The 130,023-nt window shown below is 34.5% G+C and overlaps 18 protein-coding genes across 41 annotated transcripts; 8 read left to right on the forward strand and 10 right to left on the reverse strand.

Moving 5' to 3' along the window:
• Positions 1-15,888: 15,888 nt before the first annotated feature.
• On the reverse strand, positions 15,889-18,040 carry LOC108564854 (the record flags this gene model as incomplete). The annotated part of the gene is made up of 3 exons (XM_017924024.1): positions 17,941-18,040; positions 16,006-17,825; positions 15,889-15,942 (listed from the first exon to the last, which is right to left on the reverse strand). Coding segments are annotated over exons 2-3 (1,705 nt in total), but the record flags the coding sequence as incomplete, so codon positions are not given.
• Positions 18,041-18,400: 360 nt separating this feature from the next.
• LOC108564855 (DExH-box ATP-dependent RNA helicase DExH1-like) lies at positions 18,401-21,310 on the forward strand. Its single transcript, XM_017924025.1, has 3 exons — positions 18,401-18,472; positions 20,397-21,243; positions 21,293-21,310. The coding sequence occupies exons 2-3, from the start codon at positions 20,404-20,406 to the stop codon at positions 21,308-21,310; spliced, it is 858 nt and encodes a 285-aa protein (XP_017779514.1). The 5' UTR covers positions 18,401-18,472; positions 20,397-20,403.
• A 36-nt stretch (positions 21,311-21,346) lies between these two features.
• On the forward strand, positions 21,347-23,114 carry LOC108564859 (probable ATP-dependent RNA helicase YTHDC2). The gene is made up of 7 exons (XM_017924031.1): positions 21,347-21,528; positions 21,579-21,743; positions 21,799-22,076; positions 22,149-22,254; positions 22,313-22,572; positions 22,624-22,771; positions 22,824-23,114. Exons 1-7 carry the CDS (start codon positions 21,355-21,357, stop codon positions 23,094-23,096), a joined length of 1,404 nt encoding a protein of 467 aa, XP_017779520.1. The 5' UTR covers positions 21,347-21,354; the 3' UTR covers positions 23,097-23,114.
• LOC108564860 (serine protease snake-like) lies at positions 23,075-24,443 on the reverse strand. Its single transcript, XM_017924032.1, has 6 exons — positions 24,353-24,443; positions 24,119-24,298; positions 23,992-24,062; positions 23,833-23,942; positions 23,363-23,771; positions 23,075-23,308 (listed from the first exon to the last, which is right to left on the reverse strand). The coding sequence occupies exons 1-6, from the start codon at positions 24,417-24,419 to the stop codon at positions 23,141-23,143; spliced, it is 1,005 nt and encodes a 334-aa protein (XP_017779521.1). The 5' UTR covers positions 24,420-24,443; the 3' UTR covers positions 23,075-23,140.
• Positions 24,444-29,642: 5,199 nt separating this feature from the next.
• Positions 29,643-34,184, reverse strand: LOC108564858 (contactin-like). The gene is made up of 10 exons (XM_017924029.1): positions 34,070-34,184; positions 33,717-33,932; positions 32,647-33,655; positions 32,479-32,581; positions 31,472-32,396; positions 31,274-31,412; positions 30,474-31,216; positions 30,116-30,418; positions 29,876-30,059; positions 29,643-29,811 (listed from the first exon to the last, which is right to left on the reverse strand). The coding sequence occupies exons 2-10, from the start codon at positions 33,924-33,926 to the stop codon at positions 29,720-29,722; spliced, it is 3,708 nt and encodes a 1,235-aa protein (XP_017779518.1). The 5' UTR covers positions 33,927-33,932; positions 34,070-34,184; the 3' UTR covers positions 29,643-29,719.
• A 1,917-nt stretch (positions 34,185-36,101) lies between these two features.
• LOC108564880 lies at positions 36,102-38,887 on the forward strand. 3 transcript variants are annotated; one of them, XM_017924077.1, is made up of 3 exons: positions 36,102-36,290; positions 36,344-36,533; positions 36,592-38,887. In XM_017924077.1, exons 2-3 carry the CDS (start codon positions 36,477-36,479, stop codon positions 38,818-38,820), a joined length of 2,286 nt encoding a protein of 761 aa, XP_017779566.1. In that variant the 5' UTR covers positions 36,102-36,290; positions 36,344-36,476; the 3' UTR covers positions 38,821-38,887. The 3 variants fall into 3 exon arrangements, with proteins under 3 accessions (XP_017779566.1, XP_017779565.1, XP_017779564.1); XM_017924076.1 differs by having other exon boundaries at positions 36,358-36,533; XM_017924075.1 differs by lacking the exon at positions 36,102-36,290 and having other exon boundaries at positions 36,298-36,533.
• Positions 38,888-40,434: 1,547 nt separating this feature from the next.
• Positions 40,435-41,878, forward strand: LOC108564862 (phospholipase A2-like). Its single transcript, XM_017924034.1, has 5 exons — positions 40,435-40,672; positions 40,947-41,026; positions 41,077-41,352; positions 41,405-41,717; positions 41,771-41,878. The coding sequence occupies exons 2-5, from the start codon at positions 40,951-40,953 to the stop codon at positions 41,844-41,846; spliced, it is 741 nt and encodes a 246-aa protein (XP_017779523.1). The 5' UTR covers positions 40,435-40,672; positions 40,947-40,950; the 3' UTR covers positions 41,847-41,878.
• Positions 41,879-41,998: 120 nt separating this feature from the next.
• On the reverse strand, positions 41,999-44,585 carry LOC108564857 (arfaptin-2). 3 transcript variants are annotated; one of them, XM_017924027.1, is made up of 6 exons: positions 44,530-44,585; positions 44,233-44,475; positions 43,822-44,147; positions 43,658-43,767; positions 43,226-43,603; positions 41,999-43,168 (listed from the first exon to the last, which is right to left on the reverse strand). In XM_017924027.1, the coding sequence occupies exons 3-6, from the start codon at positions 44,141-44,143 to the stop codon at positions 43,016-43,018; spliced, it is 963 nt and encodes a 320-aa protein (XP_017779516.1). In that variant the 5' UTR covers positions 44,144-44,147; positions 44,233-44,475; positions 44,530-44,585; the 3' UTR covers positions 41,999-43,015. The 3 variants fall into 3 exon arrangements, with proteins under 3 accessions (XP_017779516.1, XP_017779517.1, XP_017779515.1); XM_017924028.1 differs by having other exon boundaries at positions 44,233-44,332; positions 44,388-44,561; XM_017924026.1 differs by having other exon boundaries at positions 44,233-44,561.
• A 369-nt stretch (positions 44,586-44,954) lies between these two features.
• Positions 44,955-46,450, forward strand: LOC108564861 (cell division cycle-associated protein 7-like). Its single transcript, XM_017924033.1, has 3 exons — positions 44,955-45,151; positions 45,207-45,410; positions 45,605-46,450. Exons 1-3 carry the CDS (start codon positions 45,071-45,073, stop codon positions 46,322-46,324), a joined length of 1,005 nt encoding a protein of 334 aa, XP_017779522.1. The 5' UTR covers positions 44,955-45,070; the 3' UTR covers positions 46,325-46,450.
• A 53-nt stretch (positions 46,451-46,503) lies between these two features.
• LOC108564876 lies at positions 46,504-63,169 on the reverse strand. 3 transcript variants are annotated; one of them, XM_017924068.1, is made up of 10 exons: positions 62,738-63,168; positions 60,601-62,125; positions 58,255-58,367; positions 49,524-49,613; positions 47,769-49,447; positions 47,557-47,712; positions 47,276-47,404; positions 47,097-47,217; positions 46,890-47,039; positions 46,505-46,829 (listed from the first exon to the last, which is right to left on the reverse strand). In XM_017924068.1, the coding sequence occupies exons 2-10, from the start codon at positions 62,073-62,075 to the stop codon at positions 46,678-46,680; spliced, it is 4,065 nt and encodes a 1,354-aa protein (XP_017779557.1). In that variant the 5' UTR covers positions 62,076-62,125; positions 62,738-63,168; the 3' UTR covers positions 46,505-46,677. The 3 variants fall into 3 exon arrangements, with proteins under 3 accessions (XP_017779555.1, XP_017779556.1, XP_017779557.1); XM_017924066.1 differs by having other exon boundaries at positions 46,504-47,039; positions 62,738-63,169; XM_017924067.1 differs by lacking the exon at positions 62,738-63,168 and adding an exon at positions 62,198-62,722 and having other exon boundaries at positions 46,504-47,039.
• Positions 63,170-64,448: 1,279 nt separating this feature from the next.
• LOC108564873 (nuclear pore complex protein Nup98-Nup96) lies at positions 64,449-70,613 on the reverse strand. 4 transcript variants are annotated; one of them, XM_017924057.1, is made up of 10 exons: positions 70,531-70,613; positions 69,579-69,785; positions 68,747-69,525; positions 68,441-68,696; positions 68,244-68,376; positions 67,955-68,186; positions 67,615-67,891; positions 66,507-67,565; positions 65,357-66,449; positions 64,449-65,300 (listed from the first exon to the last, which is right to left on the reverse strand). In XM_017924057.1, exons 2-10 carry the CDS (start codon positions 69,736-69,738, stop codon positions 64,493-64,495), a joined length of 4,797 nt encoding a protein of 1,598 aa, XP_017779546.1. In that variant the 5' UTR covers positions 69,739-69,785; positions 70,531-70,613; the 3' UTR covers positions 64,449-64,492. The 4 variants fall into 4 exon arrangements, with proteins under 4 accessions (XP_017779546.1, XP_017779545.1, XP_017779543.1 ...); XM_017924056.1 differs by having other exon boundaries at positions 70,470-70,537; XM_017924054.1 differs by lacking the exon at positions 70,531-70,613 and adding an exon at positions 69,837-70,156 and having other exon boundaries at positions 68,441-68,672.
• On the forward strand, positions 70,415-72,750 carry LOC108564874. Of its 8 annotated transcripts, XM_017924059.1 has the most exons (9): positions 70,633-70,713; positions 70,774-71,247; positions 71,373-71,484; positions 71,541-71,646; positions 71,697-71,866; positions 71,921-72,057; positions 72,117-72,141; positions 72,195-72,339; positions 72,653-72,747. In XM_017924059.1, the coding sequence occupies exons 3-9, from the start codon at positions 71,422-71,424 to the stop codon at positions 72,667-72,669; spliced, it is 663 nt and encodes a 220-aa protein (XP_017779548.1). In that variant the 5' UTR covers positions 70,633-70,713; positions 70,774-71,247; positions 71,373-71,421; the 3' UTR covers positions 72,670-72,747. The 8 variants fall into 8 exon arrangements, with proteins under 8 accessions (XP_017779550.1, XP_017779547.1, XP_017779551.1 ...); XM_017924061.1 differs by lacking the exons at positions 70,633-70,713; positions 70,774-71,247 and adding an exon at positions 70,415-70,501; XM_017924058.1 differs by lacking the exon at positions 70,774-71,247 and having other exon boundaries at positions 70,626-70,713.
• A 126-nt stretch (positions 72,751-72,876) lies between these two features.
• Positions 72,877-91,177, reverse strand: LOC108564879 (neuronal PAS domain-containing protein 4). 2 transcript variants are annotated; one of them, XM_017924074.1, is made up of 8 exons: positions 90,931-91,177; positions 83,712-83,893; positions 82,947-83,011; positions 77,071-77,160; positions 76,319-76,513; positions 75,389-75,573; positions 75,069-75,175; positions 72,877-74,984 (listed from the first exon to the last, which is right to left on the reverse strand). In XM_017924074.1, exons 1-8 carry the CDS (start codon positions 90,939-90,941, stop codon positions 74,005-74,007), a joined length of 1,815 nt encoding a protein of 604 aa, XP_017779563.1. In that variant the 5' UTR covers positions 90,942-91,177; the 3' UTR covers positions 72,877-74,004. The 2 variants fall into 2 exon arrangements, with proteins under 2 accessions (XP_017779563.1, XP_017779562.1); XM_017924073.1 differs by having other exon boundaries at positions 77,056-77,160.
• A 5,294-nt stretch (positions 91,178-96,471) lies between these two features.
• Positions 96,472-100,541, forward strand: LOC108564863 (serine/threonine-protein kinase 3). 3 transcript variants are annotated; one of them, XM_017924036.1, is made up of 7 exons: positions 96,472-96,623; positions 97,249-97,283; positions 98,325-99,133; positions 99,204-99,334; positions 99,397-99,562; positions 99,622-99,848; positions 99,962-100,541. In XM_017924036.1, the coding sequence occupies exons 1-7, from the start codon at positions 96,582-96,584 to the stop codon at positions 100,097-100,099; spliced, it is 1,548 nt and encodes a 515-aa protein (XP_017779525.1). In that variant the 5' UTR covers positions 96,472-96,581; the 3' UTR covers positions 100,100-100,541. The 3 variants fall into 3 exon arrangements, with proteins under 3 accessions (XP_017779525.1, XP_017779524.1, XP_017779526.1); XM_017924035.1 differs by having other exon boundaries at positions 96,473-96,623; positions 99,941-100,541; XM_017924037.1 differs by lacking the exons at positions 96,472-96,623; positions 97,249-97,283 and adding an exon at positions 97,764-98,054 and having other exon boundaries at positions 99,941-100,541.
• Positions 100,542-104,483: 3,942 nt separating this feature from the next.
• LOC108564865 (transcriptional coactivator YAP1-A-like) lies at positions 104,484-120,942 on the reverse strand. Of its 2 annotated transcripts, XM_017924038.1 has the most exons (5): positions 119,207-120,942; positions 105,767-105,921; positions 105,351-105,482; positions 104,877-105,167; positions 104,484-104,808 (listed from the first exon to the last, which is right to left on the reverse strand). In XM_017924038.1, exons 1-5 carry the CDS (start codon positions 119,719-119,721, stop codon positions 104,558-104,560), a joined length of 1,344 nt encoding a protein of 447 aa, XP_017779527.1. In that variant the 5' UTR covers positions 119,722-120,942; the 3' UTR covers positions 104,484-104,557. The 2 variants fall into 2 exon arrangements, with proteins under 2 accessions (XP_017779527.1, XP_017779528.1); XM_017924039.1 differs by lacking the exon at positions 105,351-105,482.
• Positions 120,943-121,103: 161 nt separating this feature from the next.
• On the reverse strand, positions 121,104-123,879 carry LOC108564866 (golgin-84). Its single transcript, XM_017924040.1, has 7 exons — positions 123,628-123,879; positions 123,061-123,576; positions 122,802-123,006; positions 122,437-122,667; positions 122,309-122,378; positions 122,090-122,250; positions 121,104-121,229 (listed from the first exon to the last, which is right to left on the reverse strand). The coding sequence occupies exons 1-7, from the start codon at positions 123,726-123,728 to the stop codon at positions 121,170-121,172; spliced, it is 1,344 nt and encodes a 447-aa protein (XP_017779529.1). The 5' UTR covers positions 123,729-123,879; the 3' UTR covers positions 121,104-121,169.
• A 316-nt stretch (positions 123,880-124,195) lies between these two features.
• Positions 124,196-124,858, forward strand: LOC108564869 (6-pyruvoyl tetrahydrobiopterin synthase). The gene is made up of 3 exons (XM_017924049.1): positions 124,196-124,285; positions 124,355-124,434; positions 124,517-124,858. The coding sequence occupies exons 1-3, from the start codon at positions 124,218-124,220 to the stop codon at positions 124,792-124,794; spliced, it is 426 nt and encodes a 141-aa protein (XP_017779538.1). The 5' UTR covers positions 124,196-124,217; the 3' UTR covers positions 124,795-124,858.
• Positions 124,859-124,949: 91 nt separating this feature from the next.
• Positions 124,950-127,612, reverse strand: LOC108564868 (alkaline ceramidase). 4 transcript variants are annotated; one of them, XM_017924047.1, is made up of 6 exons: positions 126,571-127,612; positions 126,422-126,494; positions 126,104-126,207; positions 125,782-126,038; positions 125,592-125,729; positions 124,950-125,536 (listed from the first exon to the last, which is right to left on the reverse strand). In XM_017924047.1, exons 2-6 carry the CDS (start codon positions 126,432-126,434, stop codon positions 125,224-125,226), a joined length of 825 nt encoding a protein of 274 aa, XP_017779536.1. In that variant the 5' UTR covers positions 126,435-126,494; positions 126,571-127,612; the 3' UTR covers positions 124,950-125,223. The 4 variants fall into 4 exon arrangements, with proteins under 4 accessions (XP_017779536.1, XP_017779537.1, XP_017779535.1 ...); XM_017924046.1 differs by having other exon boundaries at positions 124,951-125,536; positions 126,422-126,522; positions 126,575-127,612; XM_017924048.1 differs by lacking the exon at positions 126,422-126,494.
• Positions 127,613-130,023: the final 2,411 nt, after the last annotated feature.

A 130,023-nucleotide genomic window follows, 5' to 3' on the forward strand; every position in this document is an offset into this window, starting at 1 on the left:
AGTGTGGTATTAGCCGTTTGCCTGTAATTCGTGCTCAAATTTAAAAAATTATCGAAAATGCAGTGTTTTTACATTTCATTGATTTTCTATAATATGTAGAATGAATCCAAAAGACGCATGTGAAAGCTGAATGTTTGGGGAATCTAGCAAGTATCGATATATTACTGTGGTTTTAGCCGTTTGGATGTAATTCGTGTTCAAAATTTAAAAAATGATCGAAAATGCAGTGTTTTTACATTTCATTGATTTCAAAATGTTGAAAATAACTCTATCCTATTCGTTTTTTTTTATTTACACGGTTTTACATTAAAAAAGTTACAATTTCGATTTATACGTTTTTCCCAGGAACCTATAGAAAACAATATTTTCAGAAACAATTTCGAAAATTCATTACATAATGAAAGATATAATCAAATTTGTGCAAAAAATCTGGATGTTTTTTTTTTAACGAATTATATGAAGTTATTGATTTAGTAAAAGCCATTTAAAAATCTGTTAATACCGAACGTGAAAATACAAAGAAAATAATTACACTGATTCTGTGTACATTTGCAAACCAGTAATAACGCTCGCTCTAACGAGCTTGTTTGACACAATGTACTCATTAAAACGGACTAATTGCAACACTAAAACGAAAAAACAGACGAGCAACAAACGTAGGGGTTGGAGGTTGGTTTTCCCCCACGTTTCGTCTCGCCACCCTCATGAAAATGTTTGTGACTGTGAAAATAATACGAAATGAGTAGGTAGCTTCGACCGCTTGCCAATTAATTTAAACGCTGCAGTTCTATGACGCAATCCTCGGTGAAAGCACAGAACCATTAAACTCGGATGGTTTCCGATAATAATGATGTATGTACGTATGTATGCATGGATTCGCGTCTCTGATTCTAAGAAAAACTCGATCGTTCGAAATCCGTTCTTTTCAATAACATCCTTGCACTTGCAGCAGCTTTCCAAGAAGTGGACAACAAAACACAACACACGACTACTTACAGTATTTACAGTTGACGGAGTGTAATAACGATGTTTGGTAATAAACGCGACGAGGAAATACTCTCGACCTGCTCTCTCACCCTTTTGTAAACTTTTGCTGAATTTCTACGGCAACATCTGATATAAATCAATAGAATGGGTGGGGAAAGAGCGACGGAAATAATGCTGTGCACGTGGGAATTTTGTACATGCTCAACAGATTCACCCTGACCAACTCAAATATATTTACAGTCTGCAATGAGTAAATATAATTTAATTACTTTATAATGCTTGTAAAAAAATTCAAATTATATTTTGTATTTTAAAATACGTTAATATTTCAATAAAAATAACCAATATCTATTTTTTTCTTATTATGAACTTATATTAACTTTTAGACGAGAAAGTAATAATAATATAATATTTAAATATATAATTAATAAAATAATTAAAAAAATCTTGTTAACTTTAATTTGCAAAATAACGCGTATTGTTTCTAATTAAGAAATAACACTTTTTTTTAATTATGTAGTAATTAGTACTTCTAAAATTTAATCTGCGTATAATATTCAATTAAAAAAATACAAATAAGTAATACCAGCTTTTTAAATATGGAAAGTATTATCAAAATTGTAATAAAAAATATTTCATAAACTGTTATATGTGTGCAATAATTTGAATTTTTTGAAATAATTTTAATACGAATTATAATAATAATTAATAAAATTAATATATATAATGAAATAAATAATTGTTAATTTTGGTTTCATTCATTCATTTAAATAAATAAAGTTTGTAATGAAAGTTTATTTTTATTTATTTTTTTAATGAATTTGATCAAAAACTATGGCAATCGCAAGCCCGACAACCGAAATCCCGTCTATCAAAATCCCGACGTTCGAAATCCCAAGTGTATCAAAATCCCGACTATATCAAAATCCCGGCTATATTTCAAGCGTCGGGATTTTAATACAGCCGAGATAAAAAATCCTACTTATTAATTATGAAATTTTATTCCCAATGAAAATAACAGAACGTATGTATACTTTTTTTTATTATAACTTTCTCATTTAAGAAATAACAATTAGGAAATTATATAATTACTATATTTCAGCAGTAAACATTTTAAAAGAAAACAAAAATCAAACGATTATCGTTAAATATGAATTGAGAAATTGGGATTTGAAAACAAATAATAACGATTTCGTAAATATAAGTATTGAGAAATTATATAATTTTTTTTTTAAATCCTACTTATTAATTTGATGAAATTTTATTCCAAATTGAAATCCCGACCGACGTTCAAAATCCCGACTATATTTTAACCGTCGGGATTTCAATAGACGGTCTTTCGGTTGTCGGGCTTGTGATATAGAAACATTTTAAAAGAAAACAAAAATCAAACGATTCTCGTTAAATATGTATTGAGAAATTATATAATTTTTTTTTAAATCCTACTTATTAATTTGATGAAATTTTATTCCAAATAAAAATAACAGAACGTTTGTATACTTTTTTTTATTATAACTTTCTCATTTAAGAAATAACAATTAGGAAATTATATAATTACTATATTTCAGCAATAAACATTTTAAAAGAATACAAAAATCAAACGATTCTCGTTAAATATGTATTGAGAAATTATATAATATTTTTTTTTTTAAATCCTACTTATTAATTTGATGAAATTTTATTCCAAATGAAAATAAGAGAACGTTTGTATACTTTTTTCTTATAATAACTTCCTCATTTAAGAAATAACAATTAGGAAATTATATAATTACTATATTTCAGCAATAAACATTTTAAAAGAAAACAAAAATCAAACGATTCTCGTTAAATATGTATTGAGAAATTATATAATATTTTTTTTTTAAAATCCTACTTATTAATTTGATGAAATTTTATTCCAAATGAACGTTTGTATACTTTTTTTATTATAACTTTCTTATTTAAGAAATAACAATTAGGAAATTATATAATTACTATATTTCAGCAGTAAACATTTTAAAAGAAAACAAAAATCAAACGATTCTCGTTAAATATGTATTGAGAAATTATATAATTAATTTTTTTTTAAATCCTACTTATTAATTTGATGAAATTTTATTCCAAATGAACGTTTGTATACTTTTATTTATTATAACTTTCTTATTTAAGAAATAACAATTAGGAATTTATATAATTGAATTACCTTACGAAAACGCAGCACTAATATAATAGGTGTGATCACTAAAAAACAATTCTTACTTGGTCACGAAACGCGGTTTGTGCGACACGATGCATCAGCAATGGCTGCGCGCGCTAAACTAATTCTTATTGGGCACGAACTCGCATTTATTGTTAATATAACACGAATGCTCGAATCGGAGCAAATCGGAACGACGAATCAGGTGCAGCTGAGAGCAATAAACAAATCCATACATGGTTACGAAAACGCGTAACGATGAGTCATCTGCAACTGCGTATCTATAAACAAATTCTTTTGTGTGCACGAAAACTAGTGCGTTTTGTTTTAAATTTGCTGAATAATTAATCAATAAAAAATCGTAATTTAAACAAATTTTATTATGTAAGAACAGACTTGTTCTTCAAGAAATTACTATTAAAATAATAATAAACAAAATTTATTATATAATAGCCATAAAAAATTATAAGTAATAATTTTAAAATACAATAAAAACAATCTAATTACGATTGAGGCTTTATGAAGTAATAATCCGGCGCATCGTGCCGGGTAAATTTATTTATAAAGATAAAAAATATTGTAATTTATCAAATTATAAAATATATTTACTGCATTCTATTCGCCCTTTCTTATTTTATTTCATTAATAATTAAATTTAATTGATAGTTAATTAGAATTGGTTTTGAATAAGTTTTAGTTAATTTTTTTAATACAGTTCAAAACTATTATATAAACTAAAACAGAAATTATGTATAAAGTCATATAAATTCTTAAATGTAATAGGAATAAAATTAGATAAAATAAACTTATTGTATTTATACCGGAGAGTCGAACCGAAATTAAATACGTTCCGGTTTACGGTTATATTCCAAGTAAATGTTTATCCTTTCAGATTCGGTTTCGGTTTCATATAAAAATTTTGGTTCAGTTGATTCCGGTTGAAATTGAAATTTATAATCGAAAAAAAAATAAATTAGTTAAAATTTTAGTATAATTTTACCAAATTCCCTTCTTACTACTGTTTTCAATTATAAAATAATTAGTGACTAGTTTAAGACATGCATTTTAGAATGTTTTTTCGGTTATATTTACAGTAATATCCTTTTTAATCACTTTCATTTCACTTTGTTCTACTGTTAGTTGCGCAAGATTTGTGCCCTTTCTTATTCAAATTTTATTTTTATTTTGTCGATGGTTGTTTGAGAGACTTTTGTTTTTGAGTTTCTTCATATTCGGCTATATTTATATTGATGATCAAGCGTTCTCACGAAAATCGGCCTTGATAGTTTTGTTTATTATGTATTTGTTTATTTGAACAAAAATCGGAGTATTCACAGAGACTTCACATGGATGTCTCTTATACATTGTTTGTTTATATATTCTATTAACAATAGACCGACCAACACAATGTCCAAAAAATATATTTTTTCGAATGACTATATAATTAAATCCGGTGACAATCGCAAGCCCCACAACCGAAATCCCGTCTATCAAATTCCCGACGTTCGAAATCCTGACGTTCGAAATCCCGACTGTATCGAAATCTCGACTATATCGAAATCCCGACAACCATAATCCCGACTGTATCGAAAATGTCTTCAATAACATTTTTAAATTATTCCCGAGGGTGGTCACTTTTAAATTGTTATTAATAATAAATAACAACAATTAATAATTTAATTGTATTTGATATTATTTCATAATGTTAAGGTTTATTATAAATAATTCAACAAAATCAAATAATTTATTGTTATTAAAAATAAAAATGTAGCAAAGGTGACTACGCTCCGAAATAATTTTAAAATGTTATTGTAGAAATTTTCTATATAGTCGGGATTTTGATACAGTCGGAATATTGATATAGTCGGGATTATGGTTGTCGAGATTCTGATATTCTCGGGATTATGGTTGTCGAAATTTTGATATAGTCGGGATTTCGATACAGTCCGGATTTCGATAGACGGTATTTTGGTTGTCGGGCTTGCGATATAGACCCAATTAAACCAATACACTAGCACCGGCATATTACCATGAAAGAGCATACATAAAAGAAAGCGATTATGAATGAATTTAATGAAAAAAAATTGTACCAAAATTAACTGTATTTAAAAGTTTGTTCTGGTTTCGGTGTGTCAATTCAGCAATTTTTCGTTTCGGTTACAGTTACAGTTCTGTTAACAGGATTTTGATACAGTCGGAATTTTGATATAGTCGGGATTATGGTTGTCGAGATTCTAATACAGTCTGGATCTTGGTTGTCGAGATTTTGATATAGTCGGGGTTTCGATACAGTCGGGATTTTGATACAGTCGGAATATTGATATAGTCGGGATTATGGTTGTCGAGATTCTGATATTCTCGGGATTATGGTTGTCGAAATTTTGATATAGTCGGGATTTCGATACAGTCCGGATTTCGATAGACGGTATTTTGGTTGTCGGGCTTGCGATATAGACCCAATTAAACCAAACCACTAGCACCGGCACATTACCATCAAAGAGCATACATAAAAGAAAGCGATTATGAATGAATTTAATGGAAAAAACATTGAACCAAAATTAACCGTAATTAAAAGTTCGGTTTCGGTTTTGGTTTGTCAATTCAGCAATTTTTCGTTCCGGTTACAGTTAGTTCTGTAAACGGAATTTTGATACTGTCGGAATTATGGTTATCGGGATTTTGATACTGTCGGGATTTCCATACAGTCGTGATTTATAATGTCAGTAATTAGATTAACGGGATTTTGAAATTGAATTTCGTTTAACAGCAATATAATTTCAGTTTGAAAGGGTCAGTTCAATCGATTTATTTGCAGAAGCAAACTCAGCACAAGTGCTGAATTAAAAGACCATCTGCTACTGAAATTGTATATCTACCTCACTCTCCCTGTTTGACAAACACAATCTAAGCTAATTCACATTTCCTCTTGCTTTGATCGTTTCTAGAACAAAAGCTTCGACTGAACCAATTATAATTATTCAATCTATTATATCTCATAGATACACAAGAAATAATAAATTAAAAACATGCTAAAAAAGTGGAAAATTATAGTCAACGAGGCTGGATCATCTCTTCTTTAAGTATTATACTGTCCTTTTTTTTAATTTACTTTTTACCACATTCATAAGGCTTGATATCTATGTCAGATGATAGATTGCTTTAATAATAATAAATTTAAAAAAATATATATAATTAAATCTTATACTTATATAAATCTTAAATTAAATAATTCATATCCAATATAACTTAATTTTTAACTTTTAATCATTATTTTAGATCTGACCTTCCATAAACAATACCAAAATAAAAAAGTTGAACAAGATACTTGGGAAAACTATTAAACAACAAACTGGGTTGAGATGACCACATAAGCTTACAAAAATAAATGCTACGACTGTGAGAAAAATAAACAAATTTCTTCCGGATAAGTGCAAGTTGGCAGTGTATTGTAGTATGTTTACCTCTAGGATGTGCTATGATGTGGGAAAACACAACAAAATAAAACTTAAACGCATTAATAAAAACAACAAACAAAGCTAAAAAATATCCGTGACACACAATTACCGGATGTGGGGACACTGATAGAGGCACAGACAAACATATTAATACACAAAATAGTAAAAAAAATAAGACCCAGACAGATCTTTCAGATGCGACACCCATGATCATAATTACATAATACAAGAAATACAAGGATGGAACGTAATTCAACTAACATAATGAACAGGAGTTTGCTGGTGCAGGGCGTTGCACAATATAAAATGGTTCTACAGGAAATACGAATGGAAAACGACATCAACAAGTTATAAATAAAAATGATGTATTGGATACAAAATTTCAGAACGGTTTTTACTTTTTCTAAACCCGCTCAAAATACCGGTTCCAAAGAGCATGCCAAAAGAACATAAGAAAAATTATGATAAAAAAATGTATAATAGATAATGTAAAAATTGTATATAAATAAATAAAATTGAAATATACAACTTGACTAAGAAATAATTTTAATTTTGTTTTAAAGAATTTATTAATAGAAGTATTAGCACTTATTTATAAGTTCATTTATAGTTGAGTCATTATTAATATTTCTTATAAATAGATTATTGACGTGGGGACATGCGGATGTGGGGATATGTGGGTGTTTCTAAATCCGTGCACGCTGCTGAAAATATTGTTTTCCAAGGAAATCCTTCATAAATTCTTATTGCAGGTGCAATATAAGAAATGTTTATCTAAAAATTTATAATTTATACTTCCTTTAATGAGGTGATGTAAGGGGACCACAACACATACGATTTTATTTTTCAATTGGTTTGTGAGCAAATTTAAAAATAAATTTATACATTTATTTTTTTTAGAGATTTGTGATTGAATGAAACTAACAAAGGGTTCATTTTTTTGTCTCTTCGATATGGAACGCATCACCCCCATAGCAACACGTGATTTGTACGAACGTAGCAACAGGGGTGTTCTCTCCCCAGACCGACAAATCGATTAGCTACAGATGAACTTGTGAAAAATATATTCATAGCACAAACAAACTAAATGTTTGCACAGGAATCAAATTTTACTGAAAACAGGAAGTAATTGTTTGTTTATTAAATAAATAATTTAACAAATAATCTTTCACAATCATAAATTATTGTCTTTATCTTGTAATGATTTCTATGAAAGTAAGTTGTTTTGTTGTTGTTGTTGGTGTTTATGTAATTTAAAATATGCAAAGGTTTTCACCAAGTCGGATGAAATTTTGCATCGCCGCATTTTATATGCGTATCCATTAAATCCTGCTGTATCGATCGATGCGCGAAGCAAGTGCATTTCAATATCAGCTGTTGCGCATTTTCCCGGATCCCCGATCCTCGCATATATTTTACAACCCTTAATGCATGAAAACAAATAAATACATCATTTGAATTTGAAACCTCACTAAGCCGCACTATGCGAGGTATTTCTGTAATATAAATACAACAGACATCTTGATCGAAATGAATTTTCCACCCCTTAATACAAAAGTAATTAAAATTCTAGAATTAATTTTTTCAATTAAAATTTTGAAACCGGACTATACTGAATCAGGACTGATTGAAGTCGCACTATGCGAAGTATTTCTGTAATAGAAATAAAACAGACATCTTAAAATTTATCTTTTCAATTAAAATTTTAAAACCGGACTATAGCGAAACAGGACTGATCGAAATTTATTTTTCAATTAAAACTTGAAAACCGGACTATAGTGAGTCAGGACTGATCAAATCCGCACTATGTGAAGTATTTCTGTAAAAGAAATACAACTGACATCTTGATCTAAATGATTTGTCCACCCCTTAATACGAAATTAATTAAAATTTTAGAATTTATTTTTTCAATTAAAATTTTGAAACCGGACTATAGTGAATCAGGATTGATCGAATCCGTACTATGTGAGCTATTTCTGTAATTTAAATACAACAGACATATTGATCGAAATGAATTTTCCACCTCTTAATACAAAATTAATTAAAATCCTAGAATTCATTTTTTTTAAATTTATTTTTCAATTAAAATTTTAAAACCGGACTATAGTGAATCAGGACTGATCGAAACCGCACTATGTGAGCTATTTCTGTAATTTAAATACAACAGACATCTTCATCGAAATGAATTTTCCACCCCTTAATACGAAATTAATTAAAATTCTAGAATTTATTTTTTCAATTAAAATTTTGAAACCGGACTATACTGAATCAGGACTGATCGAAGCCGCACTATGCGAGGTATTTCTGTAATAGAAATACAACAGACATCTTAAAATTTATCTTTTCAATTAAAATTTTAAAACCGGACTATAGTGAAACAGGACTGATCGAAATTTATTTTTCAATTAAAACTTTAAAACCGAACTATAGTAAATCAGGACTGATCGAAGCCGGACTATGCGAGGTATTTCTGTAATAGAAATACAACATACATCTTGATCGAAATGAATTTTCCACCCCTTAATACAAAATTAATTAAAATTTTAGAATTTATTTTTTCAATTAAAATTTTGAATCCGGACTATAGTGTAACAGGACTGTTCGAAGCCGCACTATGCGAGGTATTTCTGTAATAGAAATACAACAGACAACTTGATCAAAATGAATTTTCCACCCCTTAATACGAAATTAATTAAAATTCTAGAATTTATTTTTTCAATTAAAATTTTGAAACCGGACTATACTGATTCAGAACTGATCGAAGTCGCACTAGGTATTACTATAATATAAAAACAACAGACATCTTGATCGAAATGAATTTTCCACCTCTTAATACAAAATTAATTAAAATTCTAGAATTTATTTTTTCAATTAAAATTTTGAAACCGTACTATACTGAATCAGGACTGATCGAAGTCGCACTATGCGAGGTATTTCTGTAATAGAAATACAACAGACATCTTGATGAACTCATCGATCCAAATGAAATTTTCACCCCTTAGTACGAAATTAATTAATCCGATTCGTTTATTTGCTCTGGAACATGAACATCGTTAGCTATTTAATTGCAAAGCGTGGGGGTGGTTGGAATCGATGTTTTCGAGAAACCGGAGATTCGGCCGATGCTCAACTATACCGGATACGAATTTCAGCGTCGTCACTAACGATCATCCGGATCGGGTATCCTGTTTACCGACAACGAATAATGTGTATCGTACAATCTTCTCATTCCTACGATCCAATATTATTCCAGATAGACGGAATCCGTGCCACCTATAAACATGTTTACGAATTCTGTCTTCTATTTGATTTTCAGAGGAAATAGAATCGTACAACCCGACAATTTATTTACGATCCTCACAATCCTAGTTTTGAATACACTAATAATAATAATCAAATACAGTTAGTCCTAGGTTTACACCGCCAAATCACAATACCGCCACCGCAGTGTGATTACCCGATTTTCCTACTTTGACTGAGAGTATACCTATATGGCTTCATTTTACGCCGTTTCGATTTGCGTCAACTTTTGTAGGAACGGAACTGCGGCGTAAACCAAATTCTACCTCTAATTGTTGGACAAATACAAAACTTGATTTTCAAATATTTCAATTATAGCCAAAACTTACAAATAATAGTAATAAAAATATTTGAAAACATTTGCTTACATGAAAATTCGTACAAATAAACTTATTATTTACATTTTTTACTTGAAATATTAAGAACAAAAAACTTGCTGAATTTGTAATATAAAAAATAAATAAATAAATGAAAATTTAGGATAAAATTCTTAATTAATTAAAAATTAAATTAACATAATTACAGTTTATAAACTAAAGAAACGTACTTTCGTCTTTCTCGAGATTATCGAACTGATGAAAATTGCAACAAAAACTCATAGTTATTAATCAGATATTCATTTTGAATAATATCCTCTAAACGCAATCGATTACACGACGTGATCCGTTTTTAATTAGTTCGAACTCGGTTTTAATACTTGCAAGTCGACGACTATGCCAATGGATAAGCCCACATCTGAAATTTAATTACTTTACTCTTCTGTAATCTCTGCTCTTCGTTTTATAAGAAACTTTCTATCTTATACACATCTGTGATTATAACTTTCTAGTTTATGAAAAACCGATGTTAATAATAAAAAGAAGCTCTTTGAATAATTTATTAATTATTTTTATTAATTTACATTAGAAATTAATTTATTTTTAATAATATTCTTAATATAACAATTTAACGTTTTTTCTACTATTTCTGTATGAAATTTTGAAATAATTCCATTCAATAAGCAAATATGAATTGTTAACAAAATTGAAATGTTAATTCCAGTTTCATTTAGTAATAATGAAAAAGTAATGCAAATAAAGTTCGATTTTATTTCATTTAAGCCGTAAGTACTAGGGATGGGTCAAAGTGACCCCTTGATATTATTCTGCTTCAAAAAGATTCAAATAAGAGACCTGATCACTTGAAGATGTTGTAGGCTGAGTAACCATATCCAATTCATACTTTGTTTTGTTTCTATCCAGTTTTGAAAATATTCAAATAATAGATATTAACACTTCCATATCCTATGATCAAATTGATGATTGCTTGAAGTTGTTGCCACTGAGTAACCATAACCAACCACAAACTTTGGTTCTCTTATCCTGCTTAAAAAAAATTAAATAAGAGACTGAGCACAACCATATTCTTTGAACACATATTACAAACTGAAAAATAATCTCTGAAAAAACATGATATATAGCATCAGGTTTGTTATGGCCTATCTGAGGGTGTATTTGCGCGATGCAACGTTATTTCCCTCACGGTCACCCCTTGTCCTTCCACACTTCTCTAAGTATTATCGACAGTGTCAACAGCGATTCAACAGTGCGAATAATTGGATCCTGTCATTCATCAACGCCACTCGAGTTTATTGAATAATCAAAATTATGAGTTTAAAGTACACCTGCAACCGGCGGATGCTAATTACATCTATTCCTAGAACGTTACGTAAGAACACTCTTGCAGCGGAGCCTGCTCGATATTGATTCTATACTTTTTTTACGATGTATTTCAAATGGATAATTCTGAAAGATTTAATTATATGAATTTCAACTGCCGTCTGCAGGAAATTGTTTCGTAATCAACTCGGCATTAATATAATTAATAATTAATATTCAGAAAAATCAAAACAATACGTGTTATTTTGAAGCTGCAGATTCACATGGAAATATGCATTATTTTTAGTTGATTAAATGTATACATTTCGCATATACAATTAGTTTTGATTTATTTGAATTTAGTCCAATCAACACCAAATTTCATGTTAATACCATAACAATATATCTTGATTACAAGTGAAAATTTTAATAAATCGATATTTTCCATAAGCTTTTCATTTAATTTCGCAATATTTTCAATACAAAATCATTTCCAACCAAAAATTTAATATTTCAATTTTTATAGGAAAATCGTAAAAAATATATACATTTGCCAATAAAATTTTCCTAAGGACCAAAAGTCTTTCAAACCGCAATTTTTCTCATGTTTCATCCCATTTTTCAATATTTTATTTTTCTTGTCTGCCTTTGATAATGGGAAACAGACAGTTCTCATCGATTATCTTTTTTTTTTTAATTTATATATTTTGAAAAGCTTTCTGCAAGTGACTAGATCTTATAATAAACTTGAACAAACGAGCGTTATTCACGTGTAATTACACGTGTTTCGTGTAATAACGTGACTAAATATATTTAGTTCATACTTGTCAGCGTTGCACAATTTACTTTAATATTCTTTTAAAACTACGTTTTTGTCAAGCTTCTGTTGGGCACGTTTCTCGTCGCAAAAGAGAAACAAATAAATTCCATTTTATTCCACCCTAAGTATTTCAATCATGACGTACATAATTTTTTTTTAATTCGTCCTCGAACGCTGTATACTCGAATCGTTTATGAACGCATAAACGCTTAAACGAGGTTTATTTACAACGTAGTTTTTTTTGATATTAAGTTTATTTTGAATTTAATTTTTTTTATACATTACACAGATTATATTTAAAAAATAATTTATATGAGTTGAGGGGGTTGGGTTGGGTTATAGTTCCACACGGCACTAAATCCGTATCCACATTATCCGAGGTTTTATTACGCATAATATGATAAAAAAAAATATATGAAGGAACGTGTCAATTGCAGCTTGCATTTTAGCAAAAACAATATAAAAAAATATGCGTATTCATATTAACATCTGGTCGATGTTTACTACCCGATACGCTGTGCGTATTTTGGCTACCTCATGATTTATTATTGTGTGTCGTTTTTATTATGCAACCATAAAGAAATTCGAAATCCGAACAGCCGTACGTTCCAAACAATAACACCAGTTTATTGGTTTATTGAGTAGCGGTTGTAAAAAAAATGCGTCCGATGGAAATTGTTTTAGAAGCTCGATAATGATTTATTGTCCCCTCTTGTTTTCTCGACAAATGCGTTTGGATACCAGCCAAAAGCTTTTTTTAGTTTTATACGTGTTGAATGAATAACACCTGGTATTATATGTAAAACTGTTGTTTTTCCGACACTTCTTTTCTTTAATTGAATACCGTTAACTTAATATAAATTATTGTGAACACATACGATTCTGTGAATATTTCTATTTCATTTGATTGTTCCACCTTTATTAATTGTTAATTAACTAAAACTTAAAAACACTGCTTTTTAGAGACTTATTTTGTCGTGTCTCGGGATGGATGGACACTGTGAAATATTTTCTTCGGTTATCTGTTGTCGAGTCTTAGGTAAATAATTTTGTAAATAATTAATTTTACTTGTAGTTTATTATTTTAATATTTGTTATTTGCTTCTATTTCCTTAACAATACTTCTAAGACTATGAAGTTGTTCCTTTAACGATACTTCTAAGACTAATTCAAATACTAATTATATGTATACAATTAACTAAACAACAGGAGAGTGGAAGTTCTAGGAGTAAGGCACAGATTACTGCGGAATCTGTTTTTGGTTCCTAGTTAAAAATTTGAAGAAATCTTCTTATCGGTTATTACACTCGATGGAATTGCCTATTCTGCATCTTGTTTCCCATGTTTTCCCCATATGAATGGTTGGACAAAATAAGTTCATTACGCGAAAAGAACAAATGCCACGTAAATGATTGAGGATTCATTTGATTTTGTAAATACTTGGCTTTAATTTGAGTATTTAATATCTTTTCTATATTTATTGAATGTCGAGTAAATAAGTAAAATGCTTTTCCTAGAATGATTTTTGTTTACTTGAAATTATACAACTTATTACACAGAAATGAATTGGTAAATTCATTTGATTCTGTGAACATTTCTGTTTGATTTGAGTTTTCAATTTGTAAAGACACTAAATTTTGTTCACATCAGCTTATAACAAAAAAAAAATATTTGATTTTGGAAAAATTAATCCGTAATTTGAATCTTTAACTATCTTTATTAGATATTGAGTAATTAAATAAAATGTTGAAATGCTGGTCCTTCTTCACTAAATATTTAAGAAACTTTTAGTTTTAGTTGAAGTGCATTTGAATTAACATTATTTTATATACTCGATAGATTTATAAGTTGCGTGTGCATTTTTATTATTCCACATACTCGACTAATGTATAAGTTGCGTGCTCATTTTTAATCAAAATAGTTTTATCCAATTTGAACTTTTCCTGTTCTGTTCGCATCCACAGAATGAGGAAATAAAGATGAAAAAATGCATGTAGGGGTCCAAAGCCAATCAAAGTTTTAATAGAGTTATATAAAAAATTAAAATATGTACATTTGTATGAGATAACATGGAATATATTGATGCAGAGACGAAACCAATCGAAGTACATATTTCATTTCTGGTGTCCACGCAGCCACGCCGCTCCCTGAAAGATGCCGGCAAGGCCCTATCGATTTTCCTCCACAACGATGACCTAGTCTACTCCAAACCATGTTATAACCAAACTTTGCTTCCCTTCAATGGCTAAACCCTTTCTAATTTTCAAGTTCATATCAAAAATGTATACAAACATTAGATGATTCATTTAACATGCTCAAACTTATTTCATTTCAGATTGTTGTTTACTCTATAACTAAGCTTAGCTACCTTCTAAGCAATTAAACAAATACAACTGAAACTGGTTTTATTTGGCAGATTAGATTAATTAAAAATTACTTATATAAAACCTAAAGTAAGCTAAGTAAAATTGAAATAAAGCTATAAATTAGAAATCAACAGATACTCATTCATTAGACTTACCTATAAGAAAAGGGCTCCTCTTGCAGCAAAAGGAGTTTTACATCGCCACGAACATTCCCAATCTACTTTTTTACAGTTGATATCATACTTTTTTTTATCTGAATCATGAAATGCCAGGGCTTCGAGAGCATTGCCGATTCGTGGTGTTGCGCGACGCGGCTCTCCCTTACTACTAGGGTTGCAGAGCGCATACCGGCCTGGATTTAACGCGCCGCATACGTATTTAACCGCTCGAATGCCGCCCTACGACCCTTGAAGTTCTGAAAATGTTGTCTTAGTACCAAATATCATCTGTTCTCCGGTGACCGTAGAATTTAATGGTTGTTTTTATAGATAATATATTTGATCAAACTCATTTATGAACATTTTGTACGTACATTGAAAGCTTTATTAGATATTTACTCATCATTACAGACATGGATTTAACTTCTTTTTTTCATCGTTAAAGTTTACAGTTACAGACACTTTCAATACACTTATTTCATTTTATATAACACCCATAAAACATTTATTTTTTATTATAGACCTTTATTGATTTGTTACAATTACGTGAAGAAACGTTATATCATTTTTGTGGGTAATATCATCTATCATTTGAAGAACTTTTTCCAATAAAGGTTTACATTATATATAATAGACGTAAAGTCACAAGTAACACTTAATACAACAAGGAACATATTTCTTATGTAATGGACTTTAAATCCAATATATTAATTAGTTTTTAATCTCAATAACACAACATTTGCTCAAGGTATGCGACTGAGGTAATATAACATATTTAGGGGATAGTTCAGCAGAAGTACATCAAGTATTTAAGCGTAGCAGTTTGTTTTTGTTTCTTTTTTTTAGCAATTGCAACATTTAAGCAATAAGACAGTTAATGTAACATATATAGCAATGAATAATTTCACATACAGAACATTTAGAAATAGCCATATTTTGCGTCAATAACAATTACACAAATTATTCAGAAAGAGAGAACCTGGATTCACTTTCATCGTCGCTTGTAGCAGCATCATCGTACTTTTCGTCTCCATCGTCGGCAGCTGTAATTTAGAAAGAGAAAAAAAAATTAATGTTGAGTAACCTAACATTACCACTTAACTTACCAACATCCATGTTTAATTTAGCTTCTTCGTCCATCGGAGTTACAAAATGAGCAGATTGCCTGAGGTTGGACACTCCAGAAGTACTTGGTACAGCAATGTTTTCCTCGATTTCATCATCTATATCCTTGAACGTGATGTCCAAGCCGATTTCTTCAATGGAATCCTCAAAGCCTTCCTCAAATACTTCCTCGATGCAATGATTTGCCTCGAATGGAATATTAGTGTTTTCAGAGATTTCGCCAGTGGCCAAAGAAAATCTCAGATTTATAGGTTGACCCAGCATTCTAGACATCCTCCTTTCTCCTCTGCCAGAATTTCTATTCTCTCCAAAAGCATCTTTCTTCTCCATTTCGAAAATGCTTGCAACCAATTTGCGTGCTACCTCGTGACGTTTCTCGATTTGCATGTTGAGATTCTTTGGGAAAGTCGCGTGATAACGACGGATCTTCTTAATAGCTTTTTTGGGCCTTTCGGTATCATTATGGTGGTTTGGAAATGGGAATTGAAGAACAACTGTGTTGGACTCGAAATGGTAGAACGAAATCGGTTCTCCAGAATTCCTCATATGCAGGCGCCTAGGATTGACGTACATCGAAATGTTGATAAAGTTTCTCGACGGACCGTACTGAATACATCTAGATTCTCTAAACAGATCTTCCTGCTCGCCGAAACAATCTTTGATGTATTTCGAAATAATTCCATCAACAATTTCAAGGTTTCTTGAGGAAAGCCTAAGCCGCTCATATGGATAGTTATATTTCGACAGAATATTATTATTGATTATAGCGCAAGCTTTCAAAGTCGAAGCATTCTGTTTGTTAGAAGATCCTTGCGCGCAGACAAAATTATATGTGATTCTTGTAGTTGCAATACTTGTTGATGGAGTTGGGTTTGGGTTCGGCTCAGATGTGTTCGGATCTTGAGTTAACTCGTAGATGAGCCTCCTCCTCCTCCTCTCTTGATCGTCCATAGCTTTGTTCTTTGAAGAATCATCGAAATTTGAATAACTGAAGCAAATCGATACATCAACATTTTTACTGCCCTGCGTGTTCTCTTCGCACGGAAGTGTCCATTCATTGAAATCCAAAAACTCAGGTATCGGCCCTTGGACATTAGGGCAAATAGTACCATTGTGCATTAGATCAATTGGAGGTGGCATTGGTCCAATGAGTGTAGAATCCATCGAAGACACCTGATTCTGCGCATCAACTTCGGTGTCATGCAATAACTTCTGAGCATCCCTATCAATTAAGTCCAATAGGAACTGATCATCAGCCTCTTCAGTGGTATTGGGTTGGGTTTGCTGGTTTACAGGCGAACAGTTCGGAGAGTCCTCGGTTTCAGAAGAAGCAGATTCATCAATGCAGAGTGCATTAGATTCCAACGATCGCGAATCATCGTCCAAGAAGCCCACTTTTGGGTAAAGAAGAGCTTTGGAGACAGCCCCATTGACGATTTCGAGCACTGTAGCTTCGTTAGATAAATCTAAATAATCTAAGTTTCCACATATCGGAATCGGTGGAGATACAGAGCAACCTCTGGAGAACGGTTGCTCTTCTTCCGAAGCGTTGGAATCTACCTCGTCCACTTTATCAACATCTTCAGTAATATGCTCTATGCTCTGTTCCATTAACTTATTAAACTCATCCATCGTGCTTAGATTTTCAACAGTTACCTGTTGCTGTTACGAGAATTACTTCTTTCTCCCGCCTTTATATTTATTATTCTCGTGCAGTATACTAATATATTAAATCATCTCATCGAGGTATAGAATAAGCTCTTGCATGGTAAAATTGTCAAATTCACAGCGACACTGAAATCTGGTATTTTCAAAATAAGAGCGTATAGAAATGTTTGAAATTTAATTCAATTAATTTGTATCATCGCTTATTACAACCACTCGTATGCATGCATGAAAATTATATGCAGACTTACTTAGTAAAGCTTTAATTGAACTGGGGAGCTCCTTGATGTTGCACCACCGGCTGCTACGTTTAGACTGCTGTACTTGTTGCACAACGGGTAGCTTGCAACTGGCAGGAATCTGGGTCATTTAATCTGGAAGCGTCGCGACGCGCAGACGGTATTGAAATGAAACAGCTAGAGCGTATGCGTTTCTCTGTCGTGATCATCGTTGGTACGTTGGTTGGCCATGCAAAGCGCATGTTGGCCAGAAATACCACCCTTTACGACCAACCGTTTCCTTGTTTTCAGTTTTACTTTGAACATAATCGATCGTTACCGAGAATCCTGCCAATCCCTGGACTAGGATCGGCTCCCTTCCTTAGTTCAGTTCAGCCCTTAACTCCTCCTGCATTGTATTTCTAAATATAATAGAAGTAAGTATGTATCTGCATTTCCAAACTCATTCAGCTTTCCTATCCATTCACTTCGACGCAGCCTACGAGACTGGATGCATCTCAATTGTCTTACATCATTGTTCTTCTACTAAGCCATACAAAACTTTGTAAGTACTATTAATTTATAAAAAAAAATATAAAAATAAATATATATATTAATTGCGCAAAAAAGACGTACAGTCTACAACACACATTGCATAATTAATCTTTTTTTTTTCTTGATAATGAATAGGATGTAAATATATGGATATAAAGAAACAAGTTTTATTTTTATATATTTTTTTTATTAATATTTATTCATTCATTTCTATTATCATTGGTGTGAATAATTTCTGAAAAATAAATAATGTTAATTTACTGTGATTTTGAGAAACACAAAACACTTACATGTTAATTTTTCTTCGGAATTGTCCAAACCACTCTATTCCTTAACTCATACGATATAACAGCTTCCGGGTTTTCGGTTATTGTTAATATTGTCTGAGTGGCCTTATTGGCCACTCTTACTATTTTTGTTTGTGTTTGGACGGTATTTACTTCTGTGTGTAAATTAACTGCTTTACTGCTATAATTAATCTGATTGTACAACAACAACAAAAAATTAGTATTATTCCATATATTTAAAATAATATATTTCCCAAATCTAGTTAAATAATTAGAAAACTTACGGCAGGCAATTGCTGTTCCGCCATTTTTCAGAATATTAATTACTTAATTTTTCGCTGACAAAGTCAATTGATATATGATCCATAACCATGAAGGTTACTTCTTAACCAACTGACAGTTTATCGCGCGAAATTCAAACTAACTGATGATATTTTTTTTATAACACAACACTTGTTCATTTACAATATGTATAAGAAAATTGTAAAATATCTCTACATTATTTGTATCTAAAAATATAAAATTTAATGAAAAATCTAATAATATTTTCTATACAGTGCAACCTCGCTTAACGAACATAATCCGTTCCGTTACTCGTATAGTGAAACAGTTTTTCCTATATAAACTAATGTAAATTACGATTTTTAATCATTTTGCTTTTCATATCTATAGTTATTTTAATTTTTTGGCTTTTTATTTATTTATTTTTTAGTTATTTTTACAAATAACATGTCTGAACACAAGTTTGGAAACACCAGGAACTATTTTCCAATTCACACACGGTGAAGTAAATTTATATTTGTTTATATAAAAAAGCGTATATAGTGTGTTTATATATTATAATAATGGTTGGACCCAATATATTTTTATTTTACATTTACGGCATACACAAATTATATTTGCAAAGTATAGTCCGCTGTAACTAAAGATAACAAAGAAAATCGAAATTTTTATTCAAAAATACACATAATAGGTATACAAAAGCTTTAAAAATGATGTTGCAGGCGCGCAATCCGGGGCTTCTCTGCTCCTCGTCACTAGTTATGCGAAACGTCGCTCGTTAAGTGAGTCATTTTTATTACAATTCATTTTATTCGTTAAGCGAGGTTCGACTGTATATGAATTAAATAAATAATTATTTTAATGATATTATTGTAACTAACAAAATAGAAGAAAGTTTAGGAGATTTCAAATATAAAATATTCGTTATAACCGGTTTGCTTGTTATGTGTGTACTAAATGACTATGATTCCAGGGCGGAACTGTATTGATCCCGCCTTTACGTTGTAAGATACATGGAAAGCGACCAAAATATCTAGACCCGATTGGTCAGATTAAGCGCATGTTCCTTGTAAAACATGCAGACACTCTGGAACGTCTTCACTTAACCGCAAAAGAATACCGAACTGCCATTGGTTAATGTATATAGTGGGTGTCACTTAAGTCAGTTTATGCCACCCACGTAACAAAGTTAAATCTTTATGAGTAAATTTGAATACTGCAGTACTTTTAATATTTCCAATTACATTCAATTAGTCTTTACATAGTCTTAATTTAGATTTTATTAAAAATTTGTTGAATTATTTAAAATTATTATTTTTTTAATGAAACAGTTATGTATTTATTTCATTTTTGTTTCAATTCGAGGATCGTGATGGAGGATATGAACTGTTTGAATATACCAGTGCATGTTTCCAAATTGACGAGTTTGTGTTTACCGAGTATTAAATCATGGCCTACTTGGTCTTTGATTGCGAACACTCCAATCGCACGCACTGATATATTGCATGCAGTACATGGAACGTTGTTGGAGCAAAATATCAGATATGTAGTTCCGCAGTGCGCGATGAAAAAATATCGCAAGCAAATTCCTATATCATCCAAGAAATGGGATATATTGAACGGTATTGCTAACAACAAAGTGATCTTGATACGTGGAATAGTAACAGTTGGGAAGAGTTCTCAAGTTGCCCAATTCATATTAGAGGACGCAGCTGCATTAAACAAATCTGTGCATGTAATATTGCTGAAGCCACAAATCTTTGGGACCAGAGATTTAGCCGAGAAAATTGCTATGGATAGAGGAGAAATTGTAGGTTCTACGGTTGGTTACATCTCCACCTACGAGAGGATCCACACTGCAATTACTTCATTATTCGTATCTACCTACGAAGTATTTCTGAAGACGTTCGTTGGACGCACCGATTTCCTCAACACTGTCACGCATCTTATCATCGACGATGTCGATAAAAAATCCGTTTTCCACAATTTGATTATGTATATAATAAGGAAACATAAAAGTCGCTTTCCTAAACTCAAGGTTATACTTCTATCTGACAGCGATAACAACGATCAGATCATTAGCTATTTTCGTCCTGTAACTATTAACGTCAACGCTAAGCAAGCCACAGTGATGATGTCGTATACGCAAAACAAACTCACATCGTTTCCCATCGAAACGATGAATAACAAACTTGATTTAAGCGAATTCCTGGTGAATGAATTCAACAAGCTTTGCTATGCCACTGTGGTCGTTTATACAGCGGACTACAAAAATATGATTGATTTGCAAACGAGATTGAAGCAAGGTCCTAGATCCCAATTCATGGATATCATACTATTGCATGAGTCAATTCCCATCGAAACCAGACGGAGAGTCTTTCATGACACTCCTTCCGATATCCAGAGAGTCGTGATAACCGATGAAGCTTTCATACCAATCAGGGATGTTAAATGCATCATTGATTTCGGATTGAAACGTCACATGTTATACGACTTTGTAATGGTCTAACTATTGTATTTAAAAACTTCTATAAATTATGCTTTCAGGGGTACGATTTTTTTCGCACATTTTACAGCTGGAAATCTAGAAAGGAGGCGATCCATATCACCGAGAGAAGCACGCACTCGCATGTTTCCGTCTACAGATTGTATAATGTAGATGAATTCGAAGAGTTCTATGATCGCAATACTAACCAGAATCAAAGCATTCAGGTTATTGGAAAAAAAAAATTTTTTTCAACTTGTGATATTGTGATGTACTTTTCAGAAAATCTGTGCTTATGCTGAGCTGCTCGCAGATGATGAGAACTCGATCGTCAGCATCTTGCAAAATTTATACGATCCTGTCAGTCTTGTTTATATTTATTTCGGCATAAAGTCCTTGCGCATATCCAACGCTATGGATAATTTTGGAAGAGTAACGCAGCTTGGAGTTTACGTGATGCAGCTGTCTGTTCCCCCCAATTTAGGGAAAATGCTTATCCATGCTTGTATCCTTCAGTGCTTGGATCCTGTAATCACCCTGGTTTCGTTCATCATCAATGGGTACGTATGCACTTGCGATGCCCTGAAATTTATACGTACATATAAATATAAATTACACAATTTTTTTACTAGTTATTTAAGTTACTTGGAGAATCTAAAATACGAACATTTCCATTACTTTTACGATGGTATATTAAGTAGCCATGTCATGATCTTAAAGTTATTTGAAGAGTATCAGGTGTGTAGTGAAGTTGCAACATGCGAACACTTTAATTACTTTATCATAAAAATTCAAGGAATGCGTGTGCTATAATCGAAACTTCGGCATTCGCTATGGTTATAGCTCTGAAGACATGGAAATCATCCTGATGACACGTATGAAGTTAACGAGAGAACTTAAAGAGATTGGTATTATTCAGAATAAGAAACAAAGAAACTTGGCGCACGCAAATATGAACGCGACTAATTGGCCCCTAGTCCAGGCGTGCCTCGTTATCGGCCATTACCCAAAACTGCTTCATTACGTAAAAGAAGGATGCATTGTCCTAGATTACTGGTAATATATTAAAATTTTCAAAGTTGATAATTGATAGACTGTAAATTCCAGTTGCAAGAAATCGCTGTCGCTCGAAGGACAATTGAAGAATATCATAAGCAAATCTTCTATTGAGAGGTGCAGTATCGTATATAACATTTTGAATGCTAATCTGACCACTTGTAATCCAACTGGTTATACTGTGGTACCCGAATTAACGGTATCCTTTATATTTATTAGTTGTTATTTGTTTTACAACAGTTTCATTACAGGCATTCCTTTTTTGCCCGAAAGTTAATGGTATGTCTAATTATTGGATGTACACCTCCGTAAGTAAGAAATTGTACGAGTTGAAAAAATCCTACGAGAAGTTGGTTGAAATCAGACTCTCATATCCCAGCATATACATGGCCCACACCGAGCAAAATATTTTAACATCAATCAAGAAGCTGTTGATGTTAGAATTCAACATGGCAGCTCTGAAATCTCCAAGCTTCGATTTCTCGTGTCGCATGAGGTTCTGCCATGAATTAAAACACATTTAAACATTTGCTTTATATTATTTTCAGTGCGATTATATAGCGTTTGCTTAATGCCAAACGATTGTTTCAATCCAGTTCATGTAGTGAGATACTCTCGTGTAGACGGACGGACTGTAGTTCGATCCACAGCGCTTGCTGAATGATGTAACCCCAAATATTAAATATGTATTAGGATTGTCGGGGTGCTTTCGCTGCAGCGGACCACCAGAGTCCCCCTAAAATGATAATGATTAGTTAATCAAATAAAAAGCTTCTTTCTTGCCACATACTTTGCACGAATCATTTCCACCCTCCCCAGCACAGATTTGCCATTCCGAAACAACGCCACGGGACAACGTGTTTCCAGCTGGATAATACCTTTGGCAATCGTCTATTTGCACCGAGCGCAACTGGACCTTCTGGACGTTGTTGCTGGGTGGCTCCGAAATACCGAGCAATCCCCATCCACCAGTGTAGAGTTCATCGTAAGCGACAGTTTTCTTTGTGTTCAAGCAAGCAGGACGCACTCTTTTAGTCTGCTGTACCATCCTATCCAGCTCGATCAATGCCAAATCATGATACACCGCTGTACTTTTGTAGTCAGGATGCTGTATAGTCCTTAGAACCTTGAAATTCTGCGCGCTACTCTCCGTCCCATTCAGATCATTCGCTCCCAACCTAACATATTTAACAGCGCCTCTGCAAAGGAATAACAACAACTTGAAACTGGAAGCTTTTTATTTTTAGGTTTATAACTTACAGTTGCTTGGAGTAAAGACAATGGGCTGCTGTTAGGACGTACTTGAGATTTATCAAAGATCCACTGCAACCCCACCAGATGCCTCCAGGTATATCGAATCCTAAAGCCGCCTGCAAATTTGTCATTAGCTTCGACAATAACTTTAAGTGTAAATATTACCAAGTGAGGGAACTCTGCTTGTACGTATGTATCTTTGTTGTCACCTACAAGTGCCTGATTTAATCTACATTCTGTAAAAATAAAAGATGTTAATAATTATGTTTATTGTTTGTTTTATAAGTCTTACGTTGTGCACTCTTCACCCCGACCTCGCTATGCGTCGTTGGACAACAGACTATGGCTTTCAGTCCTTCGAAGCGACACGTCTGCGGCTTCTGTAGATGCTTGATGGATTCGACAACCTCCGGACATTCCTCCAACGCCAAACATCTTCCAACGTTTCCATCCTTCAATTGGCACAACTCACCTTAATAAATATAATATTAATATAAATAAAGCTTTTTTTTATATTTAAACTTACCTCCATCCTGAGCAAGTGCACTACAAGCGAGAGCTATAAAACTGAAGACAACCTTTAAGGAGCGCATATCGAGCAAGACTGTTGCTCAGGCAATGAATTGGCAACATTCTACGGCGTGGAAAAACCAGATACAAAATTATCGATGACCTCAAGGCTCAACCTTATCATGTTTACTAATTACGATTCTGCGGGTTTCGTTTATAATCGATCGAAAAGACAGCAAAACCGGCCGATCTGGAAATCCCGAGCACCGAGAAACAGGTCTTCGCGTTATTTTTTATACTCCCACTTTTTTTTTTGTAAAATTGTAAAGGGGAAATTAGAAACCCATTAAAATTTCCAAAGCATGGTAATTCGTAGAACAAATAACAACTACATTTAATTTTGTATTAAAAAACAACAAAAGTTAACTTTATTAATTATAAACTAATTTTTGGTATTATATATCACATTTATAAAACATTTCATAGCCATTGACAAACTTTGAATTCTAATCTAAATAAAATAATAAATAATGTTAAAACAATAAATAAAATAGAAAATAAATACAACGATAAATGAGCGATTTTTTGCAAATAATGTTAAAGCTAACATCTTATAGTGTGAATAGTAAATATTGTGTAAAATCATTCACATAGCGAAATGAATTTGTGGGTGTGTGAATTTTTTAATAAAATTAATTGGAGCTCTAGTGGAAAAAGTGTTTGGGTTCCCTAATTTACAGGAAATATCCTCAGTCTCCAAAATATGGCGAATGGCGGTCAGCGTTCTTTTATGTGAATCCACTGTAGCTTTCTTGGGATTAAGCATACGCAATTTTATAATTTTCTCTAATGTCATTGATAAAAATATCAAATACGTGTCGTTTGTAATGTACATCGTATCACCATCAATGTCTTTCCAGCTTGGTGCAATCAGAAAAGACTGAAACGATAGTGTCTTTATATTACAGGTAATGGTCAGATATAAATTGAATAGCTTACTGTGAGAGGAGATACAGCGGTGTAACAAATAAAATTGAAATCCCTACCCTCAGGAATTAATTCATTAAAGGTGAATACACAGGTCACATTGCTGGACATCATGGATCTTGCTAGACTCGTCGTGCAAAGTTGATAATCGCGTCGCGTGCTGCAAATAAAAATCATTATATATACAATTTGATTTGATTTGTTTTATTTTGCAAATCTTACTTGAAATCGAAGAGAAAATTGGTTTTAAAGTTATATTTAGCGATGTTTGGGAAATGACCGGCCACCAAGCACAGTTTAATCATAGCCCAGCTGTTGGAATTCGTATTTAAAGCACCCAGATTAAAAATTTTAATTTGTTGAACGAAACCAATGTTTCCTAGCTCCCAAATCAATTGCACGCGTTTGGTTAGCACCAATTGCAACTGTTCGTGTGTGAACCCGTATTTCGGTTTGTACGCAGTTACTTCCTCGTGCATTGCTATTTTCATCTCCCATTCCTGGAAAATTTTCAAGAAAAGCAAGTGGGTGCTGTTCACTCCATTGCAGTGTTCTATAAACGTGTCAATGAACGAGTTAGTTGTGGGTAAATTGACAATCAGTCCTAATTCGATTGCTGCAACTATGGTAGTTACAGGGTCAACGCAACATAGTACACATCCATATAACAGCATTTTTCCCAAAAAAGGATCCACGGAGAGCTTAATTAAGTGGCGACCCATAGGAGTGATAATTCCTTCTTGATCGATTGCTTCAATTTCGGTCAGCCTTTTAATAGCTTTATCCACATGTAAATCATCTATTGGGATCATCACATTCCGCAACGTTCTATTTATATAGAAATGACACAGCTTTATCATCTTAATTCGCAGAATACAAGACTATAAAATAAATCAGGAATATAATTTAAGTAAGGGGATACTAAACGATTCTCACCTCCAAGTATCTAGGTTCATGTGAACCATCAATTATGGAAGTCAACATACTGTAGTTCCGGAACGTGTAAAATCTATATGCTACAACTGGATTGTTAGCGCCACCACATACCCTCATGTCAGCATACTTCTGACTAATCCAATCATCATAAACGAAATATTGACCAGTAGCCTAAAAACATGAATATTATATAAAATTATTTACAAGCAAAATTTCATCATACCAAGTCCAAATTAACTATTTTCTTCTTGCCACTATCTATAATGTACTTCGCATCTTTATGATGAAAATACCATGCGTTTGTTAATATTATATTTTGTAGATTTCTCTTTTTAACAAATGGTTTTATTCTATCACTAAAATTGACTTCTTCTAATATTACTATTAGATTAAACCTATTATAATAACACAGCTTTTTCCTTATAACTTCTATTTCTTCGAAGTCCTTCAGGAAAACAAGGATGGTAGCAAATTTGTTTTCCAAATTAATTCGAAGAATAAGCTTGGCTATCATGGACAACATATCATGTTCTTCCATTTTGGTAGGATGTTGGATCCTATTCGCTATCTGATCAATGTAAACTATATTTGTACGTTGCCGAATCATAGACAATTTGATTTCTTTGACGCCATTCATATAAAATAATATTTCATTATTATTGTTGCTATCAGATAGCATAATGATTTTCACATTTACGAATATGGAAATGAACTTTTTAATAGTTGTCATAAGTAGGTTTTGATACTTAGATCTCTTATCCACGTCGTCAATGATAATATGTGTTATATGTCCACTAATTTCTTTACGATCAATAATGGTATTCAAAAAAATTTCATAAGTGCATATGACCAAACATGTTTCCTCTGACATTGTGGTTTGGTAGTTGGATACATATCCTACCTTTTTACCCAGCGATTCATCCAATTGCTTGCTAATTTGGTTTGCCATCGCTAAAGTACCGAAATTTTCAGGCCTGATCATTAGTATTTTCCCTTTCTCTTTGTTTACTCCCATATCTTCCAGCAGATACATTGGGATTTGGGTGCTCTTACCAGATGCTGCGTGCCCTGATATCAGGTAAGGTCGTTTTGCTTTGAGTGTTTCAATTAACATTGCATGGTGCTGGTACACCGGGTATAAACGATAATGAGGAGGCTTCTTTAATGGAACTGGAATGTCTACCAATCCTGTGTCAGGAATTTGACCATTGATCCATTCTCTCGAAGTGTCTGCACATTCTTCCCTCATTATGTGATTTAAATCTGCAATATGTGCATTTGTTGTCTGAATCTCACCACTAAGGACTGGCAAATGTAAATCAAATTCCAACATACTGAAAAAAAAATTATAAAACTTAATTATTTTATGTACAAATACAGAATGTTTTTCAAATTTTTTAATTTTTAAAGACACAATTTATATGCTAAATCTCGTGAAAATAATGCAACTTTTTAAACTCTCTTAATTTGTTTACTAATACAGAATTTGGTGTGTATGTTATTTTCTGTTGTTGCAGCGTTCTTCGCTGATTTTAAAAACATTCGCACGTTGATTATTTGCAGACATCCGGTCGAAATAAATATAACATTGTTTACTTTTTATAGAAAATAAAGACCAGTAAATAAATGTAAATATTTACATTTGACAATTTTTTATTTTTAGTAGTGAAGTCAATTATTTTATAAAAAACTGATGACCAAAGTAAAAATGAAAATAAATTTCTTGAAAAGCATATTTGAATAACCGACAATCGAAATCCCGACTGTATCAAAATCCCGACAACCATAATCCCGACTGTATCAGAATCCCGACAACCATAATCCCGACTGTATTAGAATCTCGACAAGCATAATCCCGACTGTATCAAAATCCCGACTATATCGAAAATTTCTACAATAACATTTTTAAATTATTTCGGAGCATAGTCACCATGTGCTATATTTTTTTCTTATAAATAACAATAAATTATTATCAATGTATTTGATTTTATTGACTTATTCTTAATAAACCTTACAACATGAAATAATCTCAAAATAAAATTAGATTATTAATTGTTGTTATTTATTATTAATAACATTACGCTCCGGAATCATTTAAAAATGTTATTGTAGACATTTTCGACATGTCGAGATTTTGAACATCGACATTTTGATTGACGTGATTTTGGTTGTCGGGCTTTCGATTGCCACCGACCTTTTACAACTTATTAATTACATCGTTTCATCCTTATTGATGCAGTAGCACTACTATATACGTGTTTTTAAGCGCAACAGGTAGGGGTAGTTTTGACATTATCTTGAAATGAACAATGATCATTTCTATACTTCATTTCATTGCATTTCATTAAAATAATATTAATTTATATAATAGAGTCGCGCTTCATCAAAACCCTAAACAGATGAAGTAACTGTGGACTTTGACATGTATTGTTTATATAATTCAAACGGTGTCGATTACCTGGATACTTGATGTTGCAGGGCTTTACACAAAACACAAGAAGGCCACTCGAGGCTGGACACTAAATATTAAATTTTGCACACGAAATTTTTAGATAAGTTTTTGAACTATCACGAAAATTACAAACCACAAAGCTGGTAAAACTATCAATTTATCGCGAAACCGCGCTCAAACAGAATTGGTCGTCGAGTCAAGTTTTTCGCACGTACCAAGTTCGCCCGTCCAATTAGATGTGCCGACGAGTGAGTAATTATACTCAGTTTGCCCCTCCTCTTAGACACTGTACCGGTAGTACGAAATGGTGGCGCGCAAACATCTAATACGAACTCTTGGAAGCCTAATTTCATCTACTACAAGATACTTTAACAAACAACTTCTCTTCTAAACCAATGTCAGATAAACTTATTACATCAAAAATAAAGTTCAATTTATTGATTTTGTTTCAAAACTTCAGAACGCATCTTCCATCAATATTTTGAAAGTTCATCAATAATGTATAATAGTATACATTTGAAGTATAGTAGTAATTAAAAGAATTGTTTATAGTCCTCTGTGTCGGCAATGGCCGCTCAAATACATAAACCATTGATTAACAATAAATTATCTTTCAAAATGCTTTTTCGTGGTAGACAACCATACTTACATAACAACGTAGTATTATGCAATCGTTACGCAATGCGTTTCATACAGATTATTTATCAAGACTAATGTTTAAGAAAATGGTTCATTTTGTTTAATAAATTCATTTAACATAAATTCCCTATTATTGGAAGTTTAATCATATATTAGAATGTAAATAATAAAATTAAATGGTAGAGGCTATTCCAAGAGTGAAGAAGCACGAGGAAGGAAAAATAATAATAAAAACAGCAGTAGTTCAAATTTATTTATTTCCTTAACAAAAAAGAACATCTATTTTGTGGACGGATCTTATAGATATAAATTGCTTATTCTCTAGGCAATATAAAAAAATATAATTGCATATAGTAATATTGGAATGCTTTAGAAAATAAATATTTGCGTGAGAATTGTGCAGAAGACTAAGATCGCCGGTAGGTTCCGACGCGCGCTACTTTTGAACGTCTGAGGATCACCTGCAATTCAAGAAAAGCCTACTGTTAATTGCCCCTGGATTTCGAAAGATATACCAGTAATTACCCATTTGGAATGTGTGCGCTGGTGAACTCATCCTGCCGTCACCACCGTTCGAGTACGCCAATACTCTCATCTTGTAAGTCCTTCCTGGCGATAGATTTCTAATAAACGCTTCCAGCTTTTCGCCAACTGACATAACCGTATCATTAGCTGTGCTCATATCTTGGTCGACATCCCATATACGAATCTAAATAATATTTGATGTGACATTTGTTGTTACAGTTGGGAAATGATTAGGTGTACCTTATAGCCTTGCAAAGGTTCCTCTTCGGTTGTTGGCTGGACGTATCTCCATACAACCCTGATGGTAGATGGATTCACTCCGAAGACGTGCACGGATGATGGTGGTTTCTGCGGCGCTTTTCTGAATGTTCTCTCTATGTACCTTTCACTTTCGGGGCCTTCTCCAGCAGAATTGTAGGCCATTACCTTCACATAGTAATAGGTGTCGGGTATCAAACCTACAATCAAAGCCCAAGGCTGTGTGTTTCTCGACAAATAATATATACTGTCTTCTTCTTTGTTATCTTTCCTCCAGTATTTTAGCTGAAAACAATGTATTCGGTATTTCCCATTCGTGAAACTTACTTATTGCACTTACCCTGTGCCCAATCAATTTGCCGCGAATATTTTCTCTGGTTTCCAGGATTGGATTCCAACTTACGTTCAGTGCTGTGGAATTATACGAGTGTGCTAACACCAATTGTGGAGCTACCTGAGGCATATCTTCGGCCGAGTAAATTATAACTTCATTACTAACTGGACCTGGTCCAATCTCATTCAAAGCTTGAACCTTTACTATATATTGTGTGTAGTAATAGTCAACTGATGGTAAGTGGATGACCGTTTTTCCTGTATTGCCGTACTCTTTTAAATCTACGCTATGGAATTTAGTGTCATAGTCTCTGCGCTTATATAATACTCTATAATAGATGCCAGAACCGTATTGCTCTTCAGACTTCAACGGAGTCCAAGTAACAGTTAGATCTCCTATGTTACCGCCGCCTCCTCCGATATTCCTCGGTGGCATCTTCGGATGATCGGGAGGAGTAGAATGTCGAGGACTTGGGACTGAAGCTACGCCCATACCTAACTCGTTCCAAGCTGATACTCTAAATTCATAGGTTGCCCAAGGAGTCAAAACATTTTCTATGAATGCTTCCTTTCGGCCCGTATACCTATCAATCTGTTTAGCAAACAAACCTTGAGTTATGTTCATCCACGTATCGTTCCAATTAGTTCTTCCAAAAACGGTGTAACTGAGGATTGGCCTTCCATTTGAAGCTCCATCAGTCCATTGTAATATGGCTGAAGTCTTCTGAATTTCAATCACTTGCAAACCACCTTGTAAAAAAAACAAATTATAATTGCATGTAATTACGTAAATAGATAATCAATCACCTGGTGGGCCAGGCGGTCCCTCAATGATGACACTGGATTTCGAAGATATTTTACCAACGGCAGATTTCACAATACATTCATATTCGCCAGCATCTGCAAACGTTGCGTTTGAGATGATCAAGGATCCTCCTTCCATTTTCTAAAAGAAATAAACGTAATGAAGAGCAGCCGTCCAATAAGATTATTAACAAGTCTTACAATTTTATTATAAGAATTTCTGACGTCAATGTCGCGAATCCTAATACCGTTGTGCGTCCAGATATAAGCGATGTCAAGCATTTCTTCGGTTTCCGCTAGGCAATAGAATAATAACATCTGTTCTACAGATTTGACCACTCTCGGTCTTAATTGTTCTACTAATCTCGGTGGCTTCAACACAATCAATCGACCTCTGGATTCATCCATTCCAAGTTGATTACTTGCAGTGCAAGTGTAAATGCCTTCGTCATCTCTAGACACAGGAGCTATTATAAGGTTGCCATTGTCCATGATCTTTCTATGACCTCCTGTGGCAATCACTCTTCCGTTCACCTTCCAGACAAATCTTGGCTTTGGAGCTGCTTCAGGTTTACATACAATTGTAACGTTTCCATGTTCAGCTGCGTATGTTTCAGATTCTAATGGATGCTTCTTAAATGATGGCTTAAAAGACAATACCCTTAACTGCGCTGAAGAATACCTTGTTTTCAGGGTATTCGTAGCGCGACATTGGTACATCCCTGGATCCCTATCGTCATCTAAATCGGTGATAGTCAAAACGTTGTCTTGGATTTTAATTCTTGTCCTATCCTCGGAATCCATATACCCCATGACCAACTGCCTACCGTTCTTCCACCAAGTATAATTTACATCTGGAATACCGAACGCTTCGCAAGTCCAAACTAATTCTCCTTTACTATCAACATGTTTATCGGTAAGTGGAATGGTAAAATTTGGTTCGGCTTGTACATTTATTATAACGCTATTCTGATGCGAAGCGCGATCATTGTATACTCTGCAAACGTATTCTCCCTCGTCTTCGACCTGTACGTTTCTTATAACTAAAACCCGATTATAGCTCGATAGGTAGGAATTACGAGGGAGATTTCCTCCCTTACGCGTCCAATTGTAGCTAGGAATGGGACTGAAATAAGGTTTATTTTATATATTGCTATTCACTAATATTTTTTTTCATTATCATGCAAAAAAAATTAAAAGGAACTTACTATCCGAATGCCATACATTCCAATCTAACATCTTTTCCAGCAATAGGAGCTTCTGGAAACGCTTTGGGAAAGTTGTTTGGAAATTTCAATTGCTGATAGTTAGCTTCATGTAAAAATTAGTACAATTAAATCAAATATAAAGACGCATTTTCGTATAGAATAGCTTACAGTGTGGGTTTACTCTCAGTGGGAAGAATGGACCATTCCGACCTGTATCTGTAAATTCCGCTTGGACGCTGCAACTGTAATTACCTCTATCAATGGATTCTAAGGCAGAAAAATACAAGGCACCATCATTTGAAACGAAGACCCTGTTATCTTCCTCGACGAAATTAGGGAAATATTCTCTTGACCAGTAAAAATTAACGCTAGGATAATGATGTGGAGGATCACAGAACAATACTTTTCCCCAATTTTGGTTTCCGTTTTCTGGAGACCTCTTGAGAACAAACTCCGATATAAATCCAAAATTTAAATTCACACTTTCTGATATTATTGAACCGAAGACGTTCTTTGCTTTACAGTGATATGTAGCTCTATCAACTTTCTGGTCTGGTCTGTTGATAATCAACATGCCACCACTAATAGTAACCCTTTCATCAACTAATGGATCTATCTTTCTAGCAACTAATCTATCATTCTCAAAATCTTCTTTGAACCACTCGTATACTGGTGTTGGGTATCCACCAGCTAGGCACAGCAGTGTTACATCATTATATAATTTAGATTTTGAAGTATCATAAGTCACATCTTCTGGTTGCTTGATAAAGTAAGGCCCCTGAGGTATTTTTGCTGAGTCAATAATGTCAATTCCATAAGTATAAGTTCTATCATCACTAATCAGTCTTTGTAAGCTGCTGATATGCGCTTCGCAAATGAACAGCAAGGATTCATCTCCTCTCACTGGCTGGAAACCCCAGTGCATTATATCTTTAGAAAAATTATATGCTAAAAAATCTTTCCCATAAGGATCAGAATCCATTAGGAAAGCATTCTCCATATTAATTAGCTGACTGCCATCTGGATTAATCCAGTAATTTGGATTCTGTTGATTTGCTCCAATATACCATTTTCTGTGCTGCGGATCCCTCCAATTTAATTCATTTATAATAAACCCATGCTCATCTGAATTGCTCAAAGACAACAAGTCAGAGCCTCCCTGCTCTGGGCTATATGTCTGTAAAAAAAAGAATGAGTCATTTCATTGAAGTATTTAATTAGTATTTAAAATGTCATACCTGGCAAATCCTTCGGGCTTCTGTATAGGGCCTTAATGGAGATTTAATGAACTTGTAACAGCTCTGTCTATACTTAATCCAATGCTGTGGGCATTGTTCATAATACATATCACTGATATCATTTTGATTATAGTCATCTAAATTTGGATACAGCCTTTGTGCAATTACTAGTGGAGATGCAAGAAGCATTGCATATATTAGGTCCCACATAATTATCTACAAAATAATTCATTGAATGAGTAATTTTACGTGCACAGGGAGTGGCAGTTTTTTTTTTAAATTGAATTGTTTACAAACACTAAACTATTTAATGTGGGAGTTATGAATTAAAGTTAATTTTATATAAACCATACCTTATATCAAAACTAAAACACTTCTGAGATCTCTTCAAATCATAAATATAAACGCTTCTTATAAATACGTCACAACATCATTTTTCTTGTTTGTATTCCCTTAGGTATAATCCTATTCGTAATACAATACAAACTGAAAAATTTGTTGTATGGCCACTGCTGTGGCGCACTCATCGAATCCTAAGTACACCGGCAGCCCTTTAGGAGGCACCACAAGTACAATTTCTTATAAAATTCCAAACAAGTTTTACTATTATTTACATATAAATCTTTATAAAACCTGCAATTAACCAATGCGTTTTATTAACATCTACGTAATATTAATAAATAAATCTTCTTTAAAAGAAATAAGATGACAAAAATTATAATTATTTCATATAGATAATTTCTAAGAAATGCAAAAATTAAATTAAAACTAATTCTGAAATAAGTTTATTTTCATAAGACTATGCTTCAGTTTTGTCTAAGAGTGTAGAACATAGTTATTAAACTTGTTTTTAACTAGTTGAAAGGCCAAGAAAACTTGGTATAATAATGCATATTATTTGTTTTATTTTTATGTAATTTTTTTGCATTTTTGTAATTATTTATAAAAAGGTACCTTCTCATAATATATTTACAAGTACAATGAAAATGCTTGATTTTGATAACTTATATTAGATGTTCTGACCAAACTAGAATGCTGGCAATTAACTCATTAGAAAGGTTGTAGTTTTGTCTTTAATTTGAGTATTTAATGATTTAATTAGCACGAGTGGTAATCGATTAATTTAAAAAAACGTGAAGTTATTGCAGCAAATTGAAAAAAAAATGTTAAATAAATGATTATATTCATATATTTAAAAAATAAAAATAATTTAAAATACTGTTTTAAAGAATAATTATTTCGCTTTCGTTTGCTATAAAGTACGTTAGTTTTGGTCAATTAATAAGAATGTTATTAAGCTTTAATGAGTTGGCGGTTTTCGCGAATCAAAACGCAAGCAAGGCTCCGAAAATACCAGAAAATAGGGATTTGCACTAGGAGACTATGAGTAATGAGGAGGTATCTTAGCTCCTAGCATCGGTCGTTCCTGATTGGTTGTAATTTGAAATTTACGTTTGTGTGAGTAAGCGAACTATTATTGTTACTGTTGCAAGTTAAATTTATAGTTATTTATTGGATTTCATGTTTATTCTACATTGTTCTGAATACTCAATGAACAACATTGTTTTCTTCTTCTATTTCATTGATAACATGATTCTATTGTTACTTCCTACATAATCCTTAGAGACTGGAAAACTTTTCTGAATGCTAGACGCATTGAAAATACTGGATAAACTAAAATTCCCAAAAAGAGACTAAAAGTATTTTATATAACTATCAATCTATATTTTCACTTATTTTAATCTCTATATATTTTAGGTCAACATTTAAATACAGGCCATTTTCTAAAATGTTGTTTTCCAAACTGTCTAATACCAAAGTTTAATAATTAATTTTGACGAAGCTATGGTAGCTATAAACCTGTATTTACACTCATTTTAATTTTTCTATATTCTAGATCAACATTAATGTCCAAAACTCTTCTGAGAGTTGGTGTATACAGGCCATTTTTGTAGACGTTGTTTTCGAAACAATCTTATACCAAAGTTTGATAATTAATTGTGACCAAGCTATGGTAGCTACAAGCCTGTTTTATACTCATTTTAATCTCTGTATGTTCTAGATCAATATTTATATTCTAAATTCTTATGTGAGTGAGTTTTCATGTTAATACAGTTCATTGTTTAAGGCAATATCCTACTTTTTAATCAAAGTTTATATGTATGTTTGGTTGCCTGCATTTTAGGTGCAAAATGAATATTCCTTTTTGTTATAGCCATCTGTTAGCAACATAGCAAAGGTTGTAGTTCAGACATTTTGGCGCTGCACAAAATCCATTTGCTGAGAAGTGTATATTTGGTTGCAGTCAAATTTTATTGATTTTATTTTACATATTTCTTAATACTGCTAACAAGAACTATAGTACAAATATAAGAAAATATTGTTATAAGATTATTTAATATTACAATACAATATAGGTAATATTAAAACAAAATAATTTGTAGTAAATCCAGAGGGCGCTTTTATAAGTTTACCTTTATTCGATTCTACTGTTCAAATTTGTGTCAAAATACTGCTGGACGAGAAAAAGACGGTTACCAAAAAAATCAGTTTTAAAGCTACAAGATTTGATGTGTGTGTTTGTTACGTTTTCTGTAATTAATAATTTTTAATATGGATTTTTCAAGAGATGGATTTTTAGATGAAACAGTCAAGCAGACCCCAAAGCCAAGAGCTTGTTCAACAGTGACCAAGAAGAAACAGGAATTGAAACCCTTAAGTTTTAGCGCCTCTAGCAACTACAGAAACTCTCTGGGAGTGATGTCTCTGGAAGAAGTTGATTTGATACCACATCTTGAGGTGCCTCGAAGTGAAGCGGTAAGAAAATAAATACATATATCTTATTATATATATTTTATTTATAATTATGTTTTAGCCGAATGTATCTTCTTTATCAAAAAGTAGTGCGTATGATTCTTTATACAAACAATTTATTGCTGATAGAACAGCTGAATATACCAGAGTGATGCACAAAACACGTGAGCCAAATTCAATGAATTTACCATCAAAATATTTCCAACCAGAAACACAAATAGATACACCAATGAGTAAAAAATCTATGGAAAGCACAGTGAGTGAAAGTGATTTGGTTGGATTATCTGATGATCGGAGGACATCAACTCAGATAGGTAATATTTCCCAGCAACTACGCAATTCAGATGTTTCAATCAAGGAAATTTTCAATAAATATTTTATTACTAATTCGACGTTTGAGGAAATGGATAGCGATATGTTCGAGACTGCAGAATCTGCAACTGAAAAAATAAATGCTGAGGAAATGTTTTGGCGCAGGGAGCACGATTTGCCTGTGAATAGAGTATCGACATTTTCTCAGCCAAATTCACATTTAGAATCAAAAATATCGATGGGTGAATTTTTCAGCGGGAAATCAGATAATTGCTCTTTGATGTTCGATAAAAAGAGTCCTGAGAGCCGGAAACCCGTACCATTAATAAATGATGAACTAACGGTGGTGGATGAAAGTCGATTTTCAACAGATGGCAGCATTTTAAGTATTTCGAAGATACAAAATATAATCTCGAATGGGACTGAAACACCGAATAAATTAGCAGAGAAACTGGTGAAATCGAAATTTTCGAATATAGCTAAATCGTACGATAATCGCAAAAGTTTGGACTCGCCAAATACCAAGATTAATAAATCTAACGCTAGAAAATTCGTTAGCACTTCGGAATTGACTTGTAGTAAATCAATGAGCCATATGGACGAGAACAAGGAAAATAAGAATAGGTCAATAAATTCTATGAAGAGCGCTTGCAGTATTGAAACTTTATCTGAAATTAAAAATCCATTGGCGTGCACTAAATCGGAATTGGTTTATGGATGTGTAAAAGTGGGAAAGATTGCGACTCAAGAGTTTGTCGTTAAAAACCGTTCAGATCATAAAATGAGATTTCAAGTTAACTCCAGCAATCTGAATTATAAAATCTCGAAATTAGATACAGATTCTATGGCAAAGGTCACCATTTTGTTACATCCAAATGAAAGCAGGCAATTCACGATAACTTTTTCTCCCACCACGATAGGTGTTCAAACTGGTAAATTATACTTTTACCCAATGATTAAAGGGGACATTCGTAAGGATAAACAACAAGTCATGAACCTATTCGGATATGGTGGACACTCCAGTATCGAGATGCTAGGTCTACCCAAAGACACATCCGGTAAACTATGGTTGCCTCTGGGTAGTTTAAATAGCCAAAACAATTCGAAGATGGTCAAGCAGTTTCAGATTAAGAACTCTGGTACTTTGCCCGGTTTCGCGCATTTAAGCGTTAGATCGAAGAGCCTTTATTCTTACGCAACGATAAATTTATCGCCATCGTCAGTTGTTTTACAGCCTGGGCAGCAGGTTTCTATTCAGGTTGAATACATCATAACGAAGGACGATTACAGGATCTTCTGTAAAACGTTCAACGGCGGATCAGAAGTCACGGAAATCGCACACATCACGATAGTGTTTGGACCGGAAGTATTGAGAGGACGATTAAGGAAATTGAATGAATACGTATCGAAGAACAATCTGATGCCCGATAAATTGGTCTGTGAATTAACGAAGATATTTCCAGGCGAATGCATTCCAGACGATTTAAGAAATTACAAAGATACAGTAAAAAACTTCCACGTCATACTGAACGAATTGTTGCGCAAAGAAATAACTATAACAGTCGAACAGGACATGGACAAAACTCTTTGTCCCGAAGCTATAGATGAAACCTCGCAGTATCACACGTTAATGAATAACTACTCCAATATGACGATCGTGGATAAGAGCGATATTGTGGACTTATTAACTGTTGAGGTCTCGAATATTCTATTAACTCCGCCTTTTAAAGTTTCCGACTCGATTGTTTTATCTTGCGAAGGATCGAAAGATGTTCTATACGAGATCAAAATGGAACCGGAAGGATTTTTGAAGATTAGCAATCGAAGGAACGTCATAAAACCTGGTCAGATTAAACGTATCAATTTGACTTGCGCCGATGTCCATATGAACGATAGACAGAAGGTTAAAGTTTTAATATTCACCGAGAATTCGATGCTGGAAGTCGAAGTAAAGATTATTAACAATATAGTTACTTAATTCTTATTATATTTGCTATTTTTTATATATTTTATTATTGCCTCTTATTGTACTTACATTTGGGAAAAGAGACGAAATTATATTATTATATTTTTTTTTATATTAAAAGTAGTTTTATTTTGAAGTCATTACAATCATTTTCCAAGTAGTAAATTGATTCGAATAAGTCGAATACCTGACTTAATTAAACACTAAAATATCACTTTCGTAATTATAAAAATAAATCGTTTTGCATCTAAGATATCAGTATATTGTTTTTCAAGTAAAAAAAATCGAATTTTAAATAACTTTCTTTGGCATCATGCATATTCAACCTACAAAGTTAATTCTTATTATTATAAGATGTGAGTTGTGATTGGTTGTGAAACTTAATTGCTTATAAGTTCTATTAACAAAAGGAATATACGTACAACTACCCCCATTTAAAATATTTTTTTTAATTCAATTTCACCCCTTTGTTTAGTCGTTACTAATCTTTTTATAATTATACTAGAAGGTTAATAACAAATCATTCAATTCGTTATCAGGCATTATGATAATGGAATTAGTATTTTAAATGCAGAAATATTTATTTATCATAAATTAATTGATTTGTGTAAATTTCTATCATTTTATCAGCATTTTATGTTAAAAAAACAGATGCTTGCCATATGCAAAATTTAAATTATATATCTGTTTCATAGCAGTATACAAATATTATCATTTTATATAACACACGCGTCTATATCGCAAGCCCGACAACCGAAAGACCGTCTATTGAAATCCTGACTATCGAAATCCCGATTATATCAAAATCTTGACAACCATAATCCCGACTGTATCAGAATCTCGGCATCCATAATCCCGACTATATTAAAATCCCGACTATATCAAAATCCCGACAATATCGAAATTTTTTACAATAACATTTTTAAATTATTTCGGAGCGTAGTCACCCTGTGCTACACTTTTATTGTTAATAAAAATAAATTATTAGTAATTTATTTGATTTTGTTGAATTATTCATAATAAACCTTAACATTATGAAATAATCTCAAATACAATTAGATTATTAATTGTTATTATTTATTATTAATAACAATTTAAAAGTCACCGGATTAATTTTAAAATTTTATTGTGGACAGTTTCGGGATTATGGTTGTCGTGATTTTCATATAGTCGGCATTTTGATATAATCGGTATTATGGTTGTCGGGAATTTGATTGACGGGTTCTGATTGCCACCGATAACACACATATATGCAGAAAAAGTCCTAAAAATATTTATAAATTATTTATTAAAAATATTTTGGAAATATCCAACAATTTTTGTAAAATATAAAATTGTATAAAATGAAAATAAAACTTTTTATTTAAAATTATTGATGCATTGATATGTTAATATGCGCTGATTTCCCATTATTTTTCTAAGAAATCGATTAATTGTACGCTGAATTGAATTAATGAATGGTTACGTAAACTAGGTAATTGAGTGTTGTTCCGTTATTGTGAATAATGGAGTTAGGTACTTACAGTACGTACAGTACTTAATTATATAAAAGGATAAAAATGTTTACAAATAAAAGAGAAGGTTGTTATAATTATAGATATTTCCATTGTTGTCGCGCAAAAATAATTAGAAGAAAAACATTGGCAAAATATAGACAATTGTAGAGTACAGCGGCAACAGCAATTGAAATTGAACAAATGGACATTTACCACACCATTTGAAGGTTGTTTATTATTGCATATTTAATTACCAATCGCAATAATTAATATAAAACCAGATTAGTCGGTTTTCCAGCTTCCAGTACATAACAAATCGTAGCTGCAGTTTAAACACTTGAAACCAGAAACAAGTACACAAAATAAAAGTGAGTGTGGATTAGCGAAAAGAACAAAACCAAAAATAATATAATTCAAACTTTCACATGTGCTCTTTATAACATTTTTAATAAAAAAAAATAATAACTGGATTCATTATTCAATGATTCTTGTACTTTGTTTTTTTTTCTTCAAATGATTTCTTCGTACTACTTCTTACTTTTTAATAAATCAGCAAATTGCGTTCGTGTTTGGCCAAGCATTTCTGATTTTGAAATACGGTTTGACTTGTTTCTTTTTCTTTTAATATGCTTTGCGTTGCAGAAGAATGCTGTTCTTGGGAAGTTTTTGCGTTTTGCTCATGTCCTCTGGGTTCGCAGATTCAACGGATTATATAGATAATGGTAAAGTTACTTTGCACAGCGTTTGGCTTATTTAATCTTATTAATTGTAGGTGATGAAATCCTTCTACAGCCGCGATTCTTTTTACCAGCTACAGTTCATAAAGCTATCCAGGATTCGCTGTTCAGGGAGCCCAATTCGCCAGTGGATGCAACTAGGACTAGTTTTATAGAGAAGAGTGTGAATTTTGTGAAAGAAGGCGCGCGTAGGATAGGAAAAAATATTCCCTTCATTAGGGACATTGATACAAGCGGTTTAGATACGAACACTTCATTCTTCAGCGGTGCATTGGGACCATTTAAAAAGCATGTCTCGGCTATATTTCCAGGTATATTAGATTAATTTATATTAAGATTTTATGAAGAGGACATCTGTATTAGGAACTAGGTGGTGCGGAGATGGGAACAAGGCTAAGGGCTTTGATGATCTCGGAGTATTCGCGAAGACTGACAAGTGTTGTAGGGAACACGACAATTGTCCTGAGGGAATCGAATCCAAATCGACTAAATATGGTTTGAAAAATGATGGTGTTTTCACTAGATCTCATTGCGATTGCGATACTGCCTTTTACAACTGCCTCAGGGAAGGGTACAGTTTGGTCTCAAAGGAAATCGGGTTTACCTATTTCAACATTCTGGGACCTCAGTGCTTTAAAAAAGGTCCTTTGAGAGGCGGTTGCATCCGTTACAACAAGTATATATATTTACTTCAATATTATGCAAGTAACTAATTATTCATACTTTTAGGGGAAAATGTACCGAATATAAAATTCTTGACGAGAATTCAACAGCTTACCAATGGTATGACAACCAACTATTTTAAAATTAATTTTATCTATTAGTGCTTTATTTTGAATAAATTAAGCTTTTAAAATTATTTCATTCTTCAATTCCCTAAAAAAATATTTTCAAAATTGTATAGGATTTTCATAGAAATACAATATAGCTTAAAATTTAATTTATTAAATTTGCGTTTTACATGTATTTTTTAATTAGTAGACATTGAGGATTCACTCTAGTTAACTTAAATTTCCAAATAGATTTGCTCATAACAACTTTATTGGACTGCAAGAAAATCCTTTAGTGTTGAAATGTACATACGTATTGTTACAAATACGCAAACTGCCCGATTTATATTGTTTTTTTTTATATAACGTATGGTACATCCTTACATACTGTATACATGGTGATATTTGTTACACTTTGCCAAACATGTTTATTATTATTACAGTTATGTTAATCTTTTTTTTTTACAAACGTGCAAAAATGAACAAGTTTCCCTCAAATAATTGTTTATTTTTTTAATTAATTTCATTGTTACAAAAGTACATTCAAAAGCTACACGAAAATCAAAAATAATAAGTCCCAAAATTAAAAAAAAACACTTGCGTTAAAACCAGAACACCGAGCTTCGTTCAATGTAAATACTCGGCATTATCAATTCAAATTATGGGACTAATTCCTATCATTTCCCTTGTATATGCTAACGAAAACGTATATAATTTAACATTTAATTATTGTTATTTAGAACAGCAAGGTAACACATAGTATATTAATATTTCCGGTCAATATTTGTATATTAATGAAATTGCAAATCATATCTCTTTAGTAGTTACCATAAAATTAAAATAATTATTATAAAATTATTAGGATAAATAAATAAGTACGTATATTTAAAGCAAGGAATGCCGTGCAAGGCGAATCATGAATCCTTTTTCTCTACATTTAAGGAACCATTTTTCACACCCTACATCGGAAGAAATTGTAAAAATTTAGCTATTCGTTACAACGAATCACCAAAGAATAAATTAATACTGGTTGAAATTATTGGAACCGCAGCATGTAAGCTTAATGTGACGTGAATTGCTTAGAAGATGGAGTTAATTGGTTATTTCTTTTTGTTTATTTAAACAAAAAAAAAAGCTTTAAGATTTGTTTTTCTTTCCTTTTTCGCCATTGACTAGAATATTACATTTAATATGAACAATCCGTTTACTGTTCCAACCATGAAAGGAAATTAGAGTTCTGCGTTTTCACTTTGATGTTAAACTGCTTCAGTGTTGCCTCCAAAGCCGTTTGGTTTCCGGAGAAATAAGCGGAGACAGCATTATGGAAAAGCAGCAGCTGCTTGTGCATTACTTTCACCTTCAAATATAAAGTGTTATTATTGTAATTTAATGTCATAATTATAGGAATCCTTACTCTGTTCTCATCCAAAAACTTTAATTTCACCGCAACCTCAGCTCGCAACTTCATGAACTGTTGCCGATGCAGTTCGTAGCCTTGCTGGGCATCTTCCAAACCCATACTTCCATCCGGTTTCGTAGACATCGATTCCAGATCTGTGCGGTATGCATCGTACTCAATGCGTGAAGCTTCGTACTGCTTTATGCTTTGAAGAGTATCTTCAATGGTTTTGTTGCAAAGAGTATTCACAGAAGACGTGAAGAAATTCAGAGCACCCAAAAGGGTTTCTCCGTTCTTCGTTAGATTTCGTTGTGTTTCTGAATTGTAGAGGAATTCCTCCTGTAGCTCTGGTGACTTCTGAGCCAACTCAGAGAACGCTTCGCCTAGAGCATGCTAATTCCCAAATAATTAATAATCTAATTTGAATTGCAACAGAAGTAACCTTACTTGAGTTTGAACTACATGATAAAAATGATTGGTAAGAGCTCTAGCCAATCGAAGAATATTCATGTACTTCTTTTGAGTGTCCCTCAGTGATTCAATCTGCCCTTCAAGTTCTAATTAAATATGTATTAGTATGATACAATAATTAATTATGATTAAACAATTACCTGCATCTACAGTTCTGGAAGATTTTCCTAACTTTTCAAACATCAGCTGTTTGGTGCATTTGTAAGTGGATATAGACCAGTTCTTAATATTTTCTATTCTAGAATTGTTCTTGTAAATAGTTGTGTCATCATTCTGTGTTGGAGAGCTAGGCATGAGAATAGCAGGCGAGCTGGTGCTAGCTGGCAGCGATTTGGAATGTACATGATTTGTTTTTGCTTCAATGGTGGCCAAGACATTGCCCTTTCCATCACTTGGTGCTGCTTCTCGTAACATCTCATGGATGCTTGTCCTCTCTGAGGTACTTGTCTTTAATACGGACATTTCACTGAAACAGAAGGTGGTTTATATTCACTGCTAAGACTATCAGTCTTTTACATGAAAACCAACTAGAATTATGCATGAATACTTACAGAGCTAAATACTTTGTACTGTTATATATTCAATTATTTTCTTCTTTGTCACATTAAGTATAATTGAGCCACCCTAATCTGCTTGGAATGTATATATGGACTAAAACAACATTATATTATAGTGAAACAGACCAACAGCCAACAACCCTAATCACCCTTATGTTTGAAATGTTGGCAATGGTTACAAGGAAATGCAAGGAAGTCTGGGTAAAAACCAGCAGTCCTGTCAGGATTTAGAATTTCCTAGAATCGTCTTTTCTAATATATTTAATAAATTAATGTACTACAATTACGTACGAATAATTTGTATTAGCATTGATTAGAATAAATATCTATGACTCACACAATATGGATTTCCCTATCTTTATTTCAATAAGACTAATAACATATAATTTATGCAAATCTTAGTTTATATTATTCACAATTATTAAATGTTATTATTATAATATTAAGACAAACTATAATTTAAATTTTAAACTTTATTTACTAATCATGGTTGATGGTAGTTCAAATGTATTATTTGTTGAAAGTTATGTAATTTACTAAAGAAATAATTTTCTATTGTTTTAGTTACATTTAGTGTTAATATGATTGATACACAAGTTAATAAAGAATATAATATAATAATTAATAATAATTATTATTGAAACATAACTTTTCGATATTGTCGCTAGGGGCAGATAGTAACATCCTGAAGAGAGCGGGAAAATTTTCACGTGCTTCGTTTGTTTACCGTCTAGAGCCGTTGCAGTCAGATACAGTTTGTTCAAGTTTATTGCAGTTTGTTGATAGTGAATTAGTGTTTATATTGTATTTGGTGAAACATATCTATGAAAATATGTATTCCTTCAGTGATGATGAAGAACTTACGGACATCGAGAAAACTCGGTTGGAGAATATGAAAGAAATAGATAAATTTGTAAGTAAGGTTTAGATAACTAGCAACTTTATTACCTTGTGTTCCTCTGTAATAGGTGGCGGCAGCTTTTGGATCTTCTGGATTAACGGAAAATCTAACATATCTGAAAGCCACTCAACGCAGGATTCCCAGACAACGTAAAAATGTACGAAAGCCTCTATCCATAAATGTGGCAAAACTTACTGCAGCTCCCCAGGTTAAAAGATCAGCCCGATTAGCGAACAAAAAACCGGAGCTTTTTTATAAGGAGTCAGCTGAGGTATTACATTTTCCATCTATTTGCATGATTTTTGATACTTTATAACCACAGAATAGTTAAATGATCACAATTAAATATTCTTTTAAATATTTTTATTATGAGTGAAAATATGAATTTGCCCTTATAATAAAGTTAATATATATATATTGTCATTGCTGCGGCTTAATTGTTATTAAAGATAAATGTGATTTTAGGGAATCGAAGAAACTTTACCCAGAAAAAGTATTTTGTCTTCAAGTGAAGAAGAATTTGAAGATGATGAACCGACTTTCTTTGTGCCAAAAAAAAGGAGGACTATTGTCACTAAATTTGCACCAGTACCTTGTGTTGCTGTAGAGAATATCACTCAGGATTATTTGAACCGTATTGCATACAAAGGTTATAATAAAACTTATTCAGAGCAAGGCACAAGCTGTCACCAATGTAGACAAAAAACAAAGGATAGTAAAACTTATTGCAGAAGTGGTAAGTGTACTGGTGTTAGAGGACAATTTTGTGGAACATGTCTGATGAACAGGTACGGCGAGGACGCACGCGATGCTCTTAAAAATCCAAATTGGTCCTGTCCTCCCTGTCGTGATATTTGCAACTGTTCAATTTGTCGCAATAGGCAAGGGAAACGTCCCACAGGAATACTATTTCCAATGGCACAAGCACACGGTCACAAATCAGTCAAAGACTTTTTGGCCACTTTATCTCATGAAAAAAAAATTGAAAAAATCAAAGCAAAATCTGCTGAAACTATCGTTAAGGTTGACGAAAAATCGAAAGTTAAAAAGGATTTCAATATAATTGGCTTTGATAAAGCTGGATATGCTGTTTCAACTGATCGCGATGTGCCTTATGATGCAGCTGTATTAGGGTTTGTGAAAGACAAAGCAGTATGTCGTTTGGATTCATATCTAAAGATCTAATATGTTAACTTTTGCCAGATGTATTATGTTATAATGCTCCGTATTTTGAATGATTTGTGTTCACGTTTATTCATTGTTAATTTTTTTTAGTTTATTTTCGTTCTATATTTATTAATAATGAGAGGAAAAGTCATATTTGTTTTTTTTTTTATATAAATATATATATTTATCATTAGAAATAAGATAACATTTTCTGAAGTTATATAAAGACGAAGAAAATACTGATATTTAAGCATTTATAGTAAATGTAAAATAATTCCGCAGATCTCTTAAAAGAAACAATTTGAAGCAAGAAGTTATATTATATATATATGTATAAAATATGTACATTGTGTCTGACTAAAAGTGTTGCTTTATCTTCGCACTTTAAGTATGACGTCTCCGTCCGGTAACTTCTTCATTAATGACCAGACATCTATTCGCGGCATATTTGTCACATTTATGCCATTCACATCAATGATTTCATCCCCCACTTTCAATTTTCCACACTTGTCCGCGGTTCCTCCTACAACATAATGGTATAAACAAATAGTATGAATGCTAAAAAAATATAATGAAAAATCACCAGTGAAAAGCTTTTTAATGACCAATGGCACATCTCCCTGCAGTGACTCTTTCCCTCCCTCCATACTAAAACCCAAACTAGCTGCATCTTTAACTAAAGTCACCACAATTTCTTCTTGCTTCACACTATGTGATGCTGGAATCGGTGAATCTGTAATTTAAAATACTTTAATTATTATGTACCTAAGTTTATGTTTGTGATACCTACCCTTAGGAGCGATTTTTAGAAGATCATACATGGAGCTATGCCGAGAAGATGGTGTTAGTGCCGGGGTAGTTGCTACTTCTTTCATGTTATATATTACCAAAACCACTTCAGGAACGTTTTCCTATGTAGAATATACATGTTATACTATTATGAGTTATTCAAGTTCAATAAATATTTACTTTTAAAATGGCTATTGATTCAGCGTGTGTAAGTCCTTTCATTGTTTTTCCATTTATACTTAAAATCCTGACACCCTTCGATAAGCGCCCATCGCGATGAGCTGGACTCCCTTGACGTACCTTATGTACCTAAAAATATAATAGAAAATAGATGTTTAATATTATGATTAGGCAATAGCCCTTTGCAGCAGTTCAATATTATTTTTATTATTGTATTGAGTCGTTTTATTTTGTAATTGATTGTAATAAAGGAAATTAAAGTTAGTTAACATCGTACTTACAGTGATCTCTTTCGTTTCATAATCAACTCCTCCAGCCAACGTTATTCCAATGCTGCCTCCTGCGATTTCTGGGCAGAGGTTAATCACTTTGACTTCTTCTTTGGTAATGGGCTCGTCTAAATTAGTAATTGCTTCCACGATAATCTTCGTGGTTTCCTGAAAGATGATATGTTGATCTTTTATAATATTTGTGTTTTGGATAGCTGCATTACCTTGGTATCTAAGGACTTTACGCTGACTTGTGGAATGGATGGCAATGAGTTGCGTTTGGTGGTAATAGTAGTTATCGGAGTTGTGGGTTTCTGTGCTGGTTGCGCTTGAGTTATGGGTGGCGTTCGGACTTTCGGAGATGGCGGTGCCATCTTTTCAAAATTCTTCCGCAAATCTGTGACGCTAGCTGTCTTGTTATTTTTCAAGGTAGATCTAGGAAGAATTTTGCTGAGGTCCAAAGTGGGTGGCCGCTTGTTTTCCTTGGGCTTGTGGCCGTTCGCTTCCGCTGGCGGCGCTTCCTCAACGACCATCGGACTCTCACCAACTTCTTCTGTTTTTGTAACTTCCTCATCGAATTTCCGTTGGATGAGCGGGGAGCCGACCTTAAGATCGCGACCGCTGCGACATTTTGCTGAGGCCAATATGTTTTTCCGGTTGATCGCTTCGACGCTTTGGGGCTTCAGCAGGCGCGGGTTTAAGCTGTCGGCGGTCTGCAATTCGGAACCGGTTAAGTCGTACTTGCCACAGGTACGCGGCGACAGGTCGCTTTCGCGCGGGGTCGGGAAATTGGATTGCAGGTGGTTCGGGGACACCGGTGGTGAATTCCTGGAGATGTAGCTCGACTGGCTCGAGCTTACCGCAGAATCATTATCGCTTTCATCCTCTGATCGACCGGTCTCTTCCTTAGGTTTGGCGATCGGCTTGGGGTCGGCAACTACTTTGGTGGCCTTCAGTTCTGGTGAGCTGCTCATATATTCGAAGCTGCAGTCGGAACGCGTCGGGGAAGTTATACTCTCTAATGACTTGGGAGCCTCGTTCAAAGACAATGTTACTGGCAGACGACTCTCGTCATCCAATTGACTAGTAATTGATTGCTTTTGCGGCTTTGGCTTCGATTCCTCCGGCTTTGATCCGTAGATCTGCAGGCTTTTCCGTTTGAACGCCGGCGAATATTTAGGTATGGCATTGGAATTGTTTGAGTTCCAGATCGGAGTGGTCAAGCTAGGCGTGGATGAGTTGCGGCTATGTTTCGGCACATGTGCGTTTGTAGGCGATGATTTTTCCTTCGTTAGCGGAAGAGTATGAGTGACTACGCTCTTGATTTCCGGTAGATCCACCGTTGCTACATTTTCATCAACGTCCGTGTGTTCTGGAATGATCAAACCCTTCAATTTCGAGAAGGATCTTCTCTGTTGTTCAGCAATTAAATGCCACCGGTCTGTTTTCGGCTTCTGTTCGGAGATATTGATCATACTCTGCGAACGCATGTGACCTAACCGCGGCGCCTTCGGCGTAGCAAGTGAAGTTTGTTTCTCTGGCAAGGTTTCGGATAAGTCTAGAGAACTCTTGTTGTTTAAAGTATAATTAGCATTAGTTAAGGAACTCGGAACGATAGTGTTCATGTTCATCACAGATTTCGACAGACTCTTGTATGACTCGAGCGCGCCGGGCTCCGATGTTAGCTGCTCATCTAGACTTGTCGAGAATTTGGCAATCATATTGCGAACTTTGTTAGTGCTCTGCTGTTCCTGGGAGTTTAATGATCTGGATTGTATAGGATTCGGAATGCGGCCTGACATTATGGGTTTCGGAATTACTGGCGTTTCCTGGTAATCTGGGAATTCATGGCCGTCGGGCGGCTGGCGGGAATTGATCGATGGTGCCTCCATAACTTCAGCATCTAAAAATACCAGAGGCCAGATGCAGCCGTTTGTTTATCAAACTTATTACAATAACAACTGCATTCTATTTATTACCTGGTGGGGTAAGGGATCTCACTGGTGCTGTTGGCGCTGCTACGCTCCTTGCAGCTGCTTCTGGGGCTTTCGATTGTGGCTGGATAGCATCTACAATATAATAATAAAAAAAACATGTCCATACTTTCATATACTCGAATAATCACAGACAATGAAACTTCTGCGTTTCGGTAGCTCACTATTGGTTATTTAGTATTCGATGAGCTTTCTCTGGATCGCGGCCTACCACAACAATTTAATTATAATCTAATCCAAAGTCAATAAAAGCTATTTCCGCTAACTCTAAATCGAACAAATACGAATAAACTTTGAACGACTTTAAATATGTTAATAAGTCCAACCGAAATTAACCGAATTTTTTAACTGAACCGGAACGAAAAATTGCTTAATTGAAAAACCGAAACCGGAACTTTTTTTTTTTCGTTAAATTAATTCTTAATCAATTTCTTTCCTGTATGCTCTTTGATGATTTATGCTAGTGTTTTGGTTTATTTATATAATCATTCGAAAAAAATAATTTTTCGACGGTCAATTGTAAATAGAGTATATAAACAAACAATTTATAAGAGACAGCGATGAAATCTCTTTGAATACTCCGAATTATTTTTTCAAATAAACAAATACATAATAAACAAAACTACCAAGGCCGAATTCCGTGGAAACGCTTAATCATAAATATAAATAAAGCCTCAATCACCACCAATTAACCACCGACTAAAAAGAGAAAATTTGAAGAAGAAAGGGCAAGCACAAATCTTGCGCAACTAATATTAGAACAAACTCAAATGAAAATGATAATACATGACTAAAGAAACATTACAAAGTGCACTCATTAATTTTTATTTATTTTGTATTTTCAATTTTATAGTTGAAAACAGCAGTAAGAAGGGAATTTGGTAAATAAATTTAAATTTTAATTAACTAAATTGCATTTTTTCCGATTTTAAATTTTTAGACGAACCAAAACCGAATCTGGAACGATAAACGTTTCGGTTCAACTCTTTGATTAAAACATAACGAGAGAATTTCAATAACACAAATTATGAAACAAACTGAGTGCATGCATCGTTCACTTGAAACTTCCAAACATAGGTGATTGGTCCTTCCAAAATAACCAACTTATGAATATTTACATTCAACGTGGGTCGATCTTTAATTTGCATCTAACAATGTTGTCATACTTTATGACTACATCAAATTATTAATATTGCATCAATTAACTAAATTATAGTGCTTTGCGCATTCTTAACTGCAATCTACGAGAGGAATATAATATATCTATTAACAATATTGCTGCTACTACTACAATTATGAAACTAAATAAAAAGAAAATTGCAATAATTTCTAGTATTGAATGATTGGACCTATTTGTAAAGTTTATTTACTTACGTTTGGATGTATTCTGACTACAATATTTGCTTTGACGCTGCATGTTACAAGACTAAGCGGTTAACTGAAAGCGTACTCCTTCAGCTTGCGAATTTATACCTCGAACTAATCAAAAGGTTGGAACCTAATCAGAACAGGCATTGTATTATTCATTTTTGTTTTGTTTTTTTTGCGTTATTACTCCTCGATGAGTCCATATATTATTCAAATAGCTGTCTTATGGGCAGGCATGACCAGGACGCATTAGTAATCCATTCCGGAGGAGTCATAAACATAGGCATGCGGTATTTTTTTTTCTTCTTTTCTTTTTGCTGTTGCGGGGCGCGAACTGCCGCACCGGGATTCAGATATTATCTTTCGATTATGGAACGATAATAAATAATTTCATGCAATTTATTTTGATTGCGAATGTGATTTAGCCGGGGACGAGCCGACCAGATCACGCCGCTTAATGGAATCGCTCCGTACCTCATCGCCGCGCACTGTCACAATTCGCGTCAAAATTTTCATGCGTTCATTACGTAAATTGCGAACGATTCTAATTGGATTTGGTAAAGCGATTAACGTTAAGCAAGAGCTGCGAAGAGAAGCATATTTTGCTGTACGAGCGGCTACTTTGTGGGACGCGATTTAACAGATTAGACGCTCGATATCCGGGTCATACGATTTCCGGGTTGTGATTATATAATTTTTAGTAATACTCTAAGAATAATATAGAAATAACAATGTTCGAAATCTGTTAACAAGACTATTCATTTTTTGTTTGTTTATGTGTAAAAAAAATATTTTTTTTTTAAATTACCATTTCTACAAAATATATAACATAAACACACATAAACACGTTAAAATTACTCAGTATCAGTAAATAAATCTTCGAGAAAATTATAAAATAATATACAATTTTTTTTAAATGGAATGTAATATGTGTATTGAAATATTAGTGCTATTGGTGAAAATCACGTTTTCGCGAAAGCTGAATAAGAATTTTTATTAAAAAAAATATTATGGATTTTTCTTTTTAAATATGTAAAAATAATAAATACTTTGTCTAAAATTGTTTAAGAAATTGATGATAAAATAAAATATTGTAGATATATTGGTAAATTAGCATTCAATTACCAAAAACATAATCAGGCCGAAGCGCATTTACTTGTTTACAGTCGAGATCATTTCAGAATAAATTTATTCCGAAAGGAAAAGGAACGATACTAACGTATACCAAAAAAATAAAGTATAATTAATTCGCGTAAGACGGTGGCCCGAAAACAAAACAAAAAAGAGAAGTTTCCTTTTCGGTTTTAATTTCGATATGCATATGTATTTGAAACAACGTTATTTCAACTCTTTTATTATTTATAATTGATTCTAGAAAACCTTTTCGCGTTTCTATTTCTGGCGAGACGTTACAAAATTTCAATTAACTTTTGAAATACATTATTTCCAGTTGCAATTTAGATGCAGGCAATTTTACGTGGGATTAGCTGCTGCAATTGATGGATCTTATGGGATCGTAAAAATAATAGTTGATTCCAAATCGATTTTTAGTTTTTAATTGCTAAACCAGTCAATTTTTGATACAAACTAAAGAAAAAAATAACGAATTAAACTTAGGTTTATTCGATTTTAATGTTCGAAATGTTAATTGAAATTCTTATAACCCAATTTTTAAATATCCTAGTATCCTTTTTAGATGCAATTAGATTCTTCGCGTTACAACAGTTATGGATGAATCGAGGTCGCTTGTAAAAAAAAACAAGTCTTGATTGCAAATAAAATGTTTGTTTTTTTCTTTCTTTTTGGAAAATTCATTTGCATTATGTAATATTTATAGCATTTAGAGATTTATGAATATTGAACTAAAATATTAAATGCAGTTGTATTTTATATTTTAAGTTGGATTATTTACAGCTATGGATGGATGTTATGAGCGCGAGGTCGTCAGTAAAAATACCTGATTTCAAATCGAAATTTAGTTCAGCTCGGTTTTGCTGAGAGATATGCAAACAAAATAATATTTTGTTTTAATTAATCCAATTTGTTGAATGTAAAATATGCGTTTGTATTGTTTTTTTTTTTCTTTTCGTGGAATTAGTTGCAGTAAAGGAATGGATGTTAGAAGCACGAGGTCGCTCTTAAAAATACCTGATTCCAAATTGATTTTAAGTTCGGCTTTAGTTTTGCAAATTAATTAAATTAAAATTAGAGAAAAAAAGAACACGCGTAACGCATTTCGAAGTTGTACGGATGATGGATGCATCTGTTCTGTTTCACTTTCGAAGCTGCTCCGCAAAGTTGAACAGGATAGAGCAATTTGGGTTGGGTCATTTGGCATTACGTGTGGATCGGTATGGTCCGGGTTGCTGCTATATGTCCGCGTTTTCGCTTTCCCGTGGTATGCGTAAATACGCGCAATGACCAGTCATAACAATACCGGCTGGAAGGGAACAATGGGCACAATCGTTGGCATTCCTGCGGGAATTCGCTCGCGAACAAGAAACAAGATGAATAAAAAAGAAGTAACAAAGAGGCGCTCCGGTATTGAATTAATCGCGGTCTGTCTGATCGGTTTTACCTGGACTGGTGGTGCTTTGGAATATGGCCGTGGTGTATTCCGCTTTCGGTTTGCAATAGATGATTCGCGGCTCCATACCGAGTGGTTCACTGGCTCAGTACCGCATTGTACTACGGAATTGCTTTTATAAATATATATATATATAGTTACATATATATATTTATATATACATATATATTAATATCGCACAGCCCACTGCAATCACTTTCACAGCAACGGACGGACAAATGGCAACTTGCTCCGAAGGCTGTTTTAAGATCAACTGTAACCATGCCGTGGACAAGTGGGAAGTTACCATATATGAGCCGGACAACGAGCACAAGAACCACCGGCCATGGTCAACATCACCCCCACGGTCGTTCCGAGCGAAAGACGCCTACCCTTGTGGTGCGCCGCGATTTATGTAACGTTTCCGCACATCCGGATAATCGGGATAATCCCTATTGAACTGTGTGTGTGCCTCACTCACTTCTTTAATATGCGGCGCGATGCCGAGCTACGTGCTCCCAGCAGTTGCACGTTCCGTTTGATCCATTTGGGATCATCGGAGGAGCGCTACAGATTACCGAATCGAAAGGAGCGTGTCGATCTGGACTTTGGTTTTCGGATCGACTGAGTTCTTTTGTTGTTCGTCGTGTTGTTAATCTAATCGATCGATACCGCCGGTCGCGGATCGCGGACAAGAAAAACAAATATACACACACATGAGTCAGTAGACTTAAAAATAGTGACTTACTCAAACTATATATGTACAATATGTATTTGTTTATGAATTTTTCAAATTTCTTTCTTGTTGCCGAGACTACAAAATCCTTCCTTCCGAAGAAGCGTTCCAAATATAACAAACTGTCCGCTTCCTTAAGAGCACCAAAAAATTCGCGACTTCTCCACCAGCGCGCTTTACCGGCACTTCTTCGCGTGCTGCTGATGCGGTTTCTTCTTCCTCCTCCTCCTCCTCCTCTTCTTCTCGCCGTTCCTCCTTTTGCTTTTGTTCGTGGACCGCCAAGTGTTATAGGTGGTGAACGCGCGAACGGCGCGAGCAAACTACTCAACTACTCTTGACTCGCGACTGGTCTCTAAAGCCAAAGCCGGCGTCCATCCGACGAAAGATTTTCAATCATCGGCATTTTCGCCGAGATGCACACACTCTGGAACGAAATCGGACTATTTCGCTTCACCTGCGTACAATCCGTTCGCTTTCGCGGATACGTTTTTATTGCTTTTCGGCTCTCTCGCTTCATTATCGTCCTCCATGCTATTTCGCCCATCACAATTATTATTATTATTATCATCATCGAATTCCCTATTTGTTTTGCCCATTTTTGTTTCGGTAATCCACTCGAATTCAATAACACCCACGATAACCGCGATAGCCACAGATAACACCTATTATTACAGATATCACACATACATTTTACTTCACATATTTTTTTTTATTTATAATTTCCAACGATAATTCCACATTCTTAAATCTTTCCCACCCCAGCTATTTACTGACTCATTTCCGCAAAACGAACGCATTCCGCAAAATCGGAATATGCATACTCAACAAAACTAAAAATCACATACATCACAACCATATCTAAACCTTATTATTTTTCCTTATCTATACATTTCAACGCTTTATACATTTCCTATTATATAATTCATACATTACATTAACTAAGGACCTGTCATCAATAACCCTTTGCAATACTTAAGAATACACTTAATTTTTCTATTCAATACCAAAAAAAACATGAATCAAAAACATATATAAATCAATAGTTGTTAATAATTGTAATTATCTAAAATTTATAGAGACGTGTAATAAATATTATTACTTTTCCTATATATATTCTGTGTATAAATCGTTTGCAATTAATAGCCTATTGTATATAAGTTTTTTTTAATTATTTTTTTGGGTATGTAAGCAATTTCATTTATTATTTGATTTCGTAAAAATAATAATAATGAATTAACCCATTGAACAATATTCAATGAAATAAATAATCTCAACCAATTCCTTTGTTTCATGTTTATTGTTTTTAACATGCACCGATAATGCACTATCTGATAATGAACAATTAAGGAGCCATAATGCATACAAAATTATTGGCGCCTGATTATATTATACATAGAATTTTGTTTTTTTTGTGTTAATTTTTCATATTTCCTTTTCAAATTAATCAATAATATATTTACATTTACACATACTTACGATAATATTAATATTAACAATGTAACAAATAATTAGTTGAAATTGGTTGTTTTGAGGGATGAATCTCGTTTGCTTTTTTTTTTTCATGTGTATTTATTGAAATGATGCAATCAGAATGTAATCCCCAAAAATAAGATAGCTATGATTATTTTGTAACCGAGTCACCTCTGTTACTTGAAACATATAAATGGCAAGGATAATCCGACTCATTCTTATTTTTTTTTTGTTGATACAAGTACTTTCAATTTGCATATTTCTTATTAGAAATCTATCTATTGAGTATCTTTAAGAAAAATTATATAATTTATTCAATTACGTATTTTATGTACTTACTTAAATCAAGTAAAACATTTGCAACTTTTTTTTTTAAATTGATATGATTGTTCTATTTTCTAATTGAAAAATAAATGTATATCAGCTGTTGTTGTTTATATTAATTTTGTATTAAAAATTCAAATTGTAATTTGTCTATTAATAAGAAGCAAAATAAAAAATAGCGGATAATTGCATTTGATTTCTTTGTACTCATTGGTTTTGATTGACATTTTCAAGGTCTATTTCTGTTTCGTTCGTTTACTTATTTAATATCTACTTTTATTATGTATGTGGATTATATTATTATTATTATTTTTTTTTGTAATTTTGTAGATTCTGTTTTCAAATTGAACGGATAATGGTGGCTGACGTCACGATTACTGCGACGGGTACCGATGGGGGGCTGAGGGGGCAATGGCGAACATCGGGTCAGTGGACGTAAAGTCAAGGGCAGCTGGCATCTCGAGCTCGTCGTTTGCAGTACACTGCAATACCAAGATCGAGCCACATACCATCATCTACAAATGGTACCACCAGCCCACCAACATCCCCGAAAACTTTGCGTTTTCCTTCCATTGCAAATAAAAAAAAACAAACAAAAACTTCAGAGAGCGAGAGAGATAAAGATAAAGAAACCATCCAAATTGGTTACGGACTAATTACTTAATCCGCACACCATAAATATTATTATTATTATTATCAGCTTTTTATTTTCGCTTTTTTTTTTTTCATTCGTTAGCTAATAAATTAATCATTAGATACGTTCACATTTTAAGCAATCGCCGAGTTTGTCTGATTATCTATTCATATTATGTTTTTTTTTGCATTGCTATGAGCTAATGCTTGACCGCAAATGATTTTCTAAGTATTAGGTGCAACCAGAATCTAGGTGACACATTCGCTCTTACTCATCCCGAAATTTTGAGTTACGTATAGCTAAGATTGCTTCGCTTCAACGGCCAGTCTAAATATTTATCTTGAGCGGCTAATTAATGAGACACCAATTAACGGCAACAATCGCTGTAATTGGTAAGCGACGCGCAAACAATTCAAACTTGAGTTATACAACGTAGGCAACTAACATAGCACGCGTGTATGTCACATTGCATAAGCAAGTACAAAAATAATTAAAATTATTCAAAAAATATAAATTACAGTTGAACCTCGCTTAACGAGTTTAATTCGTTCCACTCGTATAACATATTAAAAAAATACACATGATATGTGTATACAAGTTTAAAAAATGATGTAACAGGCGCGCAATCCGGGACTTCTCTTCTCATCGTCACTCGTTATGCGAAACGTCGCTCGTTAATTCATTTTACTCGTTAAGCGAGATTCCACTGTACTTAATTATATTATTTCCTGACTGTAATAGCTTTGATAATCAACTTTAAGGTTTGCTTTTCTAGTAGTAATTTTATACAAACTTCAATGTAACTATAGCATTGTAGTTTCAAATTTAACAAACATCCAAATTCTCTTTTTCATTCGGTAAAGTATATATATTAAGTGTACAAATTCATAGTAAAAAAAACTATAATCATTAATTAAATTACTTTTAGGGAGTGTAAAATCTTTGATACTTTGAAAATTACAAACATTTCAGTGATTTTACAAATCATTTTATAAATTATTTATTCAGTTTAATTAGAATTTTGATACAAGCAAATTATAATTAAACTGAATTAATATAATTTGCTTGTATCAAATTCTAAATTCATAATTTAAAATTATGTTAATATAATTCTATTGTATTTGAATGTAAATTTTATATATTTAGTGTAATTAACAAAATCAAAACATTGATATATTTTGATCAATATAATTAAGTTAAATATAAATATTGCAATTATTCAAATTAATTTAGTTTCTTTATATATCCATGTATTTGAATAGTAATAAAAAATTGAAGGATTTATTTTTCTTTCGAAAATGACTCGATGTACATCAATTACTTAGAAAAGGCTTTAATTATAGGTTTAAAAAAAAGGATCGTTGTTTGTGCTTTCTATGTTTTCAAAAAGATCGCCGCGCGTGTTTCCATAATTGACACCGTGTAAATGCCTCGCAATCCATTACACTGCTTACGTTAATAATAAAGGTAAATTGCAATGCTGCGACGTATTTTCACCTGAAGATTATATACACTGTTTGAAAAAGCTCTCCACGAGTTCGAGTAAATTGTATGCTTCGTCGTTAATTGACGTGCAATTAACAAATGAACATTGCTAATTGGCCGTTGCGCTGCTTACCTGAAGTTGTTGGTTCATGGATACCGTCCGGTACATCAAAGTCCTCTCTCATGATCACGTCCTTTTCGACATCGGCATTCTCTACTATTACAATCGGCGCCAGTGGAGAATTCCTAGATTTCAGGAGGAAAAAAAAAGCAAAATTAAATCAAGAATACCAAAAGCTTAGCTTAAGAAAAGCACACGCATTTTGCCGCCTTGTGTTTTTCGAAAATTACGCAAATTATTTACTTATGTTTCGGTCAAACTCTCGAATTATTTAAAATCTCTGAAAATATATATATATATATAGAAAACCAGTTTATTTTTCGAACTGAAGTTATAAAAACGTAAACGGCCATTTACCATTTAATTTCGTCAATTAATCATTGGATTCATGAACGTGACTTTTTTTTGTGAGTTGAATACTAATTTCGCATGTGTACTCACTTTTGTATTTTAAGCATGAACCCGTCGGTATTTTGCGGATTCCTAGGTAATTATTTATGATTCACGAACTGAATCACCGTTTGTGTGCGTTGTTTTTTTTTTCGTTACGTAAGAAATAAAATGTTAACTTAGCGCCAGGCGCAGTGGCGGATTAAGCAATATTTCCAATTCAAATATTTTTTTAGTTAAAAATGATGGCGATGAAATATTTAAAGGTGGATTTTCATTGTCTCTTCCATTTGGATGTAATTCGCTTTCAAAAATAAAATTTTTGCTCGAAAAAGCAGTCTCTTCTCATTTTAATGATTTTTTTTCAAAAACTATAATTTCAGATCCAAAATGCCCCAGTCAAATGTTTCCAATTCAAATATTTTCTGATTAAAAAATGATGACCGAAGTATCGTTTCTCAACCTCCCAACCTTCGTGGGCACATTTTAAGATTTTAGGCCTATAAAATCGAAATAGATTTTTTTTTCAGTTTAAATATTATTATATAAATGTTTTTTAAAGTTTCATTGAGTATTTGTGATAATAAATTAAAGAATGGGAGCGGTGTTAGTGTTTATGCGCGTTGTAAAATCGCGGAGATATCGACGTTCGCACAAACGACGAACCCGGAAACTTTTCGCGCGAAAAATATTTTCTCTTTTGTTTTTTTTTCTCATCTCGCCTTGTTCCCCTGCGGGTTTTACTATTGCGCTTTTCTTTTCGTTCGCAGGCATGAAAAAAAAAAGGTGAAATAGCAATCTCAATTAACGAGGAATTGTGAATGAAGAAATGGGTTTTCCTGAGTTTATTGCACCGTCGGTTTTGCAACAGAACAACAGTAGAAATATTTTTGAAACCAGATATTTTCGGTCCAGTTGTCGCACATAGCTATGCCGTGATGAATATTTTCATAATTTATACCAATGGGAATTGCTCTCGCGCGGAAATGTCAAGGACAGAAAAAGCGAGCTCGAAAGTCGAAAACCTTATGGATATTTAAAATGTTTTAAAACTATACGAATTGTTAATTCATGAATGCTTCAAAGAGATGAAAATAAGTAAAAAAAAAATATAATAATAATAATATGCAGATAGAGAGACACGACTTTGCGCAAGAAATATAATCCTAAAACTTTTGACATTTCAAAGTCGATACACTTCGAAGCTTAATCAATCTTGATTATTAAACATTTAACTACCAAATCTGGTGTTCATATGTTCGTAATTTTCTGAACACCTTATTGGGTTGGAGTTGTTGTTGCTGTTACGTCGTCGTCCTTTTTCTCTTCTGCGTTTCAAGGATTTTGCAATCCACTCATTTATTATTGCATTTTCGTTGCCCCGCCTAGTGATTTGTTGCCCGCTCGCTTTGCTTTCAGCCTTATGCCATTTATGGCATTACCTCTTTTTTCTTCATTCCTCTCTCTTTCCTTTTGCCTCCTGCCATCTCTATCTTAACCTCTCGCGTTCTTTACCATTACGTTCTTTTCTTTATTTTTGCTGTTGCTCTGCGTCGCATGTATGATTTTTTTTTCTCTCCATATTCTTAATTGCATGCGAAATTAAGAGCGCCTTACGTAATCGCGACGTGGACGCGCTGGAATTCTGCGGACTGCGCGGCGCATTTCTCACGGATCGCCCGAAACGACAAACAGTAGTGTTCCAGATTTCTCGTTCGACTTGTACTCTACTGATCTGTGGATATTTTTTTTTATATCAAGCCATTTTTATAATATATTATTCTCTTGCTTTGGCGCAACAGCGGTTACCAAGATCCGTGGTAACGGAGCGCAGCATTCCCGAAAATGCTTAAATAATGCAAAATAATCGAGAGGAAACTGAATCGGATGCACATTGTGCGGTGTAACGGGAACCGCTGCATAAATGATGATGGTACGTTCGCGCCGGTGAAATGGTCATGGATTTACCGTTCGATAAGAGATTCCTCCTCGTCCTCCCCGATCGTGGCAAGCTGCGTGGACGGCATCCAGTTATAGGTGTACATCTCGTGGCCCCAATGGTAGTTGTCCTTATCGTAGTGGTAGCTCGAAGAAGATCTCTGCTCGTTCTCCAAAAATTTCCTTATCGTTTCGTAAGTTTCAGCTTTAGAAGACTTAGGCACGAAATCCACCAGTCGCGGCAGATTCTCTACATACTCATTTTTCGTTTCATAATCGTTGTTGTTCTTCTCCTTGATGCTCTGGTGCTTGGTTCTAGGAGGAGGCGGTGGCGGTCGTCGCCTCTCCACATCCTCGGCAGTTTTAGGTTTCATTTCGTTTAAAATTGGAGCTTCCATAGCACGCACGTCTTCATCACCGTAGCTCAAAGGAGCGTCCTGGAAGTTAGCAGGAGGTTGAAGTGGCGAAACTTCCGGTTTCTCAACTTTCTCTATCGGAGGCTCTTCGATGAAATCAGTTTCGTCGGTGGATTGCAGCGAAATCAGCTTGCTGAACAGATAGTTATCTTCGGTGTCATCACTCTCGAACGGATAGAAAACTTTTGAAAGGTCGAGCTGCTTCTGTATCGCTGTTGGTGTTGATGGCAAGCTTCCGGCGAAGCTGGATGTCGTCGTCGTCGGAAAGGAGCTGAAACGATCGACGACGGTGGATATCGAGCTTCCTGTATCGTCTGATTCGCTTAGGCAGTAAGGAGATTCTTGCGAGAACAGGTCGACGTACAGCTCTGCATCTGGTGGACCGTTGCTTCCATCCGATAGCTTACGATCTCTTTTGTGAACTTCAGGTTGGGGAATGCGCGTGCTGCTACGGTTCTTAACGTCAACGCGGGTCGATGGTACTGGAGGTTCTTGATTAACCACAATATTCTCTTTTGACAACCTCCTGGGGATCTTCCTGGGCGGCACTGGTGGTGGCGGCGGAGGCGTCCGCTTTTTCTCAGCACTTATAACTAAAGGCAAATCCTCCGTGGATCTTGCGAGCTTAACTGTTTCGTTATGTTTAACTAATAATTTTATTACAACATTGGAGTCCTTCAGACACCTGACGCAGTCTATACGAGTCATTGATTTCACTGGAAAGGAGTCAATCTCCAGCACTTCATCGCCTTCGGTTAAGGAACCCCAGGAGCTGCGAACGCGCGATGCAGGACTATCAGGCGCGCACGACTGTATAAAGAGACGTTTCACAAATTCAGCAGCTTTGGTGCCACCCTCAAATTTCAGGCCAAAACCCAACCGTTCCCCGGGTAGTCTGTACACTAACACTTCTTCAATCTTCTCGCGAGACTCGTCCTCGCCTATGGTCAAAACCGTTACGTAGCCGGTGCTTGATACATCTTCTGGAGGGTTGATATGCTCGGTGGTCCCTACGGAAACGACAGTGACGAACTCGCTGTTGCCATCACCGAGGAAACCGTTCGACGGTTGGGTTTCAGTCACATCCATCTTCTGGCCAGTTCGTCTCTTTGTTTTGTTTAGCTAATTCCTCAGTTGATCTGCAAGCAAAGAACGAGGTTGCGATTACATATAATTACTGACTTCCCTAAACACTTTAATGTGAATCTAACTGTTGCGCTCATAACTGGAACACAAATAGATGCTCGAGGATGATTGTATCTTATTGAACCTAGTGACCCACTGCCTCAAACCGATTTCAAACTGTACATGCACGGCGGAAAACCGCGCGCTCGTAATGCTCCACCGCACCGATCGTATCGAGCGAAAACGATTTTCGTACTGGCATGTCGCATCCATCTAGCACCTAGGTGGGTTTCGCGAGATGCACCGAAAGTAGGCAGCAGTCAGACCCGGTGGGACTTTTACTAGAAAGTCGTGGAATCGCTAATTGCGAAGGAAGCATCCAAAACAACCACCGGCGACACAGTTCGACAGGCAATCCAATATAATTGAGATCACTTTGCACACATGAGTAGCGGCATCCGAAACCGAGGCCGAGGCGAACTCGCTCCTAACGGTACCATGCTGCTGGAATGCTCAAATTCCTGCTGCTTGGAGGCCGCTGGTCCTTCGTTGGACGTCCCTCTTCTACCCTCGTTGGTTACATCAAAAACTACCATCAACACCACTACAACCCACTGTTTGCTTACCCCGGTCGGCATTCTGAATTCGTCGTGCAGATGACACTCGCAGTGATTGTAAACAACTGTGCCTGCCTCCCACGGAGCCCCACTTCAAACACCTGACCTCGTGAAGGCCCGCGTCTCTTCGTCCGCTCTGGTACCGACTAGGCACCAACACCAGGTACTGCTCGCGACTCTAGCCCGAGGTGGCTGATCCAGTGCGGGCCTCATCAATAACACCGAACTTGTCCGGCTAGTCGCTCTGCGCTCGACTCAACTCCGACGACCTCTCAGGCGAAGACCTCCAACGCGCCGAACCAAAAGGTCGGTGAAAGTCACTGCTTGCTCCACACAGAATCCCGAGATTGTGTCAATGGGTCACACACTTCTAACCCTTCTCCCCTCCCCGTGCAGCCAATTTCATCCATTCCCACTTTCTATCCTCGTACACAAATTACTGTATTAATTGACCAAATCCTTCACATTCCAATGCAAAACGACGCATAGAAAAAAATACATTATTAAAAACAAACATTGCGTTTTTATTTTCAACGTACCCACTTTCTATTAAATCGCGGCATTTAAATGCATTCCAGTGACAAACAAGTTAGAAACATCAACAAACAATAGCAATTTACTCCACTGAATAATAACAAACAAATTAATAGAACATTCTGTTGAATCCAATTAATAAATAAAAGCAGACAATTAAATTCATCTATTTTATTTACAAACCTTAAGTAAATAAAATAGTTAATAACCCATTGATCAGATTCCGAACAATCACTTTAAATTAAATAATAAACACGTTTTCGTTCTTAAAGAAATATTTTGTTAGCGTTGAAGAACAATATGAATGTAAAACAAGATAAAAATGTAATATTAAACAAGAATCATGAACTGGAAAGCAATCTCATGCAATGTAATAACGGGAAAAAATAAACATCGTATATATATAGCAAGATAGATATATGTATGTATACGCATATACAAGAACCAGTTTGCTGCTTCTCATGAACCAAAATATCGGGGAACATGTAATTAAAATCCCGTTCACCGAAACCACGTCATAAAGAAATTTGATTTCAAATTAATCATTAAAGTGAAAAGTGCTTATACGCAAATTGGATGATAAAAATTAATTTATTTGTAAAATATAATAACTTTAATAAATTGTTTAATTATACTTTGTTATTAAAATCTGTAATTGTAAAAATTATGATTTGCGTGGTTCAAAGGTAGAAAATAATATAAAGTATCAATATTTATTACAATAATAAGCAAATACATACAGAATAAAATTAATAGTAAAACTGTACTACTAATGCACACAAACAAATTGAAAGTATACAAAGAAAATGTGTAAGCAAAATGTCCAACTCAGCAAAAAATATATACATTTAATGGTTAAGTCATAGACGAAGGTATATCAAAAATATCATCTGGTAAACAAATTAATAATTTTAAATAATGTTTTCTTTTAGTAAAATAGTTTTTTTTTATTATATATTTACGGAAATATTGGTGCGGTAATCAAACGTTTCGCTGTTGAAGCGAGGAAACGTCCTTGACCCATTTCGCATCATCCTGTAAGAAAAAAAATATACAGCTAAGACTTTTCCTGCGAAATGTAATTCGGTATTATCATTTATTTAAAAGAACATAAACAATTATCTCTTAGTAGATAGAATACATAGATGGATAAGAAAAATAAGTACTAAATAAACAAAAACAAAAATTAATATGTAAGTTATAATATTAAATGTGAAATGGATATTGTAACTATTTGTACATAACACAAACAGATTTATTAATTTCCTCGAATTTATAATCGAACGGCATAACGAGCTGTTGAATAAAGTCGGAGGACTGACGCAGTAGTGTTTGGCTGTCGTAAGGCAACTGTTTTAGGATGGAGTAATTAAATGTTGAACAAAACTTGGAGATTTCAGAGATGATCATCACTTCAAAAGGCTTTGACGAAGGAAAACTTTTCAGGCGTGTGACTATGTACATCACTTGGTTCTGCAGTTTCTTCAGATCGACGACCCGCATATCCTTTTTCTTTTGTTGCAAAAATGTCCAGACGTTGATGAATTCTATGAGAAGGCCTCCCCGGTTCTTCCAGCGATAAATTTGGCCGCTGCCAGCGGAGATCTCGTGCAGGATATCGCGGAGTAGTTCAAAATCATGATTACAGATCAAGTTTGGAAGTATATGCTTAAAGATGAAGTCGTGCGCTTCTCGCCACATTTGTGAGTGGGCCAAATGTTTGTATGAAAGCCAGTATCTACCCAGTTGCTCGCATTTAACCGCCTTGACCTGGTGCAGCCACTTGATGGGGATTTTTAACTTCAAGACTATATCCCGTTCTGTATCTTCAGATTCTTCGCTCAGGTTTCTATCGAGCACTCCCATCACCAAGTTCTTCCTTACAGTAACGTCGGGTATGAACATCAATACGAATATAGCCCATTTATACATGCCCAATTGCTCTAATTGAGTAGAAAATATGGTGGTTATATGAAGTTTAGCTTGTTCGCTAATCAAACCCACACCTAGCGATTCAAATGTTTGTAAAAGTAACCAGCTGAAAAAGAAAGAAAGCTATTAGATTTGCAACTTACTTGTCAAGACAAAAATTACCTCATTCTATAATCTGTGGAGTCTCCAGAATGAGTCGAAGGTTTCAACAACTGGCTTAAATCGCTGAGAGGGTTACAGTATAATTTCATAATGAAAAACATAATATCCCAAGTGAGTTCGTCGCCTAACGCTGTTATAGGTTTCTCTGCATATGTGGTAGTGTTAAAGGCTTCTTCGTACATCTGAATAGCATGAGTAACAGGTTTCGAGCTTGGCGTTATATACCAAAAGTAAACACCTAGTGTTCTTAACCAATCCATATTCTCACAAACATTAACATCATTATACATGGGAGCACCACACGCCAGGAGATACAATTTCAACACGTCTTCTTCAATGTGTTCAATCGAAGTATTATCGTTCCACAACTGTATTTGATATCTTGTACAATACTTTGTTGTATTTCCAGCGGCCAACTGTGAAATCAACATACCTAGTTGAGGATAGTTTCTCTGAAATGCCATTTCTGCAGCTCTCTTTATTTGATGACCAGAAAGCAAAGATAGAATCTTCTTTAATGCCGTCTCTGCATCATTGAATATTCCATACTTCGCCATGTCGTGCCTAACCAATTCAGACGTGACAGCTTCCAACCACGATTGGAACATTATTCTTCTGGTCGTATAGGATTCCTTTGGATCACATTTGCCCCAAAACGCCATACACAAACCCCAAATATGTTTATAATATTCCATATATTTGTTATCCCTATTCGATTTCGAGTGTTTCTTAGCAAATAACTCCATGTTGAACAATACGTTTCCGCTAATGTTTATTTTTACAAGGGGAATACTGGAATCGGAGAAAGATACGTCGCTAAGGATCAGGTTCATATAATCATCGAGGGTATCCAAGAATGGATCAAAGTTACCACGTTTGTTTAGTTCTTTGCACGTATCAGAAACAGTCAGCAAAGTCACGGTATTGGGCATAAATAACTCTTCGAAGTCACCAACTCTGGTAATGTTCGAGTTACCTAATGCAGCAATCGTAAATCCTCTTGACCATCCTACCTTAAAACTGCGTCCTTTAAAAATTGCTGCATCCATTATCCCCTTAGATGGTATCATGGACCTGTTGATTGGGACACGAACTACCAAACAAAAAAAAAAGTATAATATAAACTATAATAGTAAAAAAAAAAATTTACCTGTAGTGTTGGTTAATTTATAAAGATTCGGTCTTGGAACCTTAACTCGTGGTTTCTCGATTTTTTCTAAAATGATTTTCTGTGGAACATCGTCGAAGTACACATCCATTTGTTTCACTTTATCGCCGCTTGCAAAATTGTCATCAACAAAGGTGTTCATCATCATACTCATTCCAGGATCATGTCTGCTTGTTTCATAATCCATAAGAGTAGATGTAAGATCAATGTGCTGTCTTGTTGTACTTGTTGCAGGTGCTAATTCATAGGGAGATGTATATGTTGGTTTACTTTCTTCTAAAGGCATGCCACCAAGACCTCTATGTTTGGCCACTTGTACATTTTCTTTATTTTCATTTTCCTTGCGCTTCTCAGCTTCTTTATCATCCTTTTCCTTCTGAGACTGCTTCTTTTTTAATTCATCTCTATATTGCTGCTCTTCCAAGTCTGATAAACCGTACTTAGAGAAGTGCTCGACGTTGAATACCCAAGAGCCAGTTTCCGGACGGTAATCCACAAAAGACGAACTCAATCTGCTAGATGCCATCCTCAGTACTTCACCGAAGTTGTCAGCAATAAGCGTATCTGGATCAGTTTCAAATTCGTCTTTGTTCGTTTCTCTCTTTGGATATACCCTATCTAAAGTAACCTGTGCCCTTCTGTTCAGTCCTTCGCCGATCGGTGGTTTATCGTCGTTCTCTCCGTAAATAGAAACCTCCTTGTAACGGAAATGCACTAGCTTATCTATATTCAAATTAGAAACATCCATGATATCCGGAAAGAATACATTTCCATATCCAATTCTTCCAATGGTGAAGCCTTTGATCATACATGATCCATCTGAATTCTTATATTGAGCGATTTTGTCCAGTGGCGGAATAGTATAATATTCCGGACGAGTGCAAGTAATTCCACATGTATCAATTGATGGCTTTTTAGAAGAACTAGTATCAGCAGTGCTGGTGGAACTGATACTTAAGTTATTAGTTCCAGTATATGGTGTAGGTTCTGGGCTCTTAGATTTAGATCGTCTGGGCTCCGTTTGAACGTCTTTCACTGAAACTACAATAGTCATGTTAGATATGTTTTGGAAAGTTTACGTCAATCTTACCAGAGACATCCTTCTCTGTCATTGATGACTTATCGGCTGCAGGAATTTCTGTTGAACATTCTGGACTGGGAGTTTTGAACGCAGATGGTAGAGAGGCATATGCATTCGATGTACTAGTATCACCACCAGAAATTTGCCCTTCATTGAACACGACTAACGGTTCAGGTTTCTTTAATGGTCCACCCTTTAGGTGAAGCTTCTTGGTACTATTATTAATTTTAAAGTTGATGCTATTATAATCTGGTTCTTCTTCATATGCAGTTTCAAATTCAGACCACTGCAAAGAGAAAAAAAAACAATAGTTATAGGTAAACACATTTAAAAAAGTTTAATGACTCACTTTATTTTGTGGCGGTGGAGACGTAACTTTAACTTTCTTAATAACGGGAGATGAAGTCGGATTTTTGTCTTGTGCTTTTAAAACATTATCAATATCTTTAGGATTTGTAGTGTAATGTGTATCAGAAGGGCTCATACACTTTAAACCATCTAAATGAGGAGCAAATCCATATGGTTCAATCATATTGAACATATTTCGAACATCATCTGCTTGTGATTGAGTACCAAGCCCACTAAAAAAGCAAAGATTTAATATTTTTTTTTAAATGTTTTCATTGTGTTCATATTACATTTGTTGTTGCGCTTGTTGAGGTTGAAGAGAAAAGTTGTTTGTTGGTTGCATATTATTAAAAAGATTTAGCGATTGATTACCAAACGTAGGTTTTGCTGCGTTATTTCCAAATAAAGTACCTCCTTGCATATCTGTAAATAAGTAAAAATATAAATTAAGATTTGTATTTCAATTACCAACTATGAATAAACTGACTTGAGAATCCCGTTTGCGCTGGCTGACCAAAAGTCTGAGCAGGTTTAGAGAAGCTACTAAATCCTGTAAATCCAGAAGTTGGTTGTTGGCCAAACCCTGCAGTTGTTGTAGTATTTTGATTAAACAAGCTAAAACCAGTACTAGGTTTTGATGGTTGAAATAATGAATTGGTGGTTGAGGCAGGTGTCTGTCCAAAAGAGAAAGCCGCTGGCTGAGAAGTTTGAAATCCAGGCTGAGAAGTTTTGTTAAACATACTCTACAATTAATGAAAATCAAAATAAAATGTCAATTAAATCATACTCGTACCTGTTGCGTTGAAGCTTGCCCGAAAAACGGTGTGCTACCAAAACCACTAGTTGACTGCTGGCCAAAAAGAGATGGTGTGCTCTGTACTCCAAATGATTTAGATGCTGCTGGCGCTCCAAAGACGTTTGCAGATGCTGTGCTAGTAAATGCTCCAAATGAACTGGCAGTTGTAGTAGGGCCAAAACCTGTTGCTGGTTTACCAAACACTCCAGCACTAGTGCTGGGCTGGTTAGTTCCAAAAGCAGTGGTTTGTCCAAATGTATTAGATTGTCCAAAGGCTGGTTTGTTTTCAGGTTGTCCAAAGAGTGAAGGTGCAGATGATACCACAGTTCCAAAAGCAGGAGCACTTGTGAAACCTGATGCTGGCTGTGGACCCTTTCTGTTTACTGAATAATCTTCACATCTCAACTCTTCAAATGATTTCCCTTCATATTCCTTCATACAGGTAATACTATGGTGTTTGGTTTGGATCATGGTGGAACTACCTCCTTTTTGCATGGAATCAGTGCTGGTAACTGGTGTGAACTTTATGGGTGTACCAGTTTGCTGAGTCTGTCCTCCAAAGCTAGATGCACCAAACATGTTTGTTGACGTAGATGGTTGAAACATGTTGGTCTGCTGGGCTGGCTGTTGGGCTTGCCCAAACATTCCACTAGGCTGAGGAGCATTAAAACTAAATCCACTGGATTTACTTTGCTGTCCAAATGCATTGTTAGTAGTGCCAAACAAATTTGCTGCAGGTGGGTTTTGATTTTGTCCAAATAGGGTAGTGTTTTGACCTAAAATATATCCGATTGCACAACATTTCATAATCATATATATGCCTATTTACCAAAGGTGTTTTGAATGTTTGATCCAAAGGCTGGTGCTGTTGTGTTTCCAAACAATGGCTGCTGTTGTTGTTGCTGCTGTGTGGCACCAAACATTGGAGCTGCAGTCTGACCAAAGGCTGGTGTTGCAGCTCCAAATGTTGCATTTGCTGTACCAAACATTTGTGTTTGTTGACCAAATGGATTTGGGTTGGTCGGTGCGTTGAAGCCTGAATAAACAACAATTATATACAATTAGTTTCTTACCGCTAATAACATACCAAAAGTAGTAGGGCTCGCCCCAAATGGAGCTCTATTTGCAGGGGCAAACATTTTCGATATTAAAATATTAAATTGATACGTCCACTAAACTTTGTAAAAACTACTTTGTAAAATGAATAACAATTGTTACACTGTAAAAATATAACCGATATTTTTTGTAAAAACTGATACGATAAAAACGAACTGATAATTCATGTGAGATATGCCATTATAGGTTATGGCATTTGTTTAACGCATATGGCGTATACTGGTACTAAAAAAGCATACCTCAAGCGTAAATAGCACGAACCAAACTCACAGGAATAAACCCAGGTTCAAACTAATCCCATGATAATCTAAGCAAAGTTGTTCAGCAATAATTACTTTTACAATTTTACTGTTAACTAACTAAAGCTACAAAATAAATATATAAAAATAACATGATAAACTATTTTAATTTTTTTTTAATTCTGATTTAATTTATATTGATTTCTAAGTGATATGTGTATTGCATAGAAAAACAGAGCCTTCTATTTTTCATTTAATAAATTGATTTATTTCAAATTAGTATTATTATGGTGCTTTTTTTTGTGTTAAAATGTTTTTTTGTGATACATGGATATATTTCCCATAAATGCTGATTAAAAACTTGCCCAGCTGGCGACTTAGGTGGACAAAGATGTCTGTAGGTGTCTGGTAATCAATAGCACTTACACTTAAGTTTAGTAATTGTTTTTGTTAATGTATTCTATATATTATACTATCTAAAGATTGTTTGATATTCAGCCCAGAATATTATTCGTATGCGCAATCTCACGGAAACAGAACGTCCAAGAGGAGAGAATTTGACAACCTATCAAATCCAATTTGACGTGCAATATCCATACGTCCTATCTTGTAAGTGATTGATTTATTTACCTGTTTGTGAGACGCTACAAAGATCTAATATTACATCAGAGTCCATAAGGCTTTCCTGCGAACTCGATGAAAGAGTTTGCATGCTGGTACTACTCTTTGCATCAAGATTATGACTACTAGGCTTTGGTGTCGGTGGGTTGATTGGGGTGCGAACAGGAGCATGGTCCCTAGCTCTTCTTATAGGACTATTCACATGACTTGTCTTCCGAGGTCCTCCAATTCGACTTTGTCTTGAAACACTTCCTCCACCAATAGTAAAGTTGAAATGTGTTTTCTTTGGTGTTTCACTGTTGCCCAATCTTGTTGTGTCAGATCTTGGAAAGAATGGTGGTGGTGGGAACGGTGCTGAAACAAAAGGGGCAGGGGCAAAGGAAATAGGAGTTGCTGTTGTTGTTGGTTGTACAGGGAATAGGGGTGAATTGCTGAATATCGGTATTGCCGGGAATATCATATGGGAGTGAGTTGTCATTTGTCGTTTTGGAGGCTGTCCAGGGGCAATGCCAAAAGTAAAAGGTGGGTTTCCTGGGACCACTGCAGACGAGCTAAATGGATCTAAAAAAAAATCAGTTGTGATCTATTTATTATAGTTTTTTAATTACTTTGAGTTGGAAAAATGTCACCTTCATCTTCTTCACCAGGATTTTGTGGAGGACCTCCCCCGAACACTGAAAAAAGAAATAAATAATTATGTCTTCTGAGGACTATTGGAATGCTTCAGCTGGAACAAGCTTTCAATTTGACGATGACCCAGTATATAATGATTTAAATATTACATAAAGATCATTTTATTAAATTTTTTGTTTCAGATTTTAAGTGAAGATAAATTACACAATGATGTTATCTTCCAACCGAAACTCCATAGAGCTGTGTTGCCGATAGAAGAGTTGTTAAGCACTGACAATTTGGATATTGGTATATTAAAAGATGCAACTAAATTTATGTATTTCATGGCTAAATTTTAGTGCTAGATGATTTACAGTTTGCTAAAGAAACTCCCAAAATAAATGAATCTGCATTAAATAAAATGCTACACAAGTGGGTAGTGGTTCTTGCAGACCACAGAAGTAGTACGCAGAAGCTTAAACTGCTTGATGAAGCAATTGCTTCAAATGACGGGGATACCATTTTAAACGTAAATATTATGCGTATTCATTAACTGTTTAACCAATTTCAAATTGAATTAAAGGTTGTTTTATTTCTCAGTGCCTCGTTAGATGATCAACTCTTTTTGAGATTAATCACTACACGAGAAGTGGCACTCCAGCTTTACACTGGATATCTGTTTGCACAAAGGAACACAAGCAAATTGGAATCATTATACATGTAGGTAATAATGATATATTTGTTATAACAGCAACTATATTATATATATTTTTTTTAAGGTTAGGATATATAAACTTCAGCCCGGTAAATATATGGACTTCTGTTCAATGTTTTAATATTATACAGTTATATTTTAGTTAAGATTAATGAGTTTATACATGGATGAAATATTTCCGGTGGATATTAAACTGAAACGGGCCATAAAATTTCAAAAACTGTTTAAACTTTTTATGACAAGGGACTTTGAAAAACTTTTGTTGGACAATTATATTTTAAATCTTAGTAAGTTTTAATTAGGTTTATCATATAAATAACCATAAAAGTAGGAATAACGAGGAATTTACAGTCGGATAAATACATTTTCAAAGCAACCAAACAACTTATAATGTTTTCAGTTTAGACATTTCTGAAGTTTAGAGTTTACAATTTTCAAAGTTAATAGCTTGATAATCCAATAAATTTCTAATTAGAAGTACTTACTTTTGACGAAAATTCACAAAAGACGATGAGGCACGCTCGGCGACACTATAAACAATAATGCAGTGTAATAAACAATCATAACGCGAACGTTGATACCGATTCGATTTTGTTTCAGGTACCACAGCACACTAGTGATATAACGAAATAAGTTTTGCCAGTCGCGCTATAACGAAACTTATATTCAAAAAATACTACCCTAGTCAAATTATATAATTCAAATTTTTTTTTAAGAAAAATAAAAATATATTGATTGAAATAGCAGTATTTCTGAAATATATACTTTTTTATTTAAATTTTAAGAATAATAAATATTTTTTCACACAAAAAGTTATTTAAAAAAAATAATAATTAAAAAAAAAAAACATAATACTGATACATTTACATGCCTAATGTTGAACTGTGTTCAACTATAAAAGTGTTCTCTTAAAATTATAACTTTATACTCGTAGTATAATCTCGATTAAATATATTCTGAAAGATAACGTCCATATAGTTCTAATAATTATTTATTAAACTAAATATATTTTTTATTATCCTGGCTGGCGAATTACAATAAACCATTTATGTTATAACAAGTTTTTTTTACTTTCCTTTCGGCTCGTTTTAAATGTATCTGGCCAGAAGTTTGTAATAAAACTTTAAAAAGTGCAATTTACTCATAATCGAATATTACAAGGTAGGAAACTGTTCCGTGAATTTTTAAACCAAAATGGCTTTAATTATGATAGCAATGCGTAAATAATAACAAATAATGAATGTCTTCTTGTACTACTTTGTATATTTGAATCATGAGATTTACCTATTTAATAATCGAGATTCTACTAGCCATGAAAGAATTTCATTATAACATGTACGTGTATGGTATAAATTAACGCAGTGTTTCCGATTTTCCGTATTGTAAAAAAGAACATGGGAAACACTGAATTAACTTTAAGAAACTTAAATAATACTTGGATTTCATTGACTATCCCTCGGAACGTCAATACCTAAAATCTTTTTGCATAAATAAGGGAATGTTCTGTCTGTTGTAAGTGTATTGTGTTTTTTAGTGTAGATGTGTGTAGTAGTTATGCTCTTAGAAATTACAGGAACTTAATTACAATCAGCTGTATACGTCATATGTTTGTTTGCTTTTGCGTTTTTTTTTCCGATGTTTTGCTGTGGTTTAGTTGCTGATCTATCACAAAACGGTTCTTACCACATCAGTTATGCAATATGTTATTTTGAAGGAACCATCTGCATGTGTGTTTTCTTTATTATTTATGTTTTGATTGTTTACTTTTTTGCTTGTTGGTCACTGGATGAACACAATTAATAGTAGGAATCATTTGGTAGCTTCTGTCCACAGGAAAGAGATTGAGTTCAAATTAAACTAAAGTAATTGTGCTCCTAAGTGTGGGACCCTAAAGTCTTTGCATTATTAGCTAGTAATATTGCACTAATAGTAATATGCTAGGTGTCAATATGCTAAGGAGTGTCGCGATCCGCAGATTCCGAACGTCCAGGTGGTGGCTGGTTGCGCTTCGGCGGCGGCTGCAGAGGAAACAGGCGATGTTCTGTTGATGGCCAGTAGTTCTGTCTATCAACATCTTCGACAGGTGCTAAGATATTGGCAGCGGACAGTGTGGGGACATACTGCTCCGGCATCCAGTCGAAGGAGAATGCACTTCCCGCATGATGAGTGCTAGGCGTCGCTGTTGGTGTTGGTGGTGCACTGCCTATGTAAGGGCTTAGTTCTTGATGGCACAGATCGGGAACCTTTTGAAGAGTGTCGGACCACGGCGGGCTCGGATTCCATTGATCCATTAAGTCACTTGGATCGATCTTTAACAACGTCCGCGGCGGCCTTTCCGTCATGTGCGATACGACCAGTAAACCGCCGCCACTGCCACTACCGCGTCCTCCGTTCATATCTGCGGACGTCTCGACATCCGTAACCTCCAGTTCTAGATTTTGGAGGTCCTTGGGTTTGCGTTTGCTGTAGGAGTAGTCAACTGGCTCTGAGTCGCCGGCTCTTCTATGGTGATGATGATGCTGGCCGTGGTGCGCCTGAGTCGGACCTGTATGATGGGTCAGGTGCGTGATGTTATGTGTAGTAGGCATGGAGGATAGATGAGTGTAGGCGGAAGCTTCATGCGAAGTACCAAAGTCCGTCCCTTGAGGATGTTCGGGGTAGTAAAGGAGACGCGTCGGAGGTCCTACATCGTAGGCCAATCCATATTGCAATTTGTTTTGGACGGAATAGTAATGGTAGAGCCAACTATTGGTTTTCATCACCAAAGCTTCGGCCTCGCTAAGTACTTGGTTGGTGCAAACGATGACGGGTTGTTGGTTGCTTTCCGAGCTTTCCTTCACTTGCAGAACGCAATGCATCCAGATCCAATCGCCCGATCTCCGCTGGAACTGCGCTAGCAGAATGCACGAGCGTTCCTGTTCCGATTGAGTAACTGCAATGCCAGAATAGATGATTAGTATTGTTGTAATGTGGTTGGTGGTGGTTGTTGTTGTTGTTTCATTTTTACTGTACTTACTTAATCTATGTTTAGTCTGCGCTTCTCTCGTACATTCCCAATGCAGCAGTCGGTACCAGGATACCCCCTGTAGGTCTTCTCGCGAAAAGCCCAAGTAGAATTCACCGCTGCAATACACAAGTGTAACAGCAATCATTGTGATTTATAGCGAGCAATGTCACCGTACCGAGGCAGTCCCAGGATGACCCGGTGACCTGGACCGAGCCGGGACCGCCCCAGTATCACGAGCAAACGCTTGATTTATACGGCCAGCGCGCAGAGCCTAACCGTTCCAGCGAAAGACACAAAGATTCTATTCCCATGCTCAAGAGTATACTCACTTGTTGTCTATGTGAATAAATCGCATGTCCATGGAATGGATAGAGGTGAAGACGTTGGTGGCGCCCTGGACGACGCACTCTCTCGTTTCGGGCATCGCGACAGGAGTGCAGGTCGCCAAGAAGACGGGCTCGTTGCGGCTGCAGAGTGGAAGGAACGACAGATACCGACCCTGAACCAATACCACCTGCGAACAGATAACCATATTAACAAACGGTCAACATGGAACGGTGGCAGTTGCAGTTGCAGTGGCGCTTTGGTATTCCAATGAGAGTCATTTCCATAAGCTGCAGAGTGGGCGTCATAACACACTGCTCTCGCCTCCACCTACTTTACATATTACCTCTACGCCAACCCATAAACCATCCGGAGTTCTTCTTCTCCATCGTCGTCGTCTCTATACTTTCAATGCATTCCGTTCGCAAAACCGAAACCAGAAACCCATTCTTTCCACGGCCACCTATGCCAAATCCAATTAACTCCCGATCTAGATGGTAGGAACCATCATGCTCTTCTTTTGTCTTTAGAAACCCTTTCCCACAACCCCCACCTAGGAATAGGCATTGGCCTTTCTTCGAAGCGAGATGTATTCCTAATATATGCAGCCGCTACATACTGCCTTCTACCAACAAATAACGATAACAATAATAAACAGTAATACGTGTTGCATTGTAAATGTGCAACTTGTATTTAGATAAATTCCCCGGTGCTAAGCTTAAGGTGTGGGTGGATTCGTAGCTGCTTGGAATAGAATCGGCGCGGTGAGGGGGGAAAACGGCAGTTGAGCTGAGGTTACGATACCAGTGAAAGGCAGATCCGGCAACGAATACGCTCTTAACAGATTAAACATCCGCGTCCGCGTATATTCCCATTCTTCGCCCATTTTTTAAATTTTAATTCAATTTATTTATTATTTTTCGTCGTTTGCTTACCTTTTGGTCTCCGAATCTCATCTGCCTCCTGGCATTTCTAGACACGTTCATCCTGCACAGGAACAGCCGCACCTCTTCACCGCCGCCACCGCCATTTCCAGAATTCACCGGCCGTCCCAGCTCGCATTGGATGGCTTGATGATCCTGCTTGTCGATGATGTCGTAGACGCTGTCTCCGTGTATAAGCAGATCCTCCTGCGCAAACAAATTACATTTCAATTACAATCTCCGAAAGCCCTTATTTGTGTTCCCTTTCAGAGAAGCGCACAACAATATAAACACTTCTTCATGTTGTTGTTGTTGTTTTATTTTGATTTATTTTTATTTTTTTTTTGTTGGTCGCCGTCGTTACGTTTACGACACGCACAAAAGATGGTTAACATGTTAATAAGAGGAAAAGCGCGCAGTCATCGGCGTTGATGGCGTCCAGCCCCGGCTTTTAAAACTGACGTGTGACGTCGTCCGGTTCGTCGATTTTTGTTTCTTTATCTGCTCCGAAGGAGCTTTCAGAAAGCTCTCCCTCTGAGATCACTCACCGTCCAGCCCGATTCAATGGCCTAAATATTCAGCGGTCTTTACTGAACAAAAGGCTTATTCTTTACGTTTAAACTAGTAGATCAAATGAAGTATATATGAACAATATTTCAAATATTTTATATCGGATGAATATAATTCCTGATTTTCGGAAATAAGAATGTAAAGAAAAAAAATGAGTTCGAAGCTTTCAGGAAGCTCACCTTCAGAACACTCACCATCGAATGGCCCAAATATTCAGCGGCGTTGTCCGAGATGTACAGAAGCTTGCCGTTTTGCGTCATCATCATCAAGAAGCCGCTCATCGCCTGAAACAGATAAAAGCTCATATCAAAGCGTGTTCTTCCTCACGCCTTTAGTCGGCGATAAACAATAATCGCGTTGTAAAACGAAGCGAAAGTTATTTAGTAAAGAAGCAAAATGGAGAGATAAGCGCGTTATTATGTTATTTTCGGGCAGTAAAACAAAACGACGCAAGAATGTTTTAATGGTTCGCAATATCCTTTATCACTAATGGACTCCGATAACGTTTTAATTGTCCGAGGTGACCAAAAGTGTTCCATCGCACTTCGTTACTGTCGTTGTCCTTTTGTTGCTGTTGTTGTTGTTGCCGTTGCCGTTTCTTGCGATGCTGCTGTTGTATAACTGAAACCGCTCACTAATTGCCCACCGAATGTGGCCTGTATGCATTGTGGTATAAAATGAATAGATTGATGGACTGCTGCAGCCGCTGGATTTATTCAGGACTCGGAATTAATTAGCCGTTTCTGAACAATGAAGCAATGAAATCGTTGAACGCGATCAATCAAAATCAAACGTTTTCTTTATGCTGCTTCCTTCACATACTTATGTAAAAAAAAGCCAACGGATAATGGCAGTAAAAAAAGACGCACGTAAAGTTCGTTTAATATCAAATTAATTAAGCGAAAACTCGCATGGAATCAATTAAGAATATTGATCCACTGATAGATGACATCTCATTTTTAGTATATTTTATTATATAAACCATATAACTTTCTATGCATTTAATTACAGTTTTTACTTTCCTTATTATAACAATATAAATTAATTAACTAATTTATTATTAATAATGAAATATTGTTTAAGAGAAAATCGTTGATGTATGTAAATTAAAGCTTTCAATCGGTGATTGAATGAGTGTAGGTTTTAATTGAACAGAGGTGTAAAGTAGTGGGACGGTTTATTGAAAGGATTAGGTGTTTAAAGCTTTTGCTGCTGGGAATTGTCGATTTGCGTTTGTAATGATTTAAGAATAAAATTTATGAGCATTAATTGGGCATTTAAAGTAAACAATGAAGTAATGAAATCGTGGCCGACAATCAATTGTGGCGTTTCCTTTTTCTTGTTATCGCCGTGTTCTTTTGCTACTTCTTCGTCTACCATTGCGGCTGCATTTGTTTTCGCCTTGTTCGGTTTTCGCCATTTGGAAAAGGCGCGCATAAAAGGCAGTAAATACAACACTTTTGAATGCAGGCAAATATAGACATTATTGTCGTTATTTCGGAATTTATTATGCATCGGGGAAAGACGTTAAATATGTTAATCTTCGTGGTACAGCATATAGAATGTGGGATGTTTTCTTCGCTATATTTCACAATATTTGCAATCGCGCACAAATCTCGCGCTTTTCTAGGTTACCCATTGCGATCTTTGCTCTTGAGAACTTCTCTCCAATACCTTTGGCGAACGTACGTACGTACCTACCTACCTACCTATCCGCGTGTGTCTTTCACTTTTTATCCGCACCGAAAAGGCCAAATTAATTTTATTTATTTCCATCGAGCGGCTTTTAATGGACGCCAACGATTTATACGCTATGCACATAGAGGAGGAAAGTAACGAGAATAACGAGAAACAAAACACATGAATCCTTACGTACGTCAAAGATGGATGGGTAACAGTTTATTTAGGCAGAAGTAGAAGGCTGGAAGATGGAGCAAATAAGAAGAAGTAAAAAAAAGAGTATATAACAGCGACAGCTTCTAGCCGATGGGGAGGAAGAGAGACGGAGAGTGAAAAGTATAAATAATAATAATAAAAAAAGAACTAAATAAAATCGTTGCGCAAGCCGAGAGAGTTGTGGGTGCAGCGGTCATATTTTAATTACTTTGGCCGCAACGGCTCTACTCTCTATACATAAAGAAAGTAATGAGAATCAAGTAAAGCACGGGCTATGTGTATAAATATATACCATTACCGGCGGTCGGTCGTATCGCTAAACCCGTGGTAAAGTAATGCTCCCATAGTGTAATATATTCTTTAATGATCTTCTATCGGTCTCTACAATCTTAAGACTGGAGCGAACTCTTCATCATTTCGTTCGTTTTCTTTTTTCGTTTCATACATACACATACACAGACAAACACAAACACACACACACAAACATTTTTCGCCGCTCTTTATCTTATTATTCTCTTTTCGGAAAGATAAATATTAAATTAAAAAAGTTCGTAGGCCCACCGCTCGCTCCGATTCCATCCCATTTGGGGATGGGCGTTCGAAGGGTGTGTCGAAGATTTTCCTCATCCACCAAGGTTACCATCCAACCCCCCGCACCAATCCAAACGATAATTTCAGTGTGCGCGTTTTGTAAGTATAAATATATTTTTTTTCTCTTTTGGTCGAACACATAAACATACCATCAATGTCAATCATATCTGGTTAATTATCTTTTCAAAATTACTCACATATAATTACCTGGTTATGACTAATACGATAATTGATCAAGAGATTATTATTATTTATTTTTCTTCGTCTCGCTGCGGTTTATAATTAGATTCATTCGTTTGAGCCTTCACAAGGAGAGTATATAGATATGGTATGATACTTCGATCGGTGGATAGTACTTTTCGGTGGAATGAATTGGATGGCGCGGGGGTGGTGTTGTGCAGGCCGTGCGCCGTTTGGAATAGGTGCATTAGATGGGCATGGGTATTGGGGCCGCGGACATATACTTTGTACCGTATTGAGAGGTGAGGGGCGCGGGATTCGGAGAGCGGGGTCAGCGCGTGACCTCAAGCCGAGGGGTACACAGCTACTTTCCCACGGACCCGCCCGCAATATCTACGCTCTTCATCTGAGCACTCTAGTCTGTCATTAAATATGGCAATATGTGGTGAAGCAATCCAGATACCGACGCAACTGTATCGATTAGGTACCATTGGTTTAGGTACCATTCGTGGTCCCGGACCCTGGTGGCCGTCATCATCGACGTGGGCCCAAACCTCGTGCCCCTCGTCTGACAAACAAACAATCATCGTTCCTTCTTCCTCTTTTTTTATATTCATCCTCTTCTTCTCCTTTTTTTTTGTCCGTTCTCGTACTCTCTATGCACCGTCGGACCTCTGCAGGCGTTATGTAACCCCCAATTATAATTCCTACATAATTCTCCGTACGCCGGCTTCACACTCGCCTCTCCTCCTCCTCATCGTACTCCTCCACCTTCTCCACTCCAACTTACTCCCTTTTTTAATCTCACAAAATGTATAGATATATACATTCGACACAACAACATTAAATTTATATAACATCCATTTTTTTTTCTTGTAGATCCACGCCCCAAACTTGTCCGAAACTCCAAACTAATTGGATTAACTAAATTATCTCTCCTTATATTTAGAATTAAAGTATACATATAAATATTACTAGACCTTTTACAATGATTTACATTTACATTTATTGAATTATCAATAATATAAACTTTATTCTTTACAAATACTCAATTTATTAAAAACTAATTTATTCTGTTTAATTAGATTTCAATTGTAAATCCAAAGAACTTTTGAAACTCCCAAAAAGTTAATTTAATAACTAAATTTGTTTAATTTCAAAAGTAAATTTTATGATGACTCTTTAAAATGATTTGTTGTTGTCAATGTGATGTGTGAAATGAATGTTCAATGTTTCGGTCACAAAGAAAGATTAATAACAGTAGAGATTTGGTGTTGAGATACGGCGTCGGAAACTGTAACGTTAAATTAAATTAATGAAAAAAATTACGCAAGAGAATGTTCCTAATCCATTCATGCAAGGGAACGTTCTTTATCCACACCTTAAACATTTTTCTAGACTTTCGAAGCCGTATTACACATTGGTCTTAAGTAAGAAACTTCATCGCGGAGAATGCTCTTTAAATCTAAATCGACAACCATTCCCTCTGTATGCTTCGATTCTTGCCTCAAAATCATTCATAAATTACTAGGAAATTTAAAAGTGACGAAGGAATTTCATTTTGCAGCCTCACGATTTATTAATTGTTTCCAAATTCAATTTGGACAATTGACCATAAACAATAGAATCCTGTTATTGGGCAATAACGGAGTTTATTTGACTTTGGAAAACATAACAACGTAACGATCAAGATTTTGAATTAAGTGTAAATAAAACATGATTTCGTTATATTATTGATGACCTATGATATGACAAAAAAAAGGTAAGAACAGAAGAGATCGATACGATATTTTTTTTTTCTCCGAAGATGCTTTTATAATCAATAAAAGTAAATTTAATCGCATCGTTATGAGGCACTTCTTTAATTAATTAATTGGCTTTAAATCTCAGTTGGACGTTCGTTCCAAGCTTTACGATGGTTTCGTTTGGCACTTGAATATTCAGAGCTTTCGCCCAAGGTGTATAATATTTATAGATTTACTTTATGGCTATCATTCCATTAATTAGACATGATGACTGAATACGAGTATTTATGAAAGGATTAAGAGATTAGATGACTATCTATATCTGCTTGTTTACTTTTAAAAGTGTACTTGACTAGTAATTTGTACTTGAAGCGCTTAAAAAATACTAGAAACTTTAATTATTTTAAATCTTGATTAACAGGAAAAAATAATACTAATTTACTTTATAATTTGTATGAAACGGTATAAAATTATATTTTTTGTAGTATTTTTATAATTATTTATTTATGATTTGTACAAATCAAAGTAATTGCTTAATGTAGACGGTTGTTGATGTGTTTAAAGTTGATGACTTAATATGTTTAATATTAAGATGGGTATGTTGGTGCATATGTATTGATAGCCTTTTGTGTGGTAGATGGAAGAAGGCGAGGTCTTAATTAAGCCGATTATAAAATAATTATAAGGGGTCGAGTAGTTCGTCTGGTTTTGCCCATCCTGATGATCTTAGGTATCTTTTGAAATGTTGGGTACATATTTTTCTTTAGTTTTGTTGTTGTTGTTCGTTTGTTTGTTCGGGTTTTGTTGGTGCTGTCGTCGTTTTGCTTTTGGTTGCATTGTGGAGAGGAGGCGAAGTAATGGAAGAAGTCGTCGTGCAATTTGGAGCGTATGAATGCGGCGGGGTCGTGCCGTTCTCGCTGCTGTCGTTCTTGTGGGGGGCTTCAAAATTGCATCGCGGGTTCCCATTATGGGAAATGCTGGAAATGCGCCAGTTTTGCGGAGGTATTTATTAATAGCTGCTAATTTCGCATCGTCAAAGTGAGTAGGCGAATGCACGGGGGTTGTCCGGCGCCTAAAGGACTCGCAAGGCGAGCAAGGAGTTCGGACAGAAGGAGGTGGTTGAGGTGGAGAAGGAGGAGGATGAGGATGAAGAGAAAGAGGAGGAGAAGAAGAAAAGAAGCAAAACCGTGTGAAATTTAAATTTCTGAGCGGATCAACTGAAATATGAATTTATGAAGTATAGAAAAATAAAACAAATAGCTCGCGAGAAAGGTTCAATAATGTGATGCAAACACGCAAGTGGGTAATTGTTTCATTTAAGAGCCGAACCGAACGCAACTCTAACTGATTCCCACGATGGACTCGCATCTTGTGCATCCACATCATCGAGCAAATACCAATTACTCTAACCTATAACCATTACCATTGAATCCAGTAATCCACCTACCTACTCGCTGATAATCCCCCCAGCTTCCACATCGGAATCCAGAGTCGGAGGAATTGCATTATCTTTATTTTCCATTTCAGTAATGAGATTTTGGGGGATGATTGTATTTTGTTGTGTGTGTGTTTTTTTTTTAATTTGTCCGCTTATTCGATGAGCGTTTAGGCCACTTATTTAGTAAAGCCATTCATTAAAGTGCGGTAATGATACTAACCTTTGAAAATCCGATGTTGGGCGTTGGTGGCTGGTGCAATCCGGCGACGTCGTGGCATTTGAAAGCTGCGAAACGAAACCAATATTATCATCGTATATTTCACAGTATCAATCGGCAATAAGTGTTTGTCACTTAATTGAAAGTCGATGACGCCAAGTTAGACACATATTCTTCGGAGTTCTATAAACATTTCAGCGCTGTTACAGTGAAGGATGGATCAGATAAGACGCCTTTGCACGCACGTATACATGTCTCGAAAGAGTTAATTGACAGTCCAATCAATGGAGGATTTTGTCACCAGGCTTACACCGGACAGTGATTGACTTAATATTCTACTGCTCAATTTCAATAAACAATGGCACGGTGTTTTGTCTGAGCGCGCGATCACTTCCCAAAACAACGACCATCGAAAAGAAAGAAGTAGAAAATAAAAAGAACAACAAGGCAACAAACGAAACGAGAGAAGAAAAAAAAAACGAAGAGGCTGAAAGAAAGGAAGAAGAAACAAAACAAGAATATATAACAAGACAACAAACGATATATAATGGTCCTACGTGCTCAATTGTCTAGCGAGCGAATTAAAAAATCCCTCAACAAGAACTAACCGCCATATAATAGTCGCTAAGCCCATAACGTAACGGTGCCCAGGATTATGATATGCACAATGATCTTAATTACTTTCGACTTGCATCGAAGCCGTAGAAACAAAACGAAGTAAAATTAAAAAAAAATAAATAGAGAGTATAGTAAAAAAAACATCCTCACCTTGCTGGAAATAGTTGGCTTTTCTGACGTAGACGCAGACCAGAGCCATCAGCTGGAGCTGGGAAAGCCTCTGTCGAGTGGATGGAGGCAGCGGAAGAAGCTCGCGAAGATTAGCGATTTCCGCGTTTATTAGGTCTCTTCGTAATTTACTGGCCCCTTTGGTCGACTTATTCGCGTCGAACCTTCAACAAACAAAAATATTCCAAAAAAAGAAGGAAAAATCAGACACAGGAATAGAAACAGTAACAAGTAAACAAGTGCATCATCGTCAGACGGAAAGTCTGAAACCATAGGTTTCCACCGGAGCGTGATTGTGTAACGGCGCGGTATTATTATGTGGGGTAAACATAATACGCTTGTAGTGATCGCGAGCTTAATAAATCCGCTTGTTAATTACTGAAGCCTTGTACGGAACCCGACGTAATATATTGGTTTCCTTAATGAAATCTCTCCAACCTTCTTCTTATTTTTTTTTTCTCTTTTCTTGTCGTCTCTCTCACCAATACTCTTCTTCGGTTTTCGCATTATTTTTATTTTACTCTTTTCGTATCGTCTTCTCTCTCCGGTTTTCGAGGGTGTTGCGCCGTTAATTAAATGCGCCTCTTCAGCTCGACAGCAACAGCAACCTATTTTTTGTTTGTTTGTTTATTGTTGTTGTCTTTGTTTGTTTGTTTCTTTTGTCGTGCGGCGACTTTTTCGGTCGCGGTAGACTTGAGGGCGACACGAAAATGTGCTTTGCTGTGCTGTTGCTGTTGCCGTCGCTACGTATTGGCAGACTTGTGTGTTTTCGATTACGATCTAATGCTCACTTAATGGGACGTTTAATTAAATTTAATATTGGACAATTATCATAAAATTGCCACGTCAATTCCGTATCGTCTCATTCAAGAAAATCTCGCGAAAATCCTATGCGCAGATCACAGATCCACCTAAAGCTCGTGCAGATCGCTATTTTCTTAATGATTTTACAGCAATTACCACTCGACTATGTTAACGTTCCATCCTCAATCGTTACTTAAAATCAAGATGCTTTTTGAATTTTTTTTTCTCAACATCTTTGCATTAACGTTTGTTTAATTCATTTCAGAAATCACCATTATTACAACAATTTCTTGATAAAATAATTAATTATATTAAAATTAAGTAAGTTAAATAAAAAAATCTGCTTTTTTTATTTATCGAAATCAATTTCTCTAAACTTGATTTATGGTAGATTAATGGATGTCTACTTAGAGCCAATATCAATTTGGAACCGATCTGGATGGATGCTTTTAGCTTCATTCTAAAATATTTATTAATGTTGACCTTTCCCGTTAATCTGCTAATGTATCTATTATATATTTTTTTTAAATTTCATTTTTAATTTTGATTTGCACATTTTGTCGTGTTTCATTATGCGCGATTTTCATATATTGTTTTTGATCTTTGAAAATAAGTGAGTTCGGTAAACAACTCGGAGGAATTCTTCGAACAAATTATATATGAAATTGACATTAGCACATGCAACGATCTTAAAAAAAAATGGAACTATTGGCATTTTGCAAGGAGATGTACAATCTAATGATTATGTTTACTGAGACAGTTTAATTTATATGCAAATAATAATAATAATAATAAATAGATGTATGCAAATACTCGGACTGAGATTATGAAGAATCATCGTTAAATGTTCGCGTTTTCGGACAGCCTCTCTCGTCATATGCATTACGTAATTGATGTGATGATGTTTTATTTTCTCACTTATAATGTTATTTACAAATTTTCAGTAATATTATTTTAAATTCTCAAAATATTCTATTTGTTTATTAGTATTTAGTTATTGTATTTCTTAAGAAAAATTTAATAAAAGAAATGATTTCATTTAATATACAAATATTCTAACTATAAATAAATGTATAATTATATTATTAAGTTTTAAGATTTGAATACTAAATGTATGTTTTTTTAGGAAAATTAATTGTGAAAATATTTTGATGATGATAATTTATGGATCCATATTGGAATTTGTTGTGGAAAATGGGTTAAGTGGAAAGATGATCGGTGTTAATTGTAGTTTGGTAAGTGGGATCTTATTGAAATGAACAATGGTTAATTAGGATCGGTAGGAAAGAGTGTTGTATTGGGTGGAGCTTGATGGTTGGCATTAAGGTTGGGCGTTTCGATTGGACACCAAGGATCCAAAGAGTGGAAAGCCGCGACCGCGCCGGGAAAATACGTACAAATAGCATAAGGTAATACGCGTTTTTCCCCGTTGATAATTTATGGTAATCACAATCGAGCGGCGATCTCGGATTTATCTGTTTGCGAGCCTTTTGCCAGGATACAAACAAATTACCATCATTAGGTATAAATATTGTTATTAGAGTTATGTGTTTTAATGGAAAACAATGCGACTTTCGAACATGCGGCATTTTAAATGATCCCAGGGTGGGAAGAGGTACGCCTCTCCAGCATCCGAAGACGAAGACGGAACGTGGGGGGACGGAAGGCCGAGACAAGATGGAAAAGAACAGAGATTCAAGAAAATCATCATAAATGCGCGGAATCGAATGCAAAACGCGTAATGGAAATATCAGAAAATGCGCTCTCCGCTCGTTCCGTCCGTTCAGCTCTGCTCTTCTCAGTTTGTGGGGGGAAGCTGTAACTAGTAACTAGTACGGCCTGCCTCTCTCGGGCCAACTCTTTGTTCCTCCCTCGCTCGCGGAATTCGTAACATGTTCTAAGCCTCTCGGCATGGCATAGCATAGCATAGCATAGCCATGCCTGTCCAGGCATAGCCAGGTGATAGCATAGCGTAGCGCAGCACGGCATAGCGCACATCGCATACTAGGTCACAACACGCGCCTTCGCCTTATTCTTATTACCACACTAATGCCCAGCGCAGAACCCATACATCACCCGTTTCAACAAAGCTCTCGCGTTCGAGATGCAGAAGAGAACCAGGAGACCCATCCCAGCGGAGGTGGAGGAATACTGTTGCCCAACGTTCTACGAATCAATTAACGCCGCACTAATTATCGCTCAATCATTACACACATCGGGCCACTTAGGTCCGTTCTCTGTCCCATCCGAGAACCTAGGTTGTGCAACCTGCGGGCCAGAATTTCGACATTGCTCATGCGGCCGCTCGAATGAAATCCTTCGATTCGAGCACAAATTTCGTTTCACCTCCCATCACCATACGAGATGCCTCATTTTCAGTCACCGCGGGGACGACGAGAGGAGGCTGCAAGAGCAAAGATAGAAAGAAAAAAAAAAGAAAGAAAGAGAAAGAGAGATGATGATCCCAAGCGCATCTTCCTCCGTTCGCCCCGTACCCAGGGTATACGGGTACGTTATTAATCTTTCCTTCCATCGTATAACTTGTCACTTGTCAAGATTCAGTCGTCAACTTTCCCAAATACGTTAAAAGCTCGTCCTCCCGTTCCTTTCCGCTGCTCATGCATAATTATATCCAAATCACAAAGAACTCGACACTTTGCCCTTCGACTTTCCAATTTTCCGTACGCGATTTTTCGCAACGCGCTCATCATCATCACAATCATCGCGGTTCTTCGTCACTTGGGCCAAAACAGTTTATGCAAAGCAGTCTCTATTTACCATATTTTTTTTTTCTCATGCTAATCCGGACTCCTCGACGAGTCCCTACTTCTTCATTGTACGACGACGCCTGTACTTAAATCATTTTTGCGCAATCGTTTCACGTCAATTCCTTTCCGCATCAGGAAAACATTCCAACATCTTATTTCTACATTATACTTATCAATTACTATTCATTGTTAACCTTTCTACAACCAACAACTATTTTCCGATACATTAACAATGAGTTTTCCATTGAAATAAAATTTCACACAACATTATAAACCTATCACTTATTCAATATAATCATTCATATATTTATAAACATCAATTAAAACAAAAATTATGAATATTATTCAAGAAAAAGCTAAATTATAAATGATTAATTGTAACAAAAAGAGACAGTAGTTTACTATAAAAAATTCAGTTATGGCATTACCAGTTTTTAAACTTATATTATGTACGAATACGAATATAAATCGTTTATATAAATATTTTATCGTTAAATCACAATAAAAACAACAGTAAATAACTTAATCTGTAGAATTTCCAACAAACAATAATATTATAAATTAGATAAGTTGCCACAGTTAATTTATTCATATTGTATAATATTGTGACGGCATCGAGAATGAGCAAGCGAAGGAAACAATCATAACAATTATTCCAAAGAAAATCATTGAAAGTTCTTCATTGAATCCGCGTCCTAAGTGGTCTTCACGCGACTCTTGTTCACATTGTTGTCGCATGTAATTATATCATAGCTAGTTATGATATTCTTAATACAATAAAAACAATTGTTGTTTTTCATCTTTGCAAAGAAAAAGTAACAAAATGTTATTCTACCTATTATTTACTAACAATAAGAGGAAGTTTGCTTCTATTTTTTTGGTTGAAGAAATGAAGATTTCCTTAAAATCCTGGATCATCAAATTGTTTGAAAGTGGTCGGAGCATACAGAAATTTACTTTGAAGAAGTTGGTATACATTAATTGAGATATAAATGATTTAATGAGTCGCGTGAGCTTATTGCCCTCGGTAAATTAATGCAATTAATTACTTATAATTGGAGATGAAGAACGAAGATTTTCGGCTTCGAGATCATAAAAGATCCCATAGACCACACCACAAACATGGAATTTAGCCTCAATCACGCCAGCACAACATTAGTCTACAAAATCCTTACGGCAATGATTTTTCTACAAAAAAAAAATAAGATGAAATAAAAATTCTAATTGCATTTACACATAATATTTTTTTTTATTATTGGCTGACATTTCACACGAAATTATCTGCGATTAAATTGATTATACAACGCAATAAAAAAAAATGAATTAGAGAAATAAAAGGAAAAAAAAAGTGATATGTAGAGAAATGGATTTTTAATTAATTATTTAGCTATAAAAGTTAAATTGGCCAGTTGATATTTCGTACAGATTAGAGCTGTGTGCACCTATAAATATCAGTTTATAAGTAGATAAAACGAAGGTTGTGTGTGTATATATAAAAGTTTAATTAATTAATTAATTAAAAGGAAATCTTAATACAGTTTAGTAGAGGGAAAAATATATAATTAAAATCGGAATTCTGCGCCTAAAGCTAAACGAGATTAATTTTTAAATTGGGAGAATTCTGTGGAGGCGAAACGGTGGTCCTCCGTGGAGGAAATTCTGTAATGGAATTCTCGCACAGCAATTAAAAATAATAATAATACTAACATCCGAATACACAAATTACCAGTCTCTCACAAAATTAATATCCCAATTCGTGTTAGCATATGTATCTTTTGCTTAATTGCATTTACAATATTACTCAATTCTTCCTGATTTCATAAATCTTTGACATTAATTTATATAAGATTTCCGTTATTTCTGAAAATGACCATCAAATTACCGAAATTGAAATTATTAATATTTTTATATAATTGATCAATTTGTTCCAACGAATAAATATATTTTTTTGTTATGTGTAAATACTAAATATATTTATTTAAAAATTTAAATATATAAGATTTAGAAAATTCTACTAACAAAATATTTTGTTAAAATAACACTTTTTAAGTTAATAATAATTTATTGGCCAAACATCAATACATAAGAAGAAGAAAAAAATGTACAATTTATACATATACATTAACATACAATAAAAAAATCTATATTAATAGGCTGGCCAAAGGGCTTTTTTAAGTTATTATATGCATTTATTGAAATAAGAAAGAGTACTTAATGGAAAAATAAAAATCTTACGTTTCTTCTTTCTAAAAATATGATAAAAATTTTGATTTTATTGAAGAATTTTTAGTTTTCAAGCAGAATTTCTTTAATTATTTATCAAAGCAGTTTTTTTTCAAGTTTTGTTTCAAGTAAGTAATTAATTAATAATATAAGAATAATTTCTTTAAAATTTTATACTTATAAATACGGAATACTTTAGTAACTTCAGTTTTCAATTATAATTTTTATTTCGTTTAATAATAAATTTATATATTTTTTTAAACATTTTTTAGTTTCAAATACTTTATAACAAATTATATATATATATTTCTTGACTTAAGTAAGTAATTTGTTGAGTACTATTTGGTAACATTTTGTTGCGACGCGAATCTTCTCTGTTTTCCGTTGGTGCGCTTACAATATATATTCTTTTTTAATTGCGCTTCAATAGCCAATAAATCTCCTTTAATTGTTCCTCCGCGCTTCGATAACGTTCCTCTTGTATACATACACAATTTATGTATATATATATATACAATATTTTTTTTCTTATAGACATTTTGTATTTACCGGCGCTTCATGAGCTTCACGAAAAACGAATGTTGCACAAAATGTATCGACCGAAAAGGTCAACAGGTAACGACGAATTCAATCTTAATCTCGGGCAACAGCAACAATACAGAACGGAACAAAACAAAACAAAGAAGAATAAAAAGAAATATATATGAAACAAAATAAAATTTGTAAGAGAATTCGAATTAGACATTCGAGCGGTTTCAGACAATGATGTTTGGGATTAATCGATGATTGTTCCCGTTCGCAGTAATTGTTAATATTTATACGCGCCATTAAATTGGAAGAGATATGTAAATTGAATTTGTTTCTAATGGTGAATCGGTAATTAGACGTTCAATGGAAAAACAATGATCGTATCGGAAAACCTGCAATTACATATCTTTATTGTTATTAATACTCTACTCCGTCGACCATTTATTTATTATCTCTACGTTCCTCTTTTCCTCCTCCTCCTCCTTCACCGCTTCTAATTCCATCGACTTACGTAAAATTAATTAGGTAATCGGTATATTTTTATAAATGTGCACACGCAGCCGATCGCTGAATAATTCAAGGAATGCCTTTTTCTTCTTGTTAATAATAGTTCTGTAATTATTTTTCTTTTTTCGTATTGTTTGAGTAATTTGTTTATTTATTTATGTTTTTATTATTTGTGTGGATTTATTTTATTTATTTTTGCGGTGTTTTTGTTTGTTTTTTTTTTATTTGGTTGATGAATTTTGCGAATTTGCCGACGGGTCGAGAGGTTTCCGCGGGAAATCTGTTCCGGGTCGCGGGGGATCCGCGCCGGGGGTTGAGTGTCCCGGTGCGTGGGTGGATCAGGTCTTGTATAATAATAAGAATGGAATTACCGTGTAAACATGATTGTTTGTTAACAAATAAGTCATATAAATCGCACATTTATTGCACACACATTGTCGGAACGAGACGCGTAAGAGCTCGCACGTGAACACCCGCGCAGCACACCACTTTATGGTATATAGTCTTTGGAGAGTACCACGCTCGGACCATAAGACACGCGGTGTAGGTACTAGCGGGGCTATTGGTACTGGTATTGGTACTGGGTACTGGCACTGGGTATACTGGGTACTGGCACTTGGTACTGGCGCTGGGCACTGATTTTCTGTTGCCCGTACACTCATGCCACGAACGTGGTACCGGTACGTCGTTTGCCGTCTGTACGCTCGTACGAACCCTTTCCCATGGGCACATGGTATCTGGCCCCCCTACATGCACTTCTTGTTGGAGATATGAAGAGCACAAGCGACTGGGACTATCTTGCATTATTTTCACGTACAATACCGTGGCCGCGCTCCATGGAAGGAAGCAGCAGAGATAAGCTCCTCTGCCATGCAGATATATATGGCACTAAAGCATGTATATGCGCTATTTTCTGTGCGGTATTGTATATGGGTGGCCGCTCTTATTCTTCAGCTTCTACCAACACTCTTTACCCACTGCCTTTATTCTCGCAACACCCATATCGCACAAAAAAAAAGTGAGTGCACAAAAATACTGCAAACAACACTATTATATATCATCCAGGAAATCCAACTCAATCTTTCTACAACATTATTTTTTTTATTTATTCTTACTTAAATCTTATATAATTACTCAAACTAAAGAAATAATTTAATTTTAACAAAATTAAATACTAGTATTTTCATAATTATTTCATTAACTTTTATTATTTTAAATAAAATCATCAATTTCACACACTTATTTCTTGAAACAGTGATAAATAATAACTAAAAATGTCATTTGAGGATTTTTTTAAAACTTTTTACTAACTTATTAAAAAGGAAATAATTTATTATAACTCACTATTTTTTTTTAAATTTAAACATCTTATATAACTAACATTTACATAATTTCTAAACTACACAAATTATAATCTAAAGTATTACTTTTTTAAACAAACCATGTTCTTTATCTCAACATAACATTTTTATTGTCAAATCATTTTTTTCATTATTATTTCAAGAATTTTAATCACATTTTTATACAAACTTTATTGTATCAATAATTATTTATTTATTTCCTATTTACTTGTCTTTAATTATAAAATAAATATTATATTCAAAACTTACAACATTTTTTCCTTATTTCATTGTTATCTAACTAAAAAAAAACGAAATTTCTAAACTTTATAAATTAAAATCTAAAGTATTACTTTCTAAAACAAAAACATGTCATTTTAAGAAAATTTCGTTCTTTATCTCAACGTAAAAGTTTTATATCTACTTTTAATTTTGTTAAATTCAAATAAAGTTTATTTATTAAATTACTTTTCTATTCAATTTTTTAATTTAAACTCATAACAATTTTAATGATTTCTTTTCAAATGAATTTCAAATGTAAATGAAATATTTAGTCACAGTTTTTTTGATTACACTATTCATTTTGTATACAAATATTTATACTAAAATTTTATCACAGCTGAATAATTATAAATATTTTTTTTTATTTATATCAATATTCTTTTCACAATCTCGTGAGTAATATTTCATGTGAAATGATCGACAGGTAACAACAACACACTCGTTAAATATTATTTAACGAATTGTAATTGCTTTAATTCCTTGATGGTCGTAAATTGTGTTTATAGCTTACTTGCTTATTTGCCGACATCCCATTAGAAAATCAATATTTTTATACAATACTAATAAAACTTTCATTATTTTGTAAACATTTCAAATATACCAGTGGAATAACGAACAAATTGAATTGTAAGAAAAATGACTCACTTAACGAGCGACGTTTCGCATAACGAGTGACGACGAGAAGTGAAGTCATATTATGTGTATTTTTGAATATGTTTCACTATGCGAGTAAAAAATCAAGAAATTTTGGAACGTATTAAACTCGTTAAGCTGTACTGTTATTTAGCATATCTATTTGTTATAATTAACTTTTATGAATAAACAATAATTACAAACAATTATTTTCTTAAAGAAATTCCTATTAATTAAATACTTTAGTAATAGAAAAATACTGAAATCGAGTGCGTCAATAAATAAAAAAAATAATTTGTAAAAGAAATCTGTATATGAATGATAGATGATTTTTATTAAATATTGAAGTAATGGATGTGAATCTAATTCTATCAAAGATTTACTTTTCAGTGATTTATTGTACTACGATTTATTTAGTCCCCCCAATGTTTTCGTTGAGTGGTTTATTTAGTTTCACAACCATTGATTTCAACATCAATCTTCAACACTTCTGACAAATGAAACTATTATAGAAAATAAAACGAATTTTTTTATTCATATAAAAAAAATTAAATAATGATTAGTAATTTACTTGTCAAAATATTAACTAAATCAATAATTTTAAATTCATATAAAAAAAAATAAATGTAATATTATTTTATATTTAATTCCTATTTCTTATTCTAAACCGGTTTGAATCATTCACATTCCTTTCGCCAATTTCCGGTTATTAACAAAAAAAAAAATTATTATATTTTTTCGAAACAGAAACTAAATTTTCTAATTGTAAATTTAAAAAAAAACTTTAATATTTCATTGTTTTATTTTTATTTTATATTTTTATCCAGGATTGAATCATTTACATTATTTAAAACAAATTCCGGTTGTGTTTATAACAAAGAATTATAAAATACAGTCAATTGTTTTTTTCTTTCTTCATATTTTAAATAGGTTTGAATGTTTTACGGTAACTTTCAGTTAATACTTTAATAATTCTTTGTGTATATTATTTTAGATCCTAAATATTTCAAATTAAAAAAAATATATTAGCAAAAATGTTGTAAAACTTAAATCAATTAATTATTATTTAATTTCTTGGTAGTAAATTGTTTCTTATTATTCTAAAGATTTTTCTTATTAGTTTGTGAAATAATTTTGCAGATTTAAAAAAGTATCATTATTTGTATAGGTTTTTGGAAGAATTGCGATTGATGGATAGAATTATTAATATCGGTTTAATAACGTTTCTTAATTGCCGGTATTGACTGCTTTTGAGTCATAAAGCAGCGTTCGGTTTGTCTTTGTGCAGCGTAATAAATTTGAAAGTATTTTTTATTATTATTTCGAAAGGTTAATCATAAATAATGTTGGGCTTCTTTCTACTGATTATTGGTTGTTATAAATTAGTGAAATGTATTATATACACATATTCACAGCGCGACGACGAAGAGAACTGGGAAAGACAAAGATGAGAATCGTATATTTTCGTTGTTGTTTCTTCTTCTTTATATTTTACCTCCTTCTCTGCGTTGCTTTTTTCTTTCTCTCTCTCTCTCTCTCTCTCTCTTTCTCTCTCGTTCTTTCTTTTTTGGTTCTTTCTTTTCTCCGTTTCTTTCTAAACGAGGAAAGAGAAGATGATGATGAACGAGCTGATATCTAACGTAGCTATCTAATATCAGTCGAATTCGAAAGTTGAGCGAAGTCTTTGTCTGTGAGTTTGGGGGAGCTGTGATCCATTTAGGTCATGCGGAGCGCAAGACTTAGGTACGGTATGGGTACTATCTTAAGTGGACTACGTTCTGCTCTCGGACTCGGACAATGACCATCTTCTGTAATAACAGGTTTGGTCTATTGCGGTTGCGGGTGGATGCTGTGTGCCTGCGCCTCGCGCTGGACCCATCTTGAAACGTGCCTACTCTCGGATTGTCTTCTCGGATGCTCTCAGTTGCTGCCATCCCTCCGCCCACGCAACGCCGCCAATTTTACATCGCCACAAACGCAATCCCCTCTTGATACCACCAAATATGAAACAATAACTTCAGCTAAACGCATTTCATTTTGTTTGATTCTTTCATAGAGCGACAATGATGACGTTTCATATCTCAGCACATCCATTATAATTATTATTTCTCCATAAATCACAATCAGGCGAATCCAAACTTTAAGAGAGAAGAAGATGAACAGAAAATAAAAGAGTAAAATAAAATAAACGGATCAGCGAAGCAACGACGGGAGAGAGGTGGAAACTAGTTTTCGTATACCCATTATGTAAGATCGTTTATATAAGCTACGAGATAAAGCACAGAACGATGGCATTCCTCATATTTTTAATCGATTACTCTTGCCTGGGTAACAAGAAACAAAAATGATACTTAAAGTTTAATAAAATAATTTGCGATCTTCTTTCGAACTGAAATGAATTATTATTATTCAACGCGAACTTCAACATTTACTTAATGGTTTTTAGTAGAACGTCCTATGTATGTAGTTCACATTTATTTGATGGTACACAAAGTGAAAGTTCAAGTATATAACAGCAACATATATTTGATGAAACTTATTTCCCATAAATAAGTAATGTTATAGAAAAATCATTCTTACGAAACTATTCAAAAAGATTGTGTTTGTTTTTATGATAGCAAAGTTTGTATTTTACCGAATGATACGTATGCAACTGATGATGCACCAGTATGATGTACCATCTCTTTATTCTTCTGCACTCCTGTTGTTAGCGCGAACGTAAACCCCTAGAAATATTTCGTTAAGTGATTTTCATTTTCAAAAACTTTGCTTCTTCTAAAAAGATAGGATTTGTTACATAATACAACATAATAGTTACAATATTCTTCCAAATTTTGACATCCAAATCATCAAATTTCTGAAAATTCAATAAATTAAAAGATTGTCACTAAAACTCGAGTTATGAATAAAAAAAAATAAGTTTAAACGTAATATGAAATGAATTTTTGAAACGCAATACAAAATTTATTTTAAATTAATTAATACATAATATCACATTACTAAAGATAACACACTTCTTTTTTAAATATATTTATATTTCAGTTTATATTTCTTACATTTTTATGACAAATACATCCAATAAGAAAACATTTTGAAAACTTCAAAAACGAATATTTTCGGTTATTTCAGTTATTAATAAACAATAGTATTACAAATTATAATTAATTGTTAATAATTTCAAATTTTCAAAGTTTTCAGAATGTAACTTTGTATTTGATAGTTTTGTAAGGTATCATCAAGACTGTTGCTGAAATAACATTGAATATGGAATAATATTTGGGAGAAATTGCAAAGAGTTAAAGACCTAAAGATCTTCTTATCTAATCAAATAACATTGACACCAATCAACTTAATTTTAAACCCTCCTTAGATCGTTTGACCCGGCGCATGCATTTATAGGTTTAAATATGAATATAATAATAATTATTAGATTTCAGTGGCGTGAGAAAGATGCATCGGTTGCACCGAAGGCAACTTGATTTTCCGCCTGCGCAATAATGTTATCCTGTCATCCAGGATAAGTAGGAAGGATGTCGATCAGCCAATTGTAAGCGTTGATATTAAAATGTTTAATTATATGAATAAACGTTTTGCGTCGTTGCGATTTACCTACAGGATGCGTCAGGATATGAACAGGAGTGGTGGTAACACATATAATACAAATTTTCTGCAACGCTCAGTGCCAGTGCCTAGTCTGATTTATTACTATGATGATGTGTCTTCAAAACAAGTGACCAATAGCTAAGTGATTCAGTGATAACTCCCTTATGGGAGTCCTCTTTGCCAAGAAGATAGCCTCCATTCCAAAGGTATATTTTTATTACCAACATTTTAATTAATGGATACAAACATTTGATTTGAATTTAAATATTATACTAGTATATTAGTAGATAAAATGAGTATTTTGAATCTAACTAATATAATCTTTACCAAATATTTTTTGGATAATCTATTTTTCTTATTGCTTGCTTATATTTTCAGTTACTTTAGAAGACTTGTTATTGTATCCTGAAATCTTTCTCCTTAATCTTTCCTATTGCAGTTTGTTACGAGTCATTGATTTTGGTATCTACATAAAAACATAAAGTCACTAAAATTTTATGATTATGAATGGAAATTTTCTTACGCTAAACTCCAATAAACATGTTTTATGAACGATCACAAATACACGCAATTTTATTTCGTTTCTATACGCATCAATAAAAAAATTAATTATTATAAAATTCAAACTTCGCTTCCTTATGCAGTATTTTGTGCATAAGATTTACAGAAAAAAATACAATTCTTATGCTTGAGAAGTATTAACTTCTAAACGTTTTTTTTTTAATTTCATTTACTATTTAAAATATACACGAAATTTATTAAGATAAGTTTCACAGTATTTTTTCGAAAGTTTTGCTTGAAAAATAATATTGTTTATTCTATTATTTTCAGGCTGTCCACTGCTTGGTGAGGAGGATTCCGAAGTAGTAAGTGATTTTTTTTTATATTAGATTCAAAGCATGAGTTTATTTGTTAAATTTCATGAATTAACAGGACCTTTTTTGCAAAGCTAAATCAATGATAATTAACAGGAAGTCAGTGCATCAAGCATTGGGGGAACCAATTAACAGCTCCAATGCTATTAATTTGATCATCCGACATTTGCATATTTCCTTACTGACACTCAATGAATCTTCATAATATACGAATTTTATAATTATTGAACTATTTCTTCATTTACTAGAAATATTGTGTTGAATATTGTCTAATTTAAAATTAATCTATCTGATGATGTAAATAGACGTTAGTATTCAGATGGATGATTATACTATTAACATGAAGATATAAACTATAACTAAGTAAAAGCCATTTTAGTGGTAATTGGTAGAGAATAGTTTGTCGTGTTTAAGTGATAATAGCTGTGCTAACTATTTTCAGTGCTGAAATATTGTTTTTTCCTTTAGTGTTGTTATATATTTAAATAGTAGAAGTAATTCATGGTGTTGTTTTACTGTATGCAATCTACTATGCACGGTTGTGTGTTAAGTGGTATAAAATTGGTGGTTGATATTGAATATAGTTGCGTTTCGCGCAGATGTAATGGGTTGAAATTGCTAATGTCACTGGGTGTCCATTGTGTTTGGTACTGGTGTGATATGAGTTTGTGATTAAAAAGTGATCCCCCAAAGATGATAGACTCGCTCTCGTCGTTTAGATATCTCTGACGTCTGAAAATCGTGCAAAATGTCTTCCAAAAGGTATGTAGGATGATCCTGGGCCCCCCGCATCCATTAAGGGCCGCAAAGCACGAACAAAGACATTCTTAACCTCGATTTAACTTTTTTCCGCCGCATTTAGTGTAGGAAACGATGAATTATTTTTAATTGGACCGCTCTGGTCGAGAAAACCTCAATTAAGGCGCCGATGGGCGTCCCAATTGGTCTAGACTTGCATAACATAAATATGCGTTTGTTTATGTTTTGATAATGATTTGTTTTTCTTTTCTGTTTACCTATTGGGGTTGCCAGCGAGTTGAAGAAGCTGTCTGAGGAGAGCCTTACCAGACAGCCGGAGGAAGTATTCGATATATTATGTAAACTGGGGGAGGGCTCCTATGGCAGTGTCTATAAGGCACTTCATAAGGAATCAGGACAAGTATTAGCCATAAAACAAGTACCTGTGGACACTGATCTTCAAGAAATCATCAAGGAAATCTCTATAATGCAACAGTGTGACAGCCCATATGTTGTGAAGTATTATGGTAGTTATTTCAAAAACACAGATCTGTGGATTGTGATGGAATATTGTGGAGCTGGATCTGTATCTGATATTATGAGACTGCGTAAGAAGACGCTGTCTGAGGACGAAATTGCTACTATTTTATGTGATACCCTTAAGGGACTGGAGTATTTGCATTTAAGACGGAAAATACATCGAGACATTAAGGCTGGAAATATACTTCTGAATTCAGAAGGACATGCGAAACTTGCCGACTTTGGAGTTGCTGGCCAATTGACTGATACCATGGCCAAGCGGAATACAGTCATAGGTACTCCTTTCTGGATGGCGCCCGAGGTCATTCAAGAAATAGGGTATGACTGCGTTGCAGACATATGGAGCTTAGGTATAACAGCACTCGAGATGGCCGAAGGGAAACCGCCTTACGGAGAGATACATCCCATGAGAGCGATATTCATGATACCGACAAAACCGCCACCGTCATTCAGAGAGCCAGATATTTGGAGTCCTGAATTCATAGATTTTGTGAGCATATGTCTGGTTAAGAACCCAGAAGAACGAGCTACCGCTTCCACACTGTTACAGCATGTCTTTATCGGTAATTCCTATAGCCAAATAGACAAGAATCTACATGGAAGACTGCGTATATATCTAAATCTGTTTTCTAGGTAATGCTAAGCAACCAAGTATTCTAAGTCAAATGATTTCCGAAGCACAGCAGATTAGAAAAAACCAAAACCACAGAACGATTATGCTTCCAAATTCAGGGGGTATAAAACCAAACATCATTGAAGACTCAGTAAAACCAGACGATAACAAAACGATAACCGAATCAACGATTAATGATTTTGTGTCTTTTAGGACGAAGATGTGGCTTTAGGGAACCAAACAATGGTTCAATGTGTTGACGAAGGCACTCTAGTCCCAGGCACTTTAGTCTCTATGTCTCAGAGCGGTACCCTCGTCGAATTAGAGTCCGAACTCGGTACCATGGTCATAAATAACGTGGACGATCAAACCATGAAGAGTCAGTAATTATGATTCTAAAGGGAAGGAAGAGCATACATTATTGAGGTGAATTTTCAGGGCATGACACCGGATCCGAAAGACCATATTTCATGAGGCACTTCGATAAGAAGGAGGCCGAAGTGAAGCAAGAGAACAACACTCGTTTGGAAAATACCGACGATAACAATGAGGACCACAGATTCCAAAGTCATTATCACTTACAGCTAAACCAGGCGCCGCCTCCACAGCATGTACCAGCCGAGACCAATTTCCAAAGACCATTGTCCGATGGTGATTTCGAATATGTAAGTTAGTTAAAAAGCGTTTTTATTTATTTTTTTTCTCTAAAAAAATAAGAAAAAAAAAACACGAAATCGAAAATGCTGCCGCTTTACAGTTGAAGTTTTTGTCCTATGAGGAGCTTCAGCAAAGAATGGCCACCTTAGATGCCGAGATGGAAAGGGAGATAGATGAGTTAAGAAGAAGGTATCAAACTAAAAGACAACCGATATTAGATGCCATGGATACGAAACGGAAACGCCAGCAGAACTTTTAAATTTTTTCAGAAACATGCATTAGAATCATATTTGGTGCTCAAGCAGAAAGAGAAGAAAAAAAAACGAAAAAGTTATTATTCATGTTCTTTAATACTATTATTATTATTTCATTCTATATTTTCGTTCGCTTATTTGATATATATTATTTTTTTTGTTGAGCCAAATATTGGGAGGTCTGGGATGTGTGTATATATACCTATAGATATATACAAACACTCCGTGTTCCTATACCTATGAAGTACTTAAACATTTATTTGGCCTATGTTTATTGCTTTAAAGATTTACGTGTTTTCCTCTATTCATTAATCTTCCTTTTATCATATTTATACTTAATTATTACTTTTTTTCTGTGTGAAAGGACGGATATGATTGCCCTTAGCAATTTGAGACTAGCGCCCATTTCTCTCCCTTTTTTCAAACAGAAAATATTCCGACATAGAGTCACAATATGAATATAACCAGTACTGATGAAGTACCCTTTCAGTGCCTTTTTAGATTAGTTGTAGACTTGTAAGTACTGTAATCAATATTTTTTAAAAATTATGAAATAAATATTAAGCCCTCAATGTATTTACAATCACAAAGTAGGAGATTTGAAAGAGTACGGACTAGGAAGCAAACTTTTTCAGGGATTTGTTCGTGTGTGCCTTTTAGTGCCGGGCGAATAGTAAGTAAATGAAAAGAAATCTTTAAAAACAAAGAAGAGAGTAACTGTTAGGGATGAAAGAAACGTTCCGATTCCGCCACCTATTTTTGTACAAGGAAGAGAATAATTGTAGAAAACTGTTTTATAATCCATATTAAAAGGAAACGAAATTATAATGTATATCCAGTTTAACTAATTTTAGATCATGCATAAATAGATCGTAAAATCTATTCTGAAATCGTCTGCTTAATTTTCTCAAATGCGCCCGATGTTGCGAAGCATGCAAGGGAAGAATGATAGGAACATCCAACGAAGTTGTTTTGTTTTTCTTTAATACCATCATATGTACTATAATTATCACGGAGTAAGAAGGGTTTACAAAAAAAAAATATCGAATCATTGCGTTTTGTTGATTACATTTGGTTACCGTGAGACAAACTTATCTGTGCAGATAAGCCAACAGCTTTTATATCGTGTAAAACGGAATTGTCTACATCTATGTTATTTAATTGTTTGTTATGTGTGTTTTCTGGAGCATCGTGGATTACCTTTAATATTTAGTATTTTGTTAACTACCTATTTTTAACATTATTTTTATACGATTGTAAAGAGTATAAAAATTAATTTAAAAATATATATATATAAAACAACTAATTCAAAAAATCTTATTTATTGTTATTATTTTTCCCAACTTATTATTATTGCGTTATGTTTTTATACCAATAATAATACCTTCTTCCAAATTGATATTACAGTCAATTTTTTTAACAAACCACGGTAAGATATATTTATAAGATCATGTCTAGTTAAAGTAAATATAAAATAATTGCGTTATATACAAATCTGGACTTGAGTAACCCAAGAAAATTGTTTTGATTTAGTGCTGCCATCTATTAATATTAACCTCAACATCACATCAATGATACCAGGAACTGTTAAATTGAAAATACAGCTAATTTGTATGACAAATATTTCTTTACCTATTTTCAATATTACAGTAATAGTAAATTGTTACAATTACATTAAAGTAGTCTAAAATGTAAACGCTTCATTTACATGCAAATATTATTTCCTAGAACAAAAATAGAATGTGTATTTTTCGCATCAAATTTACTTTTATGCGAAATGGAAAATCCTTGGGAAATTTGCTAGCGAGTTTATTTATTTATTTGTTTTTTTCTGCTCACACTTTATCAATACTTTATGGCGTACTATTTGCTTTGATAATACTTTTTTTATATTTAGTTTCCTTTATCGAGCGATAAACCAATTGATAATTTAATTTAACTCCTCGCTGAATCCGTACATATGCTAAAAACCATTTGTATCTGTACCAATTAAAGCCTTATCCTCGCTTGAAAATTGGTCGAAAATAATAAAAAAACAAACTAATATTACAGGACAAATTTTACGTTTTGACCTGAAGGTTTGCTCCAGGGCAAAGTTCTGCTTAAATCCGGTTTAAAGTATAGCAACGTTTCATATGTACTTAAAGAAGTTATGCCTTGCTTTTGTTTATTTGTTACTTTACTAGTGTGAAGCGGCCTTCATTTAAAAATCCTGATTCACAGCCTTTGACCACACAGGCTTGCCTGCAGGTATTCCGAGGTGAACAGCACGTGGGTGGGCATTAAAAACTCTGTTCCGACGTCGAGAAAAGTGGAATTAGAATGATTTAATTTTATATTTATAATAAAAAAAAATAAAATAAAGAGAGGACGTTAGGAATCGGAATAAGTGTAAGATATCTAAATGAAATGCGTTGGGTAATGAGAAAATGAATTTGTTTTTATATATATTTACAGTATTAATACAATAAAACATTTGGATAAATCGAACGATTAATAATATATATATTTATATATAAATACATATACAGATAAATATATATATTTATATATAAGAAAAGAAAATGCGTATCTCCTTCCTGCTCCTCGATGAGATGGGTATACAATGATAAAAAAAAGAATAATGAAATACAGCGTAATTGAGTTAACATACTTCGGTCATAAAAATTGCTTTGAGTGGTCGTGGTGCTCGCTCTTTGTCTTAAGCCAAATCCGATGAATAACACGAGGTCGGACGGTCTCTTCTTCAATTCAGTATATTAACGCAATCGGTTTGTATGGTAAATAGTTATTTTAAAATATGTACCAACACCTTGTTTATTTTTTTTCTCTCCTCCCTTTCTCTCCCTCACTTTCTTTCTTCGTCTCATACACTCTCTTTATAATCCTTTTAAACTTTTGACGCTTCTATCAAAAAATATATTATATTATTATTATTATTATTATTAATATTACACCACAATAAAATATGGACATAAAAGTATTAAAATATTGCTAAACGTTTCTTTTCTCTTCAATATGCAAATAATGCATTAAAAACACACGTATATCTATAAGTATATTATTAAATTTATGTGAAAAGGCACTGATATATTAACAACGTTTGTTAGTTTCCTCCTCTCTCTCTCTTTTATATATGTATATGTATATATACATATATAAATGTATATAAATATCTCTAATACAGGGTGTCCACCATCGACATTGAACAGTCTAACAAGATAATTGATACATACATGTATTATATATTTATAAGAAAAAAAAAACATTGAACATAACATCGCTACGAGTGGAACACCCTGTGAAAAAATGTAATATAATATTATAATAATGTATATGTAAATACATAAAAAGGTTTTACAAAAATTATTTACAAATATAAAGGCACTGATATGGATGGATTTTGTTAGTCACTTCTTTGCTTCAAACCTCTCGTACAAATGAACATACAATTATGATTTCCCCGTTTACAAATGGGAACCAGAGTTACAAGTAACATCGACGTACAGAACGAACGAACATATACAATTCATAAACATCTTTCACTGCTGTTGCGTAAACGGCACCGACGCGATTCGAGAATCGCGAAGTGCCAACTTATTTTCATTTTTATTACTTGCATTTAAGGGTAGTTTCCTTGGGTCATTCGCGAACGGTATATGCCGGATATATCGTAGAATGCTCCCCGTATCGTCAACATCACATAATACTCCAAATATATAAATCAATACAATTATCAACAAACAAACAAAAAAAAATATATGTATCAATATTTCACCCAACAAGTAACCAGAATATCAATCACAGTAGAAATTTAAGCCCTTTCGTTCTACGAAAATTACACACACGCGCACACACGAAACAAAATGAACATTATATATATATAGGTATAATATTGATAGACGACACGCTTGTCGTAGAGCAGAAATTGGGTGCATGTAATTGTTCCTTGTTCCAATAAATAATCGATATTTTAGCAAACCGTGTCCGTGTTAAGAGTTATCGTAAACTATATCATTATATACTGTATATATACACACGTGTATATAAAGCATCAAACATACGAAAATAATGAGAGAAACATAATAGTAGTAATAATAAAACACCTTAACATTAATTTGTATAAATTGAGAAAAAATATTATTGCCATGTTGCAGGAGAAGCGTATTGTTATCATTGCCAACAGTCAAAAAAAATATAATAATTAATAATAATAATAAAAAAGAAACTAGGTCATAATATAACGCGTAACAAACATACAATAGTAGGTGTTTCTTTCGTTCACCTTCTTTCTATTTTTCTTCTTCTTGCGTTTCCTTCCTTTAAAAAAACATAATATAAGATTGCACGTTTCTTTCCGCTCAAAAGAGCCCCGGTTCTATATAAAAAATATGGCTACAAAGTAAAAGCTGCCTTGGACGTAAATTTGTTAGGACAGAAATGTGAGCAGAATCAGGCACTTATTACAACCAAACGAGTACGTTGTCAGGTTTAGTGGTCGGTGGATCGATGATATTCTGCACATCGCTCAGCATGGGGAACTCCTCACACAGCTGCAGAGTAGGCACTAGGTCGTCTGTCGGGTCAATGTTATCAGTTAGCGATGACATATCCGGCGTGTCCATGGTGTGGCTTTCGCTGCCTACCTCCATATTGTCGTCCATGTTCAAGAAGTCCTCAGGCGTGTGCGGCACGGAATACGTAGTTCCCATACCTTTAGCAGATCATTAAGTAACCATTCCGATATTTGCGTTGGTGATAGTTGGTAGGAGAAGTACTTACCTAAACCGCTGTCCGCTGATTCCTGTCGCGAGTGGTCCGAGAGGTTGGGCATGAAAGGATCCATATTTGGCAGATCGCTACTACTACTCCTGACCATCAGCTGTCTCCTCATCTCCTGTTGCCTGATCTCTTGTTGTCTCATTTTCAATTTATCGCGTTCCAACTGGAGCAAGTGGAGGCGCATCTGCTGCGACTTAGCTGAGGACGACTGCGGAGACAATGGATTTCCTGTAGAGTGCCAGGTCTGAGGCAGTATTAGCGTGCTTCCCGGTGATCGTTGCAAGTGCGTAGCTGAAAGAACCGAAAGAATCACATCAAAAATCCGCTATACTTCCAACAGCCACAACTACTATGAATGCTTTCTCTCCACATTTCAACGTCTTCATACCCCACAAACATCTATTTCCCAGAACTCTTACAAGCGGGATCAAAAAAACCAATGAATATTATCAAAAATGCCAACGATGTACTTACGTATTCGCGGATCGAACCACGAAGTGGTGCGTGTCTGGTGGTTGATGAAATATAGCTCGCCATCGCTCGTTTGCGACTGTTCCCAACCCTCCGGCAACGGACCTAAATCTACATCTGAACTCGTTTTCGCCCCTAAAACATGACACTAGTTTTTGTTTCTCTACTCATTACAACACCGTTGATATTATTCAAGGTTTTAGATTACTTTGACTGTTTTTGTTTCTCTTTGATTTTTTTTTAAATTTATTTCTTTTTTTTAAGCATTCATGTATGTACCCGTGTTTGTGATAAGAGGTCGTTCGATTTTCGATCTGTGAAAAGGAAGAAAATCGAACGCCATCATTTATTTTCTTATGATCTCGATCGCGACCGTTCGCTTTCCCCGATTTGATTCCCTGTATCAACTATCTCTTTACCTGTACACGTGGTCGAAGGTGATTGTGTTTGTGAGGGTGTCACGACCTGGTGTGTTGTTAATAATTGTTCAGCGCTTTGATGCTGTTGCGCGGCTACTTGGGAGGCTAGCGTCGTCTTCCTCGGATCCTCCCACGTGGTCGTACGGGTTGTATGACTGAAATTAAATAATTAATATTAATTGCTGTTGCCTTTTACAAGCACACTCGTTCAAACGCCAGACACAGCAACGGAGAATAAACAAGACAAGCAAAGAATCATATCTGCGTGATTTATGGGCTGGCTTTCCGAGAAGAAAAGCGCGCTCACTTCCTGTGCGACAATCGACAACCATTCAAGGGTACCAGAGCCAGGTAGAAGACCTGCACTCCAACTATTCCATTGCCTACTAGGAAATGCCATTGTTTTGCGGAAAATTATTTTCGGTTTTGCTGTATCAGCGATCTGGAAAGTAAACTTCCTGCTTGGCGCTTGCTGCGTAAATTCGTTTCTGGCGGCGCAGAAAAAAAAATTTGTATGCTTATATATATATATTCATATACTAATATATATAGACGCATCCAAGTAAATACGCGTATCAGGAAATTCGGGAGCTAATATTAGTATGGGGAGTAATTTTTTCTCATTGTTTCGCGGAACCTGGGAAAACGGATAACAGTAATCTCTACGGTGATGCTCCAAGCGGCGGAAACTGGCCGCAAAGCTTCGATTATATTCGTGGAATAATGAATGAAATAGTATATTGAGTCATAGTATAACGAGTCACACGGGTCGCTGCTGCGGTGGGTGCGTTGCGTGCATCCTTCTTAAAAGCTTTCCCGACCATTTTCCAACCAGCAGCAACCATAGCTCGCATTAAGAGAACGATCAACCGAAATACACCTATACCTATCTATATATACATAGGTATATACACGGCAGGCAGAGGATGAGAGCGACAAAAAGGAAGAAGAGAGGATGAGAAGCTTTTTGACGCGTTTCAAAAATAAAACGGCTCCATTCAAATCGTACTAAATAAAAGTCCAATATTTGGGTTTATTATTAGAACCAGGCGTCTTCTCAAAATATATGTAATATATATTTATATATATATAGCTTGTGTTTCTTAAGTGTCTTTTTTTTTGCTTCTTCTCTTTCACTTAAGAGGAAGCAGGGAAGAGGAAAATCACCGTGGCCGATGGATGGAAGAAGAACTCGCATGCTTCTCCTCCAAACACACTCTCACACAAACAGATACACACGTACGCACACATACACGAAAATAACAGTTATTTCTGTAACTGCACTATCGTTTTTCGGCGGTACGGGGCGCCCTTTAGGCCACTCGAAATACATTTTCGATGCGGATCCGGGGCTCGGCGCGAGCGTCGCCGCCGCCTCTCTGTTTTGTTCCGTTGGCGTCGGCGTCGCGGCGGCGTCGACGGTGGAGCGGCGACGGAGAGCCCGGCCTCATTCGCTAGTATTAATTATTATGACATATTTATTGGACCGCGGTGAACAAAAAAAAATAATAAAAGAACAGGAAAAAATAATGAGACGTCAACAAAAACAACAAAAAAAATATATATATATAAAAGGAGAATCCAATACGACCAGATGAGTCCAGTGCCAAACTACACATTTACTGGGTTACCTGGTCGTAAATTTTGGAGGTGACTTCAACCGAAAGACTGCCCTTTAACGCTTTCATAGTCTTTCAGTTCTGTATTCTTCCGACAAAGCAAAATATTTACCCTGAGCGTTACTTGGAACCAGTTATCTTAGAGGCAATTAATAAATCAATTGTCCCATTCAAAGTACAAACAATCACTTCTGATAGATTAGTGGAGCCAATGAGCAAACATTTAAAGTCGTGGAAATCTTTTTCAAAGCACATTGTTGATACAACAATGACGTCTATCTTCAGAATTATTCATTCTAAGAGATTATATACATTTTTAATCCAAATGTTAAGTCAATTTACATTAGTAATCATTACTCAAAATCCCAATATTCGCTAAAAATATGTTTTTTACCGAAAATTTGAGAATTCAAGGTATTTTTTTTGCTATATTTTGTTTATAAACTATTATTAAATTAAATAATAGTTTATTTTAGTAAAGAAATTATAGTAATATATATTAATATAATTAATCACAATTTTTACAAAAATAAACTAAAAATTGAGATTTTATATGCATTATATCAATATATAATTATTATTAACTACATAACTTTTAAATAAATAATATTAACCTTGTCGGAAAGACTGGGGTCAATAGCCCTCTTGTATACAATAATAGTAACCTACAATAATATTTACCAATAAAGATATTGTTTATTTATTATTAAAACTTAATACAAAACTTATAAGGCAATATGTTAAGAGTTATAGTTATTATTCATAATGTTGAAAAAACATGTTTTTTTTAACGAGCTGTTGTTTAATTGTTATTGAAGAAATTATGAAAATTAAAAATTACTCTCATAAAAAGTTTTTACTATGGAAATGAAATTACATTCCACAGGGAATATACACAATTGATTTTATGAGGAATTGTTTCATTCGTGTTCATTCGAAATGAGGTCATTATTTTGTCGCAATAAATCATCCAATTACGAGTTAGGAAGTAACGAGCTTTTAAAAATAATTTAAATCCGAGTAAAACGGATAAGGTTTCAGAATAATAAAAACATATATATAGTAAGCGCGTGATGACTCAATTCATTGATTGTTTCCTCGAATGCAGTTACACGGATTCGGACACATTAGTAGTATTTTATTTTTATGAATCATTTCGAAGATCGCGTTTTGGATTTCTTTCAGTAATTATTATTATTATTATTATTAATACAATTAACCTGTGGTTTGCGTGTCAATATAAGAACCTTTATTATTCATTGTTTTGTATCGATTCGAGAGCGAATCCATTGCGCTACTTAACGGACACGAGGCGTTCGAACTCTCCCCGACGGCCTTAGATAAGCCTCTCTCTCAATTGGTGAATGAAAGGAATTGTTTAATATGCGGGCATCGGATGATAATGGATAACTGTTGACTACACTAATTGGTCGGACATCGTTTCATTTTGGGAGTAGCAGCCTTGCATGCCTGCTTTTGGTGAAGCGTAATTAAAACAAAAGAGCCATGCGTATACACGATCTACTGTTATAAAGGCAAATCTACTGTTAGCCGCTTTAAAAAAAATACGTGAATATATATATATAGATATACACAAACAGAAAATTTAAAGAATTGAGTTGTACTACAAATGCATCCAATTTTCGGAAATTTATAAATCATTCACTCCCTCCTATTTTCGTAATTGATTCAAACAGTTATCCTTGTAGAACGTACAAGGATGCATGCAACTTCCTACTCGTGGATTTCGTGTTGTAATTCGTGAACGACAAGCCGAATAAAAAAAATCCTTGCATATTTGCTTAACATATTATAACGCGTCGTACACGACGAATTCTAATTCGATTTTTTGAAATGTGAATTGATTAATTCACAGAGAAATCCTTGTGGATTTTCGTGTGAATAATAAGTAGTTTTTATATGTTTCCTCTCTATTTCTCTCCTTCTGTTGTTGCTGCTCCTTCTTGTTTCTTCTCCACTCCACGTCTTCGCTCTTTCTATCCTGATGCCTCCGGTGGATTTACTGAATACCTGAATACATTACGCATTTGCATATCGCAAGACTTTCATATAAATCCGCGTATTATATAAAATAGTAAATGCAATAGGAGAGACAGAGAGACTCGTTTGGATTTGTTTTGTTACGTGTTATCATCGGTTACGTGCGTATCAGTAGATACAGACGAATTCGAGATACACCTGCTTAGTTTACTACGATTTGATTTCATTTTGTTATGTTGCGAACTTTTTTTTTTATTATTATTATTATTAAAGTTTACGCACTTCTTTTCGTATCTATCATCGCTGTCATTTCCTTCATTAATTCCGAACATTTCATTTTATAACATTTCAAATACTAGGTATTTTTAGGTTTTCATTTCTCGCTATTCTTAGAGCTTAGATTTCCAGCTATTATTAGACCTATCTCTGATTACGAATAGAATATTAATGTTTTTTTTTAATTTTTTTATTCAAGAGAAAAACACCTTGTTTTTCCAAAGTTACTTTTAATTGCAATACGATGTGCTAATAATGATTAGGTTTGTTTTATGTTCGTTCTGAGTGTTTAGTGATCGTAAACGCTTGACGCCTTTCGAAAATATGGGAGAGAGAAGCTAATTTGGAAACGATAAAAATTATGCATTTTCTCGTAAACGGAAAGCAACAACACATGACGAGGTTCACTTGGATTCCGAGAAACGGGACGTTTGTTTGTATGTATACACGGCTCCAAAATATTGAATGAACCTTTTGTTTCCAACAAAACTTCCATTCCGTTCCAAAATAATTTACGGTTTCCATTTCCAGGAACACCAAATCCCTTGTTTTTTTTTCCTCTTCTTTTTTTGTTGATCTATTTCTCTCTTTCTTGCAACGATTTTTAATACTTAGAAATGAGAGACGGCTGTCAATGGATTACAAAAACAAAAATATTGAATGGTTTTACGGAATACAATATTGGGAGGGATCCGGGAACAAAAATGTGTAACTGCTAATTCAGAGTAAATCGTTAAAGTTCCTGCCAAATATTTCGCAAGATTGAATGAATCTCAATACGTGGAACAACTCAGATTCATTGAACAAAGGAGAAATAACAATACATGGCAATCCGGTGAATTCGCTGCGGATAAATTTAGACGTGATATTACTGCTACGACATTTTATATCGATAAAGAATACATTAGTTCAAATGTAATACCAAATCATTTCGAAATGTATTCTATACAACTTAGTTTTTTTTAAAAATAATATTTTTATTCAATATTTAGTTAAATAAATATGTAATTATTTAGTGGAATTATTGTGAATTCAAGTAAATTTATATAAATGATTAAAGATAATATTCATTGCTTTTATATAATTTGTTGCTAAAAATTAAATAAACCAGTTTTAAAAATTATGGATGAAATGAGGATCCTGTCGTTTTTTTCGCATTGATATACCATTGTTATTTGGAAGAAGGTTGAGAGAAGGTGACGACATTTAAAAAAAAATATATATATAATTGCCGAATCGAATATAAATCGTCAAAGGTCCTGCCAAATATTCGGTTTGGGTTTGTTTCGTGAAAATTTTGATAGAAGATTTTGCCAAAAAGTATTTCGCGTCTGTAGATCTAAATAAAACCGCTTTCTCTGTGTGTTCTTCCTTTCATCATGTGGTGGCATTTGAATGGAATCGATCGAGCAACTGTAATTCCAATTATTAATTCCCATGGAAAACCTTGTAGATCTGAGTTACGGCTACAAGTAGATCGCTGTATGGCTAATAAATGTAGTGTATTACTCATGGTAGATCTAATAAATACCGCGAGCAGCGTTCGAGGAAGTGGACTGAAAGCTCGTTTGTTTTGGAAATTACTACTGCAGAAAGAGATAGCAAAAAAAAAAGATGATGATAAATAATGAGAGAACAACGGCGAGGCAAGTGTATATGCTTAGCGAATTTATTGACGCGAAATGGTATATAATTGGGTGTAAGGTTTCATGCGGAAACTAGATGAAAGTAGATCATTGTTGCTCCAATAAAACCCGATACACCTGGTAGATCCGCCAGATACCGAGCGGAATCAATTTGAATCGGGAGTTTAATGAAGTAAAATGGTGATCCCGTTAGGGCGATAAATATTGATGAGCGAACGGACGATCTTGAGGCGACTTTATCGGACTTTTATCGACGGCAAAAGGCACGGCTTTTGAGACTTTGAGCCGCGATAGAAGAGACAATAGGAAATCAATGCTATTCAACTCTGGCAGATCGTGTGCTGCTGTTGTCGCCCTTGACGACGCAAACCGTCGGCCATCTTATTCCTCGTCATTCCGAACTTCTTGCACGGCGAAGGCGGCGGCAGCGGCGGCGATGGCGATGGAGACGACGGCAGCGTCAGCGAGGATGAGGATGTGGTTGAGGATGATACAGACGCATGCGGAGTGCAGTTCGCAAGACGAAAATACCTAATACAGCTAAAAATATCGCAATATCTGTTAGAAGCAGTCATATCATTATAAACCAAGGCGCCAGTTTAAATTTAAATCTTTTTTATATAGAAACAAAATGGCACTCGCGCGCGAATAAGTATATACACAGACACACACGCTCCTCTCTTATACGTATATATTTATATAGAGGTGCGTGTGGGCACGAGGACCGCTGGGTGTTCCTTGGGTACCTAGGTGGTTGGGTACCTAGGTCCGCTATCCACGATCCGCGCCCAGCCTGATCCGATCCGATCCAATGGCGAATTCTTGCCGACTGCGCCATATGCTTTTCATCCATTTTCCCCGTCCGGATAGCGGCGCGCTCTCCTCGATCTCTCTTCGTCCCTCGCACCATCCTCTCGTCCTCTCCTCCTCCTGCACATTGTACTTTATTTATCCAATTAACAGTCATCCACTGGCTCCTCGTTCGGCCAGCGTATGCCTCGTATTTTTAGAATTGTCTCTGTTATTTTTAAACGCCGAAAGAAAATAAACACACTTCCAGTTCCTCCTCGCGCCGCGAGCCGTTTTTTCCGTTCCGGCGACGGCGACGACGGCGTCGTCTCGCCTCGCCGAGGGCGCCTCTCGGAAAATTCCCTTGCGGGAAATTGCGAACGGGCGACGCGCGACAGGTAGATGGATGCCCGTGGGAATCTTACGCAACATGCACTACTACCACCGACGTCAACAACAACAACATCAACAACGGTACGGGCGGCGGCGACCGCCTTTGTTGTTTGCATTATTTATTAGCCGCCGTTGCGCAAGATTTCCACGTAACCGGTGTTTTCTTCTATCTCCTTCTCCTCCTCATTCTTCTTATTTTTCACGTTCTCGCTAATTGGACTCCAACCATAGCACGGCTGTCATTTCCGTGAACCGGACCCCATTATATTTTCGGGGATACTTCAAACATCACTACTAATAGATTTCGCTTATTTTTAAATCCAGATACACTCGAATATTTTTAATCTCATTGGCCATAATTTTCCTTTTTTTTCCCTTGCATCACTTCACTCAATTGTTCCTTAATCCTCATCCTCATTCTCCTCGTTCATCATCCGACTTAATCTCCGAAAATATAGATTTACCTATATTTTTCCATCGAAGCAACGTCTTCCAGAAGCAACTAATTTTTCTCCAACGCCCTGAAAGATTATAAAGCAATGAACATCAAGAAATTCACAAAAAATAACACTCCAGAAAATATGAAAAAAAAAATAAGAACAACCTAATAAGGACCTTTTTGAGAATAAACTTAAATATGTTTACAAATATAATACGTTTCTTAACTAGGTGCAGAACCCACAGAAAGATTAGTTTGTTTATTTTTTTCACCAATCGTTTAAGATTAAACTTAAACAACAAGTTAATAAAAAATTTGTTATAAAATACATAAATATTATTTTCTAAACAAAAAATCGATAGTGATTTCATTGTTGATTATCAAAGAATAAAAGTTATTTTATCATTTGCACCTCTAGCTTAATCTTTATTACTTTCTATTGTTTTTGAGATCGTTTCAATAACAACTCAATAATTTATCGGTAAAAAAAAAACAACATATTTTGGAAATTAACTACAATTTTATTGAAATATATTTAGAAAGTCTAATTTAATCAATTAAAAGATAAAATTTTCCTAATTTTTAGGAAAAATGTTATTATTATAATAAGCACTTAATTTGTTTATTTATTTGATAATAAATTTCAATTTTACAAATAACATATGGATAAATAAAAAATGCATTAAAGAAATGTTCAAAAACTATAAAGTTCGGAATTGAAATGTGAAATGAATCGTCAAGGCACTTTGTTTTCGGATAATAATTATCAGAATCGATTAGAGTCGATATAACTGTGCAATTCATACGTTTCGTAACGACTCGATTAAATCGTAAAACAGCGCGTTATAAACGTACGCTGTACGTCTTACTACACATATGTTCAATCATAAACCGAAGTTGAAAATACCGTCAATTGGAAATTTTTAATGTTCGTGATTACGTTAGAATCGCTGATGCTGTGAACAATTCGCAAGCATAACTAATCAGCGGAGCTTTAATTGAATCGCTCTATTGTTCGATTTAACAGCGAGATGATTATATAAAACGTATGCATTGTCTATTTAATAATCTCCGGTTCGCACCATCATCTTCTTTCGCAACGAAAACTTTCCGTGCACACGACTGCATATCCATATGCAATTTGCAAACGCGATTTTTAAATAAATTTATTGCAACAAAAAAAAAGATTATATAAAAAAAAATGAAGAAAACAAAGCTAATTATGGATTCCGCAGTATCAGTAGATGTGTTTCTTTTTTTTTTAGAAGAAACCCGACGAAAAAAAAAGAAAGCAACCATAATCAATTTAATTTATCATGCATTTTTTTGTTGTAAATTAATTATATAAAAACAACGGATTTTTATTATCGAAAAGAGCAATAAATATAATGGCCTTTGCTTTCTACTTTGAAAGTTTGCAGCTATAATTAGTTTTAATTAAAACACACGTTATTATTGATTTGGATTTTCTATTGTTTCAATAAAGTTACATACAAATATTTAATTGTTAAGTAATCAGTCGTAATTATCCTTTTTTTTGTCCTGAAATATTCGTGATTTATATAATTTGGAATAGTTTTGGCAAATCATAGTTTTCACTTACTCTGACTTGCAATGATTTCAACTGTTTAAACTAATTTAATTTATTAAACAATTTGATAGAATTATTACAAATAAATATGATTATTTGAATTTTTTTCTAAAAACAATTTTACGTGTCTTTAATTTAAAGGTACAATAATCTGACAATTAAAAAATAATTATCAAACGTATTGAATTTTAATAATTTGAAATTGTTTTTATATAATTTCAAAACTGAATGAAATTTTGTTTAAACTGTTTCACAATTTAAATACTTTGAGGTACGATTATTTGAACTGCTCAATCTTTAAATTTTTGAAAGCATGAAAATTGATTTACTTTATAAAACTTTCGTGAAAAAAAAAACAACAACTGTTCAAATACGTTTTCTCTCAACAATAATAGATTTGAATGTTTTAATGTAATTTAAAAAAATAAAAGACAATTTCTCTTGAATCTTAACAACAATTGTTGTATAAATTAGACAAAGTTTAGATCAATATATTTATTAGCACAAACATACAATTATCTAATTGTTAGTTTAGTTGTTATATAACTACAATTGTAAATGTTTCAATGAATTGTTATTTACATTCCATTTTAGGAAATAAAACAAAATTTATGTAATATGAATTAGATACAGCTCAATCAAAGATATTAACTTTAACGAATTAAACAATAACGAAAGAACGCAAACAATTTCTGATAATTTCAAAACGAATGAGCAATTTCCATTGTTCAATTCATGTACGTTTTTATTGTTTCAAACAAATGAACAAATAGTATGATTTGAGTGATTTATATGTGAAAACGTGTCGGCTAATAAATGATTCGATAATTCGTTGCTCAAAGAGATATCGACCTTAATAGATATATATATATTTTTATAGAATAGTTTTGGCAAGTTGTTTTCGGCGTGGCCAACCAAGATCACGAGGCATCAACGGGTTCCGAAGAAAGTGTTTCTTAATGTCTATCTCTCTCTCGTCGCGTTTGAAATACAATTGGCCACAATTGGATTTGTATAGATATGGGGCGCAATTTATTTATTAAAATAGATTCAATCAATGTCGCCCTATTCAACAAGGAATGAAGCGGATTAGGAGTAGTTTAGAGGGAATTGCTCGAACGGACGTAACGAGCGGAGATAGAAGACGGGAGGAGCAGTTCATTTTCTCGTTTACCGAAATAGATTTTAATCGTTCCATTCGCGTTGTATGCAGGACCGGAGCTACAGAATTAAGAAAATTTACCCAAAGTAAATTGCAAGGGGTAGAAAGTATTGATAAAATTGTAATGGTGTTAATTGCATTAACTGTAGCCCTGGTTTTTCTTTGATTAACATATATCTTTCTTGTCTACTGGTTTTCAGCTCGCTTCATCCGCCTTCATTCGCGCGCTCCCGCATACAGATATACCCATTCGCACATACGTACACATTCGCTGCTAGTACTGTTGATCGTTTCTGTTATGAAATCGTTCTCTTTCTGACTTTGGGAGAAAAAAGAGGCCCCCGGCCAAGTTCGCAGTTCGTGTCGAACGACTCTTTTCACCTATACCCATAATACACCCAAAGGAGAGTCATTTTTGACGTCAATTTCGACGCGAACAACCGCCATTAACATCAATTAATGATGCTACGTGAAAATATTTGCTATACATCTTTTTTTATATATTTATATATTTTCACTCTCCGGGAAGATAATATATATATACGCAACGTACGTAGATGCGAATGTGAATACTCTCAAACAGTGTGTATATATTTTTTTTTCAAGGCAGTTTTGTTTTCGAACGCACAGTTGCGCTATTGATAAGTTGAGATGAGTGGCCTAATTTATATTAGTTGTATCATTGTGTGCGAGTTAATTTATATAGAGAGAGATTGTGATGTGGGCAGGGAACGAGCGAGATGGCCTTTGGTGATGATTGCGACGATGATGATGGTGATGATCATCATAGTAGTCGGAGCGAGGAGGAGGATGATGAGGATGAGCAAAGGAGGGCGAGCATTTATAATAATATTTTATATTTAATTCGGAGCGTGCGGCGGAGCGTCTTCAATGTTAAATAGATTGAATATTTCGCCTAAGAGTTCGATGGCCGACTTCGGCGCCTAGAATTTTAAATTCTAAAAATACCCGTCTGGCTGTCTAATTACTCGTATGTGGAAGCGAAGGCCCAACTTGCCAAAATGCTGTTTAATTTCACCTCAAGGTAAAAAGTAACGCGCGTCGAGAGTTTATTTTGCGCCCAAAGGCTGTGTCGGACTTTTTATCGTCGCGCAAGGACTTTCGTCCTTCCACGCTCATTTATCGCTAATTTTCTCAATTTCTCATTAAAAAAAAAAACAATTACAATTTTATTAATACCTTCAAATTAAATAAACTCTCTGATGATTATAAAAGAAAAGCAAAAAAAAAATTGATAGCCCTTTGATCAACAAATGCAGTGTATAATGCGTGTGTCGATATGTTATAAAACAAATATATTTAAAAGTTTTTGAATTATTTGCTTTATTTATGTAACAAAAAAATTACTCCAAATCTGCCACGTGTACACGAACGAAACTGATGAAACATCGAAATTTAACATTCTGTTTCAATTTTCTTCGCTCCCACGCAAATGTAATATTCAACAATCAACATTTCGTTAGTCGCGTCTCCTTTTTTTTGTTTTTCTTGTATGTATTGAAAATCTTAAAGGCGACACTGCATTAAGCGAAATAAACAAGTGCCAGAAGGATGTCAATAAACTTATTGTATGCGCGAAACATTAAACTTTCAATTATTTTCTAAATATAGCTGACGTGAAAACTTGAAACGTGCTTAAAACATAATTACGACCATTTCGACGTCGCCAATTTGCAGGTTTTGTGAAAATTAGAAGAACATAAAAATTTAACAATTTCAGAGTTTATTAAAAGTAATACCCCAATTTGTAACCTTATCAAACAATAGAATTCTATTCGACATTTTCTAAACAAACAATTTCATTTTATAGCAATCGCAATATGTTAATACCCATAATAAACGAATTTATCGTGATTGAACAAGTTTCACAATTATTGTAAATTTTATGTATTTGCGTGTATAATAATTGAAGGACATTCCTACTTATTATGTTTACTATGTTAGTTAGGAGGTTTGGTTTATTGAAAAAAACGTCATTAACACGTTCGGAGTTCTGAAGAGAATCATCAACTTCGTTGTGTGAAGAGATTTGGTTGTAATCAGTATTTATTTTTTTCTTTTGATATGCGTTGACGTTATCAGGATGTACAGACACGTTGCCAACAAATTAGGAACGGCAGATACAGATCCGCAATTATGGGCACGTGAAATTAATGAATTCGCCGACTAAATATGGTTTTAACGAGTGGCAAATTCGAGCAGCAAACGTAATCTAATGGCCGAAACGGTTTAATGACCAACTAGTGGATGTATGCAAATAAATACAGCGAGGCAAACCTCAGCTGTTGCGTTTCCTGGATAGAAAGTGCCCTGGCTCTCTATGTTTGTGTTCGGTGTGTGTGTGTATGGGTGTGTGTGCATGTTTGTATGTGTTCGTGTGTGTGCGGACGCGGCCATCACCAACTACAAACTTGCCACGACTACTGCCGCACACCATTGCCACCTCTAAAGACACTTGTCTTATAGTCTACAAGACTTCACACACTCGTGCATGCATACTTGAACAGAGGAGGTGGAGGAGGACGGAGAGCCAAGAATTAGAAATAATATTGCAGCAACAAAACGAGAGGAGACGACGATGAGAAGAAGAAAAGAAGAACAATAATGCAATGCATTCAACGGAGGCGACTTATTCTTGCATTTCTCGTGCACAACGGATAGCAAGCAGCTTCGTTAATACAAAGGACCTTTGGAAACCATTATGCGTGCTTCCTTGCATTATCCACACATACATACACACATATATTTATATATATATATATATACATACATATATACAGTTCGCTCGCACATATCTCTATAAAATTGAAACCGAGTAGAATAAAGAGAAGGAAGAAGGAGCTGCCAGTATTATGGGTATATATGCGGGGAATTGTGATGTGTTGCAAGCGGCCATCTCTAAAAGCGTCGGTGCAAATAGCATGTGCAATTGCCATGTATATAGGTAGAAAATACATGCTAAGCATAACTAAGCATGTGAAAGCCAACACCGACCATCACGGACGTTGAACAGTGAACAGGTTCGAGAAAAGGTTCTCGAGGGGCTGGGCGGAAGAGCGAGAAGGACGGTCGACGAAAGACCAAAAGAGATGGCATGCTGACAGACAGACAGAAGAGAGAAAGACGGCGGCCTCAGGTACAGGTTTAAAGGGGGTATTCGGAATTGGTTTTGCAGGTAGTCCGGGTGGACAGGTAAAGGGCGGTTTGGGTGTCCGCTGCTTTTTCTTTATCGAATAAGACTCATTGGATATATATATATATATATACATGTATATATATATATTTATATATATATATATATATCCACGGATACATGAATCCATACACATGCATACGCAGTCAACAGGTTATAATGCATGAAACCCCATTAAATGACACTACTAGGGTGGGCAGGTTGGTTCTCGTTTCCCATGGGGGATGGACGTACCTGTGCCGCACACCATTACATAATTGCCGCAATCTTTTGTGTGAGAATATGAAAGAGTGTGTATTTGTATACTCACTTTAAATAATACACCTGTCCTTCGGGAGTTCGGGCCTGTTCCCAGCCGGGAGGCAGAGGTGTGTTGTCTTCCGTTTTGCTGGCTACGTCGTACGACCTCTGTTTCATATGGTGATGGGTTGGGGTTGTCTGCTGTTGCTGACCCACCGCGTAGGTCTGCTGCAAGGAGGCGGGCGAGCTGTGGGCACGGTGGTGGGTCGTCTGCAGAGGAACGGTATTAACGGGGGTGGTCGAGGTGCCACCCCCATTGCTGCTGCCGCCCCCGCCTCCGCCGCCTCCACCGCTAGACGAGCCGAAAGCCGAGTCCACCGAGTTCTCTCGCGAATGGTTGATGGACTTGGTACCGGTGGACGGTGGATTGAAGAACGAGTCCGGAAGCTTCCGCAGCTTCCACGGCACCTGCAGCGGCCTTTTCGAGTCCGGCTTGAGGACGCTGTCGAAGAGTGCCTGCAGGCCCGTCTCCGAGTCCTGGTCCACTCTCACCACCTGTTTCGACTCGTCCTGGTTTAATGCCATTATCTCGCGCTCCTATCAATCGTGATGACGATACCAATTGTTCCAAGTACTAAAGTATAAGTAAATCGGACGTCGATGGTTCTTTCTTTCTTCTTTCTTTTTTTGCACTAAAATGGACCAGCACTGAACACCGCTTCTTGTCCACACGATACACCAGCCCCAGCCACTTATCTCACAACACTACCTCGCCGCTCACATTGAAATCTACCTGATGTCTGTGTATATATATGTATATATATTTATATATATATAGATAGATATATATACATATATATATAAGTGTGTATGTGTGAGAGTGTCTGTGTCTATAGTGGAGCTGCAGGCACGTATTCTCCCAGAATACTAGACTGCGACAGCAAACAGCAACAGCTTAGACCACTTACACGGCCCAGGTAGTTATGCTTCTATTTCTCTTCAGGCCCGTTACACGTTATATCCTGCTGTCCGACCCCTTGTGTACCTTGAATAGTTGAACGTTTCAAAGCGCGGACACACACACCAGATATTCACTATAGCAACGACAACGAAGCGAAGCGCAGCAACGATGACCCAACGCAGTCGCAGACTAACTAATAAAACTAGCCTTTTAATTTCCCCCAGCAGAACACCGCGCCGTGCTTTCGCCGCAGTCGGGAAAAGAAAAACTCTCGAAAAAGTTTGCAGACGTACGAAGTACTTCTGGTACTTCAAACAGTACCGCCTAGTGTACTACTACTACAACTCCAAGTAGAGAGGAGTGCTAAAGAAAGGGGGCAACAACGGTCTTGAGAACCAGCAGATAATGATGATGGTACAGCCCAGGACTCGTCGTGCACCGCACCTTTCGTCACCGTCACCGTCGTCACTGTAGCAGCCCGTCCGGCCCGCCGTTGTCTCTTCACTGCTCCCAAAAAAATCAAATAATATATATATATGAGTATCTATATATCTATATCTCACAAATTCAGATCATCTCTCGGGCGTCACCAAACTTGCGCCGCTTCTTAACCGAGTTAAGCCAATTTGGGTACTTAGCCCGAATCCATCCGCATCTACCCTTCTATCATTCATAAACATACCCGAAATATATAAAATAATAATAAAAAACAAAAAGGATACAGACAAGACAAGAGCGAGGATCCGCGAGAATCCTTTTACCTGTCGCTTTCAAAAAATAGAACCAGTTTCCATAAACAAGCACAAGATACCGCCACTATCTAAACAACGAAGCGTCCTAGCTGCCTCTATTTACGACCATTACTCATCAGACTTCGCATTATCAGTTTGCGCCGATTACTTCAAAATCGTGCTTGCAGCATTTTGAATCTATGTTTGTTTTTCGCTCTGATACCGTCCGAATGACTCATGCTGTCACGCTGTTTGCACGCGAGGTTCTTTGAAAAAAGTTCAAATGAGAGTTTCAGAAAAATAATAAAATTTATTTATTTATCAACAATGGTAAAATTTATTCAGAGGGTCGTAGGCACGTACGTAAATAATATGATGAGAACCCAAATGTGGAGAAGAATCTGCGAAGAGAGAATACATAGTCATAGTTACAGGCAGACAGAAAATCGTTATCGAACTGAACAAGACATAAAAATATATATAGAGAGAGCGAACGGTTATCATGTTGTTAATAACATAGACACGGCTTATTTACACGATGGCACGATCTGTTGTTCAATTAAACACAAATAATGAAGTCTCGATTATTGAGGGCCAATTAAAAAATAATGGATAATGCGTGAACAAATATTTACTAATGTTATCGGAAAAGAACACAATCGCTTACGGGCGGATGTGCACCCGGCATTCCGTGCTCATTTTTACGATGCATGGTAGCCAAAGTCTGACCACAAATTTTGCTGCTATTCAAGCAATATGATTCTATTATCTATAAACATATACAAATTACTTATATGTAAGTCATAAATTCACATTATCGAATATTTCTTAGACACGCAAATATTTGCATATTCTTATCAATAGATTACTTTCGGTAAATTGACAATAGCTTTGAACATACATTTACTTTATATTTTTATTTCTTCCTATTTATTGAATTTGAAAACTGACTCATAAATTTTGATTTTTTTTTCAATATTTTTTTTCCGTCTCAACACAAAATTTACGATTTGCAGCTTGGATATTGGAATTCTGTGATTTGACACAAAAGCTTTAAGTAGTAAATCAACGCGCTATGTCACTCTTAAATATAGTTTTGCGTAACTATGTAAATTCTTTTTTCGTTTGTTTTGCGTTTGCATAGTTGAAAAAGCACTTTGCTATTTATAACGATATTTAATAAATCAGTTATGGTTTCGCGTGCTGGAATTCGAGCGAGCGGGATTCGCGATATTTCAATATACAGAAGAAAAATACAAACCATGTAGCAGAAGACGAAAATCCTGGCTAAGGGGTATCTCCTCAAGAAAACTCCCGTTCGAATACTGATTGTGTCTAAAGTTGAGTAAGCGTGCTTCACTTTTCTGGTCATGCCTACGTCCAGTGGAGAAACCTGCATTAACCTCGGTACCTGTGTTCGCACTACAATTTTTTTTTTAGTTAAATTTTGTCAAAAAGCAAAGAAAAACTTTCATCTTACAATCATCAGTTTCGTTACGAACTTGGACCACAGTCCGCTCCTTTTGATTTAGCAGACGATTATAAGAACCCTAGACGATAATTCATACATATCAACACAACGGAATAGCGCAGATTTTTTAAACATACCTCTAATTTTTCTAGTTGGATCTTGAGTGCATTCCTTTCACTAGTTATAGTTTCTAAAGTGTTCTGTTTCTTCATCAAAGTTTGCGTAAGTGTATGAAATCGCGTATCCCCAACATCGCTGCCCGGTTGACTACTTAACCTTAGGTCGTCCTTCAATTTCACGATTTCCATTTCCCTTGCCCTCAAAGCACTTTGCTGACTAGCCAGTTGCATTTGCAACGTTTGAATTTCCTTCAAAAATTAATCAGTTAGCTTCGCGTAATGGTTTGTGAATAACCATTTATGAAATAATCTTTTGATTAGTCTGGTATTAATACTAAATGGTGAGAATGTTGGTGATTTGAAAACAGGTGAATATGCATTACTTTAGTTTTCAATTGTAGATCCTCTTCGAAATTTGCCCTGAATTTCCGTTCAGTTTTCAGATTCTCGTGAAGAGAATCGTTCGACTGTTGACTGCTGTTCTGAACAGCGACGTACTGTTGCTGAAGCACCGATAAATCTCTATTCAAGCTCTCGATCTTCTCGTTGTACTCTTCATTTCTATTCTGCTGGAATTGTAGCTCCTTTCTGTAAATCATCCAGATTAATAAGACAACTTATTGATGCTTTGTTCATTCTTACTTTAGTTCCTCGTTATAAGTTGAGAGGATTTGATTTTGCGAATCACAGTCTTTAGTGTTGGATTTGACATTGATGAGCTTTTCCTTTTCCTGGAGGATTAACTGAGCCCTGACTTTGTACTGTTCCATTTGATGATAAGCTTGTTGAGCAATTTCCGCGGAACGTTGAGCCTGATTTTGAAGCGAAGCATTTTCGTTTTTCGCTTCAGAGTATAAATGCTGTAAGTTGAGGTTCTGCTTGGTAAGCTGTTGAGTTTCTTCCTCTAACTTCTTGATATGATCTTCAAATTTGTCGAGGTCTTCTTGATGATTCAATGAGGTCGTTGATTCTTTGGAAGACATCTCCGTAAAATCTAACGACTTCTCGAATACGATTATCTCTTGTGGACTGGCAGTCATAACTATGCCAACGTCTTCAGCTACATCTTCTGGTGTTTCCCTTTCATTGACTATTTCGATGATGCTCGTCGGAGTAGAGCATTCCGGGACTTCAACCAGAAGGGCCTCCTCTGTAAGTCTGTAAGGTATTTCATGGTAAATTTTCTTTGACCAATTTTAGCTTACATACTCTACGGAGCTGGCTGTTTCGCTTAATACTGTAGCTGCATTTTTATCGATTTTATTAAGGAAGTCTTCAGCCTTACCAGCTAGGTTCTGTAACCAGGCCATAGTCTATTTATTTCAATCACAATTTAAGTGTTACACCCTTGGACACATGAGGGACAAAACGAAAACAAATTTATTAAGTATTTACAAAGTGTACGGTAGAAACGTCAAACAAAACTTCTACACCTACCAACTGGGGTCGCTGCAGTCTTTTACTTCATATACAGTATGTTGTCAATTTTTATATTGAAATAATGAAAATATATTTACATAGTTTGACAATAAAGAGGTTGAAAAATGTTTTTGGTTTGTTGCAACATAGTAGAATTAAGTAACATATATTTACAAGGTTTTACAACAAAAGGTTTAAATAGTTTTATTTCAATGTTTTAAGAAAATATGTTCCTCAGTAATGCTAAAATAAGCTGTGATCAAGGTTGCCTACACAGCTTTCAATTTAAAACACTTTGTATATAGAATAGTATTGATGAAAGTAAAGAACGAGCTATTTAGCAGCAGTAGTATACAACAGGTTGTTGTAAGTAAAATAAGATGTCCAGCATGCCAAAAGCCTATTTAACGCGAAGAATACAGCTTTCTGCTTGCCACCGATTGCATAGGTGTGATACTCATACTTTAATTAGTAGTCTCAAAAATTGTTTGATACACATTTAAATTTTTGTTTTTAGCACTTCCCTGACTGTCGAAGAGAACGCTCGTGTCTACGGAAAATGCAATAACATCAACGGCCATGGTCATAACTACATTGGTAAGTTCTACTTTGTACTTTTCTTATGGGAATTAAAAAAATTCGAAAATTGCTTTAAAAATTTTACATATTCATTTTCTAGTTGAAGTTACTCTTTTCGGAGAAGTAGATCAGCGTACAGGTATGGTTATGAACTTGACTGATTTGAAGGCTGAGATGGAAACAGCCATAATGGATGTAGCAGATCACAAGAATCTGGATAAAGACGTGGCATACTTCAAAGACGTTCCCAGCACTACAGAAAACGTTGCTATATTCTTCTGGTGTAACCTGAAGCAAACCATGAAGAAACCATCCTTGCTATACGAAATCAAAATCCACGAGACCGAAAATAATATTGTTATCTATAGAGGAGACTAGTTCATTTTTAGACTAATCGATAAACTTGTATTATTGCTTTTAAACTTGTTTTCACAGAATTTTTCCAAATTTAATTTAAATATTGGTTTCGTGATTGCCTTTATATTTTATCTATGTAAATAATGGATAAAAAAATAATACGTATAAGTAATTCATATTTATAATAACTTTTCTTAAAATATGCAAAAAAATTAATTAGTTATGCAACTGGGTTATCTAGTCTGCATGGAAGAAAGAATAAAGGAAACGAAGAAGAGTTAAGTTCTTTATTAAAATCGAGTATAAGAGCGACAAATACATACAAAAAGATAGTATACATATATATTTGTTGATTTTGTTAGATAAAAAAAGATATATCACATAATTTCATCACATTAAGTAGAGATTCCGAAAATGATTAGTATGCTTATGATTAGAGATTATATTACCTTAAATTTCACTATCCTTGTGGTGGGTTTTGATAAGAACGTATGGTATACCCAATTCGAAGTCGTTTCTCGGCCAGTATCGAAGGATTGCCTTCTTCTCTGGTCTTTCCTCACGTACCGAGAAGTAGGCAAAGAGCACGCAAGCCGTGTACGACGCTATAAAGATGAAAATGTGCCAAAGGCCATGGAGATATGGAAACTTTATTGCTGACCATGCATCACACAAGAGTCTATCGTTGACCCAACAGAATACTGCTAGAACCCAAACGGAAGCACAACGGACTCCTAACCTATGGATCCTCTCGTTCTTCTCTCTATTAGAAGCTTAAGTTGTAATTAAAAGATAAAATAGGTAGCGAATTGCTTCACCTTCTAACTTCATGTATCAGCAGAATTACGGAAGGGATTCCCAAAGTCATTAAAGCGAATGCGTTTATGGCCGGATGAATGATTGCCAAACAGGTGCCAATCAGTGCCAAAGCCACGGCTGCCAAACTGAAGCGTTTCCTAAAATACACGCGAATAAGAACGAGAGCACCGCTTTCGAAAATGATCATACCTGTCGTTGTGCAAGAAGTTTGGAAAGAACCTTCTAGGGAAGAACATGGAGAAAGCAGCGAAAAACACCCAGAGAATGGCAAGCTCATCCAGCAATTGTCCAACAAGGCTCAAGGTTGCATGGAAGTACGCAGAGGACAAACCGACAACTATCAAGAGTATCCATATCACATGTATACCAGGGTTGATGATCTTCCCGTACCCTTTGAACAGGTGGATTAGCACCGGCGGCAGAATGAAGAACAGAACGTTGCTGACCTAGAGAAAAAACGCTTACTTATAACACTGATTCGTAAACGATGTGTTAATTTTAGAAACGTTACCGTGTTCACGAATTCCGCTATCATCGGCGAAAACGTGTAATTCTCCTCGCACCAATCCACTGGCGAACTTCCGGGTTCTAAGGTTGACCACATTTTTGAAGCGACTGCAAGTATACAAAAAAAAAATAAAGTCAAGAAGTATATGCAACAGTTTTTGCATTTTTTAAGGATGTTTTTCTTTACCTGCAGATGTTTAAAACGCAATAGAGGGTGATGTTTTTTTTATTATTTATATTTATATTTTGATGTTATAATACTTTTTTTTTTTGCTTTTGTTGTCATTGAACAAAGGAAGTTTGTGGTATGGATGGAACTTACGCGATTCAAACATCTGCACGGCGTCGGTTCTTTGTCGTTGTGCTATTTAGCACGGTTGTTGCGGCTACAGTCACTACAGGAGATTGTCAGTGTGAATGCCGCTGAAAATAGTGAAAATTTTCTAATAATAGAGGCGACGGTATACTCACATACTGAAATGTTGTTGTCAATTATGCAACTGCACGACTTTGACAATCTCTTATCGTTGTTGCATGCATGCGGCTGCAGCGAACGCGCGTACTATATTTATAAACAATGGTTCCACGGTCTTTGTTTGCTATGCTATCTGTTGAGGTGGTATGGTTCGTGGCAGGATCGACTTTTGGACTGGTTTTGACGGCGAGCAGAGCCACCTCACACCCATCCCGACTTCGGTTCGTAGGCCTCCATCTTGCCGGCCGACCTCCTACGTTTCACGAAAGGATCACTCAATACCAGCCACAAGCCAACAGACCAGCAACAAATACCGCTCACTTCTTCCGCTCCGTCTGCTCGTAGAAACCTTCAACAGAAACTGAAATCCAAGCAGAAGCAAAACAAAAACAAAGAACCCAGATCGATGGAAAACGCACGAATCTGATTAGGCATCGCCTGAATCAATAATGCATCCGGTCAAAGACAGACTAAAATAATAAAAAAAAACGCGATATATCACCCGAGTCGCGCGGAAACAGAACGCGGAAGCAACTAGATTGTCGTAATTAAGCACAGCGAATATCCAAGTAATTAGTATTTTAAGGCAATTAGCTTTAGTCTCGTGGGATCCGAAGGTCTACGGCCTTCCCCATTCGCGGCACGGAAAGTTCCTTCACATTCTACACGACTCAGGGACACGGCCCTTGCCCAGGATCTGAAAAGAACAAAAGACAACTTGTTTACTTTACAGTCGGAATCATCGTCTCTAATTTATATGCAACGCACATCCAATTCAAATATACGCATTGTGCATTGCAACAAATAACTAATTAAAAAAAAACCAGAATAATTCGACGAGAATTTTAATTAAAAAATTACCACCACCCGAGTTTCAACGATTGCTTTAAAATTTCAACGATAATTCACGACTTTATCCGAGAAGGGCCAAATTAGTTTAATGAAGAACGAACAGCTGAAATCATATTATTATTATTATTAAAATTATTTTATTATTATTACGTTAATTCAGTCGTTTTTGTCAAATAATAGATACAACCAAAGATATTTCATAAGTTAAAGTCGAAGTTGAACGATCTTTAACGAATTCAAAACAATTCCAAATAATATAATTGTAAATAATTTTAAATAAAATAAAATATTTCTTATAATATTAATTTTTCACAAATGTATTTATGTTAATTATGAAAATTATGTAAATATTTATAACAGTTTAGAAGTTTGGGATTCGGGTATGAAATGACGTTTCACGAATACATTCATTCATCGTTACTTATGAATGAGTAATTTAACGAAAGAAACTTTGGCTGATCATTATATTTAAATTAAAAGAAATTAAATTGCAATTACTTTCCAAACACACTCGATTTTATGAATGTGTTTGGTAATTATAATAATTGAATTTTACAAAACTTTCACGAATGCATTTGCATAAATATATATATTATATAATTCATAGATTATCAATAGGATTAGTAATGTGGTATTAGTGAATGATATTATCAAACTTTATATAATAATTATATTTGGATTATAAAAAAATCAAGGCCATTTATAAAATATAACAAATAATAGATTAAATTAGTATTAATATAAATGTACATATATGAACGTGGAATGCGCAAACCTCGCATTTTTAGTTACATTAAATATGTATATATTAATATAAGTTGAATTAGTTTTAGTAATTAGTATTAGAAAACTTCTTTCTCTTACTCGAGTTTGACATTGAATTTGTAGTTCTTTTGGTATTCATTCATAGATACTTTAGATAAAGAAAAGAAATTTACTTAGTCTTATTAGAAATAATATCAAATTGAAATTTATAATCGGATTTTACAAAATTTTCGTTGATCAAACATAATATCACCAATTTATTAATTTTATTTAAGTGTACAGCACCAAATTAATATAAAATAAATATTTTAGTTTATTGAAGCATTTTTAGTTCAATTATTACAATTTTAGTAACTATACGTAAACTAAATACAATAATTAATAAGAATTATATAATTTTAATTAATTTCAAATTTAGTTGATATTTGAATATATTTACGATTTTTATTTTTTAGTACAATTTTTAAGGAATATTAGAATAGCTTAAATTATTATTATAATCAATAATTATATTTAGCTAAAAAATATACAGATTAATTTAGTATGGGGATTAGTGTAATGTATTATTTGAGATGTATATATTCGAGTACATAATTAGTTACATAGAATGAATTTGAGTTAAATTTGAAAATTCCTTCACTAAATTATATAAATTAGTTTAGTATAAGTGGCATGCACTATATTAGTATATACATCATAGATTAGTATTAAGCACAAATAGATTAGAGATTCGTATAATGAATATTAATAATTAAGAAGTGATCATAGTCAAAGTTGAAACGAAATTATTTTTAAACCGAAAATTTTGTATGATTCATTCAAGTTATTGTAGCAAAAATAAGAACAATGGAATTGTAAATAAAGTAACTTCAAGTGTATATTTCTTTTTAATGATTATTATTTATTTCGTTCTGTGTCTTTTAAATATACACGTGTATTTCTTAAAACTAAAGTATCTTTCGGCTGGAATTGAGCCAGACTTAGATCGTAATTATAGAATTCTTTGTAAACACACGCTCTTTTCGTGGGCGACACTAAAAACCAAAAAGTTTCCTACGATAATATAACCTCTAATCGCTGTTCGACTCCCACGGAAAACAATAGTAATTTTTATTTACGCTTTTATTTAGGTTAATATGTACAGATATGCGATTTACAACGAATTATTTTATAGTAGTAATAGAAAATAAAAAACTTGGAGAAAGTTTAAAGTTTAAACAAAAACAAATTAAAATGATGATAATTTTAAACAAATAATTTTTTAATGTGTAAAGTCCGTCTATTAAATTACACACTTTCACTATAAGTCAAGTGTCTGATTCAGAGCCCATTCGAAGTTCAAAGTTTAGTAGATAGGAGAAAACGATAGTTTTATGCAAAACTAAATTATATATATATGAATTCATGTAAACTGGTTATCAATATTAATAAATTAGGTAAATATGTATTAATTTGTAAATGCTGTCGTTTTCTTTATAAATTTTTATTTGTCTAGAGTGTATTGCGCTTAAGATTTGGAAATAAGCTTAATCAGTATTGCGATCTTCGATAAGAAAATCTTTGTTTTTGAAATTTTGACTAAATTAACTAACCAAGGTCACAGTTGAAATTTATTCTTAGACTTGACTACGTCCTTTATAAAGCATCATAGAGTGACAAAAAAAGTCACAAATTGTTGCTTTGTTTTAAGCTTTGATAAGATTATTTCCAAATAAATGTGTAGTATTCATTGAACCGTGATTACCTCGAATTAATAAAAAAAAAGACAATAATAGATTTAACTAAAATAATGTTAGATTTAAAGTTTCAAATAGTCGATTTTAGATTTAAGA

Source organism: Nicrophorus vespilloides, unplaced genomic scaffold (assembly GCF_001412225.1).
Source record: "Nicrophorus vespilloides isolate i.1.1-1 unplaced genomic scaffold, Nicve_v1.0, whole genome shotgun sequence".
NCBI lineage: Eukaryota > Metazoa > Arthropoda > Insecta > Coleoptera > Silphidae > Nicrophorus > Nicrophorus vespilloides.

Excerpts from the sequence above, each read along its gene's own strand:
- LOC108564855 (XM_017924025.1), top strand. The coding sequence starts at position 20,404 with ATGGAGGATATGAACTGTTTGAATATACCAGTGCATGTTTCCAAATTG.
- LOC108564859 (XM_017924031.1), top strand. The coding sequence starts at position 21,355 with ATGGATATCATACTATTGCATGAGTCAATTCCCATCGAAACCAGACGG. Across the intron at positions 21,744-21,798 it reads ACCAGAATCAAAGCATTCAG|AAAATCTGTGCTTATGCTGA; the intron begins GTTATTGGAAAA and ends TGTACTTTTCAG. Across the intron at positions 22,255-22,312 it reads AGTTATTTGAAGAGTATCAG|GAATGCGTGTGCTATAATCG; the intron begins GTGTGTAGTGAA and ends TAAAAATTCAAG.
- LOC108564860 (XM_017924032.1), bottom strand. The coding sequence starts at position 24,419 with ATGCGCTCCTTAAAGGTTGTCTTCAGTTTTATAGCTCTCGCTTGTAGT. Across the intron at positions 24,299-24,352 it reads TGCACTTGCTCAGGATGGAG|GTGAGTTGTGCCAATTGAAG; the intron begins GTAAGTTTAAAT and ends ATATTTATTAAG. Across the intron at positions 23,943-23,991 it reads AAGCAGAGTTCCCTCACTTG|GCGGCTTTAGGATTCGATAT; the intron begins GTAATATTTACA and ends ACAAATTTGCAG.
- LOC108564858 (XM_017924029.1), bottom strand. The coding sequence starts at position 33,926 with ATGTGGGACCTAATATATGCAATGCTTCTTGCATCTCCACTAGTAATT. Across the intron at positions 31,413-31,471 it reads GAAATTCTTATAATAAAATT|AAAATGGAAGGAGGATCCTT; the intron begins GTAAGACTTGTT and ends TATTTCTTTTAG. Across the intron at positions 30,419-30,473 it reads GCAAATTGATTGGGCACAGG|CTAAAATACTGGAGGAAAGA; the intron begins GTAAGTGCAATA and ends CATTGTTTTCAG.
- LOC108564880 (XM_017924075.1), top strand. The coding sequence starts at position 36,330 with ATGGATTTTTCAAGAGATGGATTTTTAGATGAAACAGTCAAGCAGACC. Across the intron at positions 36,534-36,591 it reads AGGTGCCTCGAAGTGAAGCG|CCGAATGTATCTTCTTTATC; the intron begins GTAAGAAAATAA and ends ATTATGTTTTAG.
- LOC108564862 (XM_017924034.1), top strand. The coding sequence starts at position 40,951 with ATGCTGTTCTTGGGAAGTTTTTGCGTTTTGCTCATGTCCTCTGGGTTC. Across the intron at positions 41,027-41,076 it reads AACGGATTATATAGATAATG|GTGATGAAATCCTTCTACAG; the intron begins GTAAAGTTACTT and ends TATTAATTGTAG. Across the intron at positions 41,353-41,404 it reads TGTCTCGGCTATATTTCCAG|GAACTAGGTGGTGCGGAGAT; the intron begins GTATATTAGATT and ends CATCTGTATTAG.
- LOC108564857 (XM_017924027.1), bottom strand. The coding sequence starts at position 44,143 with ATGTCCGTATTAAAGACAAGTACCTCAGAGAGGACAAGCATCCATGAG. Across the intron at positions 43,604-43,657 it reads ATCATGTAGTTCAAACTCAA|CATGCTCTAGGCGAAGCGTT; the intron begins GTAAGGTTACTT and ends TTTGGGAATTAG. Across the intron at positions 43,169-43,225 it reads AGTTTTTGGATGAGAACAGA|GTGAAAGTAATGCACAAGCA; the intron begins GTAAGGATTCCT and ends TTATATTTGAAG.
- LOC108564861 (XM_017924033.1), top strand. The coding sequence starts at position 45,071 with ATGTATTCCTTCAGTGATGATGAAGAACTTACGGACATCGAGAAAACT. Across the intron at positions 45,152-45,206 it reads TGAAAGAAATAGATAAATTT|GTGGCGGCAGCTTTTGGATC; the intron begins GTAAGTAAGGTT and ends CCTCTGTAATAG. Across the intron at positions 45,411-45,604 it reads TTTATAAGGAGTCAGCTGAG|GGAATCGAAGAAACTTTACC; the intron begins GTATTACATTTT and ends ATGTGATTTTAG.
- LOC108564876 (XM_017924066.1), bottom strand. The coding sequence starts at position 62,075 with ATGGATGTGACTGAAACCCAACCGTCGAACGGTTTCCTCGGTGATGGC. Across the intron at positions 58,368-60,600 it reads GAGGAATCTCTTATCGAACG|GAATTCTCCACTGGCGCCGA; the intron begins GTAAATCCATGA and ends CCTGAAATCTAG. Across the intron at positions 49,448-49,523 it reads GAGATCCCTTACCCCACCAG|ATGCTGAAGTTATGGAGGCA; the intron begins GTAATAAATAGA and ends TGGTATTTTTAG.
- LOC108564873 (XM_017924053.1), bottom strand. The coding sequence starts at position 69,888 with ATGTTTGCCCCTGCAAATAGAGCTCCATTTGGGGCGAGCCCTACTACT. Across the intron at positions 68,697-68,746 it reads GGCAAGCTTCAACGCAACAG|AGTATGTTTAACAAAACTTC; the intron begins GTACGAGTATGA and ends CATTAATTGTAG. Across the intron at positions 67,566-67,614 it reads GACAGAGAAGGATGTCTCTG|TTTCAGTGAAAGACGTTCAA; the intron begins GTAAGATTGACG and ends TGACTATTGTAG.
- LOC108564874 (XM_017924061.1), top strand. The coding sequence starts at position 71,422 with ATGTCTTCTGAGGACTATTGGAATGCTTCAGCTGGAACAAGCTTTCAA. Across the intron at positions 72,058-72,116 it reads AAATTGGAATCATTATACAT|GTTAGGATATATAAACTTCA; the intron begins GTAGGTAATAAT and ends ATTTTTTTTAAG. Across the intron at positions 72,142-72,194 it reads GATATATAAACTTCAGCCCG|TTAAGATTAATGAGTTTATA; the intron begins GTAAATATATGG and ends GTTATATTTTAG.
- LOC108564879 (XM_017924073.1), bottom strand. Across the intron at positions 75,574-76,318 it reads TGAGATTCGGAGACCAAAAG|GTGGTATTGGTTCAGGGTCG; the intron begins GTAAGCAAACGA and ends ATCTGTTCGCAG. Across the intron at positions 75,176-75,388 it reads TTTATTCACATAGACAACAA|CGGTGAATTCTACTTGGGCT; the intron begins GTGAGTATACTC and ends TGTGTATTGCAG.
- LOC108564863 (XM_017924035.1), top strand. The coding sequence starts at position 96,582 with ATGGGAGTCCTCTTTGCCAAGAAGATAGCCTCCATTCCAAAG. Across the intron at positions 96,624-97,248 it reads AGATAGCCTCCATTCCAAAG|GCTGTCCACTGCTTGGTGAG; the intron begins GTATATTTTTAT and ends TATTATTTTCAG. Across the intron at positions 97,284-98,324 it reads GTGAGGAGGATTCCGAAGTA|CGAGTTGAAGAAGCTGTCTG; the intron begins GTAAGTGATTTT and ends TGGGGTTGCCAG.
- LOC108564865 (XM_017924038.1), bottom strand. The coding sequence starts at position 119,721 with ATGGCATTAAACCAGGACGAGTCGAAACAGGTGGTGAGAGTGGACCAG. Across the intron at positions 105,922-119,206 it reads GGACAGGTGTATTATTTAAA|TCATACAACCCGTACGACCA; the intron begins GTGAGTATACAA and ends ATTTAATTTCAG. Across the intron at positions 105,168-105,350 it reads GTGGTTCGATCCGCGAATAC|CTACGCACTTGCAACGATCA; the intron begins GTAAGTACATCG and ends CGGTTCTTTCAG.
- LOC108564866 (XM_017924040.1), bottom strand. The coding sequence starts at position 123,728 with ATGGCCTGGTTACAGAACCTAGCTGGTAAGGCTGAAGACTTCCTTAAT. Across the intron at positions 122,668-122,801 it reads ATCTACAATTGAAAACTAAA|GAAATTCAAACGTTGCAAAT; the intron begins GTAATGCATATT and ends TAATTTTTGAAG. Across the intron at positions 122,251-122,308 it reads TCGTAACGAAACTGATGATT|TGCGAACACAGGTACCGAGG; the intron begins GTAAGATGAAAG and ends AAAAAATTGTAG.
- LOC108564869 (XM_017924049.1), top strand. The coding sequence starts at position 124,218 with ATGTCCAGCATGCCAAAAGCCTATTTAACGCGAAGAATACAGCTTTCT. Across the intron at positions 124,286-124,354 it reads GCTTGCCACCGATTGCATAG|CACTTCCCTGACTGTCGAAG; the intron begins GTGTGATACTCA and ends TTTTGTTTTTAG. Across the intron at positions 124,435-124,516 it reads CCATGGTCATAACTACATTG|TTGAAGTTACTCTTTTCGGA; the intron begins GTAAGTTCTACT and ends TTCATTTTCTAG.
- LOC108564868 (XM_017924047.1), bottom strand. Across the intron at positions 125,730-125,781 it reads AACTTCTTGCACAACGACAG|GAAACGCTTCAGTTTGGCAG; the intron begins GTATGATCATTT and ends CGTGTATTTTAG. Across the intron at positions 125,537-125,591 it reads CTGATACATGAAGTTAGAAG|AGAGAAGAACGAGAGGATCC; the intron begins GTGAAGCAATTC and ends AGCTTCTAATAG.